Source organism: Mytilus galloprovincialis, chromosome 1 (genome assembly GCF_965363235.1).
Source record: "Mytilus galloprovincialis chromosome 1, xbMytGall1.hap1.1, whole genome shotgun sequence".
NCBI classification, from domain to species: Eukaryota; Metazoa; Mollusca; class Bivalvia; order Mytilida; family Mytilidae; genus Mytilus; species Mytilus galloprovincialis.
In genome coordinates, this window is record NC_134838.1 from 62,785,511 (window position 1) to 62,924,173 (window position 138,663).

Genomic DNA, 138,663 nt, shown 5'->3' on the forward strand with positions numbered 1-138,663 from the left:
CACTGAAATTTATATTTATATATATGTCAATATCACGTTTCATTAATTATTCATAATGTATATTGGGTAATAGCTGTGTTACTGTATTATTTGTTTTTAATTGAAAAGCTTTAACCCTGGTTGACTGTAAGTTTTGTTTTCTTAAATCAAAGAATTTGTAAAATAAGAGAAAGACTACCAGAAAGTGTTGAAAAAGTCATGTTTGTTGGTAGATTTGTTATGTGTTTAGAAAATTATTTCTAGGATTGATTAGACCTTAGAATTTTTTATTGTGCAGAATTGGGCATTGTTTTTTTTTTTTTTTTTTATGTAGAATACAATTTGCATAAGAAGAAGACCAAAATTCTATGTTATACAAAGTTTTAAATATTTAGTCCTTGTTTGAAAGGCTAGAATAATAAGATATATGTACAACATTCCATTTCAACTGCATTTATATTAGAGAATTGTGGCCTTGATTTGATGTATATAAATCATGTTTATATGTGTAAAATGTCCTAAAAAAGCATTCCAAAATGTGTTCATGTGTCTGTTGAACTATAAATTCTTATAGATGTATCATTTGCATGTTCAGCTGAACAAAACTTTATTCCTAATAAATATTTTAAATATTTAAGAAAAATGATATGCAAAGCATAATTGTCAACATACTTATTTGAAAATACCTATTTTAATGGCATACAAAGCTGGCACTATAACTTTTAAAAATTATAAAAGCTTCCAATTTCTATTCATCTATTTAATTTTTGAAAAGATTTGAATATGATTTTTCTAAAAATGAATATTATGTTTGTTTAAATGCATTAACCAACAAGTTTTATGATAAGATTGTGTTTATATGAAATGCTGAAAAGAAAAGTGATGAAATTATGGTGCTACTGTAAGACTTGCATATGGGTCATAATAGTGATTGTGTAGTCTAAATTTGTATGGATGCTTTAAGAGTTGAAACTATATATTTAGCATTGATGCCATAATTGTGTTTGTATTATATTTGTTTAAAAGAAAGTTTTATAAAAAAAAAAATGTATGTGTACTTTAATGAATTGAAATATATATATTCCTAATATTAGATGATAATAGATGGGTTGTAAGAAAGCATTTTATTTTTTTAATATTGTGATTGGTTGTGATGGTTTTGATCAAATTTTAGAAACAATCATGTTTAAATTTGTGTTTAAAAAGACTTTAAATAATATACCATCTAATATGCCAATCAAAATAATGAATGAAATGTTACACCACATAAACTCTTTTTTCACTCCGATCCTCTGTCTACAAAACTTTTTGAGATGTACAAAGAGGATTTTGTTTATTTAGAAATAATTGAAAAAATTTTTCTCTATAAATTTGGGTTCGAATTTCAAAGAATTTTTTAAAATTATTTTTTGGCCCTGAGCATCACTAAAGAGATATTAATTGTTGAAACGTGTATCTGCTGTAGTAAAACTGATACCTTTACTGTTATTAGAATTGTAAAATTTAATGTTGAACCAAAGGATAAAAAGTCACGTAGAGAGGCCTAACCAGAAAGAGAATCTAAAAATTAATTTAATGTGGCTAATAAGATGTTTTATATGTATGTATATTTATAATGGTGCTATCTGTTTTTTTTTGTTTCATGTTGGTTTTAAATATTCTAAGAATTTACATGCAAATTAGTTTTAATAAATTCACCTGCCAAGCTAAACAACAAACTTTTTAAATTGTTGTCCTTTTAAGGCAGGAATCATCTTATGTTGATCATTATTGATCATTTACGGTTGCATCATTCATTGTTTTTGAATATACATTTTTGTATATAGATACTTTTTGCTTGCTAGGTTTCTACATTTAGGGTTTACACAATGACAGATTTCCCCAGTAAATGATAAATATTATTTATCCTTGATTCTGGTGATTGTCCTTTTTTTGTAACCTGTAATGAATTTCACAGAATGTTCAATAAAAAATCCTAATTCATGGTTTGATGAGGGCATAAAAATCTGTAAAATATTTGTCATTCAGATTTTTTTTCTTCATTTTATTGAGTCAGACTATATAAAGAGTTTAAATCTTAGTTTGTATCAAATTATAATTTACATAAATGTTATATAATGGAGAATTTTAGAAAGAAACAAATGTTTGTCACAAAGTAATAAGTTGTTGAACAATAGGCCTATTTATACTATGAAATATAAATGCAAGCGCTACCTTATGGAATACGATACTTGTCAGGTGCTACACAGTGTAAAGAATATTTACATAATTTTTACCCCACATGCCATTTGTTGTCATTCATATCTGAGACCCCAGTTAAAGGTAGAATTGAAAAAATCTATAGTCTAAAAAAGCTTGATAACTTCAATGTCCTGTCATGAAAAATTACAATTGTCTTTAAATATCATTAAACTTTGTTTCCATATAATATTCCATTTTATAATTTTATTGGGGAGGGGGGATTCCTATCAATTAAAAAAAAAAAAAACCTTTATGATATCACATCCTTTCCCACTTACCCATCAACATATCAGGAAACAGTTAAGTTGAATGTCTTTCAATATAAAAAAAAAGATTTAAGTTTGTTTTCTTAAACAAAACATTTATTGATTTGTTTTGTGTTATTAAAATTTGCTGTTAGTTTTTAGATCACCTTGCCCGAAGGTCCAAGTGAGCTTTTCTCATCACTTTGCTTCCGTCGTCGTCGTCGTTAACTTTTTACATTTTGAACTTCTTCTAGAGAACCACTGAATGGAATGAAACCAAACATGGCATGAATGTTCCTTATGAGGTGCTGATCAAGTGTTGTTACTTTGTAGTCGATCAATCATCCAAGATGGCAGCCAGCGGGGGACTTAGTTTAACATAGGACCCTATGGGAAATGCATACAAATGACTTCTTTTAGAGAACCACTGAATGGAATGAAACCAAACATGGCATGAATGTTCCTTATGAGATGCTGACCAAGTGTTGTTACTTTGTAGCCGATCCATTATCCAAGATGGCCGCCAGCGGGGGACTTAGTTTAACATAGGACCCTATGGGAAATGCATACAAATGACTTCTTTTAGAGAACCACTGAATTGAATGAAACCAAACATGGCATGAATGTTCCTTATGAGGTGCTGACCAAGTGTTGTTACATTGTAGCCGATCCATTATCCAAGATGGCCGCCAGGGGGGGGGGGGACTTAGTTTAACATAGGACCCTATGGGAAATGCATACAAATGACTTCTTTTAGAGAACCACTAAATGGAATGAAACCAAACATAGCATGAATGTTCCTTATGAGGTGCGGACCAAGTGTTGTTACTTTGTAGCTGATCCATCATCCAAGATGGCCGCCAGGGGGGGACTTAGTTAAACATAGGACCCTAGGGGAAATATATACAAATGTCTTCTTTTAGAGAACCACTGAATGGAATGAAACCAAACATGGCATGAATGTTTCTAATGAGGTGCTGACCAAGTGTTGTTACTTTGTAGTCAATCCATCATCCAAGATGGCCGCCAGCGGGGGACTTAGTTTAACATAGGACCCTATGGGAAACATATACAAATGTCTTCTTTTAGAGAACCACTGAATAGAATGAAACCAAACATGGCATGAATGTTCCTTGTGAGGTGCTGACCAAGTGTTGTTACTTTGTAGCCGATCTAACATCCAAGATGGACGCCAGCGGGGGACTTAGTTTAACATAGGACCCTATGGGAAACATATACAAATGTCTTCTTTTAGGGAACCACTGAATGGAATGAAACCAAACATGGCATGAATGTTCCTTGTGAGGTGCTGACCAAGTGTTGTTACTTTGTAGCCGATCTAACATCCAAGATGGCCGCCAGCAAGGGGACTTAGTTTAACATAGGACCCTATGGGAAGTGCATACAAATGACTTCTGTTAGAGAACCTTTTAATTAAATGAAATCAAACATAACATGAATGTTCCTTTCCTTATGAGGTGCTGGCCAAGTGTTATTACTTTTAGCCAAATTTCATATTTTTTTATATGATTTCAAAAACTCAAGTAGAATCAGGTGAGTGATACAGGCTCTTGACAGCCTCTAGTTTTAAAAATTATTATGAATTAAGGAATATATCTCCCTCAGTCAAAGCTCTGATTCAATGCCAGTCTGTACTATTTGGTCCTATTAGATTTATAAGCTCTTCATTTTGTTAACATTTTTTCAATTTTCAAGTAGTTTGGTCTTGAGCAACACCAACAAGACATTTATTGTTGAAATACAAGAAAAATTGGTACCATTAATATTGATATTGTTTTTATCAAAACTTTATTTGACATATACCCTAGTTTAAATAAGAACAATTTGAAAATACTTGTCAAATGATATATGTAAGGCTTTTTTTAGTTATATTTTTGTCGAGCCTGCAACTTTTGTTGCAGAAAGCTCGACATAGGGATAGTGATCCGGCGGCGGCGGTGTTAGCTTACTTCTTAAAAGCTTTATATTTTAGAAGGTGGAAGACCTGGATGCTTCATACTTTGTATATAGATGCCTCATGTTACGAAGTTTCCGTCAGTCACATGTCCAATGTCCTTGACCTCATTTTCATGGTTCAGTGACCACTTGAAAAAAAAGTTCAGATTTTTTGTAATGTTGAATTCTCTCTTATTATAAGTAATAGGATAATTATATTTGATATGTGCGTACCTTGAAAGGTCCTCATATGAGTCTGTCAGACAGTTTTCACATGACCTCGACCTCATTTCATGGATCAGTGAACAAGGTTAAGTTTTGGTGGTCAAGTCCATATCTCAGATACTACAAGCAATAGGGCTAGTATATTCGGTGTATGGAAGGACTGTAAGGTGTACATGTCCAACTGGCAGGTGTCATCTGACCTTGACCTCATTTTCATGGTTCAGTGGTTATAGTTAAATTTTTGTGTTTTGGTCTGTTTTTCTCATACTATATGCAATAGGTCTACTATATTTGTTGTATGGAATGATTGTAAGGTGTACCTATCTAGCGGGCAGATGTCATGTGATCTTGACCTCATTTTCATGGTTCAGTGGTCAAAGTTAAGTTTTTGAGTTTTGGTCTTTATCTAATACTATATGCCATAGGTCATCGATATTTGGTGTATGGAAATATTTTATGATCTTTATGTCAGTCGCGCAGGTTTTATTTGACCGTGACTTCATTTTCACGGTTCATTGCACAATTTTAAGTTTTTGTGTTTTGGTCTATTTTTCTTAAACTATAAGTAATAGGTCAACTATATATGTTGTATAGAAGCATTGTTAGCTGTACATGTCTGCCTGGCATGGTTCATCTGACCTTGACCTCATTTTCAAGGTTCATTGGTCTTTGTTTAGTTATCTTGGTTAATGTTAAGTTTATGTGACAGTTGTATTAAAGCTTAGCTTTATACTTAGGACTATCAACATAATATCAATGATTAGTATAGAAGGCGAGACATTTCAGCGTGTGCACTCTTGTCTTTATAGGTTTTCTAATTAAAAAAAGTTCATGCATTGCATAGGAAAAAAACCAAAGCTGTTACACTATGGTAAATAAAAATGTATGAAATGAACATCCTTGGTTAGTTTTGTAGTATAATTTGAGTATTGACTAGATTAGAATTAAATTTGTAACGGAGCATTCCTTGGAACTTCCTAGTTCTTACTGTTGCTGTTTAGCTCTATCCTGTCAGCATGATCAATATGTTTCTTTTTTTAACTTGAATTAAAGTCTTCCAAACAGTTTTTATATTTTTTTGCATTGCTGGTACAATTGAAGGCCCAATATATTATTACCCTTCAGGAGCATCTGAGATCACCCCGATTTTTTGGTAGTGTTTTAGTTGCTTGGGCTTTTTATTTTTTGTTTTGTGTATTTTTGTTTGTCTATTTGTCTTTTTCTTTTTGGCCTTGTCAGTTTATTTTCAATATATGACTTTGAGTTTCCCTCTGGTATTTTCACCCCTCTTTAATTATTGGTAGCAGAGGGATGTGGACTGCAGTATTTTTCTAAACAGAAATGTAGAATGGTCATAATACGATGCTGGCTAAATTATGTTACTCAGAATTTCGGTAATTTGTATAAACATTGAAGAGAAGTGTGGTACCACCTTTGTGTCTCTTTGTTTCTCTATCAAACTGGTATGATATCAGTACTATTACTTAAAAAAGATCAAATCAGACAGCAAGTTTACCAAACCAAAGGAATTAATATACTTGAATCACCTGCTCTAAAGATAAAACTCAATTATTTAAAAGTTCATCCTTACATATTTACATAGATATGGACAGTGTTCAAAATCATATGTCGATCTGTATAAATTTATTTATTTGTAACCTGGCTACACTTTGGTAGAAGAGGTCGATTCTTGAGGAAAGAACTGAAACAATAGTTGCAATCTTTTTAAAAAGTAAAGAAACCAGACTGAAACTCTAAAGGTAAAATTGACACACATGCATTTGTATTCCATTGTTCTTATTATGTTATCTCCTTTAAGAACTTAGCAGCTTGATGTTTTAGATGTTCAAAAAGGATGACAGTTCCAATGTTCCGACTTCAGGACTTAATTTGCTTTAAAAATGTTTTTCTTTTTTAATCTAGGCTTATGCTGCAAATTTTTGCACCTTTCCAAAGTCAGGAATTTGATGTACAGTAGTTGTAGTTTGTTTATGTGGTTCATACGCGTTTCTCGTTTTTATATAGATCAGACCGTTGGTTGTTCCGTTTGAATGGTTTTACATTACTAATTTTTTGGGCCCTTTATAGCTTGCTGTTCGGTTTGAGCCAAGGCTCCATGTTGAAGGACGTACCTTGACCTATAATGGTTTACTTTTATAAATTGTTATTTGGATGGAGAGTTGTCTCATTGTCACTCATACCACATTTTTCTATATCTAATTATGAAAATATGGAGAAGTGGTTGTATCTATGATGAGTTTATTTAAAAGCCAACCATCAACCATATATGAAACTAAGTTGAAATACGCATCTGCAGATCAATGTTCAACAATGAACACAAACCTAAAGGTAGTAAGCTATAAAAAGCAAGCATGATAACCAAAGACGTGATTTACGATAAAATTATAAAACTATAAACGAAAATTAAATGTGATTTACATTTGTTTTTTTTGCGCACTTAATTGTTTCTGTTGTTTCGTTGTTTTCCTCTTTCAGTTGGTGTGTTTACCTCAGTTTTAGTTTGTAACCCGGATTTGTTTTCTCTCACTCGATTCATGATTTTCGAATAGCGGTATAGTACTGCTGCCTTTATTTACAGCAACTAACCACTACATCTGTATTACATGCTCCTGTTTGGAACTTGCTCATATAAAATGTGGTGGGATTAAAAGTCTGTGGGTGCTCAACTTCTCAATACCTGGCCAAATGGTGAATCAGCACACTATTAAACAAACTGTAAAAATCAGTTGTGAAGGGCTTGTTTCTTCATACGAGAGTGAATCAGTAAAATCATATCACAAAAAAAAAACCAAAAAAACACAAAGTACTAATCTAAAAGTGTATAATAAAAAATCTCCAAGGTAAATTTAAAAAAATGTCTATAAAAAAATGACAAAATCAAACATTATACTTTATCAAATAATGGAACGAATGAGAAACAACTGTTCCTGACTTTGTATAGACATTTTATAGGATAAGGATTGGTTTAAACTAGTTTTATAACTAGATAAACTTCCCATTTGAATGTGTTTATAGCGTCCCATCAATAACTGAAAGCTATTTTGCAACTAATCAATATATCATGTTTCCCAGAATAAAATATCAATCAGTACCCATTCAAAAAATCTTGTGTTAAGATGTCACAAATAGTTTGAGAAAAGCATTACCAATAGCAATGCTGAAATGAAAATGCTGTCAGGATGTAGGACCATAAGTGTTCATAACTGGATAACAATATATATTTAGTTGTGATTTATTTTATTGATAACATAATAATGTAAGTACCGATTAAAACCGTATTTAAAGTTTCACAACTGTATTGAATTGATAGCACATAAAAACATTTTGTCGAAAGGTTTTATAAGTTTACACGGGTGTATTTTAATCAAGAGCTCTATAAACAACATTGCTGTAAAATCTAGGTTGTGAGACCCTGTTTATTAAACTGCAAATTGAGCTTTTATCTCAGTCTGTTCCCACCTACGTATAAATCATCATGCATGGCATTTTTACGTAAGAAATAACTTAAATTTATATCCTATGAAATTGAATAGCCTCGAGATCATTCCTTTGGAATATTGAAAACACTAAGATTGTCATAACAGCATATGGATCAATCGGCTGTCATGTGCTGTTTATTATTAATTATACCCCCGCTTTAAAAAAGGGGGGTATACTGTTTTACCTCTGTCTGTCAGTCCGTCCGTCAGTCCGTCCGTCCATCAGTCCATCAGTCCGTCAGTCCGTCAGTCAGTCCGTCCCATGAAACTTTCGTCACATTTTTCTCAGGAACTACACATCCACCCTTTCTGTAATTTGGTATCAACATTTATATATGTCAGCCATACCGTGTGATGCGTTTTCAGATTCATCACTTGACAACTTCCTGTTTACCGAACACTTGTCTGATTTTACACATGATAGCCAAGTTGAAAATTTTCGTCACATTTTTCTCAGGAACTACAATACAAGGATTTCTGAAATTTGGTTTCAGGATTTATATAAGTCAGCTATACCGTGTGATGCGTTTTCAGATTCATCACTCGACAACTTCCTGTTTACCGAACACTTGTATGATTTTACACATGATAGCCAAGTTGAAAATTTTCGTCACATTTTTCTCAGGAACTACAATACAAGGATTTCTGAAATTTGGTTTCAGGATTTATATAAGTCAGCTATACCGTGTGATGCGTTTTCAGATTCATCACTCGACAACTTCCTGTTTACCGAACACTTGTATGATTTTACACATGATAACCAAGTAAAAAATTTTCGTCACATTTTTCTCAGGAACTACAATACAAGGATTTCTGAAATTTGGTTTCAGGATTTTTATAAGTCAGCTATACCGTGTGATGCATTTTCAGATTCATCACTCGACAACTTCCTGTTTACCGAACACTTGCATATTTTTACACTATTAATATTATCCACTTGCGGCGGGGGTATCATCAGTGAGCAGTAGCTCGCAGTTTCACTTGTTTGTAATGCATATGTTGTCGCATTTGAATATTTTTTTTTCTATATTTAAACAAATAAAGAATTAAGTTAAAATGAAATAAAAACTGCTAATCAAAGCTCCTAAAGGATCTAAGAAGACTGAATTTGCTCACCGGCAAACATATGTAGTGAACGCCATCATGCAAAAGGTTTATAACGTTTTTTCTCCAGGAAATTACTTAAATAGTACTTAAACACAAATATTCGTATCCAAAAATGAGAAAAAAATCAACTGATTATAGTGCCTAACAAGATTTTGTGAGGTAGACGAAATTGACTTTAAAACGATCGTATTGACTTTTGATGTGCAGAAATAGGCAGATCGGACATATTTTGACTTTAGTTACTTACTTCTTAAGTTTGGGATTAATTGTAATCAACATATTCCAATGAGACTGAAAAATGCTTTTTTTTTATTATGATAAATAATAATTTTACCTGCCGTAGTCGTGCGTAAAATATATTTCGGTATTTCTTTTACGAAAATGACTTGTTTAATGGAACAAAACGTATTATTTGTAAACTTTCATTTTACTCTTCACAATAGGCTTTTAAAAAATAACCTTTCAACTGTATATTCCGAAAATTTTGTGAAATTCTTACCTTTCATACCTTAACTTTCATTGATAAAACATAATATTGACTCGTCCAGTGTCCAGTTTGAAGGTCATTTTAGTTACCGTACACATTCATGCACCTTCTAATTAATCAATAGTCATGTATGAAAAGCATAAACAAGTTTGAAGGTAAACTAATAACAACTTAATCCAATCAAATTGCCTACGATTCAATAACAATGACCAGTCCACATCATAAAAATGTATAGGGGTAAACTGGGTAGGGAGAAAATGTCAGATATATCAAGTTCATTATTTTGCAATAACGAGTAAAAATTTGTTAACCAATAGATTTGTTATAATTTCATAAACATGTCGTTATGTATTGGTATAGTTTTTGGATCTTTCATTAGCGTATATGTTACAGGGAATTTGTAAAATCAGGGATTTTGTAAAATCACTGGACTAATCAGTGATTGTGTAAAATCACTAACAGTTTCAGTGGTTTTGTAAAATCCCTGAAATTGTTAGGGATTTTACAAAATCACTGAAAATAGAGCTAGGGATTTTGTAAAATCCCTGATTACAATCAAGTATAACATGCTATTAGAAATGTGTTTTTCTTAATATAAAGATAGACCAAATGAATGATCACTAATGATTTAGAAATATATTTGTTTAATAAACACTATGAGCTAGAACTTGTGTATAATGATAATGACTAAAAGGCATATAAACGGGTATTTAGACCACTCTGAATTTGCTTATTTTTGCGAGGCAAGTTTGGTTGACATCCCTACCACTATAAGCTATTGATATGTGAATTTTCTTAACTATGCTGTACATGTCTTCAAGACATACATAATATTTTTAAAACATCTCCATCTGATGAATATGGTTTTTGACAATTTTTTCAAATCTCCACATTGAAGAACTTCATACCTTCATTTATCAACAAAATATTTACTGTATTTGGATTAAAAGAGTTGAGAAATTTTAGAAACTTATTCAAAGTTATACCACTTTGTGATAGAATACATGTGTCTGATAAATGACCAAAGTAGGTAAAACTTTGTTTATTTTTGCTTGGTTAGATTAACCTATTCATAAACATGCAAGTACAAAACAAAGTATTATTACCAATATTTTCTGTTGTCTTTTTTTATTATTATTTTGTGAATATAAATGTTATTTTGTAGGCAGCAAATTAATAATACAACACTTATTTGCTTTTTATATATCAATTTTCATGCAGCAATAAGATGCTCTTGATCTGATATGCATGTAATATTTGCAACTGGATCACATACCCTAACCCCCTCAATTTCTTATACCTTACATATGTGTTTTTCTTCTCTAATGACAGCAATCAACCTAATGTTCAGTTTTTATATTTGATTTAAAAAAATTATATAATTGGTTTTATTTTCTACAGTAATTATACAGAAAAACTATAATAAACAGTAAGTTAAACTTTCTTTCAAACAAGGTAGTGATAAGAGCTTGTTTTATCATATTTTCCCTGGTTCCATATGTTGCACTTTAATTTTACCTCAACTATTTGAAGTAACTTTTGTGTGTATGTTTGCTCTTGATTTCAAGACATTTGTGCCTGAGCCATTATTTTATTTTATATTTTATATTTTACAAATTCCCTGAATTTAATCAGTGAATCTGTAAAAAAGATCTTAATTATTTCAGGGATTTTGTAAAATCACTAGTCAAAATCAGGGATTTTATAAAATCACTAATCAGTTCAGTGATTTTACAAATTCCCTGAAATTTCAGTGATTTTACAAAATCACTGATTTCACAAATTCCCTGTAACATATATAAGGCTGTAGAAAGTTTGGCCTTCAAAAGTCAACATAATCATTGACTTTATAAAGAAAATTCGCCTTTTTAAAACATTGAATGTTTCACAAATAATACGCGACAACAAAGCAAAATCATTTCTTAAAACACTGCAAAAAAAATAATTCTGATTGATGCAGTGGTATTGTCATAAATTGCACTGGAGTGAACAGTGGTACATCAAACGTCGAATTCCCTCACACAATGTTATCACACACTATAATATTTATGAAATAAAAATGAAAACTCCCCGTTTTACCCGAAAAAAAATCACACAAACGCAAAACGTTATTTATGTAAATAGATTTTTAGACAGATTAAAATTGCATTGTTTCTTATCAATGTGTTTGTTTAAAAACGAACCATCATGCGATTAGATAAGATTAAATAGTTTTATTCCAAATAGAGGACTATGATGAGTAATAATTACAGTAATTTATGTAATTAAAAAATACGAATGGTTTTGAAAATAATATACTATTATAAATATACAATAACCTTATATTGTAACCTAAGTCACAGTTAGGTAGACAAGCGCCATAAATCATGTGAAAAAAAACTATTAATATATGCACATACTCATATGAATTATATATACTAGGTGAATATCCTTAAAGTCATAAGAAACGAGTGACCGGTGAAAAATAATGTTCTTCCTATTCTTGAACCAATGCATACAAGCATCATTAACTTAGTCTTCTGTGCACGAATTTATCATTTTTTTCGTGTGAATTTCGTATAATCGTCAATTTTATTTTAAATTGGTCAGTGTTGTTGTGAAAATATGACAGGTTCGTGTTTTGAAGCCGAAGTTTAACGATTGTCACCTGTTTGTCAACAAGCGACAAAAAATCATTAAAAAAGCATGGAAATTGAGCACGTGGTTAACATGTAAATTCAGATAATAGTTTATTTTAAAGACATCCATGCGTATTGTGATCACCGGATTTTTACGAGATGGGTCACACTGAGGTCACTTTGCATACGGAAAATATGTCGGGAGAATTGCTTCCTGGAAGGAAAGAAGCAATTAAGATTGTAATGATATTGCTATATCATCTGGTCAATGTTTACGTTTATAGAGACTCCGCCTATCTTATCTTGAGTGACATTATAATAGTTACACGTGCTTAAAGTTCATTGACTTTATCTATAGATAACACACTGGGGTTTTATAACATGCGGTTCTATATCATGTAGTCTTATAATAAACATGTATTAATTATATGGATTAATTCCATTGGCCTCTCACGATGGTAACATAACATGGTGTCAGATGTGAAAACGACTTTACAAAAGTTAGAATAGCAAATGCTATCGTTATTGTTTGGTGGGGAAAAGATAAAAGAAAAAATGGATGGTCATTTTAAGCAACCACCAGAAATGGATTTTTCCCATGAAGACAACCTATCCGAGAAATGGAAAAGGTGGAAACAAACAATGAGCTTATACCTAGAAGTAGCTATGAGTGAAAAAACGGAAAAGGAACAGTGCAGAGCTGTTTTATATGTTATCGGATTAGACGGCCGAGAAATTTATAATACTTTCAATTTCGGTGAACATGAGGCTGACAAACTTCCAGTACTGTTGAAAAAATTCGAGGACTATTGCATCCCGAAGAAGAATGTAACGGTAATTAGACATCGTTTTAATACACGCGTTCAAAATTCGAGCGAAAGTATTGATCAGTATTTAACAGACCTGAAGTTAATTGCAAAAAACTGCGAATTTGAACACTTAAAAGATGGACTCATTCGTGATAGAATAGTTTGTGGTACGAACTCTTCCAGAGTAAAAGAACGTTTACTTCGAGAGGATGGGTTGACACTGGACAAAGCTGTTGGTATTTGTCGCGCCGACGAAGAATCTCGAAAACAGATGAAAACGTTGAATGAGGAAGAACAAGTACACGCTTTGAGGAGGAAAACTCAAAACCAAAGGAATAACCGCAATGAAGGCTACTCAAAGATAGGTCCGAGCAGACGAGATCACGAGAAGCGAGGGTCGAGTTTCAGTTGTGGAAAGTGCGGAACAACTCACGAGAAAAGAAACTGTCCTGCATACGGTAAAAAGTGCCATAAATGCAAAAAACCGAATCACTATCAGAAGTTCTGTAAATCAAAGTTTTCGAAAAGTGTTCACGGATTAGATGAATATTCTTCATGCGAATCGGACGGTGAAAATTACTTCGTAGGAGCAGTAAATAGAAAAACGGAAATCAAAGAAAATGCTTGCTTTACATCATTCAAATTGCAAGGTAAAACAGTACAATTTAAAATCGATACTGGTGCTCAAGTCAACATCTTACCGCTTTCAATTTACAAGAAATTGTCAAACGTCAAATTAAGCAAAACTTCCACTTCTCTTACTAGCTATTCAGGAGATAAACTCAAAGTTATAGGAAAATGTTCGTTGTATTTAAAAGACAAAAACTGTGAATTCTTTGTGACGGACACAAATCAATCTCCGCTATTAGGATTCAAGGCGTCAAATGAGTTAGGTCTTATTCATGTTATTATGACGGTACAAGCAGACGTTGACGATCCTGTCAAATCGTTTCCGAAAGTCTTTACAGGCTTAGGATGTCTAGAAAAACCGTACCATATCAAAATAGACTCAAGCGTCAATCCTGTAATAAACCCGCCGAGAAAGATACCCGCCGCGCTTCGAGAAAAGCTCAAAGGTACATTAAAAGAAATGGAAGACAAAGAAGTAATCCGAAAGGTCGACGAACCGACAGACTGGGTGAATTCGTTGGTTGTTGTAGAAAAGCCGAAAACAGGAAAGTTGAGGATTTGTTTAGATCCAAGAAATTTGAATAAAGCGATAAAAAGAGAACATTTTGCGCTACCAACAATAGAGGACATAACCACACGACTGACAGGTGCTAAATATCTAAGTAAACTAGACTGTAATAGTGGATATTGGCAGTTACGCATGGATAAAGAGAGCCAGCTCCTTACTACGTTTAACTCTCCATTCGGGAGGTATTGCTTCTTACGAATGCCTTTTGGAATTAAATCGGCACAAGAAGTATTTCAAAAACGAGTGTCACAATTGTTTGAAAACTTAAAAGGAGTTGAAACTGATATCGACGATATTCTAGTGTGGGGAACAACGCGAAAGGAACACGATGCTAGACTTCGCTCAGTTCTTAACAGATGTCAAGAGGTTGGACTTACGTTAAATGCCGAAAAATGCAAGTTTCGAGTAAAAGAGGTGACGTACATAGGACATACCCTAAGCGCAGATGGAGTAAGACCCGATCAGGAAAAAATACGGGCTATCAAAGAAATGCCGGCTCCAACAGACAAAAAAGGAATACAACGACTACTAGGGACAATTAATTATTTAGCAAAGTTTGTTCCGAATATGTCAGCAGTTACAGAGCCTATCAGAAAGCTGTTAAAAGAAAAAAATGAATTCACTTGGACACATGAACAGCAACAAGCATTTGAGAAACTAAAAGACATTATAACTAGGAATCCAGTATTAAGTTTCTACGATGTGTCAAAACCAGTTACTGTAAGTTGTGATGCATCCCAATGCGGTCTAGGGGCAATGTTGATACATGACAATAAACCTGTTGCATATGCATCAAGATCATTGACAGATGCCGAAAGCAGATATGCCAACATAGAAAGAGAATTACTTGGTGTGCTATTTGGATTGGAAAGATTTAATGATTACACGTATGGTAAACACATAAATGTTGAATCTGACCACAAACCGTTAGAGATGATCGTGAGAAAATCTCTAGGGTGTGCTCCGCCACGACTACAGAGGATGTTACTGAGGTTACAAAAATATGACTTCTCACTGAAGTACATACCAGGGAAGGATTTAATAGTTCCAGACATGTTATCGCGAGCGCCGATAAAGATCAACACAAATAATGAAGTGGAAAATGATATAGAGTGTTTCGTGAACATGGTCATAAGAAATACATCAATGTCTGATAGAAATCTTGAACAAATAACGGAAGAAACTTCAAAGGATGGTACCTTACAAACACTGACCAGGCTAATAATAGACGGCTGGCCAGATGAGAAAAATGAGGTTCCCAAGGAGGTTTTTGAATATTGGAATTTCCGGGATGAATTATCAAACGTAAATGGAATTATCCTAAAAGGAGAAAAGATAGTTATACCAGCGAGTATGAGAAAGAATATTCTCAACAAACTACACGAAGGACATTTGGGAATAGAAAAAACCCGAAAATTAGCAAGAGACTCTATCTTTTGGCCAGGAATTAATGCACAGATTACTGATTTTATTTCGAAATGCAGTGTGTGCTTAGAAAGCAGAAGATCAAACTCAAAAGAGCCGATGTCAGAAAGTGAATGTCCGGATCTACCGTGGATGACAGTTGGTACCGATATTTTTTATTGCAACAATAACAATTACCTAATCATTGTCGATTACTACTCAAGATATTTTGAAATTGCGAAATTAGAGAACATACGTGCGTCATGCGTTATAACACACATGAAATCCGTTTTTTCGAGACACAGCATACCGACAAAAGTCCGAAGTGATTCAGGATCTCAATACGTATCAGCTGAATTTCGACAATTTGCAGAATCATGGGGATTCACACACACAGTGTCTAGTCCACACTATCAACAGTCCAATGGATTAGCCGAGAGATTCGTTCAAAGCGTCAAGAAAATGTTAAGCAAATCTAAACAGGACGGAAAAGATCCGTATATTGCCATGTTAAAATACAGAAATACGCCGTTGGAAAATCTTGACTCACCAGCTCAACTTTTAATGAATAGAAGACTGAGGACAACTATTCCGACAATAAAGAACCGTTTGAAACCAAAATGCGGTAATTTGAAGAACACGCAAACCAAAATGAAACAACAAAAAATGAACCAAAAACAATATTACGATAAAAGTTCAAAACCATTACCTGAATTACAACCGAATGACACTATTCGATTCCAGCACAAGCCGAAAGGAAAATGGGACCAAGGAACTGTTGTGAAAAATAATAACACTCCGAACTCATATGTGATTGAAACACCAGAAGGACAAATTTTCAAAAGAAACAGAAAACATTTAATGAAAACAAAAGAAGACAAAATCGAACAAACATCTTCAGAAAAAGCAAATGAAAACAATCACAACGACAATATAACCGATGAACAATCTACAGAACCATCGTCTGTTAGAAGAAGTGAAAGATCTGTCAAAAAACCTACTCGACTAATAGAGGAGTGTTAAATTCTTAAGGAAATCTGAGTAGTGCCGTAAGGGACAGAATAATGCCCTTGCTCAGATTTATCGAGTAGGAAAAAGCAGGAGAGTCTATCCTGACCTTACGTTTGTATGAAATTATTTTAAATAGATAATCACAATTTCTTCAAATTTGTTCATCAAAATTATTTAATTCAGTATACGTTTACTACTTATTCTAGAAAACATTTTCTCTATTTTCTTTATTGATCAACATGTGATTTTCTAAAGTAATTTCGTATGATCGTTAAATTGCATGCTGTTTGTAAATATTTATCGTAGTTAATTAGATTCAACATACAACACAAACTGGCTAGACTTTCAATGTGACTTAATGAACTGTGTTAAATTAATTGCTTGTCTCAAGAGGGGGGTTGTAATGATATTGCTATATCATCTGGTCAATGTTTACGTTTGTAGAGACTCCGCCTATCTTATCTTGAGTGACATTATAATAGTTACACGTGCTTAAAGTTCATTGACTTTATCTATAGATAACACACTGGGGTTTTATAACATGCGGTTCTATATCATGTAGTCTTATAATAAACATGTATTAATTATATGGATTAATTCAATTGGCCTCTCACGATGGTAACATAACAAAGATAAAGTAAACTTCTTCTAAATATGAATAAATTAAAGAATTTTCTTCAGAAAAAAGTATATGTACGTAAGTTTTATAATGAAAACATATGCATTATTTTTTTGATTTGAGGTTTCTTATGACTTTAAAAGGTTTTATTGAATATTCGACTGATATGCACATTTTATGCACAGTTCATAATTAAAAACTGTTAAAGATAGATAGCTATTACAACCGATTATTTATACAAAACATAACAGTAAATAAAGAAGCAGCGACATATACTAACTGTATGTTATATCTCTGGAATCAGCTGAGACAATTAACATACTAGTTATCATATCAACAAAACAATATTTTTACATATGATACGAATAAGATAAGCGTACATAACAGTCAAATCAAACGCTAATTTCTTTCATATGAAATAAAAATTAAAAGAGTAAAAAACTAAATAATGAAGCTACGTAACATTGTTAATTTTAAACTAATATGTAATACGATGTTGTTTTGCCACACACAATAACAAATGACATATGAAAACAATGTCAACAGCCAGAATATGTCAGTCCAAACAGATTTGGTTGTTCTTCCATGTTGACACTTCCGATGTAAAGTTTTCCGGACTCCGAGAATGCCAGACAACACGGCAACTTAATTCCTATCGACGTAGTATCGAACCGGCAAACGTATTCTCCGTCGCTATTTAGAATGTGTAATATGTGACTGACGGCATCGTTAACAATGAAATGGTCTTCCTTTGTTGCAACAATTCCTCCAAAAAGACTTATCTCTGCTTCGGGCTGACCATCATAGATATTGAGGATACCTCCAGTTGGTGATAGGATGACAGCTCGACCATTGCCTGCGTCGGATAACCAATCGACTACACCAACGTTTCCCTTGCTGTTGCTAGCGATATATTTTGGGTATGTGAACAATGGATTATTTCCCTTATCGAATTCCCATATCATTTGTATTTCACCCTCGAGATTCATCGTAATCAGCACTTTGCTTCCCTCGAGCGCGTATCGTATTCCTTTGGATCTCGATCCTATAATAAGTTCGTTTTTCTCGGTTAAATGAACTGCAGTAATGATCTGATCATAAACTGAATAGATAGAGTTGGTCTGTGTGCCTGTTTTAGGGTTTATATTTTTCAATACAGAATCCCCAGTTGCTAAAAGAAGATCACCCGATGGTACTACTACCATACTGAATACAACAAGTTGAATATTCAATAATATCAAAATGTCTTCCTCGCCCAGAACAACCTTCTGTAATATACCATTTTTAGAGTCGGCTATCCATATTGGATTATCGTTACAAATAACAACTGAGTGGATAGAACGTAACTCGGTCTTTGCTTTTTTTTCTACTTTCATTATGACATTGGCCATGGAAGTTTTTTGAAGTGCTATCATGGTGTCTGTCTTGAGCGTCCCTAGATTCAAAAATTTTGTTGTAGCTGGCACGAAATGAGATATATTGTAACCTCTATCGGTACGTGTTGGAAGTAACTCGTTATCTGACCCGAGTTGATGCTCTAGTATCTGCACGAAACTGTTCAAATTTAAGGCGTTTTCCCTTTTCTCAATTAATGATACTTTCGCCTTTTCAAGCTGGCGTTTTTCTCTGTCGACGTATAAATCACTTGTTTCCAACTCTCTATCTAGTTGTTCGAAAAGTTCCTTTTCACATCGATTCATAGTTTCAACTAAAGTTTCTTTTTCTACCTGTATTGCTTGTTTGGCTTCTCTGTGTTTTAAGTGTCTATCAGATTCTATTTCGGTCAGTTCCTTCTGTCGTATTCCTATCTCTTCTAACATTAAAATAATTTGTTCTTGTCTATCGTTCGAATGTTTGATTTTCTCATCGTACGCTTCTATCAAATTCTGAAGTTTATGTCCATTGTGGGCATCGGTAATGCATATGGGACAAACAACTTTGCTGCATTCTTTACAGAAAAGACAGCATGTTTGATTTTGATGTGTCTTACATTTTATATTACTTAATATAACATTTTCATTTTCTTCTGTACCAATGTCCGTAATATTCATAATTTGGTGATCTCCAGAAGTTTTCACTTTCGAATGTATATTTTCTCGACAATTTCCACACATCAAAAGATCACAGTCTTTGCATTTCCAAATGATTTTCTTGTTTGGAATTTCACATAACTGACACGTTATTTGTATTTGTTCCTGACTTAATGACTTTGAAAGTGCCATGTTTAATTGTTATGTGATCAAGTATAACGTCAAATGCTATCTTCCTGGACACCATAAATTTACTTTCTAAAAATTGAACATGTATTATGAATTTATGTACTTTTGAAAGATATTTTAGAAAACTGTTTTAAACTTTTATGTTTACATTGATGTAATTTTATAGGGGCCAATTCAAAGTATGCAATTATGACAAATTTAATTACGAATAACACAAAATGTGTTTGTTTTATTCAAATTAATGAAAAATTTGTGACGCCTGCCATGATTTGTGATGCTGCATACAAAAGCAGCATAAAATATTTACAACTTCACGAAGTTTTCTCCTGAGTGGTCTCCAAAGACTTCTCATTATCCAAATGAATGTTAAACAGTAACAATGTATTCTTTGATTAAATAATACATTTGTCGTTAATTTTGTCCATTTTTCGCTGAATTTCTTGGCGTGTATATGGTTTCATAAGATATCTATTAGGATATATGTCATTATCCAGTGAACATATTCCTCCAGGAAAGTCAAGCTAACCCTTTTTCAGAAATGACTAATGGACTTCATTTTTGTAAACTGTTTGGTGTCATTTTTAATGTCACGAAACCTGGAAACAATAAAATAAATGATGTATATAGTAATCAAAGGTACCAGGATTATAATTTAATACGCAAGACGCGCGTTTCGTCTACATAAGACTCATCAGTGACGCTCACATCATAAAAGTTATAAAGCCAAACAAGTACAAAGTTGGAGAGCATTGAAGACCCAAAATTCCAAAAAGTTGTGCCAAAATACGGTTAAGGTAATCTATTCCTGGGATAAGAAAATTCTAATTTTTTCTAAAAATTCTAAGTTTTGTAAACAGGAAATTTATAAAAATGACCATACAATTGATATTCATGTCAACACCGAAGTACTGACTACTGGGCTGCTGATACCCTCGGGAACGAAACGTCCACCAGCAGTGGCATCGACCCAGTGGTGTTAATAGTTATCAAAGGTATCAGGATTATAATTTAATACGCCAGACGCGCGTTTCGTCTACATAAATGTTCGATAACGACATGAGGATGACAATAGCAACGTTCCGATCAAATAAATCTCCTGAGGCTCAATTAGTGACCTGTTTATTTCCGTCAAGATACCCTCAATATTGCACCTACTGCAATTTGGATTTTTTTCTCAATTTTCACCTACATTGCATTCATTTAGAGATGTCAGAGGTGGTTGCTGTACCAGATTGCGAACATTTTGTTTAAACACGAGGTCACACATAAGATTTAAACATGTACAGCCGTATGCGTTTTATCACGTTTGTCTATCACATTTGATATTAGAAGCTAAATAAAGTAAAATAATGCGATTAATTTCATCATAATATATATATAAATATCTCTACATAGAATGTGTTTTTGCTACGTGGTAAATAGTAGTTATTAGAATATACTCTCGAATTATTCTTGAGTGGAATGTAACTGGTAAGTTTCTGATAGGAAAGCTGAGTAAAAAATAGCAAAAAAGATGCATCTATCTATTAATAGTCAGCTGAGCTATAAAAAATGCATGGCTAAGAAAATATTGAAAGTCTGAGAGTCATCTCTTTTTCAGAGTCAGACGATTAAAACAGAATCAAATGCTTTAAAAACAATTGTTGATTTCATTTTGATATTGAAATCATTTATATCATTGTTTATTTAAAAGCGTATCGCAACATTTTTCGAGCATTGTGTATTTTGAGATGACCCACCGGAAAGTTTACCTGTATTTATCATTGTCAACTAAAATGTCAGTGTGAATTTTAGTTTCCGAAAATGTCTAGTGATAACCCTCTGTAAATATTTATGATTATTTGATTATAATTAGTACGTACGCAAGACTCTAACCGCGGAAAATTAACTGTATTTTATGTGCAAAATTTGCATATTATATGTATTCCCTTAATGCTTTTGGTCAATGCCATATATTTTAATATTGCGAGGCCTTTTGATATCTTACCTAATGGTACTGGTTTTTCTCAATGTTATAAGCTGCACGGTAAAATATAACAGGCCTTGCGGTCATAAAACTTTCGAGCATGATTTTTTAACTCAGACTCAAGAATAAACCAATCAAAATGCTGGATTTCATGTTTCGAGCATGATTTTTGTGCTCCGAGCACTGAGCAAAGTTTTATGACCTCAACCCCAGATGCAATGTGTTGACTCTTTAGAAAATTCCTTAACGACAGCCAAAATAGCAGAACTTTCACTAGCAAAAACGTCGAGGTTTTAACCCATTCATTCGACAACAACAGTCAATTCTAAATGATATCAGGTACGGGGTAATGCAAATTTGTAATTGTTAACTATTAAAGAGCCTATCATAAACTATATTGTAATAAAATATATGAACATAGTGGTATAACAAACCATTTTTGGAGTGTAAAAAATCTTTGGATGTTTTAAATAGTTATCAAAGGTACCAGGATTATAATTTAGTACGCCAGACGCGCGTTTCGTCTACAAAAGACTCATCAGTGACGCTCATATCAAAATATTCATAAAGCCAAACAAGTACAAAGTTGAAGAGCATTGAGGATCCAAAATTCCAAAAAGTTGTGCCAAATACGGCTAAGGTAATCTATGCCTGGGATAAGAAAATCCTTAGTTTTTCGATAATTCAAAGTTTTGTCAAAGTTAAAGTCATACATTTTTTTATTATTGAGTTAAGCCTGCCAATTGATATTTTATCGTGTGTTTTTCTATGTTGTGATGTTATGCTATTGTTTCAGTAAAGGGGAGAAGGTTTGGATCCATTAAAACGTTTAATACCGCTGCAAATGTTTGCACCTATCCTAAGTAAGGAATCTGATGTACAGTAGTTGTCGTTTGTTTATGTAATTTATACGTGTTTCTCGTTTCTATATATTTTATATAGATTAGACCGTTGGTTTCGCGTTTGAATGGTTTTACACTAGTAATTTTGGGGCCCTTTATAGCTTGTTGTTCGGTGTGAGCCAAGGCTCCGTGTTGAAGGCCGTACATTGACCTATAATGGTTTACTTTTTTTAAATTGCTATTTGGATGGTGAGTTGTCTCATTGGCACTCACACCACATCTTCCTATATCTATATTGAAACTTCAAATTAAAATAAAATGATGTATATGTTTTTATAACTAAATTGCTGGTTTTTATTATAAAACTTATGTACATGTATTTTTTTTTCTGGGGGGAAATTCTGCAATGTGTCCAAATATAATAGAAATTTACTATTGTTTTTATAATTGTTGGCTTTCAGGCAACAATTAATTTGCCGACATGATTTCCGAATGCAGTAACCTCAGCGTGACCTTTCTCGTAAAAATCAGATGATTGCAATACGCAAGTGCGTAGATGAAAACCAAATTGACAGATCGAGAGAGTCAACAAACTTAAACATCGCTCTGTCATCGAAATACACTATATCATATTGTACATGTTATACGCGTGCTTTCCCGATTATCCACGCGTCATTGTTGGTTGCTAACAAAGATGACAATCGGTAAACGCCGGCTTCAAAACACGACCATTAGTTAGCTGCCATATTTTCACAACAACACTGGCCAAGTGAAATATTTTTTTACGATTATTCCAAATGGATGCGTAAAAAAATGATAAAGTTATGCACAAAATACTAAGTTTATGATAAATGCATGCATTGGTTCAAGAATTGCATTAAATTATTTTTCACTAGTCACTCGTTTCATATGACTTTAAGTTAGAGTAAGAGTTGATAACAAATATCCTGACTGACTGTTTGCGATAGTCTCTCAGTGCTCTCTTTTATCGTATTATTGAAATGGCTTCAATGTTCATAAAGCTAGGCCTGTAGACCTGTAATCTTAACAAAATTATTTCCAATATTTGTTATATCTAGTTCACACTACACAGTCTTTATTTCACGTATTTAAATGTTATACAGTTATAATATATTCAAAAATACATGCCAAAATGTGTCGTATATTTTGAACCACAAATTTTACAGAAGTGTTTCCCTTGTTTACAGTTTAAAAAAAAAATATTTTTCTAAATATGAATGTAAAGAAAAAATTAAAAGAGGGTATTAACTTATTGCTTTAGCTATTCAATTTAGAGTCAATAATCAGCAAGTGTTATGTGGTTATGAAGTTTAAAATGATATAGAAATAACCCTGCATTTCAAGTTATGTTGTGTGTTTTAGTATTTGATAAAAATATGTCTCATTGACTATAAGAATGCACAAACTGAAGCGTCTACTCTTGCCTGATTTATCTATCTTGATTGAATTTCATACCATACACCGAATATAGATAGAATTATGCTTAAAGTATCTGTAAAAATAACATAATAAGCCATCAAAACGAGGTCAAGGTCAAATGAACCCTGGCAGACAGCATGGGCATCATGCAATCATAACATACACCCAATATAGTTGACATTTTGTTTATTGTACCTGAGAAATGGAAATAACATGAACACGTTATATTAACTAATGAACCTTAAAAATGAGGTCATGGCCAAATGAATAAGATAAACATGTTCACCTTGCATTAATTCCATTGATCAAATTTAGTTTACCCATTACTTACAGAATCAAATAACAAAATGCATAAGGGTCTTGCGGAAACATGTGTCTTGCAATTCTAAGAGAATTATAAGTGAAGTTCAGAAAAAGCACGAAAAAAATTAGGGTTATCAATCTTTTAAGAGACACGAATCGCTAAAAGGGCGAAACAATGGCAACGAATTAAATGGATATTTTTGATGAAGTCCATTTTTTCTCCGTTTTTTTAGTCAAAACTATATGAAATCATAACCGAATGTTACTTTTAAATACCCCGTTGTGATATGCAGGCCAACATTGAATTGTAGGTCATATGTTCAAATGGTCATGGTCATGGCATTCAGAAAGTAATGTTAATTCAATAAATTTGAAGTGTTCTTATGAGTAAATGAAATTTTACAGATATTATATAGTATTACATTATGTAAAAAAAGAAGTGGAAGGTGGAGCTAAATGATTATATGTCGAAGTGACCATTGTTAAAATAGTCAAACTTGGATTGTAAGGAACAATCTAGATAATTTTAGATACCCAATAATTAGAAGGAAAAGTAACAAACTTTTATAGATTATGAGAAAAAATCTTCTTATAAGATTTAATGTCCAAAGGACATCCGAATTACCAAGATGTACTGTTGTCTGCTCTATGGTCGGGTTGTTGTCGCTTTGACAATTCCCTATTTCCTTTCTCAATTTTAATCTACTATAGATGAATAGATAAATAAACAAAAAATAATTTCCCCTCGTTTCCTATAAGTTGGTCATTCTTATAAATTTCCTGTTACAAAACTTTGATTTTTTTCGAAAAACTAAGGATTTTCTTATCCCAGGAATAACCTACCTTAGCCTTATTTGGCACAACTTTTTGGAATTTTGGGTCCTCAATGCTCTTCAACTTTGTAATTGTTTTGCTTTATAACTTTTTTGATTTGAGCGTCACTGGTGAGTAATATGTAGACGAAACACGCCTCTGGCGTACTTAACTATAATCCTGGTACCTTTCTTAGATTACTAATTAAAGGAATGTATGCAGACTTTGCCAAAACCACAGATTAAATATCCACGAATATGCAAGTTTTCCCCAATCTACGAAAATTGGTTCCCACGAAAATAAATGAATCCACAGATCTGCAATCTGTTGAAAACTGTATCTTGGCATTGCACAAGGTCATGTTTTCTCCGACTGTTTATACACTAAATCCATTGGATGTTTGATGTGCACTGATTGACAATTTAGTCTTAGATGCACGATTTTTTTTATTAGTTGTTAGTGTCTTTGAACCAGCTGCCAGTAACTGCAAGTACTCTAAGATCTATACTTCGTGTCTTTTTGTTGTTGGGATGTACAAGTACCCATCCACGTCCACTCTGCATTTTTGTTAAATGTATTTCTATTTGTATACATCTGATGAGTTAAGCCTTTTTCAACTGATTGTTATAGTTCGTTCTTATGTTGAATTGTTACACCACTGTTATAGGTTAGGGGAGGGTAGGAATCCCGCTAAAATGTTTAACCCTGCCACATTCTGTTTCTATGTGCCTGTCCGAAGTCCGGAACCTGTTTTTCAGTGGTTGTCATTTGCTGATGTGTTACAGATTTGTTTTTGGTCCTTATTTTTGTACATAAATTAGGCTGCTACTTTTCTTGTTTGAATTGTTATACATTTGTCCTTTTGGGGTCTTTTATAGCGGACTATGCAGTATGGGTTTTGCTCATTGTTGAAGGCCATATGGAGACATACAGTTGTTAATTTTTGTGGCATTTGGTCTCTTGTTGAGAGTTGTCTCATTGACAATTACACCACATCTTCTTTTTTTGTATTAATAATATGTAGTCTGTGTCTGTCCAAAGCCTGTTATTCAGTGGTTGCCATATTTTTATTTTTTGTGTGTGTTACACCACATCTTCTTTTTTTATATAAATAATATGTAGTCTGTGTCTGTCCAAAGCCTGTTATTCAGTGGTTGCCATATTTTTATTTTTTGTGTGTGTTACACCACATCTTCTTTTTTTATATCAATAATATGTAGTCCTTGTCTGTCCAAAGCCTGTTATTCAGTGGTTGCCATATTTTTATTTTTTGTGTGTGTTACACCATATCTTCTTTTTTTTATATTAATAATATGTAGTCTGTGTCTGTCCAAAGCCTGTTATTCAGTGGTTGCCATATTTTTATTTTTTGTGTGTGTTACACCACATCTTCTTTTTTTATATTAATAATATGTATTCCTTGTCTGTCAAAAGCCTGTTATTCAGTGGTTGCCATATTTTTATTTTTTGTGTGTGTTACACCACATCTTCTTTTTTTATATTAATAATATGTAGTCTGTGTCTGTCCAAAGCCTGTTAATCAGTGGTTGCCATATTTTTATTTTTTGTGTGTGTTACACCACATCTTCTTTTTTTTATATTAATAATATGTAGTCTGTGTCTGTCCAAAGCCTGTTAATCAGTGGTTGCCATATTTTTATTTTTTGTGTGTGTTACACCACATCTTCTTTTTTTATATTAATAATATGTAGTCTGTGTCTGTCCAAAGCCTGTTATTCAGTGGTTACCATATTTTTATTTTTTGTGTGTGTTACACCACATCTTCTTTTTTATATTAATAATATGTAGTCTGTGTCTGTCCAAAGCCTGTTATTCAGTGGTTGCCATATTTTTATTTTCTGTGTGTGTTACACCACATCTTCTTTTTTTATATTAATAATATGTAGTCTGTGTCTGTCCAAAGCCTGTTATTCAGTGGTTGCCATATTTTTATTTTCTGTGTGTGTTACACCACATCTTCTTTTTTTTTTATATTAAAAATATGTAGTCTGTGTCTGTCCAAAGCCTGTTATTCAGTGGTTGCCATATTTTTATTTTTTGTGTGTGTTACACCACATCTTCTTTTTTTTATATTAATAATATGTAGTCTGTGTCTGTCCAAAGCCTGTTATTCAGTGGTTGCCATATTTTTATTTTCTGTGTGTGTTACACCACATCTTCTTTTTTTATATTAATAATATGTAGTCTGTGTCTGTCCAAAGCCTGTTATTCAGTGGTTGCCATATTTTTATTTTTTGTGTGTTACACCACATCTTCTTTTTTTATATTAATAATATGTAGTCGGTGTCTGTCCGAAGCCTGTTATTCAGTGGTTACCATATTTTTATTTTTTGTGTGTGTTACACCACATCTTCTTTTTTTATATTAATAATATGTAGTCTGTGTCTGTCCAAAGCCTGTTATTCAGTGGTTGCCATATTTTTATTTTTTGTGTGTGTTACACCACATCTTCTTTTTTTTATATTAATAATATGTAGTCTGTGTCTGTCCAAAGCCTGTTATTCAGTGGTTGCCATATTTTTATTTTCTGTGTGTGTTACACCACATCTTCTTTTTTTATATTAAAAATATGTAGTCTGTGTCTGTCCAAAGCCTGTTATTCAGTGGTTGCCATATTTTTATTTTTTGTGTGTTACACCACATTTTCTTTTTTTATATTAATAATATGTAGTCTGTGTCTGTCCAAAGCCTGTTATTCAGTGGTTGCCATATTTTTATTTTTTGTGTGTGTTACACCACATCTTCTTTTTTTATATTAATAATATGTAGTCTGTGTCTGTCCAAAGCCTGTTATTCAGTGGTTACCATATTTTTATTTTTTGTGTGTGTTACACCACATCTTCTTTTTTTATATTAATAATATGTAGTCTGTGTCTGTCCAAAGCCTGTTATTCAGTGGTTGCCATATTTTTATTTTTTGTGTGTGTTACACCACATCTTCTTTTTTTATATTAATTATATGTAATCTGTGTCTGTCCAAAGCCTGTTATTCAGTGGTTACCATATTTTTATATTTTTTGTGTGTTACACCACATCTTCTTTTTTTATATTAATAATATGTAGTCTGTGTCTGTCCAAAGCCTGTTATTCAGTGGTTGCCATATTTTTATTTTTTGTGTGTGTTACACCACATCTTCTTTTTTTATATTAATAATATGTAGTCGGTGTCTGTCCAAAGCCTGTTATTCGGTGGTTGCCATATTTTTATTTTCTGTGTGTGTTACACCACATCTTCTTTTTTTATATTAATAATATGTAGTCTGTGTCTGTCCAAAGCCTGTTATTCAGTGGTTGCCATATTTTTATTTTCTGTGTGTGTTACACCACATCTTTTTTTATATTAATAATATGTAGTCTGTGTCTGTCCAAAGCCTGTTATTCAGTGGTTACCATATTTTTATTTATTGTGTGTGTTACATACACCACATCTTCTTTTTTTATATTAATAATATGTAGTCTGTGTCTGTCCAAAGCCTGTTATTCAGTGGTTGCCATATTTTTATTTTTTGTGTGTGTACACCACATCTTCTTTTTTTATATTAATAATATGTAGTCTGTGTCTGTCCAAAGCCTGTTATTCAGTGGTTGCCATATTTTTATTTTTTGTGTGTGTTACACCACATCTTCTTTTTTTATATTAATAATATGTAGTCTCTGTCTGTCCAAAGCCTGTTATTCAGTGGTTACCATATTTTTATTTTTTGTGTGTGTTACACCACATCTTCTTTTTTTATATTAATAATATGTAGTCTGTGTCTGTCCAAAGCCTGTTATTCAGTGGTTGCCATATTTTTATTTTCTGTGTGTGTTACACCACATCTTCTTTTTTTATATTAATAATATGTAGTCTGTGTCTGTCCAAAGCCTGTTATTCAGTGGTTGCCATATTTTTATTTTTTGTGTGTTACACCACATCTTCTTTTTTTATATTAATAATATGTAGTCTGTGTCTGTCCAAAGCCTGTTATTCAGTGGTTGCAATATTTTTATTTTCTGTGTGAGTTACACCACATCTTCTTTCTTTATATTAATAATATGTAGTCTGTGTCTGTCCAAAGCCTGTTATTCAGTGGTTGCCATATTTTTATTTTTTGTGTGTGTACACCACATCTTCTTTTTTTATATTAATAATATGTAGTCTGTGTCTGTCCAAAGCTTGTTATTCAGTGGTTGCCATTTGTTGTCATATTTTAATTTTTTATGTGTGTTGGATATAAATCAGGCTGTTATTTTCTATTTTGAATTGCAATCATGCCACGTGTCATTGGCAATCATTCCCATCTTTATCTAGATAGACTGAACTGATCTTTATTCACTACAAGAAAATTGTTTGAACAATACTGAATTTACCATTGTGGACAAGTCTGAAAATTGAGTAGAAGACTGACTTTATAAATGGAGGTTCAGTCTTTTCAAAAAGTTGCGTAGTTCAAAATGACTGTTTCAGTTGAAATTGGTTTACTAGTGTTAACATTGAACAATGAACCATGAAAAGCAGTCAAGGTCAGGTGTAACCAGCCACACAGACAGTCTGTATTCTGTACACCTTATAAATATTCCTTATATCAAGTACAGCTGATCTATTTCTTATAGTATCTAAAAACAGAACAAACAAAAATTTCCTGTTTAACTATGAAAATGATTTCAAGGTCTGATGAAACCAGCAAGTCTAACTTGAACACCTTACAATTATTCCACACACTATATAAAGCTGATCTATTGCTTTTAGTTTCTGAGATATGGACTTGACCATGGAAACTTAATGAGGTAAAGGAAAATGGATATAGAAAGAAAGAAATTTACCAGAGATTATTCAAGCCAATTGTGAAATGTTCTAGCATTGTTTGAGGAGAATTTAAACAATAAATAAACAAAAACAAGGAAAACCCAAATGATAACGAACTATTCACAGTGGTTCTTATGATTCAAGCTTATATTAAGAATTAAAATTGACAATATAATTTGCAAATTATTTAAAATTGATGACAAAATCTTTTACATCAATTTTAAACACGACAAAGCAATGGGTTTGACAATGGGATATCTGTTGTGGAATACATGTACATATAATAATCAAATACATATTTAAAATATTTATGTATTATATATGATACATACTAAAATTTATCACAGATTCATGAATTAAAGGCAAATACATTATACAATCAACAAAAAAACAAACAAATGTGTAAATTATCAACATTATACTGTGTAGTTCTTAACATAACAATTATTCTATGCTTGCCCGAGATAAATGCAACGCTATCTTAAATAAAGGTGAGATCTAAGTGAATGTGAAATTAAAAACACAAAATGAGAACAATAATGAAGAACTACTAATGGTCGCTTAACAAAATGCCCTCTTCATTACAGATCATAAATCCTAAATGCAATCTTTCTTTTATTTTTACTGCTACATATATAACTTGTTATCTGCTGATCTATGCTATCATAAAAGGTTTTCTATAAATATATTCATAAATCCAATTTCAAGGATGACTTATGCAAATTCTGGGATTAAATTGTTTAAATTGCATTGCCCACCATGTCAACACAGCCTCAAACAAGCACCAGTGTATTTAATATTGTAGAATTTTTGCACTACTCCCAATTCTATCTGTTTTTTTCTCGTCTTTAAGAAGTTTAGTACCAAGTATCTTTTGGTCTCCAAATACGTACTGAGACATCACTTCCTGCACTTGCTAATACTCCATTCTGATAAGATATCTGGAAAAAATATATTTACAAATATATTGTAAAGACAGAGTTAAACTTGCTAAGGTAGAATACTGGCACTGTAATAGAAAAATAGTTTTACAGTAACAAATTTGATTGAAAAATTAAAACAAAGTGCACACGCTGAAATGTCTCGCCTTCTTTACTAATCATGATATTATGTTGATAGTCCTAAATATAAAGCTTTATGACATCTGTCACATAATCTTAACCAAAACTAAACATTGACCAATGAACGATGAAAATGAAGTCAAGGTCAGATGAACCAAACCAGGCAGGCAAGTACAGCTAATAATTCTTCCATACAACAAATATAGTTGACCTATTGCTTATAGTTTAAGAAAAACAGACCAAAACACAAAAACTTAACACTGAGTAATGAACCGCGAAAATGAGATCAAGGTCAAATAAAATCTTAGCGACTGACATATAGATCATAAAATATTTCCATACACCAAATATAGTTGACCTATTGCAATAAGTATTAGAAAAAAAGACCAAAACTCAAAAACTTAACTTTGACCACTGAACCATGAAAGTGAGGTCAAGGTCAAATGACACCTGCCAGCTAGACATGTACACCTTTCAATCATTCCATACACCAAATATAGTAGACCTATTGCAAACAGTATAAGAAAAACAGACAAAAACACAAAACTTTTTTGAAAAAAACAAATGGACTTGACAACCAAAACTTAACCTTGATCACTGATACATGAAATGAGGTAGAGGTCAAGTGAAAACTGTCTGACGGGCATGAGGACCTTGCAAGGTATGCACATACCAAATATAGTTATTCTTTTACTTATAATAAGAGAGAATCTAACATTACAAAAAAATATTAACTTTTTTTTCTAGTAGTCACTAAACTATGAAAATGAGGTCAAGGACATTAGACATGTGACTGACGGAAACTTCGTAACATGAGGTATCAATATACAAAGTATGAAGCATCCAGGTCTTCCACCTTCTTAAATATAAAGCTTTTAAGAAGTAAGCTAACGCCGCCGCCGCCGAATCACTATCCCTATGTCGAGCTTTCTGTAACAAACAGAGTTGCAGGCTCGACAAAAACTTAAAATCATAGCATTGGTTGTATTTGATTTAACAGCAATTCTAGACAAAGGAGGGTAACTCCAAATTTTTAAAGTTGAAAGATAACATCAATCTATTTTTAGAACAGATATTAGATTCCTGCACCTTGCAAAAGTTATTTAATTTTCTTGACAAGTGTAACATCATTCATTGTGTGCCTTGAATATCTGAGCATATATTACATCCATAAATTTCTTGAAATGTTCATGGATAGGATGTATAGAAAGTTGTGAAAAACTATATTTTGTATCAAAATAGGTAGTGATAAGCCTTGGAACATTTAGATATCAAGTCAGTCCCACATGGTTTTGATTGCATTGCATGCAATCTTTACCTAAAAATCACATGCCTGAGGCATATATTATCATGAATGGTTGTAATATTTTGATAAAAACTAAAAGCTGTTTATTAACTTGAATTATACATGTACATACTTTTGAATAAAGAGATCACAGATCCATTATGAAATGTCCTAAAGGATCAAAATCATAAAACTTTTTGTTAAAATAATAAACAACATTTTAGGGATTCATATTAGAAAAGGAAGAATTGCTTAGACTATGCTTTTAAACAAAAATATAGCAATCTGACAAAAACCATACCCTTGCAACTTCTCCTTCATGTGAGGTCAAAGTGTTGATGGTGCCTGGATTTAAACTGGGCTCCAAAACCTTTATGGTAGTATCTGTACAACATGTAAACAGAGCACCAGGTGTATATATAATGCCTGTTACTTTTCCTGTATGACCAACATCACAACTCTGAAAAAAAAAAAGTACAAAAAAGAGATTCATTTTGGCTGTTTCTATAAAAGGGTTTCTTGAAACTTATCTTTTTTAGTCTATTTGTGTTTAACATAGTGTGTATATTTTGGTATCATTGCTAAAGGTTTACACTCCATCTTCACTTCCATATTTGTACATTGTATTTATATTCTGTTCATGTGACCTGTATTCCTGTTGAATTACCAAATAATCATACATTAATTTAATATGCATTAATGGACCAATAATATTAATACCTGGTAATCTCACAAATATTGTTTTTTCAATGTATCAATGAAATTAAAAATGCTGTGTTTAATACTCGTACAATTTCTTTTCCGGATGGTAGAATAAACGTACACAGAAGTCTGCTTATCTTACCTAATTTAATTAGCAAACAACTGAAGAAAATTTGAGTACTATAAACAACTTAAATGATTTTATATTAAGTGACTCTTCAATTTTTATTAATAGAAAAATTCATTCATATTACATATCATTTGAAGTTTTCAAGATATAATTTACATACCTCTATGTGTTTAAACTGTCCACAAGTTGTATTATACACATGTATACCACCAGTCTTATCTCCTACCCATAACTGTCTGTTTCCTAAATTTAAACTCATAGGATAGCTCTCTAACTGAAATAAGTTAAAATAACTAATAAAACCTTCACATTTAGTTGTTTTACCAAAATTGTAAGGAAATTATCTTATGTCATCCACTTATTTCAATAAGCATGAGAAAGAGAAGAATAGGGTTTCAGATACCTGCTAAATGTTTTTTACATTCAATAATTTAATTGAAATGCTCAAAACTTTGTGATAATACTGATTTGCTATATTGAGTTGATGAAGAAAAACTAGTATTTCTCCTGTATTTGATATAAATCTTCCATATGAGTTGATAAGAAATAGAGAATTAAGATCTTTCCAAAGGAGACAATTTCTTAAAGATTTTTCTATGTAGTTATCTCCCCTTGATAAGTCATCATACATATGTACTATCACTAAATATCTTTCAATTATTATCAAATTATCCCTCCATTAGTTTTTATACGACCGCAAAATTTGAAAAATTTTTCGTCGTATATTGCTATCACGTTGGCGTCGGCGTCGTCGTCGTCCGAATACTTTTAGTTTTCGCACTCTAACTTTAGTAAAAGTGAATAGAAATCTATGAAATTTTAACACAAGGTTTATGACCACAAAAGGAAGGTTGGGATTGATTTTGGGAGTTTTAGTCCCAACATTTTGGGAATTAGGGGCCAAAAAGGGCCCAAATAAGCATTTTCTTGGTTTTCGCACTATAACTTTAGTTTAAGTAAATAGAAATCTATGAAATTTTGACATAAGGTTTATGACCACAAAAGAAAGGTTGGGATTGATTTTGGGAGTTTTGGTTCCAACAGTTTAGGAATTAGGGGCCAAAAAAGGGCCCAAATAAGCATTATTCTTGGTTTTCGCACAATAACTTTAGTTTAAGTAAATAGAAATCAATGAAATTTAAACACAAGGTTTATGACCACAAAAGGAAGGTTGGGATTGATTTTGGGAGTTTAGGTCCCATCAGTTTAGGAATTAGGGGCCAAAAAGGGACCCAAATAAGCATTTTTTCTGGTTTTCGCACCATAACTTTAGTATAAGTAAATAGAAATCTATGAAATTTAAACACAAGGTTTATGACCATAAAAGGAAGGTTGGTATTGATTTTGGGAGTTTTGGTCCCAACAGTTTAGGAATAAAGGGCCCAAAGGGTCCAGATTTAAACTTTGTTTGATTTTATCAAAAATTGAATAATTGGGGTTCTTTGATATGCCGAATCTAACTGTGTATGTAGATTCTTAATTTTTGGTCCCGTTTTCAAATTGGTCTACATTAAGGTCCAAAGGGTCCAAAATTAAACTTAGTTTGATTTTAACAAAAATTGAATCCTTGAGGTTCTTTGATATGCTGAATCTAAAAATGTACTTAGATTTTTTATTATTGGCCCAGTTTTCAAGTTGGTCCAAATCGGGGTCCAAAATTAAACTTTGTTTGATTTCATCAAAAATTGAATAATTGGGGTTCTTTGATATGCCAAATCTAACTGTGTATGTAGATTCTTAATTTTTGGTCCCGTTTTCAAATTGGTTTACATTAACGTCCAAAAGGTCCAAAATTAAACTAAGTTTGATTTTAACAAAAATTAAATTCTTGGGCTTATTTGATATGCTTTATCTAAATATGTACTTTGATTTTTGATTATGGGCCCAGTTTTCAAGTTGGTCCAAATCAGGTTTCCATATCAAGTATTGTGCAATAGCAAGAAATTTTCAATTGCACAGTATTGCACAATAGCAAGAAATATCTAATTGCACAATATTGTGCAATAGCAATTAATTTTCAATTGGAGTTATCTTTCTTTGTATAGAATAGTAGTTGATAATATATGTTGGAAATTTACCAGACATGACTATGATGTCATTTTCTATTTTTATTTGCCAATAACTTTATGTAAATAACTTCATTGGAAATTTGCCAATATAAAATGTTGCTGATGAAGCTTTTTTTCCTTATCTTATCTAAAATGTTTTTAGATAATGTATGTTGGACATTTGCCAGACATGACTATGATGTCATTTTCTATTTTTATTTGCCAATAACTTTATGTAAATAACTTCATTGGAAATTTGTCAATATAAAATGTTGCTGATGAAGTTTTTTTTAATTGTTTTATACAATAAACAATGTATATTCACTTTTACTACCAACCAATCTTTACCATTCAGTGATAACAAGCACTTTATTTTACATTTTAATATCTTATGATGTATTTAAAAGAGTAGTTATTGTTGCAAACTCCATTAGAAATTTGAATTGATATCAGTTTTGGAAAAAGGGAAACGGGGATGTGAAAAAAAGGGGGGGGGGGGTTAAATTTTTCTCATTTCAGATTTCATAAATAAAAAGAAAATTTCTTCAAACATTTTTTTGAGAGGATTAATATTCAACAGCATAGTGAATTGCTCAAAGGCAAAAAAAAAACTTTTAAGTTCATTAGACCACATTCATTCTGTGTCAGAAACCTATGCTGTGTCAACTATTTAATTTTAGATTTAAAAAGTTTGAAGAAATCTTTAATTGATTTGTAAAATTTTGACATTTGTTTTGTGTAAAAAAAACCCATATAATGTCAAAAATTTGATCACAATCCAAATTCAGAGCTGTATCACGCTTGAATGTTTTGTCCATACTTGCCCCAACTGTTCAGGGTTCGACCTCTGCGGTCGTATAAAGCTGCGCCCTGCGGAGCACCTGGTTTCCAGGTTAAAATAAAAAAACCTATTACAGTATTTCCGTTCCTGAACAACTAAACTACTTTTTTTCATATTCTAAAAGGATACCACTACATACTGTGTCCAAAATTGCAGAAATATTTCTTTTAGTAATATCTTCATGTCCCTTTTGTCTATTTTTGTGCTGAGGTGGCATAAAACATAAGCCAATAAATCAATCTTTTTGTTGATTAATTATGAACATTAAACTGGTTATGGGTACCTGTTAGATTTGAAATGTAATTCCAAATTGTTGGGTTACTTCATTTATTATTACTGAAGTTATTTATTTTATTTGTAATACTTGTAGATACGATTTTTTGGTATTTGCGCATACATGTAACGTTGCGCTCTTATGAATTGTTATATTTCCCGTTTTTAAAGTTTTATGACGTTTAGCCTTTTACGTACGTTACGTTGTCTAGTTTTTATTCATTGCAAGTTATTTGATATTCGGAGACACATCATTATTTTTATAGAGAGATCATAATCAGTAAGAGATAATTTATGTACATTTTTAAGAACAATATTTATTTAAAGAAGAAATATTAAGAATTGTAAAAGTATTTATAATTTAATATTTATTTCAATTAACTTTTTAATTTAACAAGTTATTCATGAAGCGTGAAAGAAAGTGTTTTCTATTGTTTGATTAGTATTATGCCTTTAGTGTTTTAAGTTACGTTTTAACTTATGTGTATTTGTATTTTATTGTAGAGAATCGGTTGATATGATATATAGTATAAGAAGCCAAAATTAAATGTATTTTGAAGAATAAAAGATATATAGACCGCATACTCGAATTATCGCCTTATTTGATGCCTGATTGATGTGATCCGTTACAGTACCAATGACTACAAAATTCTTCCTTTCAAAATCCTACTAAAATACCGGTACATTGTGCCAGTGATTTTTACCTGTATAGTTTTATAAACTGTTCCTGCTCTTCTGTCGTAGATTGCTATGGTTTTATCTTCACTTCCTGTTACAACATAATTCTCGTCTGCAGCCAAACATAACACTGGTCCACGGTGATACTTTCTTTTTTTCATGGTATTTTCTCTTGGATCGATAGAATATACTAGCTGATCAAATCCACAACCAAAAATCATGTTATCCTCCATATGTAATCCTAGGATAGCTGATCGACACCTGAAACAAAACCCAAAATTATGTTATCCTCCATATGTAATCCTAGGATAGCTGATCGACACCTAAAACGAAATAAAAAAACATGTAATCTTCTATATGTTATCCTAGAATAGCTGATCTACACCTAGAATGAAATAAAAAAACTATGTTTGCTTCTGTTTTATTATTATCATAAAAGTATGTTATAACACTGATGGCAGATGCATTAAAAATTTAATGTAAAAATGTTTATTCTATAAGCTGTAATTCTTCTGAATAAAGTATTCTAGGATAGCTGATCAACACCTGAAACTAATCCAATAAACCTGTTATTCTCTAAATTTTATCCTCTGATAGCTGATTGACACCTGGAAAGAAATAAAAAAACAACATTTTAGCCTCCGTATATATAGACAATAATAGTGCATTGACTTGACATATCAACGATATAAGGATGAGGCTTAGAAACGGGGAAATGCGAGGCTGTGCCGAGCTATTTCCCTGTTTCAGGCCGAATCCTTATATCGTTGATATGTCAAGTCAATGCACTATTATTGTCTTTATACTGCAATCGAAAACAACATTTTCAATGGTTGTTTAATGCCTTACGGTTATTTATTTGATTTAAATATTGGGGAAAATCCCCTTTAAAAAGGCCCCATATCATGCTTGCGGAGAAATATACAACACAATGAAATGTACATATTTACCGGTTGAAACTCACACTCGATGGTGAACGAAATCGTTTGAGTATGGACTAAAATATCAACCATAAGCATGAAACATAATGATTTATAGGTTGCAAACAAAAAATATGAACAAATGAAATATGTTTTTTCAAATAATTGCAAAAGAAACAAGATTGAGTCGATCCACACATCGTTGTATGCATTGGAAACAAGAACAGGTTGAAGAGGTCGTATGAATAATTAAATATTATTTCGGCATTTTCTATTTAAATATTCATGAGGAAAAGTGATATCAGGTCAGTGACTGTATATGACATAGAAATATACAGTCAAGGCATTTTGACTGCTCAAATAGAACGAGTGCAGTATAAATAGTCCTAAGATAGCTGGTTGACACCTGAAACGAAACCAAAAACCATGTATTCTATATGTGTTATTCTAGGATAGCTAGATGAAACCTGGAATGAAAAAAAATTAAAAAATGCATGTTATCCTCTATATGTTATCCAGCTTTTTCTTCAATAGCTGATTGGCACCAAGAATGAAACAAAAAATAATACTTATCTCTATACATAATGCTAGGAAAGTTGATTGTTTCTAGATATCAGTAAAAACTAATAAATATATAATTTCCAGCTATGTTTTTTTATCCTTGTATATTGATTTTTTTTCTCAAATGAAGCAGATTTGTGAAATAGTTATTTAAGTATATTACAGTTCACAAGATGTATTTTTTTCAATAAGTAAATGCAAGAACTATTATTGAGAAATATGTAAACTTTTCCTTCAAATATTTCAAGAGAATAGTTTTAAAAACATGAGCCATAAATGACAATATGTTTTATGAATATAAGTCCTTTTTTTCATTTTTTGTAAACCATTTCATACTTGAATGATTGTGTTTCTACAACACCTGCCTCCAAGTCCCACATCTTAATGTATCTATCCCATGATCCTGTGCACAGGGTTTTGTCATTAGACGTCAGGGACCAAATCCAACCCTAAATAAAAAGACATAATGTAAGTAAAATGGAAATTAAATGCACAAACTATGAATATCACCAGTTTTCCAGAAAATATCCTCAATAATAGTTTACTGATCTAAGGGCAAATGTGAGAAATTTCAAACACTTTTATATAACAGTATAACACGAACGGAAAATTACTTGCTCTTAATCATACTTTTACTAAGCATTGCTAAAGATGCTTTTAAAAAAAAAATAGTTTGAGAAAGAATATTAAAAAACACTGTTTGATATAAACATAAAGCCATATTGTTAGATATTATTGTATTTCAATTCTGGAATATGGATATTAATGTTTTGAGAATCCGAGAAATGCTATGAAACAAGTTCTACATACAATATACAATATTATATTGTCATACATGTAAAACTTTTCTGTATATATTTTTTTATAATACTAACGACTCATTATTAACCATATTAATTATGTCTCTGTTTACCTTATGTGCTTTGTCACTGGCATACACATTCATATCTTTTTGTTTAGAAGTGGTAGGGTCATACTTAGACAGATCTAATAAAGTTAAATATCGATCTCTAGATCCTGATGCTAGAAATCGGCCATTCTGAAAAAGAATGAAACGACTACAAAATGTATCAACAAAATATAAATCTACTGAATGTATATTACCAGGCCTCGACAATAACGCTTGTCCGATTGTCCGGTACCAGAGGGAAAAAAGGTTGGACAAGTAAAAGCTGTATTAAGCTTGTCCGTCGGGACAAGTTCAATTATTTTGCAAAAAATAAGTTTTAATTATCCAACTTTGATGAACATTTTTTCACAAAAATATTTTTTTTATTTACCATAAAATTAACAAAATCATATTTGATCATAAGTAGAAAAAAACATTACTTGCAATATAGTGACCTATAGTTGTAAATTTCTGTGTCATTTGGTCTCTTGCTGAGAGTTGTCTCATTGGCAATCAGACCTTATCTTCTTTTTATTGATTGTATTTGAATACACTTTTTTCAACTTAGAAAAATATAGGATACAAATGTCAAATGAGTGTACAGGCCTATCAGATGGTGCCTGATGAGACTAGCATTGATGAGAACTAGAACCTAAGTCCTGTGACATGACCAGACATGACTAGATTCAGTTGTACTTGACTCATATTTTTGAAAATTATTTCAAAAGAAAAACATCAAATTCTGTTCTATTGTTTCAATTCGTTTTGTTCCTTTAATCAACTAAAGATGTAAAAAGATTATTTTATATAAAAAAAAAATAGGACAAGTAACAATTTCATTCGGACAAGTAAGTTTTGGTATGTACTTGTCCTACTGGACAAGTTGAAAAAAAAAGTTATTGTAGAGGCCTGATTACTTTATTGTTCCAAAAAAAAATAACTAGAGAGGAAATGAATTAGCTACATGTAGGTGCAAATGTGTCTACAAAACCTTTCATAAAATTAAAGGCACAAATATAATTATTTTAAATAGACTGATATTCAGGACTGTATAGAAATTGATGATTGGTCATGTATTGAATTTTTCAACAACTATAGAAAAAGAATCAACATTAGATTTAGTGTTTATTTAGGAATCAAAGTTGTTAATACAGGCGTACTCAACTACATTTCAATATTTTCTGTACTTGACAAAGAAATCAGTATAAACATAGTACTTAAATAATATTTGCAAAGTATGCTTTTCTGTTATAAAGGCAATCTATTACAGTGTATGCTATTCAGAATAACTGTAAGCAAAAACTTTTCATGTTGCTATGGTTTTTGTTATCTATTTTTTATGTGGACTCAAGTTCAGAGCCTTGTTAATGGTTGTCATTATATAAAAGTGTTCTAGACTATTTGCAAATTGAGATTAGATCTCTGGACTTACTGTCGAACATCATTTTATAGCATGTAGTTCAGTGGTTGTCATTGGATGGTTTCTACTTTTAATTGTTTTACATTTATTGTTGCTGTATAATCATTTTTTAGGTAATTTTTCTCTATGGTTTTGTCTATAACTTTGAGCACATCATTTTACTTAATTTTCCCCCCCTATTTCTATCTATTCTTTATTTTTCTTGGCCCATAATTTTCAATTCTGTAATTCCCATCCACTTTCATTTTTAAGTTTTAAATGTATCCTCTTACTTCCATCAAATGAACTGAATCCACTGGAGCAAATATAGTATCTTTATACACAATTGATTCTGTTTGGTTCTTTGGATCTGACCATACTCGACAACACTTCTCTCTTTGTATACAAGCTTCTTGCCAATCAAAATCTTCATCTGAAAGAATATAAATGTTTAAAGGTTAGACAGGTATGACCTTTTAGTTGAATTAATATATTTGATTAAACAAAAAATATCTATATAAAGCCAATGATCATCTTAAATTGACTTTTCCCTAATTATTTTCAGTTGGAAGAATTGCAAATTTAAGGAACAAACTTCATCTTACAAGAAATAAGATGTCTATACTTGTATGGGATTTATTCTTATCTATTTATATACATGTGTATCTATATCTCAATAATATTTACTGTGTTTTTCCTGATCACCCTTTTTTCAAATTAATACAATACAATATTTTTACAATACAATATTTTTATTTTACAAATTAAAGGGCCCATTAAGAGCATAACATTAATTACAACATGACATAAACATTACAGAGTGATTAAAGAAACATAAAATAATAATTGAAATTCAAATGCATGAAGAAAGGATCAGTGGTCAAGGGGAGATAATTTTGATATATTTTAGAGTATCTAACTAATTTTCTGATTTTCTTAGTTGCAGACCTTTATCCAGGTATGCACATAAAATAGATAGAAATCTGCTATCTTCATTAATCATGATCTATGAAAAAAGATCATTTATATTTAAACTATCTAAACTGGGGTATTTTTTTATACAATCAGTGATATCTCTTCTGAGGTTATTGTAAATAGGGCATTCCAGAAGAAAGTGCATTTCATTTTCAATACAATTTGTATTACAATATAAACATATCCTCTCATGTCGAGGTAATATTTCATATTTACCACATACATTGGTAATTCGTTCATGTCTGCCAGTTTCTATTCTTAAACAGTGATTGCTAAGTCTGTATTTTGTTAATAAATGTTTTTGTGGGTGCTTTAAATCTAAATAATTTTCATAGTCAAATGACTTTTTGAATGAAAAATAAGTGTCCAATTTGCCTTGATTCTGTAAATAAAAATCTCGCATTTTCTCCCAATCATTTTGAAAATTTAATTTGAGCTTTTTTTCAATAAGTTTTTAAATTTATTTTTTCCTAGATTTTTACATATATTTAGGTCAATACCTAATTTTTCACTGTAGAAAATGATATTAGAGAGCCATGAATTATTGGAACTGGTTTGACCTTTACTTTCTATCATTTTTAACTCAGCATATAAGCATTTTTCAATAAATCAGATGGAGAATTCTCTAGTCTATGCCAATACATAAACATATGTGTTAGCAAATTTATATAAAGAGGATATCTACCCAATTCAGACAGGACTGCTACATTTGTGCACATCTTTGTAACACCAATAATATACTTACAAAATTTTAAATTTAGCTTCTCAAACTCCCAATCTTTAAATATGTCATAAAGGGACAAATTTTTCCTTTTAGAAGTAATGTTAATAACACCCCAATTTTCACAACCATAAGTTACAATTGGCTGTATACAGTGATCAAATAAATGCAAAAGAGTTTTAATAGGAGGATTAGATGATTTCAAATCTTTATAAAGTTTAAAACTGGCTTTTTGACCTTTTTGGAATAATTGTTTCCTGGCTTCATTAAAGTTTCCAGTATTTTGGTTCACTATGCCAAGATATTTGTATTGTTTAACACATTCAATAGAATTATTTCCTACATTGAAATTTTCAATTAATACATGATATAAAGAAATTTTATCCTAATTTTGAGTAATTTTTTGCAATTAGATTGTGCTAATATTGTCCTAATAAATATCAGTGTAATTTTTCATTTAGTCAATTAGAATTATCTCCCTTATACCATTGACTTAATACAAAAAAAGTTCTTATTTTTTTCATTTTTTCACAGTTTGAGATTAAGGTTCCTGAATATATTTGGTTGATATTGTCCTAATGATTAATATTTTATATACTAGTTGAATAGAATTTAAAAAATAAATAAATATATATATAAATGGTGTGATAACAAAATCTGGATAAATTTGTTACACAGTGGGCTATTGTCTTAATATGAAATTTATAAGGTCAATTCCTTCATGCACCCAAAGTGAATTTTATTGACCTGATTAATTTCCATATTAGGACAATTGCACCCTATGTTACTTATAACCTATATTATATCTATCATACCTGAAACAGGTGGATATGGTTTGGGCCACCTTTTCCTAATTCTGGTTATCCAATATGAATCACCTTCAAATAAGTCTTTGAATAACTGACACACTTTGCTGAACGTGTGAATAACAAAACCAGCTTCCAAGAAATTGCATATATGTATCAATAATTCAAGAGGTAATTTGTCTAAAGTTAAAGAGTCAATTGAAAGCTGTGACAATTCAGATATTGGGTCATAATTTCCTCCTTGGTCGTCATAGTCTGATGCAGGAAATTGGTGGTTGAGATTTTTGTCAAAATTTGAGTAAAGTATACTGTCTGTGATGTTGTCTGGATCTTTTTGTTTGATATTGTTTTCAGTCTTATTCTGTTCCATAGTAGCTGTTCTAAAAGTAAAAATCAATGTGAGTTGAAGAAATGAATTCATTTAAAATATACAACCAAATCAAATCAAATTAATTTATTAGTGTAAAATCCAAATACACATGTACAACCTTACTACCTTTTTGTGAGTCCTCCTTTCAACTATGAAATAAAGATTTCATACAAACATGACAAAAGGAACTTCAAACTTTACATCTATAGTTATACTGCCTCTCTTGTTTGAACCTTCCCCTCGGCATAACAGGAATTGTCACTTTATACAAATAGAATTGGAACCTTATGAGGTATGGGTTTTGCTCATGGTTTGAGGCCTTACAATGAACTATAATTGTGTTCTGTGTCATTACTTTAGGTCCCTGGTAAAGAGCTGTCTAATTTGTATGATTAGAAATTCTTAGATCTCTCTTTACATGTATATTTTTACTTCTGGTCTTGTTTCAACCTACTCTTCACCAGATAAATTGTGTCATCATGGAAAGAGAATTGGAACCTATATATGTATATTTTACTGTTGCGTTCTTTTAAGCTAAATACTTTCAGAGTAGAAAGTTTGACTGGTACTATTGGTCATATTCAATTAGAAGTGCGGTTAGAGCTTTTCCTCCACTTCGACACATCAACAAACCACATAGAAAGAAAGAGATTTGATATGCTGATAAAACAACCCAATAAGAGGACAGCACTTCAATGTATCTTTATCTGTATTTCCCACTTCTGTATATATATGGATGAGTATGTCAGATTCCTTAAGGCTATTGTGTGATGGGTTGGTCTGCGCATAAATTAGTCGCGCTTGCAGAGGAGTGATGATTTAAACGAATAAAAAGAATTATGAATACCATTGATAGCCATCACAGTTTCTTATACATCATTATATGGGGACTTCGCCCCCAATTACTGTAGAAAAATAAAAAAAAGACCAAAAACAATTTAAAAAATGAAAAAAATTCGGGGGAAAATTTCCCAAAATTCGAGTCCATTTGAAATTAAATATCGGCAAAAATCGTGAAATTCCGTATTTTTGGCCCAAATGACCTTATGTAAACTGCTGAATCACGATCAGATACACTCCCACCTAACAACTGTTGGGGTCAATTTGTTAACTAGGGTCCACTCTACATGCAGGCTACAGCTGGATACCTTTACCAGCATCCCTGGGTCTTCTGGGTCAAGAGAAAAGGCGTCAAAATTGACGCTTTTTGCACCCGATGACCAACTTCGGGGCAAATAACCGCCCACCCATCCCTGCCTTCTCACCCTGACCACCTCACCCCGTGATCACCTACATTAGATTTAAAGGAATCAATATGCTACAGCAACAGGGCTAAGCTCATTTGCATATTTTTGCAAATAAACGAAAATTAGACATTTTCTGAAAACAATTAAGTGCTCCTTTGAAGGAAGGATTTTCTAAACAAGATCAGAACAGAACATGGTAAGGGTTAACATGTTTGAATTAAAAAAATAATTCATACAGACTTCGTCCCAATTAACAGGTAATGCCTGCCTCATTTTAAATGAGTTTGTAAGGAAATAAACGTCTGTCTGTTATAATAAAATATAAATTCAATCAAACCAAAGTCAATTATGAGACATAAATTATTTACAATATAATTTCCATTTCAAACAAACTTTTGCCAAATCAATCAATGCATATATGTACATTTGTACATAGCCACTTACACAAACTGCTCTGAATAAGAATAAAGGTTTAAGGTATTGGTTGTCACCTTTCTTAATAATTCCTAATTATGTTAACTCGGGTAAGTTTTGATTTCGAAATTCAGGGAACAAAATATGTCTATGATTCATCCATGTTTGTAGTTTGACCTAAACCCTGGCAATAGCCGCATTTTAATTGGATAACCTCGAAAAGTATTATCGAATGAAAAGTTACTTAACAAAACAAAATCAGTGTAAGTTTTAAGCTTAATTTTAAAAGAATAGTTTACGTGCAAAAAAACTCATCATTGACCAAGCGTTGAAATGTAAACATCCGGTTATCATAACAGCACATGTTTGTGAAATCGTCTGCAACTTTGGCACTTCTGTCTCAATTTGGTGTTACGTTTGTTAGAAGCATACAAACAGACGTAATGCCTCTCAAACTAGCAGCTAATTTAACAACGCTTTTTCCTGAAGTCAAATCAATAACAGAGCGCTACGAAAAAGCTAAGAAAGCAGGTTTCAATTATGTTGAATGCGCTTTTCCATTTGCAGAAACAAAAGAACAGCTACAAAATGTCAAAAAGAAATTAGGACTTGAGCATGTTTTATTTAATGGCTATCCAGGCATGTCATATTTCAGTCACTTATTTTTTTTAAACCCAGTGTAACTGCTAAGGTTCCCCTAAGCCCTTAGGCTAAGGTCAAAATCTAGAACATACAGTTGTATGATAAATCTTAGTCACATAGGCCAAGTTCACTTGAAACTCTACAGTCCACTTAAGAGTTTTAAGATTTACACGTGAAGGCACTAGAGTTCAATGCTATTCCAAACAACTCAAAGTAACTCTAGGGTAAGGAAGGCCCTGGTCAACTATGCATGAAAAAATGTGATTGGTTTGACATCATCAAGGATTTCTAGAGTTGTTTAACTCTGGCTCAGTAAGGGTTGGAACCAGGGTAATAGGGGTTTACTCTTGAGGTTTGAGTAAATTCAGATTGTTGAAACCCAAGTTAGTAAAGTTATAACTCTAGAGATTCAAGTGAACTCGCCCAAAGGTTTCATGCTTTGTGACATCACAACGTCCATTTACATAACATAAGAAATAACATAAAAAATGTGGCGCACACTTTAAAATAACCTGCTAAGCGGGTAATTTAGTGTGCACCACATTTTTGATGTTATTACTTTATAGACAGAAAAAATATTACAGTCATTCCTTACAATGTTAAATATTATTAATGCATATCTTTAACATGTTTAATAGTTGTTGGAATTAACCTTTTAGTGTAATGGGTTGTTGAATGCTTTGACCCAGAGTCCAAATGATAATTATGTCTTGAAAGTCTATTTTTTTCTGTGATGTTTCTATGTGTTAAATTAACTGTTATAAGTAAGTAAGTATATCATTTATTATAGTGACATGTGTAGTATATATAATATTACATAATAAGAATACAATAGTTAAATAAATTTACACCCGGCCCGTTGGACCTATAAGTCACTTTAATCCTAATGTTCAAATTTGCATTACGCAATGTGATTGTTACTTATAAAGAAGTTCCTTTCTTTTATAGAAAAATAAATTTAAATAATAAATTAAATAAATTTTAAAGGATCTGTCCTAAAATACATGAGACAAAATCTTTAACATGGCAAAAAGTAATGGAACGCATCTTGAACTATGAGGTACAGTCATATTCGAAAAGCAAGAATAAACATGTTTAACTTTAAGGGCATATCCAACAGTTTATTTCTGACGTTGATAATTTTTTCCCTTTAAGATATATAGGCTAATTTTACCTGCTTAAATCAAATATGTTATAAAAAAAAATACCTTAATGTGCTACTTTTTGTTTTCAAATGAGGTCGAAATTTCAGATATTTGCAAAATATTCGGAGTCATGGACGTATTTTTCCTTTTGACAGACATGCATAACTTTTTGGTTATGTCACAGTTTGACGTCGCGAAAATAACATCTTCCGTTAGCAACGTCATTACCTCCCCTGTAACTGTAACATATGCCCTTAAAAGGTCTTGAGCATCTCTGGGACAGGTGGTCCAAGTTGGACCAACTACAAAATGTACAAGAAAAGAAAATTATAATTTCAAAGTGGTTGCCTAGGAGTGATAATTCTACCCCCAAAATTAGCTAAATATTAAACTACATGTAAATAAAATTGATTTGCATTGTATTAGTAGTCCCTAGACTGTATGTTTACAGCACATACTACCCGAGGAGGATCTAACAAGATGTAGACATGGTAACAGAACTTTATTTCATGCTTTTTCTTTTGTATTTTGTTCTAAGAATAATTCTGTGTTTTATTAATTAAAGGTGACGTTAGAAAAGGTGACAGAGGCATTGCAGCATTACCTGACAGAAAAAAAGAATTCCAAGATAATGTGGACATTAATATACAGTATGCCAAAGCTTTGGATTGCAAAAGGTAAAGGGATGCTTTCTTGTAAGACATATTAAATGCATGTTACATCTTCTGACATCAGACTCGGATTTCTCTTGAACTGAATTTTAATGTGCGTATTGTTATGTGTTTACTTTACTACATTGGTTAGAGGTATAGGGGGAGGGTTGAGATCTCACAAACATGTTTAACCCCGCCGCATTTTTGCACCTGTCCCAAGTCAGGAGCCTCTGGCCTTTGTTAGTCTTGTATTATTTTAATTTTAGTTTCTTGTGTACAATTTGGAAATTAGTATGGCGTTCATTATCACTGGACTAGTATATATTTGTTTAGGGGCCAGCTGAGGGACGCCTCCGGGTGCGGGAATTTCTCGCTACATTGAAGACCTGTTGGTGACCCTCTGCTGTTGTTTTTTATTTGGTCGGGTTGTTGTCTCTTTGACACATTCCCCATTTCCATTCTCAATTTTATTATACTTATAACAACTGAAAATTGTTAAGGTTATCATATATTTACATGAAAAAGATTGTAAAGATATGTTAATACTACTGACTTAATTTGTTTTTTGATACTGAAAGCAAGAGATAATGTATTCAGTTTTTCTTGGGACTTATGATATTAGATTTACCTGAAATCAGTTCAAATTTTTTTTATTTTAACATTAAAAAAAAGGAGATGCGGTATGAGACAACTATCCATCAAAGACTAAAAGGCAAGGATGTAAACAGTAGTGACTTCAACGAAGAGCAAAACAATATTGTGTGTAGTAAGGAAAAGCTTTATAAAAATTGAGAAACAGTATAATGAAAGCAATAACTTATAAATTATTTAAACAATTTTTATTAAAGGTAGAGGATCAAAGTAAAAAAATCTTTTATTTATATCTTTTGATTATTTACATATAAACATTTATTCCAGAATCCATGTTATGGCAGGTGTAACAAAGGGATTGGACCAGACACTATGTGATGAGACTTATTTGGAGAATATTGCCTTGATTGCTGATAAATTTGCAAAAGTAAGAACAGAAAATTTGGTTTGATAAAAACATAATCATAACATGTTCATGGAAGATATGGGATAGAAAACATGAAAATAAGTAATTTATATAAAACACATGAACTTTAAGTTTTCCTAAATCAGAAAGAAATTGGCCAAATAAAATATCTGCGTATTTGCATTAATAGGGTATGATAAAGCAAAAAATGCCTTTAACTTACAACAACAGTTATCTTTCTTTATTTTCACAGGAAGGACTAACATGTATGATTGAGCCAATAAATGACAGTGTGACTATTCCAGGGTATTATTTAACAGATGTTCATAAAGGTAAATGGAATCAATACTTACCATGCTCATATAATACATTCTTAACTAATATTTTGATTGCTTATTATTCAAGTTCCAATAGGGCTCTGATATCAGATACTATTTCTTTTATTGGAAACCCTAGCCCAGTTATGTAAATGATTTAGCTGAGGTAGCATTTATATGTTGCAATTGAAAGAGAACTGCTAACTCAGCTAAACCACTTACATAATTTGGAGTCTACTACCTATATACAAATCTTATCTGATACCACAGCCCATTAGACTTTTTTCACATTACAGACTTTTGGAGTTTATATTTTTTCAAAAGGTTACCTATTCTTTGGTAGGACATCCTGGTACTTGGTTAATTAACAGTAACACTAATAAGTTATATCCAGCTTTTAAACGGTACAATTAAGAGGGGAAATAAACTGCTTTATTTTTTCCTATACACGAAAATAATATTAGAAAAACAGTTAACTTTCCCCAAAAATTAAACTGATTAAATGTTAGATTTTACTTCTTTTGGTTGCTCTTTCCTGACCGAGTACTAGGATGTCCAACCACAGATTAGGACACCTGTAGCAAAAAATGGAAAGCTCAAAGAGTCAAAAGTCAGTCAGATGAAAATAGTCTATTGGAACTTATACAACTCAATCCTCCAGATGGTGAACAATTTTTAATTGATTTTTTATGTTCTTCAGTGGCAAACTGTGTGATCTTGTACAATGGTATGTTGCTAATGTAAATAAATAATTAGAGATGTTAAGGTATATACCACCAAGTCCGCATCCAAACAAAACCATTAAGCAAGAAAGACATCACATTTTATGCTCTTGTTGACCTTGTTATATCTCACTGTCAGTTGATGAAGAGATTTCTTGTATGTGGAACCTTGTACAATTTTTTTCCAAATCATGTTTACTTAAAAAAGAGAAAAAATGAAAGACATTTAGGGGCAATAAAAAAACTTCTATAAAATAACCCCATACAAATGATAGAAACTCCTGTATACAGAAAACTGAAGATTGAGGAACATTGTCCCCACTTAAATTAAATTAATTAAGTGCATTCAATTTTTGAATGAAAATACCATCAACAGAAGCTTTATCTGTTGGTAAAATTTGTGTATTTTAGAATAACTCCAGAACTTGATGAACATGACCCACCTAGTAAATGATCAAGATAAACACTGAAATGTTGCAATCATCAAATCAAATTACAGTTCTTGAATGTTGTAGGTATCTAGTTGGTCAAATTTATTTAATTTTTTGTTTTGTCTTTCCAGCTGTTGAAATAATAAAGAAACTGAACAGATCAAATGTGAAGTTACAGTTTGTAAGTTTATGGTTCTCATATGGTGTAAAATTAACTAGATTAAATATTGAAAACAAAAATCTTATTTGAAATTAAATGGCAAACATGTAAACAAAGAAAAATATATATAAAAATGAAGGATAACAATCAAATATGTTTTTATTATGGCACTGAATCAATTGTTATTATAGATAAGAATGTTATTTTTCAAACATAAGAGGCTCAATGGATGTATAGATATAATTTTTTGTTTCATAAACATGTTTAGGCCAGACTCTTTCAACAAGAATAAACCATAAAAATAAATTTGGAATTTTCTTTTGAGTGGAGAGGGTATAAATGAAACGAACTGTCAATCCATATGCTTTATAAGTGGAATTCCTCTTAATCAACTAAATAAATACTGATGAAACTTGATACAGTTTGAGAACAGTACCTGAGGATGTGCTCAACATGAAAAGGGGAGATAATTTTATTTACTTATTTCAAAACACGAATTTACTAATTTCAGTACATAACAGTTTTATAGGGGAGGGGGTAAACATTTGTAAGATTGTACCTAATTTTAGTTTAAAACAAATAATACACCAAAGGAATAATACTCTGCTTTATCTTGGGAGTTTCTAAATTCACACATTTACAGAAAAATCAAGATGGCTTATAGAGTTGTATGCAGTGGTACTTTTACTATAAGTTGAGCAGTTAAACATGTGCATATTATTTGCATTGAAAAAGATATCTTTGAACTAACATATGCTGGAGTTATCAATAGATTATATCTAAAACTGACCATTTACCTACAAAATTAATCATTCATTGTAAAGAAAGGACTCTATTATATTAACATTTACAAACAGACATGGCATGGCAATCACACGACAATAGCAATCTTACAAAAATCTTACTAAAATAACAAGGTTGAAAGGGTCATTAATAATGTTTTGACTATATAAATATTTTGTGTACCACATTGGTATCAGTTTCTTGATGTGTATAAGGATATGGAAATTGACAACTTTTAAAAGAATATTTTCAAATGTGTTAAACCTCAAATAAGAACTATACACACATTTATCTTTTAGATCTCTCAAAGTTATTTTTCTTCAATATAATTTTTAGCTCACCTGGCCCGAAGGGCCAAGTGAGCTATTCCCATCACTTTGCGTCCGGCGTCCGTCGTCGTCGTCCGTCGTCCGGCGTCCGTCGTCCGTCGTCCGTCGTCGTCGTCCGTCGTCGTTAACTTTTACAAAAATCTTCTCCTCTGAAACTACTGGGCCAAATCAAACCAAACTTGGCCACAATCATCATTGGGGTATCTAGTTTAAAAAATGTGTGGCGTGACCCAGTCAACCAACCAAGATGGCCGCCACGGCTAAAAATAGAACATAGGGGTAAAATGCAGTTTTTGGCTTATAACTCAAAAACAAAAGCATTTAGAGCAAATCTGACATGGGGTAAAAATGTTTATCAGGTCAATTTCTATCTGCCCTGAAATTTTCAGATGAATCGGTCAATCGGTTGTTGGGTTGCTGCCCCTGAATTGGTAATTTTGAGGAAATTTTGCTGTTTTTGGTTATTATCTTGAATATTATTATAGATAGAGATAAACTGTAAACAGCAATAATGTTCGGCAAAGTAAGATCTACAAATAAGTCAACATGACCAAATTGGTCAGTTGACCCGTTTAGGAGTTATTGCCCTTTATAGTCAATTTTTAACCATTTTTCGTAAATTAAAGTAATCTTTTACAAAAATCTTCTCCTCTGAAACTACTGGGCCAAATTAATTCAAACTTGGCCACAATCATCTTTGGGGTATCTTGTTTAAAAAATGTGTGGCGTGGCCTGGTCAACCAACCAAGATGGCCGCCACCGCTAAAAATAGAACATAGGGGTAAAATGCAGTTTTTGGCTTATAACTCAAAAAACAAAGCATTTTGAGGAAATCTGACATGATATAAAAATGTTTAACAGGTCAAGATCTATCTTCTCTGAAATTTTCAGATGAATCGGTCAATGGGTTGTTGGGTTGCTGCCCCTGAATTGGTAATTTTGAGGAAATTTTGCTGTTTATGGTTATTATCTTGAATATTATTATAGATAGAGATAAACTGTAAACAGCAATAATGTTCAGCAAAGTAAGATCTACAAATAAGTCAACATGACCAAAATGGTCAGTTGACCCGTTTAGGAGTTATTGCCCTTTATAGTCAATTTTTAACCATTTTTCGTAAATTAAAGTTATCTTTTACAAAAAGCTTCTCCTCTGAAACTACTGGGTTAAATTAATTCAAACTTGGCCACAATCATCTTTGGGGTATCTAGTTTAAAAAATGTGTGGCGTGACCTGGTCAACCAACCAAGATGGCCGCCACCGCTAAAAATAGAACATAGGGGTAAAATGCAGTTTTTGGCTTATAACTCAAAAACCAAAGCATTTTGAGGAAATCTGACATGGGGATATAAATGTTTATCAGGTCAAGATCTATCTGCCCTGAAATTATCAGATGAATCGGTCAATCGGTTGTTGGGTTGCTGCCCCTGAATTGGTAATTTTGAGGAAATTTTGCTGTTTTTTGTTATTATCTTGAATATTATTATAGATAGAGATAAATTGTAAACAGCAATAATGTTCAGCAAAGTAAGATCTACAAATAAGTCAGCATGACCAAAATGGTCAGTTGACCCGTTTAGGAGTTATTGCCCTTTATAGTCAATCTTTAACCATTTTTCATAAATCTAAGTAATCTTTTACAAAATCTCCACTGAAACTACTAGGCCACAATCATCTTTGGGGTATCTAGTTTGAAAAATGTGTCCGATGACCTGGCCATTCAACCAGGCTAAAAATAGAACATAGGGGTAAAATGCAGTTTCTGGCTTATAACTATGAAACCAAAGCATCTAGAGCAAATCTGACAAGAAGTTAAATTGTTAATCAAGTCAATATCTATCTGCCCTGAATTTTTCAGATGAATTGGACAACTGGTTGTTGGGTTGCTGCCCTCCAATTGGTAATTTTTAAAGAAATTTTGCCGTTTTTGGTTATCTTGAATACTATTATAGATAGCGATAAACTGTAAACAGCAATAATGTTCAGCAAAGTAAGATCTACAAATAAGTCAACATGACCTAAATGGTCAATTGACCCCTTAAGGAGTTATTGCCCTTTATAGTCAATTTTTAACAATTTTCATTAATTTGGTAAATTTATGTAAATTTTTACCAAATATAGTTCTCTGTTACTAATGGGCAAAGTTCATTATAGATATAATTGTAAGAAGCAAAATCGTTCAGTAAAGTAAGAACTTCAAACACATCACCATCACTAAAATACAATTTTGTCATGAATCCATTTGTGTCCTTTGTTTAATATGCACATAGACCAAGGTGAGCGACACAGGCTCTTTAGAGCCTCTAGTTATTTTACCAGTTATATTTATGTTTTACAGGATTTCTTTCATATGCAGTTGTTACATGGAAACTTTACAGAGAATTTTAAGAAATATTATCAATATATAGGTATGATATGATGAAGATAAAATTGAGAATCGAACAGGGAATGTATCAAAGAGACAACAACCCAACCAAAGAGCAGAAAATAGCCCAAGGCAACCAATGTGTCTTCAACACAATAGTATAATTAATATTATAAGGTTATACACAATAGTATGATCAATATTGTAAGGTCATACGCAATTTATTAGCTCACCTGGCGTCCGTCGTCTTCCTGCGTCCGTCGTCGTTAACTTTTACAAAAATCTTCTCCTCTGAAACTGCTGGGCCAAATTTAACCAAACATGGCCAAAATCATTATTAGGGTATCTAGTTTAAAAATTGTGTCCGGTGACACGGCCAACCAACCAAGATGGCCGCCATGGCTAAAAATAGAACATAGGGGTAAAATGCAGTTTTTGGCTTATAACTCAAAAACCAAAGCATTTAGAGCAAATCTGACATGGGGTAAAATTGTTTTTCAGGTCAAGATCTATCTGCCCTGAAATTTTCAGATGAATCGAACAACCCGTTTATAGGTTGCTGCCCCTGAATTGGTAATTTTGAGAAAATTTTGCTGTTTTTGGTTATTATCTTGAATATTATTATAGATATAGATAAACTGTAAACAGCAAAAATGTTCAGCAAAGTAAGATCTACAAATAAGTCAACATGACCAAAATGGTCTGTTGACCCCTTTAGAAGTTATTGCCCTTTATAGTCAATTTTTAACCATTTTTCGTAAATCTTAATTATCTTTTACAAAAATCTTCTCCTCTGAAACTACTGGGCCAAATTAAACCAAACTTGGCCACAATCATCATTCGGGTATCTAGTTTAAAAATTGTGTCCGGTGATCCGGCCAACCAACCAAGATGGCCGCCATGGCTAAAAATAGAACATAGGGGTAAAATGCAGTTTTTGGCTTATCACTCAAAAACCGAAGCATATAGAGCAAATCTGACATGTAGTAAAATTGTGTATCAGGTCAAGATCTATCTGCCCTGAAATTTTGAGATGTATCGGACAACTCGTTGATAGGTTGCTGCCCCTGAATTGGTAATTTTAAGGAAATTTTGCTGTTTTTGGTTATTATCTTGAATATTATTATAGATAGAGATAAACTGTAAACAGCAAAAATGTTCAGTTAAGTATGATCTACAAATAAGTCAACATGACCAAAATGGTCTGTTGACCCCTTTAGGAGTTATTGCCCTTTATAGTCAATTTTTAACCATTTTTCGTAGATCTTAGTTATCTTTTACAAAAATCTTCTCCTCTGAAACTACTGGACCAGATTTAACCAAACATGGCCAAAATCATTATTAGGGTATCTAGTTTAAAAATTGTGTCCGGTGACCCGGCCAACCAACCAAGATGGCCGCCATGGCTAAAAATAGAACATAGGGGTAAAATGCAGTTTTGGCTTATCACTCAAAAACCAAAGCATTTAGAGCAAATCTGACATGTGGTAAAATTGTTTTTCAGGTCAAGATCTATCTGCCCTGAAATTTTCAGATGAATCGAACAACCCGTTTATAGGTTGCTGCCCCTGAATTGGTAATTTTGAGAAAATTTTGCTGTTTTTGGTTATTATCTTGAATATTATTATAGATATAGATAAACTGTAAACAGCAAAAATGTTCAGCAAAGTAAGATCTACAAATAAGTCAACATGACCAAAATGGTCTGTTGACCCCTTTAGAAGTTATTGCCCTTTATAGTCAATTTTTAACCATTTTTCGTAAATCTTAATTATCTTTTACAAAAATCTTCTCCTCTGAAACTACTGGGCCAAATTAAACCAAACTTGGCCACAATCATCATTCGGGTATCTAGTTTAAAAATTGTGTCCGGTGATCCGGCCAACCAACCAAGATGGCCGCCATGGCTAAAAATAGAACATAGGGGTAAAATGCAGTTTTTGGCTTATCACTCAAAAACCGAAGCATATAGAGCAAATCTGACATGTAGTAAAATTGTGTATCAGGTCAAGATCTATCTGCCCTGAAATTTTGAGATGTATCGGACAACTCGTTGATAGGTTGCTGCCCCTGAATTGGTAATTTTAAGGAAATTTTGCTGTTTTTGGTTATTATCTTGAATATTATTATAGATAGAGATAAACTGTAAACAGCAAAAATGTTCAGTTAAGTATGATCTACAAATAAGTCAACATGACCAAAATGGTCTGTTGACCCCTTTAGGAGTTATTGCCCTTTATAGTCAATTTTTAACCATTTTTCGTAGATCTTAGTTATCTTTTACAAAAATCTTCTCCTCTGAAACTACTGGACCAGATTTAACCAAACATGGCCAAAATCATTATTAGGGTATCTAGTTTAAAAATTGTGTCCGGTGACCCGGCCAACCAACCAAGATGGCCGCCATGGCTAAAAATAGAACATAGGGGTAAAATGCAGTTTTGGCTTATCACTCAAAAACCAAAGCATTTAGAGCAAATCTGACATGTGGTAAAATTGTTTATCAGGTCAAGATCTATCTGCAACAACAAAAGAAAGAGAGTTTTTAACGACCTCAGCTGGCTATACAACCGTTGCACAATCAACTGAATTTTGCAGAAATCATTTATAGGATAGATTGCCCATATATGATAATTTTTTATTACCTTTTTAGCTCACCTGGCCCAAAGGGCCAAGTGAGCTTTTCTCATCACTTGGCGTCCGGCGTCCGGCGTCGTCCGTCGTCGTCGTCGTCGTCGTCCTGCGTTAACTTTTACAAAAATCTTCTCCTTTGAAACTACTGGGCCAAATTTAACCAAACTTGGCCACAATCATCATTGGGGTATCTAGTTTAAAAAATGTGTCCGGTGACCCGGCCAACCAACCAAGATGGCCGCCATGGCTAAAAATAGAACATAGGGGTAAAATGCAGTTTTTGGCTTATAACTCAAAAACCAAAGCATTTAGAGCAAATCTGACATGGGGTAATATTGTTCAACAGGTCAAGATCTATCTGCCCTGAAATTTTCAGTTGAATCGGACATTTCGTTGTTTGGTTGCTGCCCCTGAAATGGTAATTTTAAGGAAATTTTGCTGTTTTTGGTTATTATCTTGAATATTATTATAGATAGAGATAAACTGTAAACAGCAATAATGTTCAGCAAAGTAAGATCTACAAATAAGTCAACATGACCAAAATGGTCAGATGACCACTTTAGGAGTTATTGCCCTTTATAGTCAATTTTTAACCATTTTTCGTAAATCTTAGTAATCTTTTAGAAAAATCTTCTCCTCTGAAACTACTGGGTCAAATTTAACCAAACTTGGCCATAATCATCATTGGGGTATCTAGTTTAAAAAATGTGTCCGGTGCCCCGCCCAACCAACCAAGATGGCCGCCATGGCTAAAAATAGAACATAGGGGTAAAATGCAGTTTTTGGCTTATAACTCAAAAACCAAAGCATTTAGAGCAAATCTGACACACAGTAAAATTGTTCATCAGGTCAAGATCTATCTGCCCTGAAATTTTCAGATGAATCAGACATTCCGTTGTTGGGTTGCTGCCCCTGAAATGGTAATTTTAAGGAAATTTTGCTGTTTTTGGTTATTATCTTGAATATTATTATAGATAGAGATAAACTGTAAACAGCAATAATGTTCAGCAAAGTAAGATCTACAAATAAGTCAACATGATCAAAATGGTCAGTTGACCACTTTAGGAGTTATTGCCCTTTATAGTCAATTTTTAACCATTTTTCGTAAATCTTAGTAATCTTTTAGAAAAATCTTCTCCTCTGAAACTACTGGGTCAAATTTAACCAAACTTGGCCATAATCATCATTGGGGTATCTAGTTTAAAAAATGTGTCCGGTGCCCCGCCCAACCAACCAAGATGGCCGCCATGGCTAAAAATAGAACATAGGGGTAAAATGCAGTTTTTGGCTTATAACTCAAAAACCAAAGCATTTAGAGCAAATCTGACACACAGTAAAATTGTTCATCAGGTCAAGATCTATCTGCCCTGAAATTTTCAGATGAATCAGACATTCCGTTGTTGGGTTGCTGCCCCTGAAATGGTAATTTTAAGGAAATTTTGCTGTTTTTGGTTATTATCTTGAATATTATTATAGATAGAGATAAACTGTAAACAGCAATAATGTTCAGCAAAGTAAGATCTACAAATAAGTCAACATGACCAAAATGGTCAGATGACCACTTTAGGAGTTATTGCCCTTTATAGTCAATTTTTAACCATTTTTCGTAAATCTTAGTAATCTTTTAGAAAAATCTTCTCCTCTGAAACTACTAGGCCAAATTTAACCAAACTTGGCCATAATCATCATTGGGGTATCTAGTTTAAAAAATGTGTCCGGTGACCCGGCCAACGAACCAAGATGGCCGCCATGGCTAAAAATAGAACATAGGGGTAAAATGCAGTTTTTGGCTTATAACTCAAAAACCAAAGCATTTAGAGCAAATCTGACATAGGGGGGTAAAATTGTTCATTAGGTCAAGATCTATCTGCCCTGAAATTTTCAGATGAATCAGACATTCCTTTGTTGGGTTGCTGCCCCTGAAATGGTAATTTTAAGGAAATTTTGCTGTTTTTGGTTATTATCTTGAATATTATTATAGATAGAGATAAACTGTAAACAGCAATAATGTTCAGCAAAGTAAGATCTACAAATAAGTCAACATTACCAAAATGGTCAGATGACCACTTTAGGAGTTATTGCCCTTTATAGTCAATTTTTAACCATTTTTCGTAAATCTTAGTAATCTTTTAGAAAAATCTTCTCCTCTGAAACTACTGGGCCAAATTTAACCAAACTTGGCCATAATCATCATTGGGGTATATAGTTTAAAAAATGTGTCCGGTGACCCGGCCAACGAACCAAGATGGCCGCCATGGCTAAAAATAGAACATAGGGGTAAAATGCAGTTTTTGGCTTATAACTCAAAAACCAAAGCATTTAGAGCAATCTGCCATGTGGTAAAATTGTTTATTAGGTCAAGATCTATCTGCCCTGAAATTTTCAGATGAATCGGACCACCCGTTATGGGGTTGCTGCCCCTGAATTGGTAATTTTAAGGAAATTTTGCAGTTTTTGGTTGTTATCTTGAATATTATTATAGATAGAGATAAACTGTAAACAGCAATAATGTACAGCAAAGTAAGAACTAAAAATAAGTCAGTAGGACCAAAATAGTCAATTGACCCCCTAAGGAGTTATTGCCCTTCATAGTCAATTTTTAACAATTTTCTTAAAATTTGAAGATTTTCAATAACATTTTCCACAGAAAGTACTGTTATAGATAGAGATAATTGTAAGCAGCAAGAATGTTTAGTAAAGTAAGATCTACAAACACATCACCATCATCAAAACACAATATTGTCATGAATCCATCTGTGTCTATTGTTTGATATTCACATAGACCAAGGTGAGCGACACAGGCTCTTTAGAGCCTCTAGTTGTTTTTTTTTTGGCAAAGGCGGGGGGGGGGTTGCGCAACAACAAAACTACTTCACAACTTTCTCATTACTTTGCATTTCTTGTTAGATAAATTTTACAAAAATTCTCCCCTGAACAACTGTCGGATTTAAACAAACTTGGTTTAAATCACCACTAGGATATCCAGGGACCACTGTGTATGATGACCCTACCTGCCCACATGGCTGAAATAAAACATAGGTTTCAAATGCACTTTTTAGTATTATATCTCTGAAACTAAACAACAGTACAACAGTTGCATTTATCATGCAACAATTGTAAATAAAAATATCAGGTGAGCGACACAGGGTCCTTGGACCCTCTAGTTTTATTTGTTGGATCTAAACTCAGATTGATACATGTATAAATTCATTTTAATTTCTTCAGTGGGCTAAAATGCAACTTTGAAAAAGAAAAAAAAATAACTCTTCTTCACATGTATAAAATTATTAGATGTAGAAAGTCCCCATGTTTGTTTTATTATAATAGTCAAGCAGTCATTGTACAGGACAGTTGTTGAATCAGATTACCATACATACTCATATATGACATCAGGTTCATGCTATCTTTTCCACCTTTAAAATAAACCAAAATTACTTAAATCAGAATATTTTGAAAATTATGTTACCTTGTAATTTAATTCTCAATCATTGGTTGTGGCAGAAGGAATTAATATTGTACCTAATTTTCATTGTTGTAATTTTATGACACTATTTTAGATCATATACAAGTAGCACAAGCACCAGATCGAATTGAACCAGGATTTCCAGGAGAAGTAGATTATTCCTATGTCTTTAAACTCTTAGAAGACCATGGATATGAGGGTTATGTTGGTTTGGAATACATGCCAAGAGGTAAACTTTCAAACAGAAAATAAAATAAAACACATCAGCAATCATAATGCTTATATATAAATATAAGACGATTTGGTATGAGTGCCAACGAGACAACTATCCATCCAAGTCACAATTTGTAAAAGTAAACCATTATATTAGCATGCTCTGCTCAAGTAAAGGATACATTGGATTTATATTGTCCAAGTTTATTAGTTCAAATTAAAGTTTTTAAAGGAGTAGGTTGGTAAGGGCAGATTTTGGCCTCAAATTTCTGGTTAATCTGATGAAAGATTTTGGACAATTTTAAAACACTTAAGTGTCTACTTCAGTCGATTCAATTAGTAAATGTGAAAGATTTGAACTGATTTAGTCATTAAAGACGCTCAAATTCAAGCTAAAATATGAAAAATCTATCAAAAATGCCATAATATGTCACTTTGCAGAAGGTTTTAAATAATTCATTCAAAAATGAAAGTGGCCGAATCCATATTCACTCTCAACCTTTATATATGTTATGTATTATCATCAAATACAACTTGCATTTAAAAATAATTTAAAAATAAGAATGAACACAAATGAGGCCACTTCCATTTATGACAGAAACCTTCTAAAATTTAACTCAAATGCTATTATTGCATTTAAAATCTTACCATCTTTAAAATGTTAAACTGTGTTTGACAGCATCTGTTGTACTGTCCAATATATTAGTTATTAGTTTTATGTATTTAAATATTGTAGAAAATATTTTATATTTTTATATTTAATATGTTCTAGGGGACACTATGGAAGGACTTAAATGGTTAAAGGAGATGAACATGACCTTGTAAAACAAAAATGGAGAAAAATAGAGATGGACATTTTATATACAAGAGTTTATAGTTATATTTTAGTAATATTTGATATAGGTTGTCAATTTGTGGATGTGTGGGGAGGGGAGAATAGATGACTTTTCTGCGATATTTTTTTAAATAGCATAGAAAAACCTTTGGACAATAATTTGTGTACTATTTTTTATTTCATTTTCAATTGAAAAAAAAGTAGAAACACCTTTATTATTAATGTATTAGATGTAGTAATAACTAAGCTAAATTAATTTATGTACTACTTTTTATTTCATTTTCAATTTAATTTTGTCTCTGTATTGAATGAAAGCTGTTTTTATTTTTTTATTGCAGAAATATTTTATTACATTTGAAAAACATTTAAATGAGATGAACATTTATTTAAGGTATATTTCATGAATTATAAGTGTTTGTGAAATTAAAAGAATGAAGATGAACTGTGATAAATTCAGAAAATGTTTCGGGAAATTGTGATTTTGTTTTTTTAAGTATTTGATATGACAATAATGACATGTACTAAATTTTGTAAGCAATTGAACAATTGTTGTCTTTTTATACTATTTTATATTTCTAATCAGAAATTAATTTACTAAAGTTGAAATAAAAGTAACTTATTGAACTAAATGCTTTACTAAATGCCTGGAATATACAAATAAGGAGATGCCATATGATTGGCATCAGACAACTACTTATCAGAGCCTAAGCAACTTTAGGTCCCTGTACAGCATTCAACTATAAGCTAAAAACAATAACCAAAGATAACAACAATGATAGAATGAAAGAAATTTTTAGTGAGGTAGCTTACTTATACAAAGCCTTTCTATCTTTAAAGAACAAATATAAGGAAATAGTTTATAGTGACCAACTAGCACAGTTTTTATGCCCCACCTACGATAGTAGAGGGGCATTATGTTTTCTGGTCTGTACGTCCGTTCATCTGTCCGTTCGTTCGTCTGTTCGTTCGTCCGTCTGTTTGTCCGTTCGTCCTGCTTCAGGTTAAAGTTTTTGGTCAAGGTAGTTTTTGATGAAGTTGAAGTCCAATCAACTTGAAACTTAGTACACATGTTCCCTATGATATAATCTTTCTAATTTAAATGCCAAATTAAAGTTTTGACTCCAATTTCACAGTCCACTGAACATGTAAAAATGACAGTGCAAGTGGGGCATCCGTGTACTGTGGACACATTCTTGTTTTTATATAAATAAAAAGATGTTGTATGAGTGCCAATTAAAATTAAATTCAAACAGGAAAACAAACAGTCTAATCTATATGTAAAAGATTTAAACAAGAAACACCTATGAATCACAACAACAAAGGACAACCACTGAAAAATAGGCTCCTGACTTTGCTTTGCCTTGCTTTGGCAAAGTTAAAAAAGCAAGACTTAGGAATGTGGTTTCTGTTGGTGTATGGGGAAGCACTTGTGGTAGATATATGATAATTGTTATGCAATTGTACAAGGATTTGATTGGAATTTTTCATTTCCATGGAGGTTATTTGGCTCTGCACCTTCAGTCATGTTTCCACTTTAATTTGAACATTTGCACTTTACTTCAAGCATAACAAAAGACAAGACATATCTCTGTGTCAACAGTTTATTCTGTAGGTATGATCTTTCCTGTATCATTGCAGTAATATGGTCTTACAAACAATGTCCTGGTTAAAAGAATTTAAAAAAGTTCACATGGCCTCTAGCTGGTTATCTCTAAAAAAGATGTTTACACCAAAAAATCATTAAGCATTTCTCTCTCTCCCTATTTTTAATCGTATAAACAAGTTTGTTTCCAATCACATGCAAGGTACTTGAGCCTTCATTGGGAAACCTCTTTTCTGTATTTATTCATAATTTTCTGTACACTGGTATATAGAGAAAAGACAGTTATTTTGATTACTAAAACAAATACATTTTGTTTATCTGGTTACCAATTAGTCCACATTAACAAAGTAAACAGGTAATATTCAAAGATAGGGATTCACATGGATATGCCTACAACTATTTAATATTTAGGTGGCAGGTACCATTTTTGGTGTACCAAAACATGTCCCACGCAAAAATTTTGTTATGGTTAAGCATTGAGGTATATAATTGCATCATGTGGACTGAAAAAATAAATGAATGTAAATTCTAGGCTATTGTACTACACAAGTAAGTAGTTGCATACATAGGTTGGGGATTTCCTTTACATATGGGTCCAATCAGATGTCAAAATTGTGGTCTCTTCACTTGACGGCATCCAATCAAAGTGGGGAAAAAATTCAGTTTTATGTAAACAAAAATATCTGGAGATTTTGATGGTAAGGATAGGTTTGGACAAGGCTCTAATTCACTGAATATCCTTTATCTCTTGAATTTTGCCTAAAATTCTTGTCGACTTTTAGCAGGATTCTGCTGGCTAGGATTAGATTGGTATCAGAGCATCACATTTTTTGCTTTATTTGCAATGCATTTATAAATTTTAAAATCTCCATGCTGGACAGACACCCAAATTTAAAGGTTTTCTATATATTTACATCAGCACACACACATCTTAGTTCCTTGAAACCATACATTTTATTTGTATATAAGCTTGAATGAATTTTCAAGAAAATAAAATCATAAATCCATGAAATTCTAAAGATTTATTGTAAAATAACTGGTTTCTGCCACCTTACTTAAAAAAAAAAAAAGGCGAATTGAGTTATCTCCCTTTTTAAAATTCCATAAATTTATATTTCTCATGAACACAGGTTCATAGTGAAAATAAAAGTAGCTTTTGGTATACTTTGCATTCTGGACAAATGATTTGTATGCTTTTCACCATTTAATGGATTGTCTTTTGCATGATTTATTGGTGGTACTTAAAACTATAAAAAATAACATTTTAAGTAAAATATAGTGATTTTTTGCCCTGTGAATATGCTTTCAAGAAATAATGGTATACACTAGTACTTTACATGCTTAATTGTACCTCAATCTTTCTTTCCACAAAAGGAAACTTAGAACAGGTTATACACACGCAATATCTGTATAACAAACTGTTAAAATTGTTTCAATTTTAAATGGTTTTTTTTACATGGTCAAAAGTATTTAAATTGAATCGAAAAATAAAGATCTTCAGTTGTTAGGAAAGTTTGTGGAAATGATACATTTATTATCTTTTTTTTTTGTAACTATCAAAATGATTATCTTCCAAATTGCAAATGGACGTTTTCCTGAGATTAGAAAAATGTATTACAGATATGTCCTTAATGCATTAATATTCATTAAAATTAAGACATATTTATTATTTCAATTTATTTCTAAACTTTTTAATAAATTCCGAAAAATGTGATTAATATTTAATTAATTTATAGTTAAAAGTAGAGATAACTCTAAAAGGTTTGATTTTAAAATGACTTTTATTGCCAATTTTAATATTTATTTTTTTGCAGAAATTACTTAATTTTTCTCTCTTACTGTGTTTTTTTTTTTTTTTTATAAATTCAAAGTATTAAATTTATGTTTTTGTTTTCTTGTTTTTGTTTGTTTGATCTCAGACACATAATAAGTAACTATTATACAATGTTTTACCCTCATAAAAAATAGAGGATGAAGAAAATAAAAGAATATTCAGACACATGAGTCAAAGACAAACTGACAACACATTGACAAAAACGAAAAAAAAAGGCAAGCAACACTTTATAAAGATATCAAAAGAATGAGCAATACAAAACCAGACCAAAAACTGGTTTGATATCTCAGGTTCTCCGGAAGGGTAAGGGTATGTAAATTAAGGAAAAAAATATCACTAGGATTATGTTGATTATCATAATAAGAATCTATATCAATGAATTTGGCTCAATTGATATTTGAATAGTCTTTTTTTACAACAGCGATTCTCATAACTAAATAAAACATTTATTGATAAATTACTGCAGGTGTCAGACCTCCAATTTAGAACGTATGTAAAAGTAGCCCTACTCTGACACAAAATAGTGCTTTTGATGTCCTTGTTTACTTAAACTAACCAACAAATTTGCAGAAATGAAACTTTTGGTGAAAGAGAAATATATCTAGATCATTTTGAGCCAAAATTTACTTGTCTATGAGTTTGCATTAAAAATTGAGGATTAATGCGCTCCATAGTATACTAATTTTAGATTTCCAGAAAACCAGGTTTTTGTTTTGGAGTACCTATTTGATGGTCAGTTATTTTGTTAGAAGGCTTTAAATTGAAAATTGGCATGTAAAAAGCTGATACATGTACAATTAAGGATATACCTGGTTTCTATGAAGTTAAACTTAAGGTAAAATATTTAGAAAGCTGTGAAAATTGCAAAATTTGGTTGAACAGATGGGGATTTTTAATTGGTGGTCTGACACCTGCAGTTCAACCGGAACACCCTGTTCCGTTCCAGAAATTAAACATCGTTCCACTAGGGTTGTCTCCCTTCACCAGGTGTCAACCAAAATGTTGTGACAAGTTGGCAGGTTTTACTTCTTGTTAACAAGGATAATAATAATAACAATATGGGAAAACAGTCTGTTATTGTACGATGCTTCATCGATTTCATTTGTCTTTTTATCGGTAAGTATTTGTACCGCTACGTCAGTGAAAATTATATCTGAAGGATGTGACCGGTCGCATATTTTGGAAAGTACATGTATGAGAAGTTGTTGAAGGTCTTGAAACTGTATTTATATTATACATAAGAGAAAAGTCTATTGATTCAAATAAGTGCTATTAAAATCTTCACTTGATATAATTAATTTTTAAATTTGTGAAATTTTATAAATATCCCTCGTTTGTCATGTTTCATTGTTTGTGAAAATTGTGGGTATCAGAACATTTTACAATGTATTTCTTTACTCATTTATATTCTTGACTACCCACGAGGATCTTAAATTGTTGGTAATTGGGAGTTTTTAACGACCAAGTCCATGACTGGCTATACACCCCTGCACAGCTAATGGTTGTCCAGAACCCCTCCCCCTTTTTTATGACTTGCATGTGTTTGACCCCTCTTTCAACATTTGTTTTTTGCTAAATTTATGTTATGAAATTATTTCATAATTGAGGGGGCAGGACCTTTTAAAGGACATCGGGATAGGGTGTGTTTCAGCTTTGGATTTCGGGATTGACCCTTTTCGGGATCTGGCCATTCTGGGAATCTTTTTTTGGAATATCGGGATGTAGGGATTTAAATTTCTTTAAATTCGGGACTTCTGGATTTCACGTTTTTTTTTAGCCTTGGATTTTGTCTTCAAAATAATTTTAAAAACACATATTGGTCTTTAAAATTCATCCCATTTTATTGGGAAATTTTAGATTAAAAAGTATAAAATCATGTACGATGGTCAAGAAAAGAAAACTGTCGTTATGAAGAAATCTATACAAAAGGTTGGGAACAACCCCTCGAATGAGAGTAGTCCTTCAATGTTATGACTACACATGAAACGAGGGATCAAAATATCATGTAATAAAAGCTTTTGTTTTGTTGTAAAAACCACGTCTTGGTACAAAAGGGCACATCAATATTTTTCTGTTAAAGAAACTTTCCCTACGAACTATACTGGTATTATATAATCAAAACATGTCCATTAATTTTGTTGTATTCCAGGACTTATATCTTCTTTATTATTAAAAGTATAGTGGCCCCCTCATTTAGAAAAGTTGTTTAAAATACAATGAATATTTTCCCCTTTTATCATGTTTATGTTAAAAACAAAATCTGTTGTTTAGTGTTTATTCATTAAATGTAGACTCTAAAATAAGTTTGACAGAATAATCATAGACACAATGGGGCAAAATCATCTTATTTAAGGGAAAAAAGGGGGGGGTTAAGAAAAAAAGATAAATTTCAAACGAAAAATATAATTATGTTACTTGGCGAAAAAAATAATAAAGTGGCGAAAAATATATTGTTTTGGCGAAAGAGGTGGCGAAAAAAATAATTGACCCAGGGGAAACCCTGATTTAGAGGATGAAAGAAAAAATGACTCTCCTGTTTTCAGTTTATACAAGTAAATTTTCAGATCATAACCATTTAAATACATATATATATATACCTATGTCATCATTATCATGAGTTTTAAATTTGACATGTTTTAAGTACGAATTTTTTTTTAATTCCTGGGTCATGTGCCAGGTAGATTTCTGGTTTAAATTCATTCCCTTTATCTCTTTTATGGTCTGTGTGTAGTTAATATTTTTTTCCTGTTGTCTAACAAATACATGCAGTTAATTAAATGACATATACAATGTACAAGGACCATATATATACCTTGTATGTTCACTAAATCATTTGTTCACTTTAATTTATATATGTTGTACAAGGAGTAATTGCTGAATGTAAACTTAATTTTTTTTTTACCTATGTTTAAATAATTCATGATACTATCATGACTAATCTGAATTAAACAAGGTAATTCCAGAAATGTGATTTCATCAAATATTTAAAGTGCTTTACTTTTTAAATGGTATATATTTGACTTAATTTTATGGTATTCAATCAATAGGTAATATATCAAGAATTTATTGTACAAATGTACTATACACAGATATAGCCATAATTGTTGAACCTTGTTCATATATATACATGTACTATATACATGATATATGGAATTGCTAAAGTGATTTGAAAATCTATTTCATACAGATAAGTTATGTAATGTCATGAATGTGCAACATTGAACATTTACAATAACAAAAGCATCAGGGTTAAGCATGCATTCATATGTATTCTTGTGCAAATGTTCAAACGTCATGTTCAAATTGAATACAGGTTTATTCTGTGATAAAATTATAACCAGAATCAGTATTGGAGCCAATGGAGGGGCAAAATATTTGCCCTAAAAAATGAAGAAAAAAGTACAAATGTACTAACATCATACTCAAACAATTTTGTAGCCCTTGAAGGAGACTGAGAATTTAAAAAAAAGTGAAATGAAATAAACACCAAATTATTTTTTGTGCAATTGATGTTGTTTGAGAAAGAGTTCCATAAGGCAAACATTATTTTGTTCCTTTAGTATTATGAGAGTGACATATGGAACTTCATACTATTGCCATTATTTCAAATGCCTCAAGGAATTGAAATAGATCAAAGAGGTAATTGCACAGTTAATTGAATTTGTACATGTACAGATAATATTTTCATTCATAAGAAATTAATTCTATAATTTACACCTTGTTTACAAGAAAATTGATTCTAATAGTAAGTATAATCATTCATGCATGACTATTAATGACCATATAAGTGTTAAGTTGTCATGTCATCAATCAGTTAAGTGACAGGTAATCAATTCTGGTTAACTTTGTGGTCTGACCTACATCCTTTTCAAAACAGGGGAAGGAAATTGATGTAAAATCACTTATAAATGTAAAAATTAAATTTGTACTAAAAGAATTAAAAATAATGTACAGGAAATCAACAATTGAAAACTGAATTGAAATATATATTTTTGAGAGTCATACATTCATGACATTAGCAGTGGCATTGACTGCAGAATTTGCACAAGGAAGATTAAGGCTGTCATAGATTTGGAACAAATTGTTTTAAGATTTAAAAAGACATTGCATGAACTGTTTTTTTCAGAATAAGATATATAAAAACCACCTTTAAAACAGCTTCATTTGCATGTTCTTCTTAAAATAAAAGATGCACATGCAATCTTAATAATCATGTTATAACTTTTATACATGAGGTACACTGCAGCAAGACAGTAACCAAACAAACTCAAAGATTTAAAATACTTGAATATCATGAGTATGTTTACAAAAAAAGTAATTGTATAAATCATAAGTTATGAAATCTGACTTTAAAATTGATTTCTTCAATGAACCAAAACAGGGGGGGTTTGGGATTTTTTGCGCTGTCATTTTGGTGATTTACCAGGACACAAAGGCAAGAGGACATAATGGTTCAAAATGGTAAAAATACTGGTATGCTCCATGTTAGAAAAGAAAATGCTTTGGACATTTAAATGCCTTACCTAAGCACACACTCTAAATCTGGCCACTTTGTCTGCAATGTCATTTTATTATTCCATTGTTATTTTATTCTGGAGTGTTATCACTAAAAATCACCATTAATAACCTTTGCTTTACAGTGATTCACTCTATACTAACAAGAGTGATTTTTCACTGGATTCCCTTGATTTTACTGTACAATCATGGATTTAGAGTTTACTTGCATATACACATATTGATTTAGCTTGATGTTGAATACAGGTACATATGAACATGCATGTGACTGCACCGTATAGAGGGATGGATGTAAAAAGAGAAATTAGTAGTGTGAAAAAAATAATCTTTTTTCCCCCAAAACATTTTTATGATATGACATTGTTATGAATTTGTGAAGTAGGTTCAAGAAAGACAACCTGTATATATTCACCATCATTATATTTCAGTTGCCATTCCTATTTTGATAATAAAGATCCATGCCACGCCATTTAGTAGAGGATTCTATTGTGATGATGAAAGTCTCATGCACCCACACAAACCTGATACAGTACCAACATGGGTAGTGTGTTTTATAGGCATGTGTGTGCCAATCATAACAGTAAGTATAATGCTAATGTTACATATTTCTGGTATGAATGTGCAACAATGTTTTTATTTGAATTATTCAGCTATTTATCCCTAAAAGCTTGTTCTTTTATTTTTAGATAAACTACATTTTGACAAATTATTGAAAAAAGTTATGGATTTTAGTTTAGACCCCCATCCACCTTAAAAGTAATGACCTTTTAATGATCACTGATAAATGGACAAAAATTGAAGACACAGGAAACGAGCACTGACATGACTTGATTGACTGCATGCATACAAACAATTTAGGAAGAATTTAAAATGAAGTTCTGTTTAATGTGACATTAATTTTATGATATCCTGTTAGATTTTTGTTGATACAAAACATAGCAAACATTTCTAAATTGACAATAGTATTTAAAGGGTGGTGTCTTTATTTTTAATCACTGCCTCCATATAGTAATACATTTATTTAATAGTAGATATTTGCTTGTTCTTTTAGTTTTTATATGCCCGTCGTCTTTTAGACGGGACGTATTATGGTATACCGTTGTCCGTCCGTCCGTCTGTCCATCGGTCCGTCCGTCTGTCCGTCCGTCGTCCACACTTCGGACAATAACTCAAAAACACTTTCACCAATTTCCATGAAACTTAAGTGAATTGTTTATATCTATTGACGTAAGCTCCCTTTCGTTTTTTTTTAATTTCAGATTTTAAGTTTTGGATTTATGGGGCTTTATTCATAAAAAAGGGGGGATTTTCAACACTTCAAACAATAACTCAAAAAGGCTTTCACCAATGTCCATGAAACTTTGGTGAATTGTTTATATCTATTGATGTAAGCTCCCTTTCAATTTTTATAAATTTCAGATTTTTAGTTTTGGATTTATGGGGCTATATTCATAAAAAAAGGGGGATTTTCAACACTTCGGACAATAACTCAAAAAGGCTTTCACCAATGTCCATGAAACTTTGGTGAATTGTTTATATCTATTGATGTAAGCTCCCTTTCAATTTTTATAAATTTCAGATTTTAAGTTTTGGATTTATGGGGCTTTATTCATAAAAAAAAGGGGGATTTTCAACACTTCGGACAATAACTCAAAAAGGCTTTCACCAATGTCCATGAAACTTTGGTGAATTGTTTATATCTATTGATGTAAGCTCCCTTTCAATTTTTATAAATTTCAGATTTTACATTTCCGTGTTATGAATTTTTATGCTTAAAAAAGGGGGGATTTTCCAATTTTGGGACAATAACTAACACTTTCACAAAATTTTATGCAACTTTGATAAATTGTTTATATCTATTGACATAAGCTCCCTTTCCATTTTTATAAATTTTAGATTTTACTTTTTCTTAAGTAATGAATTTTTATACTTAAAAAAGGGGGATTTTATGAAACTTTGGTGAATATATTAATGTAACATCCCTTTTGATTTGTATATATATTTCTAGTTGATCATATAAATTCATTTAAAGCATAAAAGACAAGTTAAAAGAGCAACGGGCGTATCATGCGCTAAAGCGCAGCCCTTTATTTTTATTGTGTGCATTTATTACTGCGATTTTTCAAAAATGGACTAGAATGCAAGGATTAATTAATGCGATTTCAGAACAATATACGTTTAGATCTACGTTTTATTTATCAAAATGTAAGTTCTTATTATTGCGATACTCACAGAGTCGCAGTATTTGTATCAATAAAAACCTCACAATGATTTCCGAATTTACAGTAGTGCTAACCATTACTGAAATTATATGTTTAAAGATGTATCCATGATTGGCCTCTGGTGATTAACTTGAACATTATTCTGTATTTTCAGATTATTATAACAGAGGGTATTCATTTATCTGTGTTTAAAAGAGACTGTAGCAGTGCACTAAAAAACAAGCCATATATCAAAACTCTTTATCGAGGGATAAGTGCATTTCTTTTTGGTTGTGCGGTCACACAGTTGACAACAGATATTGCTAAATATAGTTTGGGTAGATTACGTCCACATTATCTGTCTTTATGCAAACCAGCAATTTTATCAAATTGTTCTACAAAAACAGGCTACATTGAAACACATGATTGTACAAGTACAGACACAGATGCTTTACAAGAAGCCAGGTTAGACTTTATTGATCATAGAATAAGTAAGGAGCAATAGTCTTGGCATTATGTCAAAATGAGATCATACCACAATATCTTAAGAATGAAATATTAAATCTGACTAGATTTTGCAAAGCTATAGCTATCAATGTGCATTGGTTGTAGGAATTATAAATTGGAATACTGTTAATTCAGAATTTTTCTGGTGCATATAATATAGTAATTGTTGATACTTGAACAATTGAAAAAAATGTAAAATTACTTAAGATTTTCATAGATACTCATACTGCATAATTACAAGAGATGTTGTATAAATTTAAGTTGTGATTTTTTATTCTTGCAAAATCTAAATCTATTCCACGGCAACAAATTATAGATAATTAGGGTCCCGCCAAAGGCGGTCCCCTATAGTGATCAGTCTGTCCGTCCGTCCGTCCGTAACACTTTGTGTCCGCTCCATATCTAGAGAACCATTATGATTTCATACTTTATACTTTACATGTTTATTAACCACCACCAGAGGGCGTGTCATGATGTATGTACAACTTCCTAGGTCAAAGGTCAAGGTCAAAAAACTTCGGTTTCAGTTGACAACCCTGTGTCCTGTGGTGAAGATCGTGTTCGCTCTATATCTTGAGAACCGTTATGATTTCAAAGTTTATACTTGACATGTATATGAACCAACACCAGAGGGTGTGTCATAATTTATGAACGACTGCCTAGGGCATAGTTCAAGGTCAAAAACTTTGGTTTCAGTTGACAACCCCATGTCCTATGGTAAAGATTGTGTCCGCTCTATATCTTGAGAACCGTTATCATTTCAAAGTTTATACTTGACATGTATATAAACCAACACCAAAGGGTGTGTCATAATTTATGTGCAACTTCCTAGGTCAAAGGTCAAGGTCAAAAACTTTGGTTTCAGTTGACAACCCCATGTCCTATGGTAAAGATCGTGTCCGCTCTATATCTTGAGAACCTTTATCATTTCAAAGTTTATACTTGACATGTTTATAAACCAACACCAAAGGGTGTGTCATAATTTATTTACAACTTCATAGGTCAAAGGTCAAGGTCAAAAACTTTGATTTCAGTTGACAAACCCATGTCCTATGGTAAAGATACAATTTTTTAATGCACATTATTCAGAGCGGGGCCCACAGAGATGGCTCCCATCTCAATGATATCTAGTTTAGAATAGTTTAAAGCCATGTACATGATGTAGGTGGTGTTAAATTTAATACTATAATGTGCACTTTTCAGTAAAATTAGTTAATATACAAATAAGGACATGTGGAATTGAACAATCACGCATCTATTTACAAATAAACTCATCATAGATACCAGGACTAAATTTAGTATATACGCCAGACGCGCGTTTCGTCTACAAAAGACTCATCAGTGACGCTCGAATCCCAAAAAGTTAAAAAGGCCAAATAAAGTACGAAATGATTTACAAGAGTCAAAATAACAGGAATGTAAGCTACTAGACGCCACTGTGCAGCCTTCCAATGAGCATACCAATATCTTCGTCAGTTTTAAAAGGGTCTGTCCGACCTGACAAAATCTGATTCAATTTAAAGAAAATCAAAGCAACAAATAAGAACTATTGAAAACAGTATCCTGGCTAAGTTATTTAAGGAATTCATTATGGACTTGATCAATCATTAGGATGAGGGTATATCATGTTATAAAACTTCAATTACTTTTGTATAGATAAAGATATAATATAATGCATGTAATTATAATACTTCATAGTTTTTCTCAAATAACACATTTGACCATGCTTTTACTATTATTGAGCTTACATATTTGAACTTTTAATTTCATTATACAGGTTATCTTTTCCATCAGGACACACATCATTTGCATTCTTCTGTATGTTATATCTGGTGGTAAGTCATTTACATATATGTTTCATCTTACAGTGTATAGCTATAAAAACAAGAAAAGGTGGTATGATTGCCAACTCTCCATCAGAGATAAAATCTCTGGTGGTAAGTCATTTACATATATGTTACATCTTACAGTGTATAGCTATAAAAACAAGAAAAGGTGGTATGATTGCCAATTCTCCATCAGAGATAAAATCTCTGGTGGTAAGTCATTTACATATATGTTACATCTTACAGTGTATAGCTATAAAAACAAGAAAAGGTGGTATGATTGCCAACTCTCCATCAGAGATAAAATCTCTGGTGGTAAGTCATTTACATATATGTTACATCTTACAGTGTATAGCTATAAAAACAAGAAAAGGTGGTATGATTGCCAATTCTCCATCAGAGATAAAATCTCTGGTGGTAAGTCATTTACATATATGTTACATCTTACAGTGTATAGCTATAAAAACAAGAAAAGGTGGTATGATTGCCAACTCTCCATCAGAGATAAAATCTCTGGTGGTAAGTCATTTACATATATGTTACATCTTACAGTGTATACCTATAAAAACAAGAAAAGGTGGTATGATTGCCAATTCTCCATCAGAGATAAAATCTCTGTTGGTAAGTCATTTACATATATGTTACATCTTACAGTGTATACCTACATGTATAACAAACAAGAAAAGGTGGTATGATTGCCAACTCTCCATCAGAGATAATATGACATAGAAGTTAAGATATATAGGTCACAGTATAGCCTTCAACAATGAACAAAACCCATACGGCATTGTCAGTTATGAAAATCCTTGAAATGAAAAAAGTAAAACAAGAAAAGTAACTACCTTATTTGTGTATAAATCAATGAACAAAAACCAAATATGATATACATCAACAAACAACAACTACTGAATTTTAGGCTTCGTCTTGGGATAGGCACATACAGAATGAAGCATGGATAAACATGTTTATGGGCGCCTAACCCCTCTCCTTAACCTAGGACAGTCGAGTAACAGCACAACATATATAAACTAACTATAAAAGGGCTTAACAAATTGATACAAAGCAGAAAAAACAAATAACAAAAACACAGACAGGAGGTAGCAGGGTATTTATACATCCCCAAAACAAAAACCCACACAGGAGGTAGCAGGGTATTTATACATCCCAAAACAAAAACCCACACAGGAGGTAGCAGGGTATTTATACATCCCCAAAACAAAAACCCACACAGGAGGTAGCAGGGTATTTATACATCCCCAAAACAAAAACACAGACAGGAAGTAGCAGGGTATTTATACATCCCCAAAACAAAAACACAGACAGGAAGTAGCAGGGTATTTATTCATCCCCAAAACAAAAACTCTAAGTACAGATCAGAGAGTTTTATCAGTAACTGACAGCTAGATCAAAGCCAATCAAAAAAATTACGATCTAATACTGAAATATCAATCAATACACATCCAAAATCCAATGGATTAAAAGTTGATATTTTTTACAACTGTTCAATTTGATGAGTTAAGCCCTTTTATAGTTATATATATTATCGAAATGTTTTGATAATAGAATGTATCATAAATTAAGGGTAAAAATGCTATTTCTCGCTCATGGTTTCATCTATGAATACAAGTGATACCACTGCAGTGTCTTTGTTCACCAGACACACAAGCAAACTTAAATTTATTACCTATTAAATACACCACCACATAGTTCAACTGTATATGATATATTTTTAGGTTTATTTACAAATCAAATTTAAGTGGCGGAAGTGTTGGTTGGTTAGACCATTTTTACAGTTAGTGGCTTTTTTCCTGGCATACTACACAGCCCTGACTAGGATATCAGATTACATGCATCATTGGAGTGATGTGTTAGGGGGTGCTATCTTAGGAATTATTGTTTGTTTCTTTACAGTAAGTATATGTCATGAGATTTTTTCTTCATATAATATAAATATTGTTATTTTATGAGCATTTGCATGGTATTTTTTCTCACAAAAGTAAAATTACTGGCATCCTTCAAACCAGTCATGTGTTTTTGTGATGCTCTCACATAATTTAATTTTATTTAACTTGCCAGGCCTAAAATCTAAAAATAAAATTAGATTTTACCTACTAGTTATACATAACATGATTTCTATTGTCTAATTTTATTTTCTGTTATCAATTTATTATCTGTTAAATAAAACGAAAAAATATATGTTTCCTTCTTAATTCTTAATTGAGTTGGGGGGGGGGGGGGGGGGGGGGGTCCAGATCCGAAATCCTTGGCTTAAAAACATGAAATCCAGAGGTCCCGAATTTAAAGAAATTTTAAATCCTGACATCCCGAAATTCAAATCAAGAATTTCCGGATCCTGAAACAATCAATCCCGAAATCCCAAGCTTAAAAACACCTGATCTCGACGTCCTGAAAAAGGTCCTGACCCCTTCTTTTTTATGTTAGATGGTTTTTACAACTAAACATTCACAAAAATAGACTAAAAAGGTAGACCACCAATTATAATACAAAAGATAACATTAAAACAATCCTTTTTATGGCAATATATGATATCATATAAAAGCCTACATTTGTTTTTTTTAATTAGGAAAGTGTTATGTTTTTTGAAAACAATGGGAGATAGAACTTTAAAAATCTGAAAAAATAATTCATTAAAACAATTTGAGAAGAATTGGCAGGAGTTCACCTTAAATAGCATCAGTTTTCATCTAGAATGACCTATGCTTCAGATTTTATTTTTTCATGGACTTTTTTTTAAAGCATTTGAAACTACATGTGTTACCAAAACAAATGCTCTAAGGGGAGATAATTCATAGTATACAAAATAAATTCTGAAACATCTTTGCTATATTTTCTAATTGGCTTGAATATCATAAATCATATTATTTTTTTAATTTTCAAATTCTGGTCATGCAAGAAAAGTTTTAATGCTGAAAAAAAGGTTATACTTTTGTTGATTTTTCCCTCACACAGATTAGTTATATAACAACTTTCTTGTCTGCAGTCTGGATAACCTAACACTTTTTTAAATATATATGGAAGATTTAAAATTAAAGTAGATCATGCTTATTAAATAATTTTATCTATCATTGAGTTTATATTTAGTGTTTTGTCATTTTCCATATCATTTTTATACTGCTGTTAAAAATGTAATTGCTTTTACACTTTCACTTGACAATATTATTTGCAATAAAGTATATTGTAACCATATTTGAGACTTGATTTTTTTCCAGCATACACAATAAACTTTGACATTGAAAGCTGTTCTCATTTCATGATTTGGTTTTCAGCTAATGTCATTTCCTATATGGAAATGGAAAATGAGAACAAATAACAGAAAAAGATCTGATTCATATTCCTATGAAATTGTTTGGTAATACTTTATAAATATTTTGAACAGCCTTTCATAATCCACCTGAATTAAAATAATGCACATTGAACTAACCATGAAGTAGTTCTTCACTTTTAGCTTATTCCCCCCACTGCTTTGATACTAATTTTGTAAGCTTTAGTAATTTTACATAAACTATTAAATTGTGAGTTATCTAATCATATGTATAGTATATAGATTATACTCAAGGGATGGGATTGCTTTTTGATTGACTAGACAATCTTTGTCTTCATAATCAAATTTTGGCCAACTTCTATTAGTTCAGTGTGCCCTGTGTTTTCTTTGCACTTGGTTCTCACCTAAATATAACTGGCTATTGGTACAATTGGTCCTAAAAACTCTGTATTTCTTAAGTTTTTGCTATTAAAAACTAATGTGGTTACTATTGTTCAAACCATATTTAATTTTAACCATATTTTTACGTGTGTTTCCAATTGATTTTTAACGTCCTTGAAAACTTATTATACCCCACGCAACGAAGTTGCGGAGGGTATAATGTTTTTGACCCGTCCGTCCGTCAGTCCGTCCGTCCGTCAGTCCGTTCGTCAGTCCTGTTTCTTGTCATCGCAACTCCTCTCAAACCACACAACAGAATTTCACGAAACCTTTTCAGATAATAAGGACATACTATGTAGTTGTGCATATCGACAGGAAATTGCGATTCAATTTTTTTTCTAGGAGTTACGCCCCTTTGAACTTATTTACTTTAATGTACTACTGCAACAGTTTGTCATTGCAACTCCTCTCAAACCACACAACAGAATTTCACGAAACCTTTTCAGATAATAAGGACATACTATGTAGTTGTGCATATCGACGGGAAATTGCGATTCAATTTTTTTTCTAGGAGTTACGCCCCTTTGAACTTATTTACTTTAATGTATTACTGCAACAGTTTGTCATCACAACTCCTCTCAAACCACACAACAGAATTTCACGAAACCTTTTCAGATAATAAGGACATACTATGTAGTTGTGCATATCGACGGGAAATTGCGATTCAATTTTTTTTCTAGGAGTTACGCCCCTTTGAACTTATTTACTTTAATGTACTACTGCAACAGTTTGTCATCGCAACTCCTCTCAAACCACACAACAGAATTTCACGAAACCTTTTCAGATAATAAGGACATACTATGTAATTGTGCATATCGATGGGAAATTGCGATTCAATTTTTTTTCTAGGAGTTACGCCCCTTTTAACTTATTTACTTTAATGTACTACTGCAACAGTTTGTCATCGCAACTCCTCTCAAACCACACAACAGAATTTCATGAAACTTTGTAGATAATAAGGACATACTATGTAGATGTGCTTATCGACAGGAAATTGCGATTCAATTTTTTTTCTAGGAGTTACGCCCCTTTGAACTTATTTACTTTAATGTACTACTGCAACAGTTTGTCATCGCAACTCCTCTCAAACCACACAACAGAATTTCATGAAACTTTGTAGATAATAAGGACATACTATGTAGATGTGCATATCAACAGGAAATTACGGTTCAATTTTTTTCTAGGAGTTATGCCCCTTTGAACTTATTTGCTTCAATGTACTTCTGCAACAGTTTGTCATCTCAACTCCTCTGAAAACACACAACAGAATTTCATGAAATTTTGTAGATAATAAGGACATACTATGTATATTGACAGGAAATTATTATTCAATATTTTTTCTTATACAATTTTTTTTTCTTATGCTTATTTAATTTCTCCAATGACAATGTGGGGACGTGGGGTATGTGATCGTGCTCACTAAGGTTCTTTAATTTAATTTTCATGTTGATTTAAATGTTTGAAATGTGACATCACTAAAAATATTATCAATACTTTTATTACCTGCAATCTGTCATTGTCATTTCTAACATTTAGAATGTGTGGATTAGAAGATTTAAATATGACCAAAATGTGATCTGAGTGAAATATGAGGCCTAGAAAATAAATCTTTGAAATGAAATTATTTGCTCCCTATTTGTCTTTAACCTAATTTACAACATCACTGCTTTTTTTCATCATTGGGGTATCTAGTTTAAAAAATGTGTCCGGTGACCCGGCCAACCAATCAAGATGGCCACCATGTCTAATAATAGAACATAGAGGTAAAATGTAGATTTTGGCTTTTATCTCTGAAACCAAAGCATTTAGAGCAAAGCTGACAGAGTATAATTGTTTAGCAGGTCAAGATCTATCTGCGCTGACATTTTCAGATAAATCAAACAACCCTTTGTTAGGTTGATACCCCGGAATTGGTAATTTTAAGGAAATTTTGCTGTTTTTGGTTACAATCTTGAATATTATTATAGATAGAGATAAACTGTAAACAGCAATTATGTTCAGCAAAGTAATCTACAAATAAGTCAAAATGACCAAAATGGTCAGTTGACCCCTCAAGGACTTATTGCCCTTTATAGTCAATTTTTAACAATTTTTCATAAATATTGGTAATCTTTTACAAAAATCTTCTCCTCTGAAACTGCTTAGACAAATGTAACCAAACTTGTCCACAATCATCAATAGGGTATTTAGTTTTAAAATTGTGTCCAATAACCCTGCCTGCAAACCAAGATGGCCAACATGGCTTAAAATAGTACATATGGTAAAATTCAGTTTTTGGCTTATATCTTTGAAACCAAAGTATTTAGAGTAAATCTGACAGGATACAATTGTTCCTTAGGTCAAGATCTATTTTCCCTGAAATTTTCAGACCATTCAGGCAATCTGGTGTTGGGTTGCTGCCCCTGAATTGCTAATTTTAAGAAAATTTTGCAGCTTTTATTTATTATCTTAAATATTATTATAGATTGGGATAAACTGTAAACAGCAATCATGTACAGCAAAGTAATTCCTAAAAATAAGTCAACATAACCAAAATGGTCAATTGACCCCCTTAAGGAGTTATTGCCCTTTATAGCCAATTTTTAGCTCACTTGGCCCATAGGGCCAAGTGAGCTTTTCCCATCACTTGGCGTCTGGTGTCCGTCGTCGTTATATTTACAAAAATCTTCTTCTCTGAAACTACCAGGCCAAATTTTACCAAACTTGGCCACAATCATCATTGGGGTATCTAGTTTAAAAAATGTGTCCGGTGACCCGGTCAACCAACCAAGATGGCCGCCATGACTAAAAATAGAACATAGGGGTAAAATGCGGTTTTTGGCTTATAACTCAAAAACCAAAGCATTTAGAGCAAATCTGACTGGGTAAAATTGTTCATCAGGTCAAGATCTATCTGCCCTTAAATTTTCAGATGAATCGGACAACCCATTGTTGGGTTGCTGCCCCTAAATTGGTAATTTTTAAGGAAATTTTGCGGTTTTTGGTTATTAACTTGAATACTATTATAGATAGAGATAACCTGTAAACAGCAATAATGTTCAGAAAAGTAAGATTTACAAATAAGTCAACATGACTGAACTGGTCAATTGACCCCCTAAGGAGTTATTATCCTTTATAGTAAATTTTTAACAATTTTCATAAAATTTGTAAATTTTTACTAATATTTTCCACTGAAACTACTGGGCCAAGTTCATTATAGATAGAGATAATTGTAAGCAGCAAGAATGTTCAGTAAAGTAAGATGTACAAACACATCACCATCACCAAAACACAATTTTGTCATGAATCTATCTGCTTCAGTTGTTAAATATTCACATATACCAAGGTGAGCGACACAGGCTCTTTAGAGCCTCTAGTTTACAATTTTCATAAATTTGGTAAATTTTTACAAAATATTTTCCACTGTAACTACTGGGTCAAGTTCATTATAGATAATTGGAAGCATCAATAAAATTGAGAATGGAAATGGGGAATGTGTCAAAGAGACAACAACCCGCCCAAATAAAAAACAACAGCAGAGGGTCACCAACAGGTCTTCAATGTAGCGAGAAATTCCCGCACCCGGAGGCGTCCTTCAGCTGGCCCCTAAACAAATATATACTAGTCCAGTGATAATGAACGCCATACTAATTTCCAAATTGTACACAAGAAACTAAAATTAAAATAATACAAGACTAACAAAGGCCAGAGGCTCCTGACTTGGGACAGGCGCAAAAATGCGGCGGGGTTAAACATGTTTGTGAGATCTCAACCTTCCCCCTATACCTCTAACCAATGTAGTAAAGTAAACGCATAACAATACGCACATTAAAATTCAGTTCAAGAGAAATCCGAGTCTGATGTCAGAAGATGTAACCAAAGAAAATAAACAAAATGACAATAATACATAAATAACAACAGACTACTAGCAGTTAACTGACATGCCAGCTCCAGACTCCAACTTAACTGACTGAAAGATTATGATTTCATCATATGAACATCAGGCACAATCCTTCCCGTTGCTGCCCCTAAATTGGTAATTTTTAAGGAAATTTTGCGGTTTTTGGTTATTAACTTGAATACTATTATAGATAGAGATAAGAATGTTTAGTAAAGTAAGATCTACAAACACATCACCATCACCAAAACACAATTTTGTCATGAACATGATGAATCCATCAGTGTCATTCCTTTAATATGCACATAGACCAAGGTGAGCGTGCAGGCTCTTTAGAGCCTCTAGTTTTATTATAGTATTGTGGTCTAATTTACTTCTTTGTATTCATAATCCAATGTCTGTCCTACTAGACTGATATAATCTGGGTTTTTTTTCACATTGATGACATCACTGCATTTGTTTTTCTAAAGGTTCTGTGGTCTGATCTACTTCTTTACATTCTTAATCCAATGTCTCTACTACTAGACTGATATATTCTGTTTGGCTGTGGCATGTCTTCAAAAATGTATATAGTCTTAAAATGTCTGTAAATTTTTTGAAATTATAGTTACATAAATAGCAGAGAATGATTTAGAGCTTGACATATTGCATGGACTTCTGTCTATTGTTCAAGACTGTGTTCTGATGTTGTTTGTGGTTGTTGGTTTTCTGCCTCATTAATGTATACCTCACCTCTCATTCTATTCATATTTAGTATGGTTAAGGTCACAATAATGATTTGTTTGATAAATATATGTCATATATAAGGTTAAAATAATTACACACTTGTTCTAAAAGTTAACAGAAAAACTCCAATGCATTACTGTATACAAATTTATAACTGATATTTATAGCAATCATATGTTTGAGTTATGAACTATTTTATATTTCTACGTTTAGAATGTATATCCCCTTCTGATGGAGGGCTATTGTACATGTTGTATTATGGTTTATCTTTCTACCAATTTGTATGAATGTTTCCTCTGTTTTATTTTAATTTAAATTTGTGAAACTTGAATTCTCAGAATAGGTTAATACATGTTAATATGCCAGCTTTATATTGGTTAATATAAGGGTAACATTTTTCTCTAGCACATAGCCAACAAAACAAATGTTTCTGGAATATCCATCATCCCTTAATGTGTAAATCTGACCAGATTCAACCTACTTTGACCTAATTTTCATTGTTAATTGATTAATGTTATGGATTGATCATTCTTGATATATGTACATGCAATAAAACCATTATCAGAAAGACTGTTTATGCACTACTGTGGATTTCATTTATTTACATTGGTACTAATTTTCATGGATTCAGGAAAAATTATGTTTTCATGGATGTTTGATTTCATGATTTTTTAAAAGTCTTCATATGAATTATAAGAACCTATAAAAATGTGTGCTACGCTTACATATTAATTCCAAGTTGACCTTTACCCAAAAATCCATGAAAATTGGTTTCCCGTGAATAATCATGAATCTACGTATACAGTATTCAGTTATAACTACCGGTTATTGACAATACAAGGCATATTTTTTTTTATCTTTTATCCTCTTTTTCTTTACAGATTTACCTCATATCAGATCTTCCGAAGGTGTGTGAAAAAACAGCAGCATTCACTACAAGCTCTGGGCTTCCTCTGTATAAGTCCACAAGAAACGATGACCATAGTGAATCATCGTCCAACTCGTCAACTGTCCCCAACAATGGAGGTATCTCAATTACATCACCCAACAACTGATGAAAGTGGTGTTGAGAAACAAAGATATCAGCACCCTACCAGTGATTGTATATAGTCAATAATTTAATTTATGAATAAGACTTTAATTATATTTCAGTGTGTTTATACTACAAAAATTCAGTAAAATAGTAAGCAATCAGGGAAATATTTTGTAAAAAGTCTTTCAATGTGTATTGTGATAAGTCTTCTTGTTGAATTTGCTACTCATTCTATGAATGAACAAAATAGAGCAATGTGTTTTCCAATGTTTTATAGCTTGTTTGATTGATATGTCTTAATTCCATCAATGCATGCAAAATTGTTCAACTTTCATTTTAATTTTGAATTATTGTATTTTATAGATTTTATTTTTAAGTAATATAAAAGCAAATCTGGCTGTTTGTTGTTAATCAAGACATTAAAAATCTTATTTAAATTTTGTTTTTTTAGTTTAAAAAATGTTATACATAAAATATGATTTGATGTAAGGCATTATGCAAACTGTACTTTATGCAAAGATAATTTAATGGGAGATAACTCTATATATTTTTTGGAATATTTATTTTATTGACATAATTGTCTGATATTATTCCTGAAGTCAAATACTAACAAAATGTGATTAAATACACAAGAAATATTTTTTTTCAATGATAATTTTATTCTGTTCAATTAAGCTTATTGCACATCCATGCATTGAAATTTCTGTGAAACTATTTTCTTATAGAATATAAAAATTGATAATTCTAATGTAAATCAATTTAGATAAGTATTTTGATTGGATGACTTCATATATTTTGCACATTTAAAATCTATGATATACCTGCTAGGATGCTTTGCACATATACAGATGATAAGGCTATCATTTATCTAAAAATTCAAATAACAGGCATGATTGAGCAATTGTATTTATATGAAAAACATTAACATATTTTAATTTTTGATTAATCAATCTTAGATTTATATTTTTAAATACCTGTTTTCAAAAAAATCAGCTTGCAAAAAATAAAAACAACAATTGAAACCAGCAAGTATAAAAATACAGCAGTGTTGCTCCTTAAATAGCTCAAATATTGCGCTTTTTTTCTGGCCTTCTAAAAATTTTCAAAGGCTTAACTTTGGCTTACTGTTTGGTAGTGCCATTGCTTGTTAAAAGTTTTTCATGTGGCCAGTTTATCTAAATATCAAACATTAACTAAAATAAAAGGCATCATGTCAGGGTTAATAAGCACTTTTCCTAATTTATCCTCAACATGGCAAATGAGGTCAAGAGTTTTGAAGCCAAAGAAGTAGGTAGATATTGATTTGTGGGTGAAATACCCAAGGTTAAACATTTTTTTAAAAATAAAAGACAAAACTTTACTATAGAGATTTAGAGATTATCTAAGGCCATGGTAAAAACAAGCATTCTGCATGGAGTCACATGTGTATTTGCTATTGTCTTTATGTAAAAGCAAAATGGATGAGACACAAGTAAATCATACCGATGAAGTCAAGTAAATTTGCACCAAGGTGGTTCATAACACAACAGGGAGATAACTCTGTAAAAATCAGCTGAATGTTTTAAATACATGGTATTTTTAGGGAAATGTTAAGCTGCTCAATGATCAAAATAAGTGTTTGTCAAACTGCTTTATATTTAAAAAAATGCAAGGGTCAAATCAAATATTTTGTCAAAATTTGTGAAAATTAAACGAGCCAAATTAATTTTAGTCAAGGTGTTTGATTTCACCTTAAATATTTGGTATAGTTACTGTTTAATTTACAGTTGACAAAATAAACAATACAATGGGTTCCTAATAATCACAAGAGATGGATTTTTTATGCCCCACCTACGATAGTAGAGGGGCATTATGTTTTCTGGTCTGTGCCTCCGTTCGTTCGTTCCTCCGTCCATCCGTTTGTCCGTCCGTCTGTGCGTCCGTTCGTTCGTTCCTCCGTCCATCCGTTTGTCCGTCCGTCTGTGCGTCCGTTCGCTTCAGGTTAAAGTTTTTTGTCAAGGTAGTTTTTGAAGAAGTTGAAGTCCAATCAACTTGAAACTTAGTACACATGTTCCCCATGATATGATCTTTCTAATTTTAATGCCAAATTATAGTTTTGATCCCAATTTCGTGGTCCACTGAACATAGAAAATGATAGTGCGAAGTTCAGGTTAAAGTTTTTGGTCAAGGTAGTTTTTGATGAAGTTAAAGTTACATCAACTTGAAACTTAGTACACATGTTCCCTATGATATGATTTTTCTAATTTTAATTCCAAATTAAAAGTTTAACCCCAATTTTCACGGTCCACTGAACATAGAAAATGATAGTGCGAGTGGGGCATCCGTGTACTACGGACACATTCTTGTTTTAATATAGTTTTGTAACTTTATTTTGAATTGTGTTTCATCATTCCAGTTTAATTTTAATTTTATGTAAATAATGAATCAAATGTTTTATTGTACAATGCAAGTGTATATAAAATCCATATTTTTGATACTCCTCAATAAATAGATATACTAGGCTTCTTTTCAATATACAAATTTACATGTGATTGCTATAGAAAATTATAACAGTATTTAATGGATCCAATCAAACTATAATTGTTATGTTTTTCTACATATTTTTGTGTGTGTTAATTTATAACCAGAATTTTATTTATAAATTTACATGGTAAAGAAAATGTAATGCCAATGCCACACAAAGTACTGTTTTTTATTGGATTATACAAAAATTGTGTGGTTAATAGCAGAGTTTATTTTACATATACATGTATTGATTTAGTGGATAGAGATTCTATATTTCTAAAATGAATGAAAATCTCATGACCCCTTTTATAAATGGAAAATAATTACTTGATTTACTTATAATATGGGGACGAAGTCCCCTATTACATTAGAAAATTCAATAAAAAAAAAAAAAAAAAAAATCGGGAAACTTTCCCGAATTTTTCATTGTACTAATGAACTCAAAATCGTTCAATTTTTTTTTGTCGTGTTTTTTAATTTCCGGATCTGCGCAAAACACATAACTCTACTTCCTTCTTCCGGTCTTGTTGTCGTGAGACTTTGATTAGTCTAGTAAAATATAGGAACTCAAGGAACACAATACCAATATTTCATTTTTAATCATTCGTTGTCTTTGGTATGAATAAACGTTAGGCCTACCTGATGCATTGCGTTTCTTTGTTTACATTGAACATGACTTCATAACTTAAATAATGTCACAAGTAAAATCCCTAACAACAGAACCAAAATCGGAAACGTTACGGTATTTCCGTATCTTTTTTTTAACAAATATTTAAAATACAAAAAAAATAATTTAAACAAAATTCGTCCCCATTCACAGGTAATGCCTGCCTCATATTAAATCTATAATCTTAGGTAGAAAAGAAATGAAATGTAAGTTTTTTTTAGTTTGATTTAACTAAAAAAAAAGTGATTGACCTCTTGAAGGTAAAAATCTTAAAATATTTATATCATTAAAAAAGCCAAACTCAGCTACTTCCATATGCCTTTCAGCAAAACTTACTACAACCAAAATGTTTATGTAATTGAAAACTCTAGCTATCAAATTATAATTGTTATAACAGTCATATTAAAATATCTGACTTTTGGAAGGCTTTTGAAGCATCTCACGATAGTGAAACTGACCCAATTCTGTTGCATATTCATTATTGAAATCAAATATGAATGTCATTGGACATTTTTGTACTTAAAAATAACTATACAGTATTTTGAATAAAACAAAACCCCACCAATACTGTTTAGAATACATAATAATATAATGTTTAAGATTGAAGTCAACTAAACTGACATTACTAAATCTGTTTGAAAGAATTATTTTAATATTTGATTTATTTATGATTTGCTTTGTCTTGATAAGTATGTGTTTGGTATTAAATTGAATGTTGATTGTGAGAAAAATTTTAATATTGATATTGAGAAAAATTTTAATATTGATATTGATCAAAATTAATTTTCATGAAATTTTTCTACTATATTTGTATACAAAAAGAATCTGAAGGCAGTTAGACATAGTATGAACAAAAGTTAGTCAAAGTAGCCAATTTGGCTCACAGCTTGAGTTTATGCATAAATCAACAGTGTTAATTCATAACCATAAATATTATTTAAAGTGATCTTGTGGTTTTTGTTGTATACAAATTTTTTGGTGTTTTTTATAACATGTATTGTTTGAAATTAACATTTAAGGTCTGGCCTTTGTTACTGAAATGTATGACAGAAATAGGCATTATGCTGTTGCATGATAATTTAAGCTATTTTTTCCAGAGTATATATGCAAAGTTCCATTGAATATATTTCTTTGATTTTCAAGTTTGGTGTATTTTTAGCAATTTTGATATTACAATATCTGATGAAAGTTTTTATATAACGGATTGAATAGATATAAGATTAATTGTATTTTTTGTTTAAATAGAGTGTAGTGTTATTTGTTGGCGGATTTTGTATTGCCCTGGTAAGGTTTCATAGTTAGCTGTATTGGTCCCAAGACTCATAGTCAGGATAAAGTGGAGAATGTTTACCCAGTTCATAACACCTTTTATAATTTTTTTAAGGATCGAATTTATGAATTTTAACTATGCAAAAGGCAATTTTTTTTTTATTTTTTAAAACCACTGCTGATATGTATAACAGAGAGATGCATAATGATATTAAGAATGCACTTCGGAGTAGTTTTTGTGTGTTTTAAAATCTATAAAATAAAGTATATACAAAATATACTATAAAGAATATGTTACACATTTTACTTTCTTTTTTTCACATTTAACATTGCAAATTAATATTTAAGTGTCTAGGAAAAATAAATTTGGTATTTCTTATATTAAACATAATTCTCACTTGACACATAATAAGCAATACCAAAGCTGAGAGACCTGAAACTTTATATTAACAATAAAATGCCATTCTGTCTAATCACAATTACAATGATATCTTTTTTGTTATATCAGATGCATTTTTTAATGAAAAGTTTGCTTGGTTTCAGCAAATGTGTTTACTTAGTTTAATATTTATGGTATTAAGAAAATATTTTTTAAAGCAAAAGAGTGTATCTATGATTAAGATCTTTTCTTTTTTATGTTAATTTTTACCAAGAGATAATCCTTACTGAAAACCCTGTTTATTTTATTCATGAAAAAAAGGCGAAAAATGTGATCTGGTAGTAAGCACTTATCTTCAGCCTGATCTTGATTTATTTTGACACTGTAGTTTCTACAAAAAGATGTTTAAAATATCTACAAGCTTTGTTATCTTCTAAAATCTTGTTACTGTTGATAATAAAGTTTATTTTTGAAAGCATTTTATTTTTATTTTAACTTTAATTGTAGAGAGCTTTGATCACTTTCTTAAATACTGGTGTGGTCTTTTGTTAGGTTAATTTGTGTGTTTATTGCCAATTTAATGAATGAAGACTTATTTATTCTAACTTACTTTAATAGTTTGTTCTATTGGTGTGCTGTTACACTACTGTCCCAGGTAAGGGGAGTTGAGTGCTGACAAACATTTTTATCACTTCCACATTCTTTATATGCCTGTCTCAAATAATAAGACTGTAATTCAGTCTATGTTGTAGATTGGTGTCTGCTTCAAATGTGTTTATTTTGTTGTTTTTAAGATAAATCAGGCTGTTGGTTTTCTCTTTTTGATTGTTTAAAATTTTATCCTGTTGGTTACTTTTTTAGCTCATTATTCAGTATTGGTTATGCCCTATGGTGAAGGCTGTATGATAATCTTTTAAGTTGCTTACATCTACATCCTTTTGTCTCTGATTGATAGTTGTCAATCCCACTGAATCATCTTATTTTTATGCCCCACCTACGATAGTAGAGGGGCATTATGTTTTCTGGTCTGTGCATCTGTTCGTTCACCCGTTCTTTTTTTCGTTCATCTGTCTGTCCCACTTCAGGTTAAAGTTTTTAGTCGAGGTAGTTTTTGAGGAAGTTGAAGTCCAATCAACTTGAAACTTAGTACACATGTTCCCTATGATGTGATATTTCTAATTTTAATGCCAAATTAGAGTTTTTATCTCAATTGCACGGTCCACTGAACATAGTTAATTATAGTGCGAGTGGGGCATCGGTGTACTGGGGACACATTTTTGTTTTATAGTGGTTTCGAGGGGGAGATGGAATTATGTTTACATCAGTGAGACAGCCAACAACAGCACAAATCAACACACAGTTCCTAGTGATGAGATGAGATGTTAACTATCTAGTTAGTTTTACATCACCTTTTGGAAGTTCATATAAAAATAATCCAACCAAAGTTTACATTAATTGAAATGAAGAGATACAATGTATTTATTTATGACTCGAAGACCCTAAATGTACTTCACAAAATGGAGAACAAAGTAGACATCTGGCTTTTACCACAGAGCAACAATAGTTTATACTGTAAATTCAGATATTATTGCTATGTTTTTATACGACCGCAAAAATTTTAATTTTTTGGTCGTATATTGCTATCACGTTGGCGTCGTCGTCGTCGTCGTCTGCGTCTACTTTTAGTTTTCACACTCTAACTTTAGTAAAAATGAATAGAAATCAATGAAATTTTAACACAAGGTTTATGACCACAAAAGGAAGGTTGGGATTGATTTTGGGAGTTTTGGTCCCAACATTTTAGGAATTGAGGCCAAAAAGGGCCCAAATAAGCATTTTCTTGGTTTTCGCACTATAACTTTAGTTTAAGTGAATAGAAATGTATGAAATTTTGACACAAGGTTTATGACCACAAAAGGAAGGTTGGGATTGATTTTGGGAGTTTTGGTTCCAACAGTTTAGGAATTAAGGGCCAAAAAAGGGCCCAAATAAGCATTATTCTTGGTTTTCGCACAATAACTTTAGTATAAGTAAATAGAAATCAATGAAATTTTAACACAAGGTTTATGACCACAAAAGGAAGGTTGGGATTGATTTTTGGAGTTGAGGTCACAACAGTTTATGAATTAGGGGCCAAAAAGGGGCCCAAATAAGCATTATTTTTGGTTTTTGCACCATAACTTTAGTAAAAGTAAATAGAAATCTATGAAATTTAAACACAAGGTTTATGACCATAAAAGGAAGGTTGGGTTTGATTTTGGGAGTTTTGGTCCTAACAGTTTAGGAATAAGGGGCCCAAAGGGTCCAAAATTGAACTTTGTGTGATTTCATCAAAAATTGAATAATTGGGGTTCTTTGATATGCCAAATCTAACTATGTATGTAGATTCTTAATTTTTGGTCCTGTTTTCAAATTGGTCTACATTAAGGTCCAAAGGGTCCAAAATTAAACTTAGTTTGATTTTAACAAAAATTGAATCCTTGGGGTTCTTTGATATGCTGAATTTAAAAATGTACTTAGATTTTTAATTATTGGCCTAGTTTTCAAGTTGGTCCAAATGGGGGTCCAAAATTAAACTTTGTTTGATTTCATCAAAAATTGAATAAATGGGTTCTTTGATATGCCAAATCTAACTGTGTATGTAGATTCTTAATTTTTGGTCCAGTTTTCAAATTGGTCTACATTAAGGTCCAAAGGGTCCAAAATTAAACTAAGTTTGATTTTAACAAAAATTAAATTCTTGGGCTTATTTGATATGCTTAATTAAATATATACTTTGATTTTTGATTATGGGCCCAGTTTTCAAGTTGGTCCAAATCAGGATTCCATATCAAGTATTGTGCAATAGCAAGAAATTTTCAATTGCACAGTATTGCACAATAGCAAGAAATATCTAATTGCACAATATTGTGCAATAGCAATTAATTTTCAATTGGAGTTATCTTTCTTTGTATAGAATAGTAGTTGATAATATATGTTGGAAATTTGCCAGACATGACTATGATGTCATTTTCTATTTTTATTTGCCAATAACTTTATGTAAATAACTTCATTGGAAATTTGCCAATATAAAATGTTGCTGATGAAGCTTTTTTTCCTTATCTTATCTAAAATGTTTTTAGATAATGTATGTTGGACATTTGCCAGACATGACTATGATGTCATTTTCTATTTTTATTTGCCAATAACTTTATGTAAATAACTTCATTGGAAATTTGCCAATATAAAATGTTGCTGATGAAGTTTTTTTTATTGTTTTATACAATAAACAATGTATATTCACTTTTACTACCAACCAATCTTTACCATTCAGTGATAACAAGCACTTTATTTTACATATTAATATTTTATGATGTATTTAAAAGAGTAGTTATTGTTGCAAACTCTTTTTCTCATTTCAGATTTCATAAATAAAAAGAAAATTTCTTCAAACATTTTTTTGAGAGGATTAATATTCAACAGCATAGTGAATTGCTCAGAGGCAAAAAAAAACTTTTAAGTTCATTAGACCACATTCATTCTGTGTCACAATTTGATCACAATCCAAATTCAGAGCTGTATCACGCTTGAATGTTTTGTCCATATTTGCCCCAACTGTTCAGGGTTCGACCTCTGCGGTCGTATAAAGCTGTGCCCTGCGGAGCACCTGGTTATTATTGTGAAAAATGTGACAGGGTTATAAACATAATAATATAAACTTGCATTTTCAAATTTTTTACATGAATGAAACGAGAAAAATTGCATTTTAATCTACAAATGTAAATTGAGAAAATTGCATTAATTAATGCACGCCAAAATTTGTGAATTTACAGTACCTCAGTTTAGTTCAAGATACCCCTAACATCAGTAAAGTTCAAGATACCCCTAACATCAGTAAAGTTCAAGATACCCCTAACATCAGTTTGAATAGAAAGCTTTGTTAGGTGTTGATCATGCTACATGTTGGGATAGTACCAGCAAATAACAATCTAATATGAATAAAATCTTAACAAATACTCTCTTAACTTGGCTGACAATCTCATTTTGAAATACCAATACAACTCAAAAACTTTAGATGACCATAGGCACATCAACTTTTTTGGTGACTGCTATGTTTAATTGCAGATTGACATAAAAAACACAAATTCAAACGAGAAAACTAACAACCTTATTAATGTACCAAAAAAATGAATGAAAAAAACAAATATGAAACACAGCAAGAAACGGCAACCACTGAATTACTGCTCCTGATGGACAGGCACGTACATACAGAACGTGGCAGGGTTAAACATGTTAGCAGCATTCAAACCCTCCCCTAACCTGGGACAGTGGTGTAACAGTACACCATAAGAAAAAGACTAAATGACGAAGACAATAACTATAGGACTTGTGCAACAGTGGAAAATATAGCAATTTTATTTGCTGAAAATATTTCAAAAATCATATTTTTACAACATGGATTTTTTTCTGGTGAAATTATAATTTTTTAAAGAAACAATATACTGGTTATCCAATTCACTTCTTCTATTTCTCAGGTATCCTTAATCGATTGAATTTCAATGCCAAGCACTAATTAGAACCAATTTTATTTAATAAGACAGTCAGTTGTCATTGTACAATAAAAAAAAAAAAGCATGTGTTGTCGTGTTACATCATGCCCCCTCCCCCTAACTCAAAATTCAAACAAAGAATAGGCAACCAGGAAAAAGATGTCAGACAGATCTGAAAAGTACACATTTGTTTATCACGACCAAGCTGGCTATATCAAAGCAGTCATTTTGTATTGGTGATGGAAGTCAGAGAAAACCACCCAACTTTGGTAGAAAACTTAGGAAACTGACGATTCTCGTCAATTGAAATTTGAATCAAACAGATAATACAGATGATTAAGCCTGATCAACATATTTTTTTTATTTCATTGAATGTTTAGGCATAAATAGTTTTGCAATTTCATAATTGGGTGAAATTTATTTGATTTTTGATTGTTTTTTGCTATTATCTGATGAAAATATAGATAAACAAGAATGTGTCCTTTGTACACAGATGTCCAACTCACACTATTATTTTCTATGTTAAGTGGACCGTGAAAGTGGGGTAAAAACTCCATTTGGCATTAAAAATTAGAAGGATCATATCACAGAGAACATGTGTACTAAGTATCAAGTTGAATGGACTTCAACTTCATCAAAAACTACCATGACCATAAAATTTAACCTGAAGCGAGACAGGCGGACAAACGAACAAACAAATGAATGGATGCACAGACCAGAAAACATCACGCCCATTAATGGGTCATAAAAAAACAGACCACAACACAAAACTGTTTTTAATGGGAGATTTCTGAAATTTTCTTCCAATTAGTTTGGTTTTGGGTCCTGAAATAGTGAAATCTATGGTGTAAGGGAGGCAACCATGATTTGATTGACAAAAGGAAAAACATTGGTTTTAAAGAATAAAGCTATTGCACAAGAAAACACTAAAGGATATATAAAGAAAATTCCAATGTTTTCACAACATTTTCAATAAACATTTAGATTATATGTTTGAGCAAGTTTATACCATGTATGTGTGTAATAACTTCAAGTATTTATTTAATGTCCAAGTATGGGTAACTTGAAGGATGAAATTTAAGAGGCAAATCTGAACTAGGTGTTAAGCATTCATACATTCCTAATAAAACTTTGGAAATTGCTGTCACATGCCAATCATACCACATCTCCTTATTTCATAAAAAAGGGGACTTTTTCCATTGTTTCAGCTTGGAAACAAACAGGACAAAAAAGTATGTTCTTATAACAATTTTGGGGACAATAAAAACAAATACTGATATAAAACAGACTGTCAGTAAAAGTTTCTTGAAAGTTGATAAAATTATGTAATAGTAATTATAATCATAAATTAAGTGAAAAAAAAATGGTTTTTATAATCATTACTTTATTTACATTTTTTCATAAAAGAACAAAACTCTAAACTCTTCCCTGTATCATTCATAACATACAAATATACACATGATTTCTTGCACAAAACGGTCATTCACATCTTGTCCATGTTCATTCCAAGAAGATTTTTATCTGAAAAACATCGTCATACTAAGTCAGTTATTTATTTGATATTTTTTTTTATCAAATTATCTTGATTCTAGCTTTCTTAATTCCTCTTCCTCTAAATCTGTTGACTGAATACTTTTTGGACCTTTCCCTCTGGCTCTTCCTTTCAAGTATTTTTCAATTAATTTCTGAAAAGAAACAGCATAAATATAAATGAATTGCACAGAAATTATTGCGATGTTTTTATAATTGAGAAAAATGCGACAGGGTTATAATTAAAATACTTTAAACTCGCATTTGATTTTTTTTTATATGAATTAAACAGGATTTTCTTGATATCACAAACATAAAAATCACATTTTAGTCTAAAATGACAAAATTGCAATACATGTAATAAATGCATGCAATAATTTCTGAATTTACAGTATTTAACATTTTTTTTTTAAATAAATTTATGGCAGTAAAAACAGGGTAATCCTGTTGATTTTATGGTCCATTGATTAAACAGAAGCTTATCTTCATTGCTTTTCATACAAACTCAAGTATATGTGCTTTATTACTTTGTATGTACCTGATGACAATGTAGATGGTGTGGCAAATTACTGTAGATATCATACAAAGTCAACCCAAATTATTTGCCCTCAACATATGTTATAATATCTTATTTTCTGCCAAGTCTCATGTTCCTCATGCATGGTAGTCTAAATGTGTGTCCTGTTCTGTGTGATTATCGGTTAAAATAATGAGAGTATAGCATACATGTATAGGTTTAAGTTCTTTGCTCAAACCAATGCTATTAAAGGGCAGTCTAAAACTAAAGTTTAGAGTTTTTCTCTGTGTTAAAGGCCTCACTGTGTTATTGAGATGAAAAACAGCGATTAAAGCACTGCTTGTTGTTTTTTTGTGGTTTTATGCTGTGCACATACTGATTTTGTAGATCATTTGTGAATATCCCATATCCTTTTGTTCTATCTTGTCTATTATCGACTAAAAAAATAAAAGTTTGAGTGAAAGCATTGAAACATTGTCTTGTTCTATATTTCATGTACAAGACTGTTGTAGAATTTGTGAAATGCTAGGTCTGTTTTTTTGGATTTGTTTCTTTTGTTGGAAGAGATGTTACTTTTTCAAAACCTGACCACCAACAATAAAAGACACTTATTAGCAAAGTACTTACTCCTCCTTCTTTGTCGGGATCATCTAAAGGATGATGTTGCTGAAAACAGAAAAGTCATTTACAGTTAAAACAATCTACATAGTATACATAAATACAAGCTTTACATCAAATACATACACATTAATGAATTACATTCTGTACTAACTTTTTTTCAACATACAAACATTGTTCACCAGCTCAGGTACTTTTGTGTTTAAACAAAATAAAATATATTTGCTTGGAGCAAAGAGTAATCAATAAATTCATTCTTATAAAGACATACATGTAAATGTGAGTGTTCGAATGAACTAAAAACACCTTTAGACAGTGTGAACAATTTTAAATTTACAGGCCAAAAGCTGAATATTACAAACATTTTAGCAATTGACCTGTAGATGTGAGTTTTACAGGTCTGACAGCATTTTTACAAGCATGGACTGTTTGGCCTCTGGTTCAGCTTGAAAACTGTGCAAATGTGTCTGTATATCCTATTCCCCACACTAAAGTTTCATTTTTTTGCACATGTCTCTAGTCAGGAGCCTCTGGCCTTTGTAAGTCTTGTATGATTTTTAATGTTACTTCAATTATATGTTTTGGAGTTTAGTATGATGTCCACTTTCACTGAACTAGTAAACATTTTTGTTTAGGAGCCAAGGAGGGCAGGCAGATGAAGCCCGCCTCCATGTGTAGGATTTTCTTTGTGTATAAAAGACCTATTGCCGTATTGGTGGCCTTCTACTGTTTTCTGCAGCACTCTTTGGTTGGATTGTTGTCTTCTTTTTTCAATTTTTGTACTTACATAATCTGGGCCTTTATAATATTGGATAAGTTTCTCTGATTTGTGGTATATCAAAAACATCACAATAGGGAAGGCAAAGTATGAAGTCACCTGCAAAAGAGTAATAAGACATGTACATTATGCATAAAATTAGGTGATATGGTGGAATTGTAACAAATTCACAGTACCATAACTCAAAATAGTTAAGACGAGGTTGGGGAGGATCCTCATTAATGGTTACTATCCTGAATTAGGGGTGTTTTAGTTATACATGTGAATGTACACCAAAAGAGGTACATGTATCAATTTTCAATGATAAAAATATAAACTTTGGATTTATAGATAAATTCTGTCATTCAGGTAATGGACAACATAAGTCATTTTGCCGAGAGACATTTAAACTGAAATATCATCAGGATGAAAGTTAACAGCCTTAAAGAGGGGAATTGGAACTATGGTCTTAAAGTGAAAAATTATGCCATTTGTATGAATATTTTTGCAATGACCATGATGACAGCTACATGTACAATGTCCCATGATGAAATATCAATTTATTTTTTATCACTACAAATTGATTCCTGAAACTTTCTGTTCATTTTTTTGTACATCAATAAGGCCATTAGTTTTCTCGTTTGAATTGTTTTACATTTGTGATTTTGGAGCCTTTTATAGCTGACTATGCGGTATGGGTTTTGCTTATAGTTGAAGACTGTACGGAGACCTATAGCTGTTAATTTCTGTGTCATTTGATCTCTTGTGAAGAGTTCATACAGTATCTTCTTTTAAGCATTTTAGATTTACTAGGAAAACTAAACATTGAACAATGGACCAAGAAAACCAGGTCAAGGTCAGATGAACCATGTCAGACAGACGTGTACAATAATGTACACCTTTCAATCAACCATGTCAGACAGACATGTACAATAATGTACACCTTTCAATCAACCATGTCAGACAGACATGTACAATAATGTACACCTTTCAATCAACCATGTCAGACAGACATGTACAATAATGTACACCTTTCAATCAACCATGTCAGACAGACATGTACAATAATGTACACCTTTCAATCAACCATGTCAGACAGACATGTACAATAATGTACACCTTTCAATCAACCATGTCAGACAGACATGTACAATAATGTACACCTTTCAATCAATCTGACTTTGCATTAAAAATAGTTGACCTAGGCTATTGCTTATAGTTGTAGAGAAAAACAAAGGGACTTATGATGTTTCCATTTACAGATTTGTATCTAGGGTTGATGTCAGTGTGGAATGTAGCCTTACTTAGTATTGAGAATATATTAATTATTATGAAGTAAATGTAAAACAGTATGATTATGAGGTATAGGCTGTACTCTTGATGTAGAGCGTATGGTGACCTGTAGTTGTTAAATTCTGTGTCATTTGGTCTCTTGTGAAGAGTTGTCTCATTGGTGATCATACCAAATCTTCTTTGAATACTTATATTTACAAAAGTGGTCTAATTAATAATATCCAAATCCAATTATACAAGCCTTGTGACTAACTTAGCCTTATCCAATTACAAATATATGTAAAATGAGTTTATTAAAGCATGTACGTCAACTTCAATGTACTGTGCATCGTATATAAAAGTGGTTTATAACTTAGACTTAGTCTTATCAGAGACATATAATGTATTATGTGTCTCTGGTCTTATAAAACTTGACAAGTTAAACTTGACAAGTTATGCAAGAAGTTTTAAAAAATTTCAAGGTGAAGTAAATCTTTTCTCAGTCCTCAGACATCGCACAAATTATACAATATTACCTTAAAAACCTCAAGTTTCCACATCCATGGTTTCATGGCTTTCTTATAACTCTGTCTTGAAAATAATTTAGAAATCACATCTAAATTATGCTAAGACGTACTCTGAAAATGTGCAAAAAGCTGACCGAACTCTTCACTATGAAGTCTTATTAGTCCTACAAAGAAACAAGCATAAAACCGAAATTTAACTTTGATAATTGTATATCACAACGTACCATAATTGTCACCCTTCTAATTTAAAATAAAAAATTCTAATTAAAATCTCAGAACAAATCTGCAGTCCCAAATAAAAGACTTCAACTCGTGGAAAAGATAATCGGTTTAAAACTTTTAATCATTTTAGTACTCTGTTGTCACTAATTACACTTCCTTCAACAGACCTGGAACTATTTTTTTTCTCTAAATGGATTATCAAAGTTGAGGAGGAAATCTCATTAAATAGTGTTATCTTTATATTTATGGCTGTGGTTGGCATATATATGTCTGATGTAAAGTTGTCACATGTTTAGGCGTATAACGTTTGTATACAGAAATACATGTGAATAAAAACTAGAGTTATTACTCTTTATACAACTGGCTCTCTTTTCCTGCTAGACTGCCATTAAAGTGACTATGTTGAACGTACATGTATCTACCCCATCGTACATGAAATAAAGGATGCAACAGATACAGTTAAATCTGTCTCATATCTTGACTTTCATCTAGAAATGACAATGTTATGGTTGAAACAAACAAACTTTACGACAATAGAGATGATTTCAGCTTCTAAATTGTGAACTTTCCATTTCTATGTAGCAACATTCCAACAGAGCCTGCATACTTAGTATATATCTTCAAATTGATACGATATTCCAGGTCTGTATTTCCTATTATGATTCACTTATTACAATGTTGCTACCCACAAGGAAGCTATTAAAACAAGAGCTCAAAGTGGTGAAGTTGGACTCATCTCTTCGTTAGTTTTACGGACGACTTCGAGAGTTGGTTTATCGTTAAGCAATATCCTTTTACAGATGATCATAGCGGATATGCTTTCAATGTCGTAACTATAATTCTGTCCCCTTTTCCCGAATGTTATCTTTCGAATTAAGACTTATTACCGGGTCAAGTTGTAGTCACACGAGAAACACGACGTGTGACACAAGTGGAGCGGGATATGCTTACCCATTCGAAGCACTTGACGTCTTGAGATCACCCCCAGATTTTGGAGGGGTTCGTATAGCTCAGTCTTTAGTTTTCTAAGTTGTTTACTATTGTTTGTTTGTTACAACTTTTAGCAATCAAAACAAGAAGGAAAAAATACTAGGATTAGTGTCCTAGACTTAAGGTAGCACAATACAAAGATTTTTTCACTCTCAATCAGACAACTTTAAACTGATGTAATTCATTTCATCCTGCTTTATATCTTATAAATGAGGTACCAAAAGAAAGAAGAAAGATTAATCTTTCGAATTGTGATAATTTCCTTATGACATTAATTGATGTTGCAAACTTCATTGAAGATTTATGAGAGAATGAAATACAATAGGAAAAATCTGAGACATAGTTTTGGAGGTCAAACTGAGTTGTGCAAGAATCTATAAATTTTTTAGGGTGCCATGAAGAACAAAGAAGCTAAATTCATTCAAGTATGGACATCAAGAATGGCAACTAATTATATAACAATTAATTATGTAATAATTATGTCATAATGAAATGATCACAATTTGATAGATTAATCCTTCTTCTTTCTTTTGGTACCTTTTTTTATAAAATTTAAAGAAAGATGAGTGGAATTACATCAGTTTAAAGATGTCTGATTGGGGATGAAAAATCTTTGTATTGTGCTATCTTAAGGGTAAATTATAAGATGTATCCTTAGTGATGAAAGATAAACCCACCTTAAGAAAACTCAGATATGTTCTAAGTTGGTATAAAAACACGTTCTGGACGTACGGAACCTTCAATAAACAGCATTAGGTCAAGTTGTATTTTGACGGTTTTAGTTCGGCATTTATTGTTCGAGAGTTTATATAGTTTTGTCATTTACCGTTCAAGAGTTCTCTAGGTAATCATTAAAGTACTATATCCTTTGACTTTTGACAAAAAAGCCTTTTTTCCGTTACTCTATCTAAGAGTCATGCATCTCAAGTATCTCTAAAAGTTCCGGGATATTTATTGTCTAGCTGATAGTAATTAAATCATTGATAATATCATTGATTATATTAATGTATTATTTTCTGCTATTTTGTTTCATTTTGCTATTTACCTGTAGAACAATTCTTATGCTATCTTCGATGTGCAGAAATGTTGTAAGACAGTCCGAATATTATCTATATTGTATAAAGATATCGTTTTGTCATTAGGTAAACCACGACATTGTTTTCGAATTTCACAACATTTGAAAAACAGAGCTTTAATCTTATCCACAGTGAACGGCAACCAAAACTATGACAGAGAAACGGACGAATGAATGGACAGACGGACAAACGCATCACTATATAGCCCCACAATTCGAAGCGGAGTGCATAAAATCACTGTTTTCAGCAGATTATTATTTCATTTGTAATTTGGAAGCGTCATTTGAGTAAGAAATGTAATTTTTGCAAGACCTTTGCCATACCCAAGAAAAACATGCAAAATCATTTGCGTTCCTTTAATGATAAATTATGTTTTAAAAAAATATGGTCTGCTTGTTTTGCAATTTATTATAATGTGCAAATAAACGCAATTTTGATGAACAGTTTTCTTGATCGAATGGAAAATGTTTTATTAATAGCCAACGACCCATTTGTTCTATCAAATGAGTACAGTATTTGTTATCCAAATATAATATTATTATCTGAAGCATTCTTTATTACAAGGTAAAAGGAGGGATCTAATTTTCTTATTTTAATTTTATTACGTACATAAGATGTCATTTTGTGATCAGAAGAGGAGGAAACTGTTAATTTAGTATCATTCCCAGAAGCCTCTCTAATCCAGTAATCCAAATGTCTATATCGCACACTAAGCAATTAAGTAGAACTTAATAGTACCGGATCAATATTTTCCATTTGTCATCTTTGTACTTATAAAATCATCTAATGTGTGAAATATGTATTAAAAAAGTAAGGTTTAAAACAATTTTACACCGGAAAATTAGAAAAAGGTATTGAAATTAAAAGCAATATATTAAATAAAATGACAGGGCCATCGAACCTGATGTTGACACTGTAATGTATTATTCCCTCAACACGAGTATGTAGTTAATTCTAACCAAATTTAAATGTAATCACTAGCGATCAGTTTAAATCCTGTTCCTTTTAAATGATTGAAATCAAAATCAAATTTAAGGAATCAAAATTATATAGTCGATATGCACGATGTTAAAAACAAACAGGACATAGATTATAATAACTATTAGAACACTTCATATCTAACACTTGGTAGTTGAGCAATTATCTAAACGTATCTTACTCAAACGAACCTGGTATTAAAACTGCAGCGAATTTCTATAACGAAATCCAAGTTTTTTTCTGACGTCTAACGATTGGGATTATGAATCCGATATTTCTCTGTCCTCCTACAGCCTACATCGGCGCCTGGTTTTTTGGGCCGTCGAACAGATTATCAAGCAATCTGTGACTTTACAGAGAGTCATACAAACTAAACAAAATTGAAATCAGAAGATGAAATTATTACTTTAATGCCAAAAAGGGAACTTTGGATACGCTTACAAATTTTAAGGTAAAAAGAACAAATGGTAGCATTTCTAGCATGGAACAAACAAACAAAAGAAAATAAGTACAACTAACCAAGAACACATGCGAGAGAGCATACATACAGGGAAAAGATACACATTAAATACACAATTTACAATAGCTGCTACACATCTATACATCTTTTTATATTAAAAAAAGCTACTAAAATAAATGTAAAATTATATCAAATACATAATAAAGTTTATTAATTTAATTTAATTTAAGACTCGACAAAATAACTATGATTTGGAATCTACTGCAATAGTTTTTATTACATGAAATGTTTATCATTTTTCAAAGGAGAATAAAGAACCTACATGTAGATTATTAAAACAGATCATACGTTAGACCATTGCACATGGTCCAATAATTCGGGGATGGTGGGCGAAAAAACCCAACTGTAAGCAAAAGTTGACTTGAAATTTCTTCATTATGATGCTCGCACCTCATAAAACCCTTACAGAGATCTCAATCACTGCAATTCCTATATAGTACCCACAAATGAATTTCTACATTTAGTACTGATCTGTTTTAAAAGAGTACTTATAAGATTCATATTTTGAATGCACTGCGCATGTTTACTTCAGTACAGTAAGTTTAAGGAAATCAAGAAGTAAAGTTATATTTCTCCGAAGACAAGATTCAAGGATGCAACACTCCAATTTGATATAAAGATAAATTTAAGATAAACAGATTTATCAAACAATATCTGATCGTTATCTTTTCAAGATAACAGATGATTGTTATATTTTGTTTTTCAAATTTTTGTTATATTTTGTTTTTCAAATTTTTATGTCGACTTTGCATTTATAAATAAATAGCATCTGGTTTTTTCTGTGAATCCGGTCAATCAGTCACACATTTTAAATTCAATAATTTTCCCACTGGATAATCAGTTAAAATATCCTGTGCAATGGCTATTTAAAAATATATCTGACTAAAATATATACATTAGTACGATTCATTTAAAGTGTATGATTTCTATACTAAATTTGACTTATTGTTTAAACCATTGTGTATTACTTAACATCGCATCGTGACCTTGAGATAGAATGAAATTCAAAACAGTGTGGCTGTGGCCATTGATTGACACATTAAATTCGTCCATTGACTGGGACAATTTACGTGAACGTTTGTCTGTAACGACCACTGTTTACGACGTACCTACGATAGACATTTAAACTGTGGGGTCACCAAAGGTTTCTTAATGCCTTTAATTATAAAATAATTCGAAAAATTAATCAGGAATAACCTTTATGTTTTGATTTATATAATTGATATAAATCAAAACATCGTGTTATTTCTGATTAATTTTTCGAATTACTTTATTAAGGTGTTGAGAACCTTTGGTGACCCCATAGTTTAAGTGTCTTTAAAAAGTACATAGTGAGCAGTGGTCGTTACATACAAACGTTCACCTAAATTGTCCCAGTCAATGGATGAATTTAATGTGTCAATCAATGGCCACAGCCACACTGTTTTGAATTTCATTCTATTATTTTTCATTTTTAGAAATCCTAAGGCTGCTGTCTCATTGCCGTATAACTCTTTTATTTATTCGTATTCGTACAGGAGATCCTCAAGAAAAACGAAAACAGTGAAGACCAGGCAAATTGATGTGTTAATACACGTACATATCGCATATTTTACTTAAGGTTGCAATGCATGTTTGAGTTGTGCTTAGGCTCAGCTTTATAGGGTTAAAGTTAGTATATGGTTAAATTTATTGGCTCAGGATAGTAGGCTTAATTCTATATAGTAATAATATTACAGATGAAGGCCGAAAATTCATTAATTTTAATTTCTTGAAACACTGTTCATCTGTTTGTAAACGAACTGATTGTTATCGATTTTTTGTATGACGGGGACTACATATTTGTCAGTGAGGTAAATTTCTTTTTGACGTATTCTCAATTGCTTGTCTTGATATTAGCAGATAAAGGTCGTCACGGTATTTCTATACTTTGGCTACCATATATTTTCATAGAAAAGAATCGCTAACATTTCTATATCAGAGGAATCATATCGTTGTTCAACCGGGAAAATAAGTTTATACTTAAAAAATGACGCCAATTTCGGATTTTACTGGGAAATAACAAATATCTGTATAATTATCTATAGTTCAATCAGCTGTATGTTTTTTTTTTAAATTATTTATAGATAAAACGTGGTGTGGTTTAAACCTTTATCAGATAGAAAAAAGGTTAAAGTACAAAACGGAAACTAAAAAACCTTAAACAAGTTTTACATTCATAAAAATTAAGTTATTTTCTCTAAACTAAAAACAGGAAAATCAGCAAGACTAAAACTTAAAGTTCTCCAATGCTTGATAAATCATTCTGAAATTTTTAGTCCTTATTGTACTCGTGAAAATATTCAAATACACAAGGGGCGAACCGTGACTTCCAGAACACCATCGAACAATTGGCAGCATTATTTGTATAAGCATCTTTAATAAAAAAAAGTATATACATAAAGAAACAAGAATGTGGTGTCCATCCTACACGGATGCCTCATTCGCACTTTCAGTTTCTATGTTCAGTGGATCGTGAAATTAAGACCACAAACTTTAACTTAGCATTAAAATTAAAAAGATCATATCATAGGAAAACATGTGTACAAAGTTTCAAGTTGATTGGACTTCAACTTCATCAAAAACTACCTTGATCAAAAACTTTAACCAAAATATTTAACCGAAGCGGGACATACGGACGAACAGACGGACGGGCGCACAAAGAGAAAAAAAAATTTGCCTCCAAATGGGACATAAAAAGAAATTGGCTGTATGTAGTATTTCTTGATTCTTAATTCGGGGAAGAGAATGGGACATTCGTAAAAGCTAATAAAAATGGTTGTTTTGAAAATGTTATTTTAATGTTATAAAAGAGAACTAGAGGCTCTAAAGAGCCTGTGTCGCTCACCTTGGTCTATGTAAATATTAAACAAAGGAAGCAGATGGATTCATGACAAAATTGTGTTTTGGTGATGGTGATGTGTGTGTACATCTTACTTTACTGAACATTCTTGCTGCTTACAATTATCTCTATCTATAATGAACTTGGCCCAGTAGTTTCAGTGGAAAATGTTAGTAAAAATTTACAAATTTTAAAAAGTGACTATAAAGGACAATAACTCCTTAGGGGGTCAATTGACCATTTCAGTCAAGTTGACTTATTTGTAAATCTTACTTTGCTGTACATTATTGCTGTTTACAGTTTATCTCTATCTATAATAATATTCAAGATTATAACCAAAACAGTAAAGTTTCCTTAAAATTACCAATTTAGGGGCAGCAACCAAACAACAGGTTGTCAGATTCATCTGAAAATTTCAGGGCAGATAGATCTTGACCTGATAAACCCATGTCAGATTTGCTCTTAATGCTTTGGTATTTGAGTTACAAACCAAAAACTGCATTTTACCCCTATGTTCTATTTTTAGCCATGGCGGCCATCTTGGTTGGATGGCCGGGTCACCGGACACATTTTTTAAACTACATACCCCAAAGATGATTGTGGCCAAGTTTGGATTAATTTGGCCAAGTAGTTTCAGAGGAGAAGATTTTTGTAAAAGATTACTAAGATTTACGAAAAATGGTTAAAAATTGACCATAAAGGGCAATAACTCCTAAAGGGTTCAACTGACTATTTCGGTCATGTTGACTTATTTGTAAATCTTACTTTGCTGAACATTATTGCTGTTTATAGTTTATCTCTATCTATAATAATATTCAAGATAATAACCAAAAACAGTAAAATTTCCTTTAAATTACCAATTTAGGGGCAGCAATCCAACAACTGGTTATCCGATTCATCAGATTTGCTCTAAATGCTTTGGTTTTTGAGTTATAAGCCAAAAACTGCATTTTACCCCTATGTTCTATTTTTAGCCATGGTGGCCATCTTGGTCGGTTGGCCGGGTCACCGGACACATTTTTAAAACTAGATACCCTAATGATGATTGTGGCCAAGTTTGGATTATTTTGGCCCAGTAGTTTCAGAGGAGAAGATTTTTGTAAAAGTTAACGCCGGACGCAGGACGACGACGACGGACGACGACGGACGCCGGACACAAAGTGATGGGAAAAGCTCACTTGGCCCTTCGGGCCAGGTGAGCTAAAAAGGGAGAGGAGTAAAACAAGGGATTCATTGCCGGAGTCCTACAATGTTTAATATCTTTATAAAATTAGACAATAGACATTCAGATCACTGGTTTCTTCAATCATTAATTCTTTGCATATTGCAGATGACTTACAATTACTGAAACTATATTTATAAAGGGAAGCTATTGTGGAATAATTTCCTTATGTGTACCCAATTAAGAAAGCTGATAAAAAAAAGTTACCCCAATTTACTTATTGACAAGAAATGAGCTGCTAAACTGGCAACGTACCGGATTTCTGTATTTTGAACACGAATTTGGGTTTGTTTGACCTGGTGTTTTTTGTTTATTTTCCAATATATCAAGGAGCAAAACGTCCGAATGGCGAAAATGAACTTGATCAATATCCAACTCCATGTTATCACCAGTAACATCATACTTAAACAAGTAAATATAAAAAAAAGATGTGATATGATTGCCAATGAGACATCTGTCCACAAGAGACCAAAATGACACAGACATTAACAATTATAGGTCACCGTACGGCCTTCAACAATGAGCAAAGCCAATACCGCATAGTCAGCTATAAAAGGCCCCGATATATAAGACAATGTAAAACAATTCAAACGAGAAAACTAACGGCCTTATTTATGTTAAAAAAAATGAACGAAAAACAAATATGTTACACATAAACAAACGACAACCACTGAATTACAGGCTCCTGACTTGGGACAGGCACATACATAAATAATGTGGCGGGGTTAAACATGTTAGCGGGATCCCAACCCTCTCCATAACCTGGGACAGTGGTACAACATAAGAACGAACTATAAAAATCAGATGAAAAAGTCTTAACGCATCAGATGGACAAAAAAAAAGTGGACGTGGCCGGGTATTGGTTCATAACGACTACATGGAACATGCAGTTTATTTTCCAATAAAAAGGGACCATAACTCTTTAAAACGAAAAAAAAAACAATCAACAATATCGAACTTAGCCTAATTCTTGACGTTAGTAACAACATATTAAAATTTAAAAATCATCAGAAGAAATTGCTCGGAAACGACACACAGTGACATATTCAAATTTATCAAGGGCCATATCTGCTAAACACTACAAATGAAAAATACTAGTATTCAATATCGAACTAGAAGTCATTTGTGTCGTCCGTAATTCCATATTTAGATATGAAAAGCAGTGGTAGAGAGTTCATAGGTTATTGTACGGAAACGTTTGTAGTCGTCAGCTGCCCAAACATTCAAGTAGATACGCTTTGATTCTTTTTGGAACCGTCAGTAGAACAGGGGCCCCTTGAAATATTGATGCTGTTTTTGTTTGTTTTTGTCAGATGCTATGGTTCTTAGTATCTAATGACAATGAAAATTTGAATTGAATAACATGTGCGAACCCCACGAAGGATGTGATATCAGGTGCTTCGGTAGGGTACGCAGATCCTGCTGTAAATGTGGCACCCGTCGTATTACGCATGTGCATATATATTTTTTTATAGCTGACTATATGGTATGGGCTTTGCTTATTGTTGAAGGCCGTACGGTGACCGCTAGCTGTTATTTTTTATGTCATTAGATCTCTTGTGAAGCGTTGTCACATTGGCAATCATATTACATCTTTTTTTTCCTTTTTTTTCCTTTTTTTTTCATCTTAACTACATATACACAAGATTCACACAGACATGTAATATCTATAACGTTAATAAAGTCGCACAAACGGATTAAAATCTCACATTTTTGTGGAAACCTTTTTTTTCATGATTATTAAAAATAAGGTCAATAAATCCAATTCATTTTATTTAATGTATTTCGATTGAAAATTGAATTTTGTCGGTCGTGCTAAGCAGTATAATGTTTATAACTGTATCTTAAAAACTGTTGCTATAAATTCATTTATTTGACAAACTAAGAGGAAAATATTACAGCATTTCCCCCTCGGTTTGATAGACGAAAAGCGCATCCTGGTTCAAAAAACAAGCTCTCTTAATAAACGATGAAAAATAAATGAAACCATAAATGTATATAATAACAAAATCTTCCTTGTAATGATAAATTACCTTAATTCGGATGTAGGATTTCCCCCGTCTGCTATTTTTATCTTTTTTTTTTAATAATGACCAATACAAATTTAGACCGATTTTACTTGTAATTTATAAATTTCAAGAGATACCAAATAAATTTAGTTCTTATCCCCTTTAAGCTAAACAAACAAGAACATTAATTTAATTATATTTTCAATGATAAAACTCACGAATCATTAAATGTACGCATATGTTACGATTTGTTACCACTTTCTTAACTGAAAAAAATATGCACTGCACTTAATTTTTACGATTGTGGGTGTGTGAAATGGGAGAGCGCATCAACGATATAATAGTATAATTTTTCCATAATGCGTGATGTGCATAACCTGTTCAAGGATTGTCTAAAAGAATTTATTTTAGGCTTGGAATAAATGGCAAACCGTGATAGTGTCTATCCCGATTCATGATAAGCCAAATAACATTTTATTTACATGTGCGAATACAGCACATGCGCTTATGTGCAGTATTTCGATATTGTATATATTAATGTTTGCACTGAAAACCACATACTAACACTACTAATGTTACTAGTACGTACAAATGAGATACATGACTAGGTAAAACAGCATAGAAGTGATAAACTTGTGGTATTAAAAAAAAATACAATCTCGAATTATCCAAGCATCTATATGCTTTTTTATGTTTGTGATATTGTATCATTATCATTAATCCTTTAAAGTTTCAAACTATTTCGAATAAGTTTCAGAGTAGATTGTTTGAAAGTTGGCCAATAATAAATACGTCATCCGGTAATATTTGTGTTTGTCCTATAAGAACCAAAAGAGGACAACAAAGAATTTGTAGAGATCCTTCTATACATTCATTCTGAAAATTTTGGTTACAAAATATCCATCGATTTCAGACAAGACAATACGAATATGGTCTGAATGGGATCTACGTGCCACAACGCTTACATGTTTGCCTCCAGGACAACACTTCCTTTTGAAAGTAACACAAATAGTCAATCAGAATTAAGGATTGCATAAAAGAGGGACGGAAGATACCAGAGGGACAGTTAAACTCATAAATCGAAAAAAACAAACAAACAGACAAATAATAGTACAAAAGACACAACATAGAAAACTGAAGACTAATCAACATGAACCCAACCAAAAACTGCGGTTGATCTCGGGTGCTCCGCGGGGTAAGAAGATCGATCCTGCTCCACATGTGGCACCCGTCGTATGTTATCACAAAACCCGGTAAAGTGTCTAATTCGGTAGGTCACATTCGTGTTTTCATTGAATCCATGTTCCTCGTACGATTGGAACCGAATAAAGTACTTGCCACCCGATCAACATTTAATTGAAATAGTTTGTAAATGGGTCCTAATCATTATTCTGTAAAAGTTTCAGCATTTCGCCCTGTAAGTTCTGGCAGAGGAAAATAATTGTTTAAATTGGCAATTCTAAATTAAAGATCATCTTTGATGGCCATGTTTTTCGTCTCTCCGATGGAAGGAAATAACTAAAGGATTGTTTGCAGATAATCCGTTTTGTCATAGTAGGTCAAAGTTGAGCTAGTGACTCCAAAGTAAAAATTGACATACATTGGATTTTTTTTCTCAACATTTGAAAATGCCTGTACCAAGTCAGGAATATGACATTTCTTGTCCATTCGTTTTTGATGCGTTTTGTTATTTGATTTTGCCATGTGATTATGGACTTTCCGAATTGATTTTCCTCTAAGTTCAGTATTTTTGTGATTTTACTTTCTACGATGTAAACGGTATAAATAAAGCATCTTACATCTATCTTTATATCAGATTGGAGTGTTATATCCTTGAATAGTGTCTTCTTGTTATGTCATAAACAAGCTTAAGTACATTGATGTTTATCACATTAGATAAACATCATTAGATAAACATCATTAGATAAACATCAATGCACTTGTTGATGACACAAAATTATCTTTTACAAGCAGTGTAATCTGAGATTGGATCTTGCGACACAGAAAAATATATAGTCTAATGATGTAGTCCGAGTTTATAATTGTTATCTTACATATATATAATTGTTATCTTACGGCATGTAGCAGATAGAAAGCTGTGTATACTTATAAAATTATTTGTTTAAATGCTATTTTTAAGAATAATATCGTTTCAAATGTTTCCAATGTAAATGAAGGAAGTAAATGAAGGAAACGGTAAAACTTCAATAATATACACGATTAACAGATGTTAATTAATTTTTTTCCACATTTAAATTAACATTGCACCGTTTAGTTAGATGCGAAAAATGTTATTCATGATGATAAAATTGAGAATGGAAATGGGGAATGTACCAAAGAGACAACAACCCGACCATACAGCAGACAACAGCAGAAGGTCACCAACAGGTCTTCAATGCAACGAGAAATTCCCGCACCCGGATAGTATTTTTTAAGCTTCAAAAAGGACAGCACCTCTTTTTCTATATATGAGCGTAATAAAAAATTGAGAATGGAAATGGGGAATGTGTCAAAGAGATTACAACCCGACCATAGAACAGACAACAGCAGAAGGTCACCAATAGGTCTTCAATGCAGCGAGAAACTCCCGCACTGGGAGGCGTCCATTTCACACACACACATTTGTATATAGAAAAGCAATTTTAGTTTATAGTAAAGCATTTCATGCACCAAATGACTCCGCAATATCTCAGTGCATTTAGATGTGTGCATCAAGATAGTTCTACCACACCCACACAAAGTTCTTGCAATGTGCTTATTATTCCAAAATCTCAAACTGGAGACTATAAGCTTCTTTTGTTGATATCTTGAAATATCTTTAAGATAAATTTGTCTACAAATTGAAAATAATGTAACACAATTGAATCCTTAACAAATATTGAAAAATATTTTGTTTAATTAGTTTGATGCTTACAACATTATAATAGTTTAATATTGTATTTAATTTAGTATTTGAACTATCGAGTTACGCCATATATTTCTTGTTTTTATTTCGTTTTAGGACATCGTAACTTTTATGGACTATCCTAAGACACCTGTTTATATATCCTAACTTTAGAACCAAATTTAGGACATATCTTATTTAAGGAGACTTTCGTTAACCTTACTTCGGAAAAAGATGTGTCCTAAGACCACCATAAGACACGTCCTAGTCCTATGACAGCTTCGTTGACACGGCCCCAGGAAATCGAAATACCGTACTTTATATGCTTCTAGTCTCAGAATACCATAATTTTTTTTGCTGTTTCTGACTGCTTTAAAATATGCAAAAGTACCTTAGCAGTATGTTTATTATAACTCTAACAAACAAATCAACAGTTTCTTTCTTATTTTCTTTTTTTTTTTAAATGATTCTATAAATAAATTCATATATTTGCCACTGGACTTTAAGCAAACATGGTGATATTGAACACTGATCAAGAAGTGTTTCAAGATATTCTTGTACGGCATCATTAAGATTTGATTTTTGATATGTATTTCAAGTAAGTAAGTATAAGTAAGTAAGTAAATTTTATTTAGAGTTGGGCATGATATGTACAATTCAACAAGGTAAACATGAGTTTTGTAGAGCTCTTAACGGGCGTATGACATTTGCGCCGATTTTGAAAATATTCATTCTTTCATTTGCGCCGATTTCATTTTTTCATTTGCGCCGATTTTATATTTGCTCCTAATTAGATTTACAGGTAAGTTATTACTTGTACATGTACTATGTACTGTAATATACTATTGGTAAAGTCTGGTTATAAATGCTGTTCATTTATGTTAATTTTGATTCATATTGTTCTGAAACTTCATAGTAACATGATAGACATGACATATTGCACACTGAAACGAGTCGAGGAGTCAATTCTAATCATCGAGGGCCATACATATCGGATGATAAGTGTCCTGAAACACATTTTACTAATGTACCATAAAATCGTGTACAGCCAGAGTCACCACGGATTCTATTGTCAAAACACAGAACGAGCATAACCATGTGGTAGATGTCCGAAAGACAGCGGGTACTGTCAATGTAAAGTCTGGAGATGTATCTTGTAGGACTTCTTCCACTACCCGTGGTGAGCAGGGGACAACAGTTATATACAAGTTATGATTGATAATTCATTAAATTTGTACAAGTGGCTAACTGAGGAGGTCTATAATGATACATGAAAAAGAACATGACTTGGATTGAGAGTTCATTCATTGGCACTCATACCACTTCTTCTAATATCTATTCACCTGTAACTTACCTGTAAAAAAAATCGGCGCAAATGAAAAAAAAATCGGCGCAAATGAAAGAAAAAATCGGCGCAAATGAAATGCAGATCGGCGCAAATGCAAAACGCCGCTCTTAACCAACTTGATATTTAAAACAAATAACAAATTATAAGCAATTATTTTATGTTTCGATTTCCTTATGAAGACGATGCTTTCGACATTTACTTAAGATGTTAAGCGATTAAACTCGTATATATATAGACAATAATTATGTTATTTAAATTAATTCTAAGTGATCTTTCCTTTAGTATTTAAGTAGATAGTTGAAACAATTCTCAGAAAATTATATATATTTTTTAAGGAAACCGGCAATATTGTTTTGAAATTTGTTTTGCAAAGACGAAACCAAAATGATCTTTGGCGGAAACAGTAATTAAATTGATTGATTGTTGCTTGCTTAACGTGAAGTGCCGCAAGTAATAAGAATATACACAAAGCATTGAACCAGAAGAAAATATGTATACTATATATACAATAGTATGCATGCATATATTTGCATAGTAGATCTTGCTGCATGCAAGATCGTGAAATTGGCCATTATATCATTTCCTCCATTCATATAATATATGATTGACAATGAGACATTTCTGCATCAGGGAATAAATAACATAGAAGCATCGATACGCACTATTGAACGATTGATTGATTGATTGATTAATTGATTGATTGGCTGCCTATCATTTAGTGGCATACATTTCATTCATTTTAAGATGAAAACAAATAAACAATATATATACTCATTTGGTGCCGTAGGTCGACAGGTGTGAAGAGCGGAAGTAAAGACTGATACTGGGAAACGGGACACTTTTAAAAAGAACAGGGATTTTGCAACAGCCATATACGGACCCCTTTTAATTTAACAATTGACGCATTTGTTCTTGAAGAACGCACAACACTTTTCATGACAGCCCCCCAACTTTTAAAATCTTAAATCATGTGAGAGTGATTGAAAATCATAACTGACGTATATGGAATATATGCGTAGGAGAATATAAATAATTATTTTTTGAGGAGGAAACTTGTAACTGTGTCATTTGGTGGAGAGGAAATAAAGGTCATTAAACGGGTAAAAAAATGGAAATCAGCGGAGAAATAAAATTAAGGAGGAAATGTTTATATAAATTCTAGTTTAGTCGATACGAAAGCCAAAATCGTGAATTTTGAACCCAATGAAGTCAGTTATTTCCAGGAAACCAAAAGAAGAGAATTTATGTCTCATTCTAAAAATTGTATCAAAGTCGACTGGTGTATAAAAGGAGAGGGGACATTAAGCGCCTTAATTGACCCCTTAATAAGTTTTTTGTATATAACTTGAAAATCGTTTTTAAACATAATGATTTACAATCTTTCTGATACATGTACCTCGTCAGTTATGATATAATATGCTCATACATGTCAATGTCACTGTCATTCTTAAACCAAAGTGAGCAGACGATGGAAATTTTGCACATGTCACGACCATGGTAAAAAAAATAGAGCGTTAGTTCCTACACAGAAAGTGTATTTTTGGAAATAGCTAAGGTAATCAAAGTACTGAAGTACTGAACATCGGACGACCGCAAGTTCTTGTAGCTGGTCACACGCACTTGTCTCAGAAAAAAAAATCACATCTCTTTACCTGAAAGTGAAGTTAAGGTACTTATATTTTTTCTGAGACAAGTTTGTTCATGGATGATGAATAAACGACAGGGAATTCAATCTTACCGTAAAGGTATTATATCATTTCGGTACAAATCAGTATACTCTGGTTTGTTGTTATATATAATGTGTGTATATATATAACAGTTACATGCATACTCTTCTAATAATAGTGAAATGCATGGTGGACACTCTTCTGTAATAATTCGATGTTCCTAATAGATTTGATTTGAGTAGGTATTCATAATTTCCCGCAAAACGTTCTTGAGATATTCTTCCGCATGCGTTAACAAAATTTTCGGTATTGATATTTCTCACGACAAAAATTTTTCATATCATTTATCTATGTTCTTAAAAATAATTTCATGAATAATTATTGGTGAAATTGATATATAACAAGCGATTAGGAATGTTATATTCCGTTCGGTTATCAGTCAAAAACGAAAGTCACGCGTGTATGGGTAGAAATGTCTGTGGCAATAATACAATGGGTTGCCGCGACTCACGGTCTTCCGGTGTATAAGTTTAGATTTATCGCTGTTTAACTTATGTGTGAAAAAAATGCAAATATGTCGAGAATCTAATATTTGATGTATCTTTCACGAGTATTTGCCTTAATTTTAGACGAACATTTGATGTATCTTTGACGAGCATTTGCTGTATTTTTCACAAATATTTGCCTTATATTTTTACGGATATTTGCTTTATCTTTGACGAGAAATTTGCTATCTCTTCGACGAGCATTTGCTGTATCTTTCACGCGTATTTCACTTTTTCTGACGAGCATTTGCTGTATCTTTGAAGAGCATTTGCTGTATCTTTCACGTGTATTTGCCTTATTTTTTTTACAAACATTTGCTGTATTTTTGATAAACATTTGCTGTATCTTTACGAGCATATGCCCGTTCCTTTTCAGGAGTTTCAAAAATCAATAAAATAAAATAGAAAAATAGGGTTATATATGTTCCTGAAAAGGGGGATACCAGTAAGGTGATTACACAATGGTTCTTGTCTTACTGTATAGCCGAGTAATTTTGGAATATGAAAGCCAAGTTCGGAATTATCATGATAGATTTAGAGAAACTTGAATGAAATACAGGGGCCTGTTTATCGAAACGTTCCTAAAATAGGTCCTCAGAATTTCTTAGGACAGAATTTAGGATGAAGTTAGGACGGTCTCACGGTCGTCTCAGCATGCACATCGAAGCTATCTTAGGAATCTCTTAGCAAGGATGTCCTAACCGCTGTTCTAAGTATTGGCGTAAAAGAAAATAGCAAATTAAAAATGACAAAAAGGGATAGTGTATCAAATTTAACCAATTACTATAATAATTAAAAAAAAAGATTGATAATTATAAAAAAAAATATTAGTGTTTTTTAAAGGGTAAACTAAATACATATATTTTTTTTATTATTATTATAACGTACATGTACAGTTAACCTCTATGAAACAAAACATACGACCCAAAAAAAATATAATTACGTTTTATATTTGTCCATTTGTTATGATGAACCTTAAGGGATCTACAATTAATTTTTTTAGAAAAGGGGAGGGCAAAGGGTGAGATTTGAAAAAAAGCATGACAGGAGTTTGGAATTAAATAAACGCAGGATGAGCAACTTTGCAAAAAAAAAAAAACAACCCAAAAAACGGCAGATGACAATTTATGTAAATTAAGTCAGGACAAACTAATAAAAAAGGCAGGACCGAATTGGGTGAAATATAAAAAGAAAGAACAAAGATTACAACAACAAAAAAGCATGACAATATTTTTCATGATATCCCCCTCCCGCCATAAAAATCAAATGGAACTAATGCAGGCAATATTTGTTTATGAAATAACCATCCTAAATATATGCTAAAGTTAGGACCATCCTAAGACCATCTTAAGACACCTACATTGGTATCCTAAAGTTATGACAATTCCTAGGATTTTCCTAAAATGCGACATGTTTGCTAAACCCACTTAGGACTAAGATATGTCCTAAGTTGGTTTTAGGACACGTCCTAATCCTAAGACTGCTTCGATCAACAGGCCTTAGAACTGGAAATAAAACTTAAACATATTTTTTGAAAAGTGTATTTGTTGATTCAAACGAATTTTCAACTACTAGTTTACGCAGTTCTGGCGGTCAGATGTAGGATTCAAGAGAGTACTATGTCTACCATGTTAAATCCAGTTAAAGTTAGTACATGTATAGATAAAGAAAATTGTGAATAAGATTTTTTTCATTTATGAGTGTGCATACAAAAATTCAAAGGAAAAGGCTGATCACCATCATCTTTATTTTATTTCCAAGTACTAAAGTGCTAGTCAATTTGGATTATATCAAACAAAGTAAACCCGTAAATGCAGTCCATATAAATTCAAAACAGAATAAAAAGAATTCGTGAAAAGATATTCTGAGTCAAACAAAAATAGTAAGTAAGATACTTCATTTTTGATATTTAAAATTATCTATGATCTATTAATTTAAACAAATATACATCGCAAGACACCTTATAAACGTCACGTTTACTGAAATGATTTCATAACCAGTCAATAGAGTAGAAATGGCAAATATTTAAATACTACCAAGAAATTAACAATAATGTTAATACGAATAAGAAAAAGAATGAAAAACATAACAACAAATAAATAATATGATAAAACTAATAATAAAAAACCTGCCACGAAATTGATAAAGATATCAGTAATATAAATAAACAGTAAGAAACAAATAAATAAACAGTACACACAATTTCTATATCAAATACAATGTCATATTTTTTTATTTATATTTTATTAGTAACTTCAGTCTGGTTGTACTTTTTAGAAGGTCCTCGAAACTTTATGAATTGCGATCCCCATCTTTAGTCAAAGTTGAGGTGCGCTTTTAATTGATTTATCTTAATATTATGAAATAAAGATATTTCAAGTTAAAAAAAATGCTATTGCATCTTGGATAAATCATTGTTGAATCTTCTAAAAATGAACGACAGAACTCGGATATTAAGGATAAAAAATCAATTCAACAAAAACACATATTTCCAAGACGTAAAAAAATTATTCTGCAATTGATAGCAATTTTTATACAATTTAAATATGTTAAAAAATAAACTATGATATTGTTAAAACCCCAAAGATCACGCATGAAGCTTTAATATTGAAATATTAAGATTTAGTATAGTTTGAAATTATTTTTGTTAAATGACCTTGGTTTAGAAATGATTTCAAGAATCAGCGACTGTCTTATTTTGGTGGTATACATTACATAAGTATATTTTTAAACAATTCGTTTACTAAGTTGCTTTCTTTGTCTAAAGAAAGTGCATTTCCGATAGATCCATCCTAAGATATGAAGACTTTTAAAGAAACAATAGAAAACAATAGAAAACTGTAAAAATTTCAAAAGAAAGATTGAAGTGGGGAAGGCAGATTGGAGGAAAACCAAGCACTCGAATTTTTCAGAACCATGTCTATGTGAAGGACGGGCTATTTAGGTGGTTTTTGTAAAAGGGACTTTTTTTCATTTTGTACTGTAGACATTATTCATTTCATCTAAGGCCTGATATGGATAATTATTTACAGTGTATATGCATTTGCGAATGTAATTATAATCAAAAGAAATAAGTTATTGCAAACATTGAGGGAAAACTCCCAAAAAAACAAATATATACTAACAGTTATTGTTTATTTTTCATGGTTTACGTAAAAAATCGTACTGATGAATTGATCTTTAATGAAAAATAAATTTTAATTCGTTTGAATTGCTTACTTCCAAGATTTTTCTCAAATACTTCCATTGCATCAAAATAATCATCGATATTCACAACTTTTGAAGTGGAAATTGATGCATAAAAAAATTAAGTCATGCAATTAGTAAAATTTTGTAGCGAAGCATATTAGGAACCAAATGAGTTAATTTGTTTCTAATTAAAATATATAGGCCTATTAGCGTTCCTTCAAAGGATAGTTTTGGCGTATTTTTTTGAAATGCCCTAGCTCCTTCGATGTATATTGATACCATTTTGTAAAAACACACTGTTTTAACAATTGTGGTTTTAGACATCTTCAAACATCTATTTATTTAGTTTGTTAAACGTAAAGCTAGAATGTAGATATATAGATATAGATTGCATTATTTTTTCTTATTTCGAAGTTTAAAATAGATTGTGGGGAACTTAACTTAACTACTTTCCAATTTTACAATAATTCCCAATTCAAAAATATAGGTCGCAGTTACATAATCTTAAATTCTTTTTTATTAAAATATATCTATAAAAGCAATGCTTGTGCTAAGAAATTAAAGAATAAAGACAAAAGAAGAAGTAGTGTTCGGTTTGATGGAATATCTCATCTTTGATATATCCCCCTTAGCTTGTTTTAAAACATATAAAAAGAGCATATGTTTACAGAAGTACATTTTTAACAAACTAAAAGCGGCGAGACAGGGTCTTTAGGGACAATAGCTAGTCACCATTTTTTTCAAAACCTGTGCAAAAAGATCATACATTGAGTTTTTAAAGTTTACCGAGACTAAAAAAGAGTTAGATATGGTAAACATGTTTGCATGTAAAACACTATTGATTGACTGCTGGCTGCTTGCTTAACATTCAGTGGCAAATAGTTCATACGTGTTTACACATTTATAATAAATTCAGTATGTATAGATTCTTGTAGAGTTTTAAAACCGAGAGAAAAGCGGGAAATATAGGTAAGGCATGATCTCTGGGTACAGTAATATAGTATAAATGAAACTAAGCGGCGTAAAAGTGGGACATACTCTTGAAAGTGACATTCATAAGTGATCTTCCTGTATCGCCTTATATTAATATAAAAAGAAGAAAAAAAACTTTATTCTTTTAGCCTTAAAGTTTAAAAATTAAGGTGAATTGCAGCTTGTCCTGTCTTGACTCCTACACCTCTGAAAATTATCGACTCCTACTCGAATTTGAATATTAGCGAGTCTATATCATACACCAAATCTTTTTTCATTGTATTAGCATGACTTCAAAATATCATTCAGGACTGTATATTTCTGTTGCATTTTGATACAAAAGGTTAAAAGATTTCTTGATAAAATCCAGTGAATTCAGGTGAAATTGACCTTACCTCTTTAGGCTACAACAAGAAAATATGGTCTCTGTTAATAACAGGGACTAATTTTTGTTTACAGCAGGTTATCTACGGACACCCCACAGTGTTACATAACAGTTTATTGTTGGTCCGTGTAACACCAGGTCCGTGTAACACTTATCAATTCAAAGTTTTAAAAAGTTTTGAAATTTTGGATTTTTGGAATTTTGATCAAAGTTTTAAAATATCAAAATTGTGTTAAAGTTTTGAAATTTTGAAATTTTAACCAAATTTTAAAATATTAAAATACAAAGTATCGTTTATAAATTTGATAGTTTAGGAATTTGATCAAATATTTAAAGTACTAAACCTAACGTGCAATTTTGATTATTTCACTTTTTGAAAGTTTGATTTTTTATAAATTTTTGATTAAAATATATAAAAAAAAAAAGGTGCGAAAAGAGGGGTACCTGTAAACACTGATGTAAACACGGCTCTGATAACAATCATTCTTAGTTATAAATAAATAGCACGAAATATATCAAATCATTTTTAATTACTAAATAAATAATGAAAAGAAGAACTTCGGTGTTTTTTTTATGAAACATATTAGACATCACATGGGATAACAGTATCCTGAAATTTTAAGGTTGTGCATCTATCAAAAAAAAAATGTCAAGTTGAACCTATTTAAACCGGAATCAAATAAGTTGATTTAAATTTCTTATATAAGGTTAGCGTTTGAGATAAATAATTCAGAGCTGTAATATTTGGTGTTCCCAGTGCCCGACATTTAGAAGTAACAGTGAAAACTGACCAACTCGTAGTAAACCGAATATTATTATTCGCCTTTTTGACGTTTCTGATGAAGGTAGATCCAGAAAAAGCGCTTCGGTAACATGCAACTTTAAACGTTTTGTTTTCTTTTTTATCGATTGCATGACGATAATATATTGCCTTCTATGATTTATTTCAGTTCCAAGAAATGATACGGAAGGAATACTAATTCTAATGCAACAACGTTTGTAACGTTTATTTTGATTGGATAACGTCACTTATTTACATGACATCAATTGACAAGACTTACGCGCAAGCGCAGACGGCATATGACAGATTTTTAAATATATGTTTTAAAGTTGTTTTCTGTCAGTTTCATTAGAATGGAGATAACAATATTGTATTTAAAGCTGCGATGGCATCAATTTTGGATTTGATGGTCGCAAATACCCTAAATGTGTAGCGTCGCAATGAACGTTGTGCTAGGCGTACTTCAGCTGGCCCCTAGACAAAAAAGTGTACTGGTTCAGTGATTATAGACGTCATACTAAACTCCGAAATATAACAATGAACTAAAATTAAAATCATACAAGACATAAAAGGATAGAGGCTCCTGAATTGGGACAGGCGCACAAATGCGAGTGGGTTAAACATGTTTCGTGAGATAACAACCCTCCCCTATACCTCTAGCAAATAAAGAATGAAAAACACACAGTAATACAAACAGTAAAACGCTCTTGAAAAGGAAATACAAGTCCTATGTCAGAATAGGAAACAAAAGAAACTAATCAAAATGACAATGATAATAAGTAATAAAGGACTACTATATATAAAGCTAGCAGTCACTGCCATACGCTAGCCAGCTCCAGACCTCAATTAAACTAAGTGAAAGGTAATGTCTTCATTATGCACACTCTCTCCCTGTTGTATTTATTGCTAATTTGTTCCAGAACATTCATGAAATATTTGTCACTGGCAACCAAAAATCGATAATTTAAAAGAGGTTGTTAACATACAAATTACAAAGAAACGTAGGATTCAACTCCCTAGTGCAAAGTATCCCTTACAGCTGGATTTGGATATGTTTTAACTTCACTTTGGCCAAACACCTCTTCAATTGATTCGGTTCTTATTTTTCTTGACTTTCAAATTTCAGTTTCAGCATTCCGTAGGTGAATTCTTTACTTAAAATTCAGCGTTTTACATTGTACTGGTTTTTCGAGAGCAACATTGGTGTATGGCAAAAAAATGGAAAAATCCATCATGCAGCTGACAATGTGGCTTCTCTTTACACGCCCCATTCTGACTGGATAACGATAACTCAAAAATGCTCTAATAACAAAATGCAAATACGGAACAATAATATCCCTTGATACAAAAACAAATGGGCGTATGACATTTGCGCCGATTTTGAAAATATTCATTCTTTCATTTGCGCCGCCGGATTTCATTTTTTCATTTGCGCCGATTTTATATTTGCTCCTAATTAGATTTACAGGTAAGTTAATACTTGTACATGTACTATGTACTGTACTATACTATTGGTAAAGTCTGGTTATAAATGCTGTTCATTTCAGAGTCACCACGGATTCTATTGTCAAAACACAGAACGACTGCATAACCATGTGTTAGATGTCCGGTACAGTCAATGTAAAGTCCGGAGATGTATCTTGTAGGACTTCTTCCACTTCTTCCACTACCCGTGGTGAGCAGGGGACAACAGTTATATACAAGTTATGATTGATGATTCATTAAATTTGTACAAGTGGCTAACTGAGGAGGTCTATAATGATAAATGAAAAAGAACATGACTTGGATTGAGAGTTCATTCATTGGCACTCATACCACTTCTTCTAATATCTATTCAAATTTACCTGTAAAAAAAATCGGCGCAAATGAAAAAAAAATCGGCGCAAATGAAAAAAAAATCGGCGCAAATGAAAGAAAAAATCGGCGCAAATGAAATGCAGATCGGCGCAAATGCAAAACGCCGAAACAAATCCCTTTCCTTTTATTTACTATTTAAAAACAATGGTTGATTTAGGACCCATAATGGAGCTACGTATATGATAACCAGTCCAAACGCGTTGTCTATAAGGGAGCAACTATCTAACTTTAAAAGTGGGGTGTGGTTGTTTTGTCGAAGCACTAACAATTTTATTAAGTTTTTCATCGCTAATAATCAACTTATCTGGTTCAAAACTTAACACTATAATGATGCGAGAAAATTTGAATTCAGAATTTTTCTTTTTTCCTCTGCTTGCACAGAATATTTTAATGAAGTCCCTCGTGGAAGTATCAAAGTAACGGTCACTGATACGTCTTTTGTATAGACGAAACGCGCGTCTGGCGCAAAAACCGGCAAAATTTATATCCTGGTATTCATCTATGATGAGTTTATGTAGATACCTTGTAACAGTATCTTGGCTCCAATCTACTAGTATTTGATCTTAGTACTCTTAATTTCAGTGTAAATAAGATATATATATATTAAAAACCTCCCACATTGTAGACTAGCACAACCTTAATTGGGACAACATGCATTCAGTATTCCTACCGTACCAAAAAATATTAACTGAAATCATTGATACAAGGCAATATAATTATGATCGTCATACAACCGATAAAAATGAAAACATAACGTTAAAAGTTACGACCGAAGCGCTTTTCTGGATTGACCTTCTTAGGGAACGCTCAAAGCTGAATATTTAGGGCCAACAACTTACAAAGAACAGATAAAAACGTTAAAGATGATCGTTCATCATGTACATGAAATGATATATTATTTAGCCAATATGATTACAGAAAGTAAGAAGTCGTAGAGCAAAACAGAAAAATTTGAAATCAAAAGAGATAATACACCGTGTATTGAGCCTTTTTATTGCTTAGAGTTCAGTAGAAAAAATATATACATGCTCAACCTAACCATACTATTTGACCTACAGTGAGTTGATCAGTTTTTACTGTTACTCCTGTTTCTCCTAAAATATGGGTGCTAGAAAAACCAGCAAGTAAAATGGCCAATATCAGAGCCGTACGTCTTGTTTTGAAATGAATTCTCTTCTTTTGAGAAATATTTAATTTGTCATCCAATTTTTCACCGCTTACAACTGTCTGTCTGTGGTTTTATTTCATACATTTACTTTTAAGTATCAGTATGTTTTCAATTCATATTGTTTCTTTTCGTTCCGCTTTTATTTCCTTTCGCTTTTTACAGGTACCTCTTTTTTTGCCCCTTTTCTATTTTTGATATCTTAATCAAAAATTTATAAAAAATCAAACTTTCAAAAAGTGAAATAATCAAAATTGCACGTAAGGTTTAGTATTTTAAAAGTTTGATCAAATTCCTAAACTATCAAATTTATAAACGATATTTAGAATTTTAATATTTAATAATTTGGTTAAAATTTCAAAATTTCAAAACTTTTACACAATTTGAAATTTTGATATTTTAAAACTTTTATCAAAATTCCAAAAATCCAAAATTTCAAAACTTTTTAGAACTTTAAATTGATAGAAGTGTTACACGGACCATTGTTCTCAAACTTACAGAGGGCGTGGTTCATTTTACATACTGGGCATAGTATTTTACGTACCCTTTCCAAATGAACATGTCTACGAATTAATGATTAATATACCCGCACTGCCAAACCAGCTTCCTTTACGGGAATTTTTAACCTTTAAAAGGAGAAACTGGGTAAATCGGAGTTCCATCGGGGTTTAAACATTGGAAAAAAATATAGTAATATTTTTTATGAATTTATTAACATTTATAAACAAATTCTTTGCCTAACAAATGTTTCTCCATTCAACACAACGCTTTTTATCCTGAGACGTCAGCTTTGAGAAACACAGGGACTTTTTCCTATAAGACTAAAGCGTTCTTGTTTCAAGAATACCGCGATTATTCTAAGATTACTTGGAATACATGCACTTTCATAAAAAAAACGCCGGCATATCATTATATAGTGGGACTCATTTCCTATTGCTCTCATACTGCAAAGCAGATAATTATTTTTACTTGATCATTACCTAGTAATTATTTATTAAGGGTGAAATGTCTCTTGGCTAGTTTTAATGAAAATAATAAAGGGAATTATGTATAAACTAGTAGTCAATAAAAATTCGGACCGAACGTTGCGATTCGTAGATTTATTCATGTATATATTTTGTCAAGGACTTGTTAAAGTGCAATCATTATTATTCATTATCACGGTAATTAAAAACATATTAAAACCAAATGAATTTTTTACTGGATTTTTTTTTCACCAATAGGCATGCCATATTCACACACAGATCCCATCCCTCCTCCCTCATCCCCTACCTTCTTTAAAAATTGTGATGTCTGAAAATTACTTTGATATAACACATTCACTAAGAGACACCCTCTTACAAAGTAAAAAAGAACACATGTCTATTTTTATTGTTTGTATTGATTATGTATAGAAACTGAAATCATTTTTTAAGTACAAATGTAATATATATATATATACTATTCAACTTTAAAAGTATAAAAGTGAGGGTCACTCCTCAGGCTGGTTAGTCTGTACAAATATATGCATGAAAATATTCCACAGAAATTAAACGTTTGCAATTTGTATATATGCATTATATAGAAGATGTTTCTTTATATATAAATGAAAATATTGAAGAATGATTTTTATTTATTCAAAATTTAAAAAAGATATGTATAAAAAAGTACAGTTCATTCATTGAAAAAAAATATTAACATGAATGTGCATGTGTTGCATCAAATTAATGAATGAAATATATTGTTCATTTGAGTTTAATTGACGACAAGGTCAACGGATGTATACAGACTAAAATTTTACGTGGGTCAAATTATATACGTATATATACCAATATGTATATATATGTCTCTGATCAAATGGAACATTTTAATTACAAAACGATAAACAAATTTTATTTAATTTTTTTATGAATACACTTTAGTTAATTTCTAAATAAATAAACATGGTTGAAAAGATAATACCAATACATCTTAATTAATTATAAATAGATATATACATTTAATTTACTTTTAAATATTTCCTCGTTATTATTAACTTCCCTTAATTAGAGAACTAGTTTTGATAGCAACACAAAGGAAACAAAACATTGTGTCGTGTGTCATTACGCTTCATAATGAGTAATTGTAAAATTTGTTATTTGAAAACTTTTCAAAATGGGCGGAGCGTCTGAGTATTTGCATAAAGTAATGCTATCGGTTTGAGTATATACACGCCTTGTCAAGAAGTCAAATTGTTATTATAGGAGAGAAACTTAGTGATAAAAGTGTATAAGCTGATCAGCTCAAATCAACTTTTCAATCTAACTATAAAAAGAAATAAGTCGTCCAAAGAGAGTTGTCTTCAGTAAATGTTTTGATATTAACACTTCAGGAGATATATAAATATATATATATATAGAACAATGCAAATGAGAATAGCTGATAATTTTGGAATGTATTCTCCGCCGTTGGGCAACATACAGGAGGGTTACCATTATTGGACGGAACCTTATGGATATTATAGTGACCAAAGGGATACAGGTTGCTCTCCTTATAAAAAAGAAGAAAGGATACGTCGCCCGATGAACGCATTCATGGTATGGGCGAAAACAGAACGAAAGAAATTGGCTGACGAAAATCCGGACGTTCACAATGCTGACCTTAGTAAAATGCTTGGTATGTTGTATAATATACATATATAGTTATAATTACTTTTTCCTGACCACTTTACACAACTCCATTTGTTATACAAGCATACGATGCATTGGTTATTTTATATGCATTGTATTATTTGTTTAACTGTTGTCTTATTTTAACTTTAACTCAATTTTTTTTCAGTTTTATTTTCTCATTTTTTTTTCTCACATTGGTATAAACCTATAAGATTAGTATAAACATAAGGAGATGTGGTATGATTGTCAATGAAACAATTATCCATGAAATTCCAAAATGAAACTATAGTTCAATGTTCGTCTTTTACAATGAGGTAACCCATACAGTATAGACATAAAATGCCACAAAATGACAAAATGTGAACAGAACTTAAAAGAAAGAAGAAAAAAAAAGAGTTGACATTCCAAATGTATCTTTTTCCTTTTTTTCCATCTTAAATTTGTTTACTTTATCTATAATCAAGGGCATGCGAGTTGCAGAAAAAAATGCTGTATAATTTACCTTATCAATTTTTAATTATCAATGTTTTTATGTTATACTTAGTTTGAGAATAACCTGAGAAATTTCTTGATATGCTGTTATCTTAATTTCTTTGACATTAAACAGACATATATTTTATAACAATTTCTTTCAAAATAGTCCGTAAGACGTCCGTAAATTTGTGTCTTGTTTTATCTTATTCTTAGTAAATTAAAATGTTTTCATAGTATTGTTATTCAAAAGTGACAATTTAAAACAAATCTAAATTTGAATAAAAACTTTTTAATTTTCGTTTAAAGTACATTTGTAAGAATAAAATTAACCTATTTTAGGATTCCGTTTCTACTCTGCAAATTAAGGCTTCCGTGTCCAGTTCTGGTCGTGCCCGATTAATTCGTGGATTTTTAGAGTATTACTGGGATTGAGATATAAAATATTTATGATTCAATAATCCATGGTATTTATTATTGCTTTATTTATTTTTCGCCTTCTATTGTTTATTTAGGTGATAATAGTAAATTTACAAATGTCAAACCATTATGGCTGTTGTCAGTTTGTAAATTTCAGTTTTAAAATTTATTTACATACATGTACTCTGTTATTTTTAAAAATAAATTTTGATGTCATTAAGTGAATGAAAAAAGAATGATATTTAAACAGTTATTTGATATATTCATATCACAAATGAAAAAAGTTACTTATTTGAATAAAAAACCCAAAACTTGTAAATAGATTAAAACTAAACAAACTGAAGGAGTACATGTTGAAATCTTTTTTTCGTGTCAGATCATTTTTCTTTTGCGTTTCATTTCATGGGCCTCAGTAATGTCATAAGTCATTGGGTATTCTTCCCTTTTCTCTTAAATAATAATACCAGTGACATATATGTCTCTGATTATACCAATGCATTTTTTATTTGATTCTCATCTTTGAATAAGAATTAATTCATTTCGGGTACAAAAGTTCAAAGATGTTTACGAAAATTACCACACACAATGACTCATGTTTTTTTTTTTTAACATTTTCAATGGACATAGTAGATATTGACAGTTTTCTGTATATTTCAGGAAAGAAATGGAAAGATTTACCAGAAGACGAAAAGAAGCCATTTTTGGAAGAAGCTGAAAGACTACGTCAGCAACACATGGTAGACCATCCTGAATATAAATACAAGCCAAGAAGACGGAAAAATAATAAGAAAATAAAATCAGTCGACAAACCAAGCAGAAACTACAACTATTCCAATTCAAATGTAGATTATAATAAACCCAGTGTGGAAAACAGACATTATAGTGAGACGGACTCTTCTGGTGACAGTTTCCGGTCGTCTGGTAAAAGAAACCAGACACCGGAAAGAGCAATATCATCAACGCCATTGTATCTGCAACAATTTTGGAACGTTTCAGCAGCAAGTGGACAGCCAAACCCAGCAGTGAGAGATATGAGATCAGAAAATACCCAAATATCGAAAAACTTTCTGACAATGGATTATAATTCGAATCTACCGAAAAATTCTCCCTTTTCAGACGTTTTAAGATCAGCTTCGATGCAACCATTGAAACCGATACCACCATTTTATTCACCAACAAGCACATGTTTGACTTCAAGCTCAGACAGTTTGACGACTCTCCGAGCATTAGTTAGTCGGCAACCTTTTTATAGTGGACAGTTTGTTGAAAAACAAGACAATGCGCATGCTACAACACCTTCAAGCTTTAAGCCAGTCACAAGTATCAGCCAATATCCACATCATCAGTTTTCTGAAGCACATGCTGCTCCAAATACATATATACCCTGCTCAGTTCGCTCTAACTCAAATATGAACTTTCAACCTGGACTTTGTGTGAACGAGGTTGATAGACATGAATTTGACCAGTACCTAGAAGAAGGGAACAGCACTTATCTTCATCATATCGACAGGTGCCAAAGAGGTGCAGACCAGTATACCGGGATACAGTTTGAACATACTACTACATTACCCTATTTTAATGAAATAAACGGAGACGTCAAAAGTGAGAATAATTCCACTGGCACAAACACTATGAACTTATCAAACCCATTGGTATCTGAATGTGTTCATTAATGTTTATCTTAAAATCACCATGGATACTGATTCATTCCACTTAATTATGGAATTTAAAGTCCACGGGTACCTGACCTTTTTGTGCTCAAACATTTTTTTTTGTGCCAATATATTTATTAGGCCAAGCCAAATTAATTTCGGTTTAATTATTTATTAATAATTAATAATAATAATTGGGACTTTATAACTACATTTTCAAAGAGAAGTTAAGCAGAAAATTTTGAATTTGTTGAAGAATTTTTGTAGTCCTTTAACTTAATTTGGCATGGTCTAACCTTTGAATTAGTGCATTAAAATATTTATAAAAAAAGATAAAGAAAATATTATTTATATTGCCGATCAAGTGCTTTGAATAACTATTGTAAAGTTTCAATTTTTTCCCGTTTCCGACGAAAATGCCGGACACACTATGTATATATTGAGAATATGATATGTTTTATATAGATATATATTTATATTTTTTGAATAAAAATTGAAACCCGGTTTGACACTTCTGTTGATATAAACAAGAAATGTGGAATGTGTGTGGCGCACACCTGCAACACGTCACAGGGCAGAATCTTGAATGACGGGATCATATCGTTGTGACAAGATACTTACCAAACATGATGAAAAGTAGGTTATATTTGGTAAAAAAAATGTCCAGTCACTAATGGTTGTAAGACACACAATTGACCCTCGAATCTAAAAACTGATCGATTAAGGAAATAATTACTATATTATTACACAACTTTACCGAGAATAAGTACGAGCTGTATATCATTAATAGGTCATAGCAACAATCCACCACGAAACCAAATAATTAAAAGGATGGGTGTTGTAAAACATTACGTTTTTCATCCGAATATTCATGAATAATGTATTACTTTTACATTAAAATGTTCCTCTGCATCCTGTCCGATGCAAGCTAGTGTAATATGTAATGAAATAACTTGTACCGTCTCCCTTTGCACCTTTTACAGAGCACATGTTAGGTACCGTATGATTAAAAAACTTGACAGACGATCCCAGTTATAGTTTACACATATACGTACATGGGGACCAATTTTTACCACTTCCCCTTTTTTACCAAATATTTTTTTTAATTTTTTTTGTTTTTATTAATTTCATTGTATTTGTGTATTTCTGTATTATACAAACACAAATATTATTAGTTATCTTGGTGTAATCAGGGGTGTACAGAATTTTACACCGTTGTTGAAAATTCATACACCCTTAGGCGCAGCCGAATGGGTGTATGAATTTTCAACAACGGTGTAAAATTCCGTACACCCCTGATTACACCAAGATAACGAATTTATTTCTTATGAACAATACCTTTACTCATTTTGAAACCAGGACGTAAAATTGTAAAAATGGTAATGAAAAATTTCCACCGTAATATTATTTCAATGTCCATGTTGCTGCACATTGTCAAACACTTTTTTACTTTATTTTTGGAAAATTCAGAAATTTTTTGTGTTCTTTTGAGTTTACAAAAAAAAAAAAAAAAAAAAAAATATTTTTTAAAAATTTCATTTTTTTTTTTAGCATTTTCTTCTTATTATTTTTTTTCTAATTTTTTTTTCTTTATTTTGTGAAAATTTTATTTTTTAATCTTTTTTTGGCAAAATTTCATTCAATCTGATTGGTTGACTACCCCGGGTGAACAAGGGTGGGGTGTTATTTACACCGGGGTAGTCAACCAATCAGATTGAAGTATTTTTGCTGCATAAGAAATAAACTGTTGTATGCTCTTTGGTCGGGTTTTTGTTTCTTTGACATATTCCCAACTTCCATTCTCAATTTTGACAAATAAATTGTATTTACTATTTTTAAATATCAATTCCAAGTTTACTCTTTATATAATATACCACTGACCGCTGTGGATAGTAATTTTGGAATTGATAGTTCTAGGCGCAGGGGGTATAAGTGTTATCCTTGACCTTCCGTCCGTCCGTCTGTTCGTCTTTCCTTCCTTCTTCCGTCTGTCCAAAAAGTACCGGTATATATATATTAACATATTATAAGCAAGCTTGAGCTTGGGCATTCGTGTCTTCAGACACATTTTTCTTGTATTTCTAGATGGGTTTTGATTGCCATGATACATATATCCACCAAAATACCATAGGACTATAATGAAGATAAGTATAATAGGTTACTGTACGACCTACAACAATGAGCCAACCCAAATCGTATAGTAAGCTTTTATTACTTTACAGGTATTCGTTGCATGGTTCTTTTTTTTAAAGAAATATATATTTTTAGAGGAATTTCTCGTGTGCAAGTTATGAGAAGGAAAGTATATTTTAGGATACTCTGACTATATTGTACCAATCCATATTGAATTTTGTGTTTTGTATAGTTTGTGCTGATATTGGAATTTAGGTTTGGGGCGCTTATTTCAAAATAAAATTATTTGTAATTGTATTTGTATTTGGATACGATATCACATGTTCGAGTTGTCCCCCTTTTATCACCACATGGATTGAACAGAAAATGAATAGCGCCGTGAGTTTTTCTAAAGTTTGTATAGACTTAGAAGTAAATCGTTTGGTCCCATTTGCAAGCATTAAGTAAATGTACAATTCATGAATATATCTGAAAGAAAGGTATCTAAAAAATACGAATGTGTCTGAGGAGATGGATGCCTCCGCTAAAGATTGTTTAAAATGTTTATGTGAAAATACTTTTACTACAATAAACTAACAACGCAATTGAACGAAAGCGAAATGACATTAGTTTTTATTGAACTAATAATATATTAGTTTGGCTTGTAATGCTTGATAAAAAGAATTTGGAGTATTGTTTTAGGAGTGAGGAAAGTCCATTCTTAACAATGTATCATTTGCTTTTGACTTAACCATTTAGTATTTTAAATCATTGTTTGTCTGTACGAGTGTTAACATGCCGCATGTGTTTCTTGGGTCAAGATGTTCGCTAGTGAAATTAGAACTCGTATCTTTGCTGTGATGTCAAATTATTTATGGAATACTTGTTGCCATTGCTGTTTATGACACCGCATATAAAAATACCATCGACAATTAGTTCACACTGTTAGATTGACTGAGTTTCTGCTGTCTACATATAACGGAATTTGTTTATCTCTCGTTATCAATAAAAACTTATTCTGAGAATCAGTAGAACATTTTTCAATTCATCAAAAACGAAAGCCAAGGATTTATAAATACTTGAATTCGTGAGGATCTTTACACTACCAAGAAAATACCCACGTTTTTTTTTTGAATACATTTCTACTCTCTTACATATCAGTACTGTTTGACAAGACGACTAAAAACTTGTAATGTTATACTTTCTTTTATTTCAGTACAGTTCCATTATTATACAATAATCCCCAAGTCATACAAAGTGCAAAGTTGTCGGAAGTAGTTGGATTCTTAATAATTTCTAAATTTTATCAACGGAGAATTAAAGATGTATTTAATCATGTCAGTACGAACTCGTAGTGAAAAATTGAATGTAGTCAAATACTAGACTTTCATTGATTTATTTTAAAAACAAGTAATATTTAAAATCTGTTTCAAAAACCAAAGGAGAAAAACAGTAGAAATTATCCTTAATTACATTCGCCAATGATACAGCAACATTCCGACAAAAAGTCATATTTATGCGTCTTTCGTTTATTGTTTTATGAACTTTGATTTTACCTTATTTGGATATTTGTTCATTTTGTTTTGATTTTGAAGCCAATCGGACAAGTACGAGTCATTAAATTCACATATTCGCAAGGCAACAAACATGCATAACGTAGGAAGAAAGCTCGCACCAGTTGTGCACATTATTCAGATCCCATACGTCCCGAAATGCCACCAACTTGGCAAAGAAGCAACAACTCCTGCATAGAACCAATCACATAGCCAGTCACTCACAAAGCGCTTCAGAGTAAACATCTGAAAAGGAACGATCTTTGAGTTTTTACAGAATACATGCTCTCACTGCAGGATATAGTACGACATGCACTGGTAAATAAAGGCTCCCTGTTATTTTGACCAACCTAAAGTTTTCAACGTCTTTTTTTTTTTTTTTTTTTTTTTTTTTATATATAAATGTGGTTCCTCAACTAACTGTAGTACCTACGTCTTCGTGATTAATTTTTTTCTCTGCAGTCTGAAACTTTCTTACGTTTGACGGTATACTTGGGATTCGCTTGTGACGTCCGACACCCGAGTATTATCGTACTAATTGGTATACGCATTTTTTTTTCGAGCCTGGTAAGAGCTGCCATAAATGTGTTTTTTCGCGACGTAATGAATTTTCCTAGTGAAGGTCAGAATACTTTTTCCTACAATGCTTTCTTTTTATGACCTCAAAAGATTATCTTTCCAAAAAGAACCTGGTATCAGACTAGTTATAAAAGTAGCTATATTTCAATGCCTATGTTACATTAGAAAGTGATTATAGTCAAACGACAATTTTTATATAAATACATTCTATTCCGTCTTTGGAGCTGTCGTTTTCCGAAGTATGAATATAAATTACAAGCTTTTGATTATAATGTTGGTAGAGTGATCGTAAAACGCAGCTACTTCACTTAATTTACAAAGATGACGACCGATGTAAATATAAACCGTAAATAAAAACTGTATACATATCTCTCCATTTTATGACTTAATATGGCTCTTGTGTCTTAAAACTCAACACAAAATGGTTATATCGACGTCAGAATGAAATTTACAACCCTGGTACAGCCAACACGAACTGGTTAATTTATCACGGTGCAATATTCGGATAGATATATGGCTTGAAAAGCACTGGGAAAATCTTAAATCATTTGCTACTTTAGTGTTAGCAAGTTTTCATGTACATGCACTTGTCATTTTATGCCAGACTTGTAGTAGATACCACATGTAGTAAAAAATGAAATATTTCATAATCAATAAAATACCGTAATACTACATTAGCCGACATTGTATATATAGCTGATACATGTATTTCTCTTGCAGTCGCTGGACGCTCCATTAGATTAGATGGACAAATACTTTCATACAAATAGTCACGAAGGACGCTAATATTGATAAACAGCAGGACAGTTTGAGAATGTAATAGCCGACTCATGATTTTCCAACAGCGTGAAAGCAAAATATTTACACCATTTCCCATCGAAAATAAAAGGACTTTGCATTTAATAATTGCACTACAAAATTCAAAGAAAGAAAACAATTTATCTATAGCAATCACAAGAAAAGATATTCATATACCATTGCCAAGTTGATGACTTCACGACATAATTATCAGGCCCCAATGGTAATATTTGGCGAGCTTATTGATGTCGGCATGATATACAAATGATATGTGATCGAACTGTTGCAAATTCTAGCATCGTTTCAAGGGAATTGGGAATGTCAAAATGAAGAACTTTAGTATGAAAAAAAAGAAAAGCAGTAAAAAAATCATTAATAAACAAGAATGTGTCCAAAGTACACGGATGCCCCACTCGCACTATCATTTTCCAAGTTCAATGAACCGTGAAAATTGGTAAAAAATATAATAAAGCAATAAAATTAGAAAGATCATATCATAGGGAACATATGTACTAAGTTTCAAGTTGATTGGACTTCAGCTTCATCAAAAACTATCTTGACCAAAAACTTTAACCCGAAACTCGCACTTTCATTTTCTATGTTCAGTGGACCGTGAAATTGGGGTCAAAAGTTTAATTTGGCTTTAAAATTAGAAAGATCATATCATAAGTAACATGTGTACTAAGTTTCAAGTTGATTGGACTTCAGCTTCATCAAAAACTACCTTGACCAAAAACTTTAACCTGAAACTTGCACTTTCATTTTCTATGTTCAGTGGACCGTGAAATTGGGGTCAAAAGTTTAATTTGGCTTTAAAATTAGAAAGATCATATCATAAGTAACATGTGTACTAAGTTTCAAGTTGATTGGACTTCAGCTTCATCAAAAACTACCTTGACCAAAAACTTTAACCTGAAACTCGCACGTTCATTTTCTATGTTCAGTGGACCGTGAAATTGGGGTCAAAAGTTTAATTTGGCTTTAAAATTAGAAAGATTATATCATAAGGAACATGTGTACAAAGTTTCAAGTTGATTGGACTTTAGCTTCATCAAAAACTACCTTGACCAAAAACTTTAACCTGAAGCGGGACAGACGGACGAACGAACAGACGGACGGAAGGACGAACAGACTAGAAAACATAATGCCCTCTACTATCGTAGGTGGGGCATAAAAAAAGGACAACAGAACACAGAAGCTGAGCACAGAAGACTGAAGTTTGAGCCACACAATCATCATACACTAACATGGTCAGCAGTTCCTGCTCCACTAGTGGCAACCAATATGTTGTTTATAACAAATAAAACACAACTTGAATGTCACAAACTAGGAAAGATGACGTTACCGTGGTTACAAGGGGATCACATGAATCCGAGGTCATCTGCGACACATATATTCCATGGCATATCGAATCACGTCGAAGTCCGTACAACGTTTTGAAACTAGAGTTGACTTTAAGTTCACAATTAAGAACTCTTAAAACTTAGAAAGTAAATATGGTTTCAAAAGTTTATTTAAAAGTAATAAAAAGGTGAGCACGTCTTAAACGATTTGTCATAGAAACATGATTATGATGATGTGCAATGACTTGACATAATAACGATATAATTAAGATAACGCGAGACTTTTTGATTTTTCTTCTCTGTTTCATGAATAATCCTTATGATATTACAACTCTCTGGTGAAAAATGACATTCAAATAAAATACATTTTGTACATTAAAAAAATAAAAGAGGGACTATATAGCAGATAATAACAAACATGTCAAGTTTGTTTACACAATTAGAGTTTTCCATCACAGGTGTAATTTATTGTGTTCTTGTTCTTGTCTTAGGGAGCTACCATTTGATTTTTATGGGGGGGCTAGGATGAAAAATTTTGTCCTACATTTTTTTTTAGTTGTAATCTCTGTCCTGCCTTTTTATTTTTCACTCTATTCGGTCCTGCCTTTTTTTTTTTATTAGTTTATCCTGACTTTTTTTTTACCTAAATTGTCATCCTGCCTTTTTTTGCAAAGTGTCTCATCCTGCCTTTTTTTTTACTCAACACTCCTGTCCTGTCTATTTTTTTCAAATTTCATCCTAGCCCCCCCCCCCCCCCCCCCCCCCATAAAAGTCAAATGGTAGCTCCCTTATGAGGGCAGCAAAAAAGAGCAGAGCAAGAACACATTAAATAAGTTGATATATTAAAGATATTTAGTATTGATTAAAAAAAAAAAAGCATAAACAAGTGGGTAGCATTATTGTCTAAGTCTTTCCATGGATAATCTCAACTTGAATATGAATATTCAATCAATAACAAATTAATTAATCTAGTGCTAGTATTGGAATTTCTCTGGTTTTTCTGCTCACTCATCAACTAGTTTCCGAAGGATGAACACAGCTTCCGTCACGTGACAACGTTCGGTCTGCGTAAAAACATCCTTATTCATCGAAGTTTCGGTGTCAAGAGCTCGGCGGAAGTAGGTACTTGATATTCTTCAATGAACTTTTTGACAAGGAAATAAAGAGTTTCTCACCTTAAATGGACAAATTAAACTTTCAAAATTCTTGTTACAGAACGCATGCACTCTATGATTGCACTTTTAACTGTTCGCCATCGCTCGCTATTCTACATTGTACTTATAATGTCTCGGCGTAAAAAAAACAGTTACGCATATGATTTTAAATTTGTTTCTATATTTCGTGTAGTTTTATGATATTTTTAATGTTTATATCTATTCATCATTTTAGTTTCGTCCGAAACCTCTTGTAATCAATCATATCGATCTGTTGTTATCATGATGTACTGAATATCGTTTGTGGAACGTAGGTGATGCTTCTAGGAAATAAGCGGGTCATGTATATTTGTATATTCGGGCCCTCTTTCGTTGGAAAAATTGTGGTTGATTATATAGGGAACCATTGAAGCATGACTGGAGCGGGCCCCCTCTTAGGTCAGTCAGCGGGTCCTCCCTTAGGAAAAGTTCTGGATCCGCCACTGTGTACATTACAGTTAATAAACTCATTGTGTATGAAACTTTGTCCTCGGTTATTCTCAGCCAAAAATTACCAAATACAATTTTGAAGATAGAAAACTAAAGAAAGAGCATCACGAACCCCACCAGAAACCGGTGGTAATCTCTGGTGCTCCGGAAGGGTAGGCAGATACTGCCCCACACAATCACTGTCGTGTTGCTCATGCAGGTACAAATAAGGCGAATAATTTTATAGGCAATCAGCTTTTACAAAGGATTACTATATAGATATAGGAAGATGGGATATGAGTACCAATGAGACATCTCTCCATCCAAGTAACAATTTATAAAAGTAAACCATTATAGGTCTAGGTATGCCAACTTGCTGTTATCACATTACAAAACGTGATCATTTCATTTTCTCATAGGAGACAGCTCTTTTCGATCTGATGATAACAAAATCATTCAATTTTCTAAGTAATATTTGTATGTCGCTTTCAATCAGATAAGTCTACTTTTTTGTCGCAACATTGTATATCTAGCAATGTGCCGATATTAACTAAATGGAGTAATTCTCAATTAAATTATTGGATATTTTTTTTTACAATAAATTCAACTTTTATTTTGATGTTTCTCATTTTAATGGCATTTAGTAAAGTTTTAATTACTGTTTTGAATTAAGATAAATGTTATCTAGACTACTCCATATTGTTTTCGATACTGTAGTAAGCAGATTAAATTGTTGTGCTGTTGGTTTGTTGTCTCAACATTGTTGTCCCCAATTTTCTTCTATTTATGCTAGAAACTGTTTTGGAACAACTGTTCAATATTCATCGAAAGAAATTAATCAAACGAAATGTGTAAAGTTCGTGGCAAAACAAATAGTAAGCTTTTTTTTTTAATTAAATCAAAAACATTATAATGGAAAATTAGACAATTTCGAAATCCAAATCGTAAAATCGAGTAAATGTATGTCTGAAAGGCAGAATATATAAGGGTCTGGATGGGGTCCTTCTTTTCTGTATTCTTTGAAATTTTGGGATTTTTTTTCTCTATTCTTTATATTTTCTGCCTATATATATATAACTCTTTTTTTTAAATATATTTTAACATCCTATATTCTTTATTCTTTATTTTCTTAGTCTGTTTTCTTTTTTCTTTATGTTTTTAGATCTTTATTCTGCACTTTTTGCTTATAATTCTCTATTCTGTAAACCCCATCCAGATTAAATATATTATTTAGAACAGAAATGCAAAACCATAAAAAAAAAAGGAAACGTCTTACTGACTATACAGACATCGTTCCGAATGTCTATAGCTGTAGAAAGACATCGAACGGAAAGATCTCGAGAAATGCGTATTCATTCTATCCAACCTTAGTCCTCGAACTTTTATATGAAGTACTGATCATGCAGTGGCAATAAAAGTGAAAGTGAACTATCTTCAGTAAACACCCAGGAGGAGATATAAAATGTTAGGATAGTATATCACAACGATAGGTTCAAGATACTATAATTTATTTTGAGATATAGGAATCAAATATTTGTCTGTCAAATCATAAAACTTTGATATATTAGAAGTCAGCTACCGAAAATTTCAGAAAATCTTTAAATCCGTATAAATTTGAATATTTTTTACTTTTCTTTCTTAATTTTTGCTACCGCATAAAACTTAGATCAATCAGTATAAGGTTGAAATTCAGACGAAGTAAATAATTTTTTTTTAATGTTAATGGTGAAGCTAGTTCTATATAACCCTTGGTTCTCCGAAAGAGAATGCCTGTCATGGATTTTTCACATATTTAGAACGTAAAATTATTTTTTTTATGACTGAAAGGTAAGTTTATCACCCTGTACAACTATAAACATAGGACCTGTAAAGTATACCATCTACATGCCTTCTTACATCACGTACTATGCTACAAAATGAGACCGAGGGAAAACATTATGATTCGACTAATGAAAGCTCAATGTTTTTTCTGTCCGAATGGTCCATGTTGCTTGTATATAATAACAAGAACATGTGAAAGTTTCCAAGAAGTCTGTCAAACAGAGCAGTGGTAAATACCAAAGTTGGAAGGTCGAGGAGTCCGAGATGGGCTATCATCGCATTGTCAAATTGTTTTTGTATTATCCTTTCTATAACTATCAATCTTTTAAAACGTTGTTTCCGAATGTACTTAATAATAAAAAAAGCGAATCTTGAAGTTTTCCGTGGCACTTGTCTCTCAAAAAAATCCTATAATATAGTTTGATAGACCATGATTAAAGTAAATGTATAGATGTGTTTTTTTTTCTTTTGAGAAAAGTTTATGTTTTCTTCATCCCTGGTCTAACGATACTCTGTATGCTAGCTTGGAAGTCATAACCGATCGTGCGAGGGATGTATATCCCGTAAAGGTCGTTAAACACTTCCATCATTCATAATCAGTATACGGTATGCCTATTGGTAGGGGACTTGTTGTCACAAATGTACAGTGGCAACATATTAACTCTTTCAAATGTATTGTTATAAATTATTTTTAAGGTCATTTTTTAAAAATTTTTATACAAAAAAAACCAAACCGACTAAAATACACGAGGACAGATAACCTTGCCCAAGGAAAATTAAATTTTAGTGATCTTTACCAGTGTATAGGTTACTTTTAGGATACTTCCTTCTTCAAATAACAGAACAGTCAATATGACTGATATGTATCTGGTAGTATAGGAAAAGAACAGCAATGAAAAACAATCCCTTTTATAATTTATAGTATAATTGTTAAAACACATACATAACCAGCCATTCATAATCTACAGTCCTTAACCACTTATCTTTATTTGATTAAAATTAAAGTGGAAATTGATTGTTTCCTCATAATTATCATTTATATACCAAAATCTGATATCAGACAATTCAAATACTCTAGAATGCAATTTCTATTTTAAAACTTTTTAAGAAATATAAAAAATTGGTATTGCCGGAAAGTTTTGTCTGAGTGTTATATCATTCAAGAAATACGTCGAATACAGGACACGACTGTTAGAACTCACTGAAGACCATAGACGAGGCTATTGATGGGGTCCACAAAATAGAGAATGAGAATAATGACCCAATCATACAAAAAAACAAATGGACAAAAAAATAAAGATAAAGTAGAGAATAATTGGGTGCGTAAATATAAAGAATATGGAACAATGGGACGAAAATATCATTAAGAAATAGAGGAAATGACATAAAATATTAAAGAATACAAAAATTGTTGACCCAACCCAAACCTCATTTATGTAATGGTTAAATGAGAAATCTGATAATGGCACATATGATAGGTCAAAGGGTGAAGGCATGATAAATATCTTGTACAAAACTGTTATATCAGCTGTAGCAATCGAACACTATCATCTTTATCTAACAAGAGGTTCTTGAGAGCATTTGTCGCTCATCTAAGTATTCATCAAATGGTCACACTCCAACATTAAACACTAGAATACAGTTACTCAATATACATTGAAGACCTGTTGGTGACCTTCTGCTGTTGTCTGTTCTATGGTCGGGTTGTTGTCTCTTTGAAACATTCCCCATTTCCATTCTCAATTTTATTCATGACTCAAATTCTCTTTTTTAATGA

The 138,663-nt window shown here is 31.9% G+C and overlaps 4 protein-coding genes across 7 annotated transcripts; 3 read left to right on the forward strand and 1 right to left on the reverse strand.

Annotated features, from left to right (window-relative positions):
- Positions 1 to 30,081: 30,081 nt before the first annotated feature.
- On the reverse strand, positions 30,082 to 45,306 carry LOC143080781 (F-box/WD repeat-containing protein 9-like). Of its 3 annotated transcripts, none has more exons than XM_076256822.1 (9): positions 45,187 to 45,306; positions 43,088 to 43,458; positions 40,870 to 41,009; positions 39,202 to 39,327; positions 38,625 to 38,737; positions 36,834 to 37,068; positions 33,128 to 33,241; positions 32,437 to 32,595; positions 30,082 to 30,730 (listed from the first exon to the last, which is right to left on the reverse strand). In XM_076256822.1, the coding sequence occupies exons 2-9, from the start codon at positions 43,446 to 43,448 to the stop codon at positions 30,647 to 30,649; spliced, it is 1,332 nt and encodes a 443-aa protein (XP_076112937.1). In that variant the 5' UTR covers positions 43,449 to 43,458; positions 45,187 to 45,306; the 3' UTR covers positions 30,082 to 30,646. The 3 variants fall into 3 exon arrangements, with proteins under 3 accessions (XP_076112937.1, XP_076112927.1, XP_076112942.1); XM_076256812.1 differs by having other exon boundaries at positions 45,140 to 45,299; XM_076256827.1 differs by having other exon boundaries at positions 43,088 to 43,453; positions 45,140 to 45,298.
- A 125-nt stretch (positions 45,307 to 45,431) lies between these two features.
- LOC143080799 (putative hydroxypyruvate isomerase) lies at positions 45,432 to 61,428 on the forward strand. The gene is made up of 8 exons (XM_076256841.1): positions 45,432 to 45,748; positions 47,462 to 47,573; positions 48,468 to 48,567; positions 48,800 to 48,878; positions 50,148 to 50,197; positions 53,628 to 53,697; positions 59,846 to 59,980; positions 60,737 to 61,428. The coding sequence occupies exons 1-8, from the start codon at positions 45,472 to 45,474 to the stop codon at positions 60,787 to 60,789; spliced, it is 876 nt and encodes a 291-aa protein (XP_076112956.1). The 5' UTR covers positions 45,432 to 45,471; the 3' UTR covers positions 60,790 to 61,428.
- Positions 61,429 to 65,186: 3,758 nt separating this feature from the next.
- On the forward strand, positions 65,187 to 87,943 carry LOC143080803 (phospholipid phosphatase 3-like). Of its 2 annotated transcripts, XM_076256864.1 has the most exons (7): positions 65,187 to 65,352; positions 69,180 to 69,331; positions 71,128 to 71,417; positions 73,237 to 73,294; positions 75,019 to 75,195; positions 76,573 to 76,655; positions 82,494 to 82,628. In XM_076256864.1, coding segments are annotated over exons 1-7 (819 nt in total). In that variant the 5' UTR covers positions 65,187 to 65,294; the 3' UTR covers positions 82,495 to 82,628. The 2 variants fall into 2 exon arrangements, with proteins under 2 accessions (XP_076112979.1, XP_076112969.1); XM_076256854.1 differs by lacking the exon at positions 76,573 to 76,655 and having other exon boundaries at positions 65,189 to 65,352; positions 82,494 to 87,943.
- Positions 87,944 to 124,125: 36,182 nt separating this feature from the next.
- On the forward strand, positions 124,126 to 127,562 carry LOC143080824 (uncharacterized). The gene is made up of 2 exons (XM_076256885.1): positions 124,126 to 124,519; positions 126,064 to 127,562. Exons 1-2 carry the CDS (start codon positions 124,267 to 124,269, stop codon positions 127,077 to 127,079), a joined length of 1,269 nt encoding a protein of 422 aa, XP_076113000.1. The 5' UTR covers positions 124,126 to 124,266; the 3' UTR covers positions 127,080 to 127,562.
- Positions 127,563 to 138,663: the final 11,101 nt, after the last annotated feature.

Excerpts from the sequence above, each read along its gene's own strand:
- LOC143080824 (XM_076256885.1), top strand. The coding sequence starts at position 124,267 with ATGCAAATGAGAATAGCTGATAATTTTGGAATGTATTCTCCGCCGTTG. Across the intron at positions 124,520-126,063 it reads TGACCTTAGTAAAATGCTTG|GAAAGAAATGGAAAGATTTA; the intron begins GTATGTTGTATA and ends TGTATATTTCAG.
- LOC143080803 (XM_076256854.1), top strand. The coding sequence starts at position 65,295 with ATGGGAAAACAGTCTGTTATTGTACGATGCTTCATCGATTTCATTTGT. Across the intron at positions 65,353-69,179 it reads TTTCATTTGTCTTTTTATCG|TTGCCATTCCTATTTTGATA; the intron begins GTAAGTATTTGT and ends ATTATATTTCAG. Across the intron at positions 73,295-75,018 it reads TCTGTATGTTATATCTGGTG|GTTTATTTACAAATCAAATT; the intron begins GTAAGTCATTTA and ends ATATATTTTTAG.
- LOC143080781 (XM_076256822.1), bottom strand. The coding sequence starts at position 43,448 with ATGGAACAGAATAAGACTGAAAACAATATCAAACAAAAAGATCCAGAC. Across the intron at positions 38,738-39,201 it reads CCAGTGACAAAGCACATAAG|GGTTGGATTTGGTCCCTGAC; the intron begins GTAAACAGAGAC and ends CTTTTTATTTAG. Across the intron at positions 30,731-32,436 it reads ATGAAGGAGAAGTTGCAAGG|ATATCTTATCAGAATGGAGT; the intron begins GTATGGTTTTTG and ends TATTTTTTCCAG.
- LOC143080799 (XM_076256841.1), top strand. The coding sequence starts at position 45,472 with ATGTTTGTGAAATCGTCTGCAACTTTGGCACTTCTGTCTCAATTTGGT. Across the intron at positions 47,574-48,467 it reads AAAGCTTTGGATTGCAAAAG|AATCCATGTTATGGCAGGTG; the intron begins GTAAAGGGATGC and ends CATTTATTCCAG. Across the intron at positions 48,568-48,799 it reads TTGCTGATAAATTTGCAAAA|GAAGGACTAACATGTATGAT; the intron begins GTAAGAACAGAA and ends TTATTTTCACAG.